Source organism: Strigops habroptila, chromosome 21 (genome assembly GCF_004027225.2).
Source record: "Strigops habroptila isolate Jane chromosome 21, bStrHab1.2.pri, whole genome shotgun sequence".
Taxonomy (NCBI): Eukaryota; Metazoa; Chordata; class Aves; order Psittaciformes; family Psittacidae; genus Strigops; species Strigops habroptila.
In genome coordinates this window covers 157,065-273,830 of record NC_044297.2, presented here as the reverse complement: position 1 = coordinate 273,830, position 116,766 = coordinate 157,065, and the positions used below count along the sequence as shown (strand labels likewise).

At 55.8% G+C, this 116,766-nt stretch overlaps 7 protein-coding genes and 1 long non-coding RNA gene across 18 annotated transcripts; 6 read left to right on the top strand and 2 right to left on the bottom strand.

Annotated features, from left to right (window-relative positions):
* Positions 1 to 1,897: 1,897 nt before the first annotated feature.
* Positions 1,898 to 10,017, top strand: SLC20A1 (solute carrier family 20 member 1). 2 transcript variants are annotated; one of them, XM_030510143.1, is made up of 11 exons: positions 1,898 to 1,991; positions 2,143 to 2,607; positions 2,687 to 2,827; positions 2,912 to 2,997; positions 4,278 to 4,374; positions 5,926 to 6,045; positions 7,502 to 7,750; positions 7,834 to 8,383; positions 8,465 to 8,650; positions 8,886 to 8,970; positions 9,348 to 10,017. In XM_030510143.1, exons 2-11 carry the CDS (start codon positions 2,289 to 2,291, stop codon positions 9,507 to 9,509), a joined length of 1,995 nt encoding a protein of 664 aa, XP_030366003.1. In that variant the 5' UTR covers positions 1,898 to 1,991; positions 2,143 to 2,288; the 3' UTR covers positions 9,510 to 10,017. The 2 variants fall into 2 exon arrangements, with proteins under 2 accessions (XP_030366003.1, XP_030366004.1); XM_030510144.1 differs by having other exon boundaries at positions 1,919 to 1,991; positions 9,325 to 9,395.
* A 328-nt stretch (positions 10,018 to 10,345) lies between these two features.
* Positions 10,346 to 14,564, top strand: LOC115618511 (cytosolic purine 5'-nucleotidase-like). Of its 4 annotated transcripts, none has more exons than XM_030510159.1 (18): positions 10,346 to 10,388; positions 11,362 to 11,435; positions 11,518 to 11,635; positions 11,716 to 11,811; positions 11,899 to 11,990; positions 12,100 to 12,157; positions 12,262 to 12,355; positions 12,476 to 12,529; positions 12,635 to 12,718; positions 12,815 to 12,856; positions 12,934 to 13,041; positions 13,135 to 13,201; positions 13,272 to 13,442; positions 13,586 to 13,637; positions 13,726 to 13,786; positions 13,886 to 14,062; positions 14,188 to 14,289; positions 14,378 to 14,564. In XM_030510159.1, the coding sequence occupies exons 2-18, from the start codon at positions 11,417 to 11,419 to the stop codon at positions 14,438 to 14,440; spliced, it is 1,458 nt and encodes a 485-aa protein (XP_030366019.1). In that variant the 5' UTR covers positions 10,346 to 10,388; positions 11,362 to 11,416; the 3' UTR covers positions 14,441 to 14,564. The 4 variants fall into 4 exon arrangements, with proteins under 4 accessions (XP_030366019.1, XP_030366018.1, XP_030366017.1 ...); XM_030510158.2 differs by lacking the exon at positions 10,346 to 10,388 and adding an exon at positions 10,916 to 11,013 and having other exon boundaries at positions 14,402 to 14,564; XM_030510157.2 differs by lacking the exon at positions 10,346 to 10,388 and adding an exon at positions 10,916 to 11,013 and having other exon boundaries at positions 14,384 to 14,564.
* Positions 14,565 to 15,978: 1,414 nt separating this feature from the next.
* Positions 15,979 to 22,937, bottom strand: CKAP2L (cytoskeleton associated protein 2 like). Its single transcript, XM_030510142.1, has 9 exons — positions 22,808 to 22,937; positions 22,073 to 22,139; positions 20,091 to 20,157; positions 18,812 to 19,857; positions 18,286 to 18,478; positions 17,442 to 17,597; positions 16,903 to 16,966; positions 16,449 to 16,593; positions 15,979 to 16,358 (listed from the first exon to the last, which is right to left on the bottom strand). Exons 1-9 carry the CDS (start codon positions 22,833 to 22,835, stop codon positions 16,115 to 16,117), a joined length of 2,010 nt encoding a protein of 669 aa, XP_030366002.1. The 5' UTR covers positions 22,836 to 22,937; the 3' UTR covers positions 15,979 to 16,114.
* Positions 22,938 to 24,903: 1,966 nt separating this feature from the next.
* Positions 24,904 to 27,081, bottom strand: LOC115618514 (interleukin-1 beta-like). Of its 2 annotated transcripts, XM_030510163.1 has the most exons (6): positions 26,444 to 27,081; positions 26,310 to 26,358; positions 26,052 to 26,229; positions 25,775 to 25,945; positions 25,508 to 25,653; positions 24,904 to 25,419 (listed from the first exon to the last, which is right to left on the bottom strand). In XM_030510163.1, exons 1-6 carry the CDS (start codon positions 26,488 to 26,490, stop codon positions 25,207 to 25,209), a joined length of 804 nt encoding a protein of 267 aa, XP_030366023.1. In that variant the 5' UTR covers positions 26,491 to 27,081; the 3' UTR covers positions 24,904 to 25,206. The 2 variants fall into 2 exon arrangements, with proteins under 2 accessions (XP_030366023.1, XP_030366021.1); XM_030510161.1 differs by having other exon boundaries at positions 26,310 to 27,081.
* Positions 27,082 to 28,353: 1,272 nt separating this feature from the next.
* On the top strand, positions 28,354 to 61,364 carry OGDH (oxoglutarate dehydrogenase). Of its 4 annotated transcripts, none has more exons than XM_030510139.1 (24): positions 28,354 to 28,440; positions 31,887 to 32,135; positions 39,294 to 39,482; positions 43,156 to 43,246; positions 47,738 to 47,782; positions 49,977 to 50,092; positions 51,277 to 51,431; positions 51,812 to 51,958; positions 52,359 to 52,449; positions 53,277 to 53,456; positions 54,492 to 54,620; positions 55,166 to 55,345; positions 55,898 to 56,050; positions 56,709 to 56,811; positions 57,028 to 57,156; positions 58,039 to 58,189; positions 58,279 to 58,406; positions 58,484 to 58,662; positions 58,836 to 58,907; positions 59,357 to 59,479; positions 59,993 to 60,065; positions 60,639 to 60,802; positions 60,894 to 61,048; positions 61,141 to 61,364. In XM_030510139.1, exons 2-24 carry the CDS (start codon positions 31,914 to 31,916, stop codon positions 61,259 to 61,261), a joined length of 3,096 nt encoding a protein of 1,031 aa, XP_030365999.1. In that variant the 5' UTR covers positions 28,354 to 28,440; positions 31,887 to 31,913; the 3' UTR covers positions 61,262 to 61,364. The 4 variants fall into 4 exon arrangements, with proteins under 4 accessions (XP_030365999.1, XP_030365998.1, XP_030366000.1 ...); XM_030510138.1 differs by lacking the exon at positions 43,156 to 43,246 and adding an exon at positions 43,376 to 43,478 and having other exon boundaries at positions 28,355 to 28,440; XM_030510140.1 differs by lacking the exons at positions 43,156 to 43,246; positions 47,738 to 47,782 and adding an exon at positions 43,376 to 43,478 and having other exon boundaries at positions 28,355 to 28,440.
* A 622-nt stretch (positions 61,365 to 61,986) lies between these two features.
* ZMIZ2 (zinc finger MIZ-type containing 2) lies at positions 61,987 to 68,430 on the top strand. Of its 2 annotated transcripts, none has more exons than XM_030510119.2 (19): positions 61,987 to 62,286; positions 62,923 to 63,047; positions 63,124 to 63,238; positions 63,329 to 63,531; positions 63,618 to 63,810; positions 63,895 to 64,149; positions 64,234 to 64,407; positions 64,498 to 64,563; positions 64,640 to 64,811; positions 65,343 to 65,487; positions 65,802 to 66,012; positions 66,092 to 66,197; positions 66,356 to 66,513; positions 66,600 to 66,667; positions 66,769 to 66,837; positions 66,972 to 67,216; positions 67,295 to 67,470; positions 67,577 to 67,795; positions 67,913 to 68,430. In XM_030510119.2, exons 2-19 carry the CDS (start codon positions 62,998 to 63,000, stop codon positions 68,018 to 68,020), a joined length of 2,733 nt encoding a protein of 910 aa, XP_030365979.1. In that variant the 5' UTR covers positions 61,987 to 62,286; positions 62,923 to 62,997; the 3' UTR covers positions 68,021 to 68,430. The 2 variants fall into 2 exon arrangements, with proteins under 2 accessions (XP_030365979.1, XP_030365980.1); XM_030510120.1 differs by having other exon boundaries at positions 62,032 to 62,286; positions 64,745 to 64,811.
* Positions 68,431 to 68,853: 423 nt separating this feature from the next.
* Positions 68,854 to 71,014, top strand: LOC115618500 (peptidyl-prolyl cis-trans isomerase A). The gene is made up of 5 exons (XM_030510135.1): positions 68,854 to 69,077; positions 69,968 to 69,998; positions 70,105 to 70,193; positions 70,385 to 70,557; positions 70,695 to 71,014. Exons 1-5 carry the CDS (start codon positions 69,009 to 69,011, stop codon positions 70,828 to 70,830), a joined length of 498 nt encoding a protein of 165 aa, XP_030365995.1. The 5' UTR covers positions 68,854 to 69,008; the 3' UTR covers positions 70,831 to 71,014.
* Positions 71,015 to 84,006: 12,992 nt separating this feature from the next.
* On the top strand, positions 84,007 to 106,728 carry LOC115618502. 2 transcript variants are annotated; one of them, XR_003994812.1, is made up of 3 exons: positions 84,007 to 84,019; positions 88,749 to 88,755; positions 106,625 to 106,728. It is a non-coding gene; the product is annotated as an uncharacterized LOC115618502 (long non-coding RNA). The 2 variants fall into 2 exon arrangements; XR_003994813.1 differs by lacking the exon at positions 88,749 to 88,755 and adding an exon at positions 85,805 to 85,808.
* Positions 106,729 to 116,766: the final 10,038 nt, after the last annotated feature.

The window sequence follows — 116,766 nt, the reverse complement described above, 5'->3', positions numbered from 1 at the left end:
CTGCTCTAGTGGAAGGTGGTTTTGTCTGTTCGGGTGGTTTTAATTTGCACATCTTGCCTCTTGTCCTGCCTGTGGGAACAACTGAGAAGAGTCTGGCTCCCTCTGCTCCATTCCCTCCCTGTATGACACTCGCAGGGCTCTGCACATCCAGGGTGCCAGGGTCCATCTGCACAGCAGCAGGACCCATTGGTGCTCCAGCTCTTCCCGCTCCATCACCTGCAGCGCCACTGGGGTGCATCCGCCCCATGCCCAGGTCCTTCATGATGACATTGAACAGGACCGGTCCCCGCATCCACCCCGGGGCAGACCATGAGCCACCGGCCTCCAGCTGGACTTTGTGCCATGATCCCCACGCTCTGGCCTGGACACTCAGCTGGGTTTCGGTCCAGCTCACTGTGCACACAACTAACCATGCTCCTCTGGTTGATCTGAGAGGATGGTACGCCTGGCAGTTGCACTGAGCGGCAGGTACAGAACACCCTTTGCTCATCCGCCAAACTGGTCACCTCACTGCAGGAGGCCACCAGACTGGTGAAGTGCCTCCTCCCCTTTGGCAGCCCATGCTGACTGCTCCCCATCAGCTTCTTGTTCTTCATGCACATGGAAATGGTTTCCAGGTCTTCACTCTTGTCTTCTTTGAAGGTAGGAGTGGTGTTTTGCTCGACTCCAGTCCTCAGGAAGCTCTCCCACTCAGCAGGAATGGTCAAAGCTGGCTTGGATCCAGCTCCTCCAAACCCGCCAATGCTGCTGACTCCTGTTGGGCCCCACATGTCACCTGGAGGTGGCTCAGGAAGCACCCTGACTGCATCCCCGTGTGCACCCCATGCAACTGATGCTGCTCCCCACATGCTCGGAGCTGCACCCCATGTATTCAGAGCTGCCCCTGGCCACCTCTGCCCCGCAGTGGTGCAGACACACCCGGGTCCCCTCCGGCTTTGGGGATACAGGGGCATAGACCCGGGGGCCCAGGCCATGGGCCCTCCCAGCTTCATCCAGGGGAGTCTGCCTCACTGCCACAGGCAGATGGGGCCACTCCGTGGTGACCGGGATGTGGGGAGGGGACAGGGCACAGGGGTATCCCCTGTTCCCGTCTTGGGGGCTCAGAGGGACGATGGGACCCCAGGCTCTGGGCACGGTCCCCCCTCGGCTTCCCCCTAGCCCCACGCCGCGGCCCCTGCGCCCAGCACCGCACGTGGCCAAGGACAGGGGGCCGCGGGGACACGGCACGGACTCTGGCCGGTGACGCGGTGGCAGCGGGGCCGGGGCATCCCGGCCGCTTCCCCCGGGGGCTCACGTCACCGGCGGCCCCGAGCGCTGACCCGTACGGCGGCCGGATACCCGCGGTGCGGCCCGATGAGCCGCGGTTCCTGCCGGGCAACGGTCACCCCGAGGCAGGAACGGGAACTGCCATGTGCACGGGTGTGTGTGTGCGCTCCCCGGGTCGTGCTGCCCAGGCTGGGGGGGGGCGCTGCGGGTACCCACGAACCAATCGGGCCCCCCCAGCGCAAGGCCCGGTGCTCTGCGGCTTGGTACTGCCCGACCCGGTGCCGCACCGGGGCTGCGCCTGGAGCGGGGCCCAGCCCTGGGCCCGGGCGGCGCTCGGAGCCGAGCCGGCCCGGGCCGGAGCAGGCCCACGCGGTGCCGTTCAATGCCGTTCCGCTCCGTTCCGCTCCGTTCCGGCCGGGCCGCGCCGCCGCTGGGCGCGCACGTGGTGCCGCGGCGCGCTGCCCGCGCGGGGGCGCGGCGGGGTGGGGCCCTGCGCTCGGCGCTGCCCAATGGCGGCGCGATCTCGCCCCTCCCCTGCGGCAGGCGGGCCAATGGGCGCCGCGGACGGAGCACTACGTCAGGGCAGGGGGCGTGGCGCGGTCACCTGTGGGGGGGGGGGGAGGCGCTTAAAGCTGCGGCGGCGGCAGCGGCGCCAGTCGGGGGCGGAGCGGGGACACCCGGGCGGACCGGCGGTCACTGGAGCGCGGCGCGGCCTCGCCTTGCCGGTGAGCGGCGGCCTCGGGCTGGGCGGGCTGGCGCTGGGCTATGCTATGCTGGGGCGGGGCGGGCACATGGCGGCGGGAGCGGGCGGTGGTGCGCGCGGGAAGGGCCGTTATCCGGTGCTTCCCCCCGCGCTGATCCCGGTCTCTCCCGCAGGATGAGGAGCGGCGCAGGCCATGGCGAGGTGCACGGGCCCCCGCGGCTGGCGGGGCCGTAGGACGGCAGAGCCCCCTCGCTCCCTATAGCGGCCCCAGGCCTCCTTTTGAACTTCCCACCTAATTTATTAACCCCCTGCCTGAGCCATGGACCCGACCCCCGCCGTGCCCCCCGCGCCCATGGCGGACTTCCTCTGGATGCTGATCCTGGGCTTCATCATCGCCTTCATCCTTGCCTTCTCTGTCGGCGCCAATGATGTGGCCAACTCCTTTGGCACGGCGGTGGGCTCGGGGGTGGTGACCCTCCGACAGGCCTGTGTCCTGGCCAGCATCTTTGAGACCGTGGGCTCTGTCCTCCTGGGGGCCAAAGTCAGCGAGACCATCCGGAAGGGGTTGATTGATGTGAACGTGTACAACTCCACGCAGCAGCAGCTGCTGATGGCGGGTTCGATCAGTGCCATGTTCGGTGAGGAGCAGAGGGTCGAGGTGTGGGGCACTGGGGTGTCCTGGTGATGCTGTCTCACCAGGTTCTCCTTCTTCTCCAGGATCCGCTGTGTGGCAGCTTGTGGCTTCATTCTTGAAGCTGCCCATCTCTGGTACCCACTGCATTGTTGGGGCAACCATCGGCTTTTCGCTGGTGGCCAAAGGGCAAGAAGGTGTTAAGTGGTCTGAGCTGCTAAAGATTGGTAAGTCTGGCTCATGTGGCCACCACATGCACCCCGGGCTCCCCTCCTGGCAGTGGGACACTGATCCTGCCTCTTCTCTCCTAGTGTTGTCCTGGTTCATCTCACCCCTCCTCTCAGGCACCATGTCTGCTGTCCTGTTCTTCCTCGTCCAGAGGTTCATCCTCCGTAAGGTGAGGGCTGTTCACCTGTTTTCTGTCCCCTTGGGGCTCACGGGTGGTCCCTCCTCTGCCAGTCGGGTTATGTGCACCAGAACTTCTCCAGGCATATCCACCCTTATGCTGGCACTTGGGTGAGCCCTTCAGAGGAGCCAAAGGGATGAGAGAATGAGACCTGTAGCTGCTCCGCAAAGCGGAGCCTGGGGGGTGAAGAAGTGTCACTTCACCTCCTCCAGAACATCCCGGCCAGGCATCTCCTGTGGTTTCCAACTGGTGAAGTAGCCGAGAGTTGGGAAGGTCAGAGCTGCTCCTCAGGCTTTTCCTAAGTCCTGGCCCAGGGCTGGACCTCCTCTTGTGCCAGGCTGCAGATAAAGGCAATGGCAGCAGCCATGGCTTTTGTGAAGCCAGGAAGGTCTCTTGTGCTGTGGGAACTGAGTTTTCTTCCCACCTGGTGCCCCAGGTGAAGCGAGGTGCAGGTTCTGGGAACATGCACCCACTGCTGGGACTGTCCAAAAGCCCAAGTAGAGGAATTGGGCACCCAAAAGTGCTTGAAATGGAGGTGGCAGCTTTAGACCTCATCTTTGAGATGATAATGGTCCTGCAGTGCAGGATGCTGCCAGCCCAGAGCAGGGATATCCCAAGGAGCTCCAGTGTTTTGTTCTGCATACTTGAGGTTAACTTAAATTATTTTAGGTCTTGGCTCTATTTCTAACCTAAAGAGATGTTAAGATCTTGTCGCTGCTAGTCTCTACCTGGCAGCCCTTGTAAAACAATTCAGCATTGCTGCTGTCAGAGTCCCCTTGCGTAACTGGCCTTTCCGAGCTGGGCCGGCCCTGTCACGCTTTGTTCTGGAGCTGAATAGTCCAGTTGCTCCCTCCTGCTTGGCATGCAGAAAGGCTCAGTGTGTTTGTACTGACGTTAGACCCCAATTGCTGGGCAGCAGCAGAGATTAAGTGCTCCTGCTGCTCGGATGAGGGCCTCTCCATGCAGGTATGTGCCCAAATAAGCTGCTTTGTGAGTAATGGGGCACTTTTATTTCATCCAAGTCAGCTGGACTGAGGTAGAAGCTTTTGTCTTGGGATGCTCGGCTGGTCCTGCCCTGGGTCACCTCCTGGGTGACAGTGGCAGCTCTGCGGGTGACTCCTTAGGAGCTGTTGAGAGTGGGAGCGTGGTGTCTGGAGCTGCTGTCAGCAGCTGACCCAAGGCACCAACCCCCTTTTGGGGAAGGGGCTGCTTCCGGGCTGCTGGGAGCCCTCAAGGCCCAGCTCTCCGCAGCAGTGTTCCGTGTTTTGCAGGCTGATCCCGTTCCCAACGGCTTGCGAGCTTTGCCCATCTTCTACGCCTGTACTGTGGGGATCAACCTCTTCTCCATCATGTATACTGGTGCCCCTTGTAAGTACCTGTCAGAACGCTTGCACCTGAATTTATAAACCTGTTACAAAACCTCCATTAAATGCACGATTTACCCCTTTTTTGCTTTACAGGGCTGAAATCTCCTAGAAGGCGGCTGGCCTGTGCCGGTTTCGGAAGGCTGCAGGCTAGCGTGCGCTGAGTTCTGGGCTAGATAGTTGTCCAACCAAAGAGACCTGCTCAAACTAAACCCCTCCAGACATTTCTCCTTAGACTTCCCAGGCCTGGCAGATAACAGGACACTTCCCCTTCCCTTCTTTTACCTGTGCTAAAACTCAGGTACCTGGCTGCTGCTGGAGAGACTCCTCAGGCTGCCAGTAGCGAGGTTATAGGAATAGGGCTGGGGGCTGTGCCTCTGTGTTCTCCTGTCCTATGAACAAACTCATTATCTCTGGTGAGAGGAGCTGGCACCTGTACCAAGAAGAGGAGTTTGTGCTGCAGCTTGAAAAGCCAAATTGCAATGCTTGTTTGGCTGTTGTGTAGGGGACAGGATGTGGGCAGGGGTAGGAGAGGGTTTGGCAGGGGAAGGTGGCTTTGCCTGTGGAGCTGGAGTCTCTGTAACCTCCGTCGCCGGGGTGTCTTGGCACGAGCTGTTGTTGGTCTGAGCCTGGGTTTCCTGTTGTGGAGGAGCCACTGGAGGTGGGGTGAGGGCAGTGAGCGCCAGGTCTGTCTGTAAACAGAGGCTGGAAAAGGGATGTCAGCTTCCCCTTCCCAGCCCGGGGTGCTGCCGAGGGCACCGGTGCTGCCCCGAGGTCACGTTATCACTTGGCACCCGGGGGGTGGGTGCGTGTTTATCCTCGGCTCAGCTGCAGGAGGGCTGGGTGAGCTCCGTGCCGCTCCAGCGCAGGGGCTGGTACAAGCAGAGCGCCAGGAGCGTGGGTACAGCAGTGATGTGCTGGTGGTGGAGCAGTGAGTTATTGCCTGCAGCAGCAGGCGCAGGAGCTGAGCGGTCACAGGCACCCGATACCTCACCCAGGGGCTGCAGAGGGCTGCGGGATGCCAAAGGGCTGCTAAAAGTCACGCCACGTGTGAGAGCGCTTCTAAGCGGGTCACCCAGCACCTTGGCTGCCTCTGCTGGAGCTCCTGGGAGCAGGAGAGTCTCCCCCACTGCAGGCGGTGGTGTGGGGCTCTGGAGGGGGGAGCAGCCCCGGTCCTGCTTGTCCGTCCCCCCCCCAGCCGGGGACGCGGTGCAGCCGCTGCAGCAGCCACGCGGGTGCTTTGACATTGCAGCAAGGGAGGAGACAAGGGCTGAGAGGAGCCTCTGGGCACGCACCAGCCCCCGGCTGCATTTGGCTGCAGGAGAGGGAGGGAAAGTATCTACACATGTGATAGATGAGCTTGTGGGGGGAGAGTGTAAGCGGGGGGGTTCCTGTGTGGGTTAAGTGATGGCATTCCAACAGTGGTTCTCCCTAGCAGGTGAATTAGCTCAGGGATGTTGCAGGTGATGGGGTCCCCGTACTGGGAAGAGCAAAGTCATATGTGGAGGAGGCTTTTGCCTGGAGGTTTTCAAAGATCCGTTGTTTTATTTCCTAGTGCTGCGCTTTGACAAACTTCCTCTGTGGGGTATCCTCCTAATTTCGGCGGGGAGTGCTGTTGTCTGTGCTCTCATCATCTGGTTCTTTGTATGTCCGAGAATGAAGAAGAAAATTGAACGTAAGTAACGCCTCTCTTTGCAATCCCTTGGGGAAGGGCACACTTGGACTAACCAACTTCTTTTCCCAGCCGGAGATCTCATTAGCTGCAGGGCTGTTATTAGCAGGGACTCCTCAGCTTCAGTTATCGCTTAAGCTGCTTGGCAAACCCTGAGTCACTGGGGCACATCTCATGGAGCTGGGCCCTGCTGCCTCCCGAGACCCCTCACAGGAGCTGTTCTGCTGGTACCTGTCAGCTGCTTCTCTCCTCAGACTGTGCAGGATGGCAGTAGATACCAAAAGCTTGATTGCCCTTTAATAGAGGAGAGGAGAAGGCAGGAGAGACAACCCGCCTGCTAACCAGTGTAACCTTTAATCCTCCCTGTACCTGCTGATCAATCTTTGGCCTGGCAGATGCAGATCACAAGCCTAAAGCTGTGTAAGCTGATGAAATCCTTTTCCTGGAGCAAAAACGTCTATTGAAAGGCATCCAAAAGAGCAGTCAGTCCCCGGCTCTGCCTCCTGGAAGTGCCGGCAGCTCTCCTGGAGTCGTGTGTGGTCTTGCATATAAATGTCATGTGCAGGCTGGGGGACCCGAGGTGCTGGAGATGGGGGATAACCAGTGTCCTTGTCAGACCGGTGTAACTGGGATGTGACTAACAGCTTTATGGCCACCCTCGACAATCTTCCAGCTGTTTGAGCTTCGGCTTAACTGCGAGGAGAGCATCGCTGCAGGGGCTTGATGCCAGGCTGAGGAGCTGGAGGCCACAGCCTGGCCCTTGCAGCGAGCAAGCTCTCCGGGAACGGGTCATGTTTGTGACCAGGAGGTGGTTTTTGTTGTTGTACGAAGGAGCTGACCTCATGTTTTCACCTGGAGAAAAACATGCTTTTCCCGGTAGAGGGGGAGGAACGGCCTCCGTTTCCAGGGCTTGGTGCTGTAGTTTGGCTTTTCCAGTGGGACAGGAAACCAGGCTGCCCTCGGGAGGTGGGGGCTGGCTCCTGTTTGGGTTTGTCACCCATCAGTGGGAGCTGGAGAGGAGCCCGGGCTGGCCGGAGCTGATGGGCTGGCAGAGCCAGGTTCTCCTGGGTACCTTCCCATTGGCTCCAGGGGTCGCAGCCACCCCAAGGGCAGATCCAGAGCATCCTACGGCTGCCGGGAACAGGGGATGGGACAAACATGGCCCAAAGAGGAGCCTCTGCCATAGGAAAAATGGGCATAAAAGCCCCATAATGGTGCTCACCACACCCCGTGTGGGTGGTTGGGGTCTATAAATAGGAGATGAGTTGGTTTGTGACTGTTTGGCTGCTGTGCCCAGGCCAAGGTGTGACTGCCCAACAGCTTCCAAAGTTCAGGATGGGGGGGAAGCTGTAAATTTTATCTAGCCACCATAAATGTGCGTGGCAAGGGCCATGGGCTGGCTCGTGGCCTTGGGTGCAGTGGTGGGAAGGGGTTTGATGGCAGCTGCCTCCCTTCACAGGAGAAATCAAGTCGAGTCCTTCTGAGAGCCCCTTGATGGAGAAGAACATCAGCCCCAAGGAGGAGCAGGAGGAGCCCAAGGTGCCCCTGGGTGATGCCAAGAGCCCTGTTGCTGATGTGGGGTTGGCTGCGCCCCAGCGGGCCCCGGTGGAGGAGAGGACGGTCTCCTTCAACCTGGGAGACCTGGAGGAGGCCCCGGAGCAGGAGCAGCTCCCCAGCCTTGACCTGAAGGAAACCAGCATTGACAGTGGTGAGAGCTGGGGGGTGCTATGGGGTTGCTGGGTGGTCTCCCTCCATCCCAGGGTGCTCAACCCAGGCCGTGTCCCTTGTCAGGAGCCGTGCGGCTGCCCAACGGGAACCTCGTCCAGTTCAACCAGGCCGTGGGCCACCAGCTGAGCTCCAGCGGGCAGTACCAGTACCACACCGTGCACAAGGACTCGGGCCTCTACAAGGAGCTGCTGCATAAGCTGCACTTGGCCAAGATGGGGGACTGCATGGGGGACTCGGGGGACAAGCCGCTGCGGCGCAACAACAGCTACACCTCCTACACCATGGCCATCTGCGGCATGCCCCTGGACTCGCTCCGCGCCAGGGACAGCGAGGACATGGAGAAGCTGACGTGGCCTGTGGCGGACACCAAGAAGAGGGTCCGCATGGACAGCTACACCAGCTACTGCAACGCGGTGGCTGATGCCCACCCGGCTGCCGACGTGGACCTGAACACGGCCCAGGCGGAGATGGGCATTGCCGACCGTAAGGGCAGCAGCGGCTCCCTGGAAGAGTGGCAGGACCAGGACAAGCCTGAGGTGTCCCTCCTCTTCCAGTTCCTGCAGATCCTCACAGCCTGCTTTGGCTCCTTCGCTCACGGTGGCAACGATGTCAGGTCAGTTGGGTCAGCAGGTTGCTGGTGCCCTTCTTGCCCCGAGCTTCTGGCCCTCTAGACCAGATCTCCTTTCCCTTCCAGCAATGCCATAGGGCCCCTGGTCGCACTCTACCTGGTCTATCAGACGGGCGATGTGGCTACCACGATGCCAACTCCCATCTGGTTGTTGCTCTACGGGGGTGCGGGGATTTGCATCGGTTTGTGGGTCTGGGGAAGGAGAGTCATCCAGACAATGGGGAAGGACCTGACACCCATCACGCCATCAAGGTAAGGCCTTGCTGTGGGGCAGGGGGAGGCTTCAGGCAGCCCTGGAGCTGCATCCTGCTCCTGGAGCCCTCTCCTTTCTCTCTTGGGTTGAGCGTGGCCCTGCAAGACCTTCTCTGCACCCCTTGGGGGGTCACTGTGGGGGTCTGGATAGGCAAGAGAGGAGCTGCCCCTGCTGGGCGCTGGACAGTGAGGGTTGGCTGGTGTCCTGGTTCTCATGCGTTTTGTGTCTTTGCAGTGGCTTCAGCATCGAGCTGGCGTCTGCCCTGACAGTGGTGATTGCCTCCAATGTTGGCCTCCCCATCAGCACAACCCACTGCAAGGTAGGTGGGGGCTGGTGGCGGCTGGGGGCAAGCTCAGCTCCCCCCAAGCCTGGCGCTAACCAGGCTGAGCTGTGCGGGAGGTCCTGGACCTGGCTGCCCTTCAGCTCCCAGCTCTGCCATTTGCATCTCAATGTGGGGCTGCCCAGGGCTGGGGGGGGAGTCCCTGCGTGCAGGGACACTCACGGAGGTGATCGAAGGACAAAACCCCCTTTCATGGAGCCCTGGCCTCTGCCAAGTGGCCGTGGGAACTGGGGTGCTGCAGTGCCCTGTCCCGGCTCAGGGTGGCAGCTCCTCACTGGGCTCTGCAGGGTCCCCTGGGACTGGAGCCACCTTGGTCAGGGGGCTATGGGGCAGTGCTGACCATGGTCCCCGTGCAGGTGGGCTCGGTGGTCTCAGTGGGCTGGCTGCGCTCCAGGAAGGCCGTGGACTGGCGCCTCTTCCGCAACATCTTCATGGCCTGGTTCGTCACCGTGCCCATCTCGGGGCTCATCAGTGCTGCCATCATGGCTGTGTTCAAGTTCGCTGTGCTCAAGGTGTGAGGACACCGGTGCTTGCGCTGCTCCTGCTGCTGCCCTTGCCCCGGGAGCTGGGGGCTCGTCCTGCTGGGGCCATCGTCACCTCTGGGGCTGCTTCAGTCCTGCCCCGTGTTGTCACTGAAGTATCTTTCTGTTGTTTGTTTTTTTTTAATACCCGTGTCCTGGCGCTCAGTTTCTGGGGGGCAGCGTCTGCCCCCGCTGTGACTCCCCTGCTGCGCTGTAGCTTTAGATTAGCAGTTATGGGAAGCCACTTCTCTTGATTTTAATGACTGGTTAAGGTCCCCTGGCAGTGATTCCTCCTTGAGTAAGGACGGGGGCTGGCCCTTGCCCCCCCGGGCAGGGCTTGGGGCTGTCCTTCCTCCCCCCCGGGCTGTGCTGTGTTCAGCTTTGCCTCCATTGCTGTCGTGGTGTGGACACCAGCTGCTGCCCAACCATCCCCCTGGGGGGCAGCCCCTGCCCCCCCCCCCCCGGCTGCTACCTCGGACTCAATAAACATTTCCTTCGTATGCCAGTGGTGCCTCTGTGCTGGGGCAGGGGGGTGATGGCCCCATGTCCTGGCCCCTGTCACTCACATGCTGCCCCATGGCCTCTGCCTGGCCCCATGCCTTGGGAGGGAGCGGGGACTGGGGTGCCTGATAAGAGCCCCACATGTCTCCTGGTGTCATGGGACTGGCTCTAAACAGGCCCGGGGGGGGTGGGTGGTTTATCATGCCCCACACCTGGGGAGCGGGGGGTCAGTTCCTGACTCCCTATTGCCAGCCCCATGTCAGCAGCTGCTCCTCTGTCCACTCCATGTCCCCATCCCAGGGATGCTCCCTCCCAGCCCGGGTCAGGGCCGCGCACTGGGACCCACGTCACCCTGTGGTGGTGCAAGAGCAACTGGTGATTGCGGCGGGACCGCGGCTGGCACCGGGCCGGGGGGGGCAGCCGCGTACCCCCGGGGATCCCTGGGGGGAAGGGATGGGTCATGCCCCGCGGGGCTGTGACCCACCGGGATGTGCCCGTTTCCCGCGGGCACCGGGTTGTGGGTCTCGTTCCTCCGGTGTGAGGTGCCCGGGCGCCAGCCCCTCCCCGCGGCGCCCATCGGGGCAGTCTCGGGGCGGCGGCGGGACCTGTCCTTGACCCCGGTTAATGATTCGCCGCTGGTCGCCCCCCGCTACCGGGGGCGAACACCGGCCCCAGCGCCCCCGGGCGGGCACCGCGGGGGCCTGGGGAGGGGGAGCCCCTGTTGGGGGTGCCCGGGGGGCGCTGCTCCACGGGAGGGCACGGGGGGGGGTGTCACCGGTCCATTGTGGGGGTCCCCACCCCAGGGTGCCCCCGGTCCCGTCCCGGCTGTTGCGCCTGGGGGGGGGCCGGACCGGGGGCCGGGTCGGGGCGGTCCCGCGGGGCCCCGTTAAAGCGGCGGCGGCCGCAGGCGCCGGCCCGAGGCGGCGGCGATGGGCAGCGAGGGGGAGCGCGGCCCGGGGCAGGGCGACCCCCGGGCGCTGCGGAGGGACTGCCTGCACCGGTGGGAGCGGGAGCTGCGGGGGACGGGGGTGTGGGGGACACTGGGGGGGTGGCAGGACCTGAGGGAAGGACCCTGGGGGGTGCGGAGGGGGCAGGGGCCCTGGGGGCCCCCATGTAGAGCAGGCGGGCGAGGGGGGGCAAGCCCGGGGGTCACCATCCCCCTTCCTGCCCCCCCTGCTCCGGCTCCATTTCCAGCTCAAAAGCCCATTTTTCTGCTCCAATAACTCACTGTGGGGCCCCCGGGCCAGGGCTGGGGCTGGGGGGGGGCCGGTCCCCATCCCCTCCTCACGCCACCCCTCAGCGCTACACACCCCCCCCCACCTCCCCATAACCCCCCCATCGCCCCCAGGATCTTTGTCAACCGGAGCCTGGCGCTGGAGAAGATCAAATGCTTTGGCTTTGACATGGATTACACCTTGGCCAGTGCGTTTGGGGGCCCCTCGGGGGGTGGGTTGGGGTGACCCCCCCCCAGCCCCGCTCATGCCCCCTCTGCCCCCATGTACAGTGTACAAGTCCCCCGACTATGAGGAACTGGCCTTCATGCTGCTGCTGCAGCACCTCGTGTCCATCGGGTACCCCCACGAGATCCTCGCCTACAAATACGACCCCACCTTCCCCACACGGTGAGGGGCGTTTGAGGGGGTGAATCACGGGGGGGGTGTCACGGTGGGGACCCCCGCCAGCTGATGGGGTGTGCACGCAGGGGGCTGGTGTTCGATGCCCTGTACGGGAACCTGCTGAAGGTGGATTCCCACGGGAACCTGCTGGTCTGTGCCCACGGCTTCCGCTTCCTCAAGGGGTGAGTGAGGCTGGGACCCCCCCCCGGGGCTGGGGGGGGGCCGCAGGGGGCCTTGGCATGAGCTGCAGTTCCGTGCTCCCTCCCCAGGGCCGAAATCCTCCACTATTACCCCAACAAGTTCATCCAGAGGGATGACATGAAGCGCTTCCACATCCTCAACACCCTCTTCAACCTCACAGGTGAGCGAGGCACCCCCACCATGAGCCCCCCCCACCCCCCGGCCATGTTGGGGTGCTGCCACCCCCCCTCCATGCCTCCCATTCCCCCTCTCACACTCCCCCCCCCCAGAGGCCCATCTCTACGCCTGCCTCGTGGACTTCTTTACCAACTGCTCCAAATACATCAAGTAAGAGGGAGAAGGTGGGGGGACCTGGTGTACTGGGGAGGGGCTTGGGGGGGCTCTCCCTTTCGCGGGGCAGCCCCTTCACATTCTCCCCCCCCCCGCTGCAGCTGCAACACTGGCTACAAGCACGGGAACCTCTTCATGTCCTTCCGCAGCATGTTCCAGGACGTGCGCGAGGCCATGGACCATGTCCACCTCTCGGTGAGGGCAGTGGTCAGGGGCCCGGGGCGGGGGTTACTGGTGGAGGGGGTGCTGAGGGCACTGGGGATGCCTCCCCCCACTCTGGGGCGGTGTTTGCCGGACACCCCGTCCCCTCTGCAGGGCTGCCTGAAGGAGAAGACTCTGGAGAACTTGGAGAAATATGTGGTGAAGGACGTGAGTGTCTGCGGACCCCTCCCCGGAGCCCTCCCCACCCCGCTGCCCTCGGCCGGGTCCCCGTGGCCCCCCCGGGCCCCCCTGTGCTGACTTGCTCCTTGCCAGCCCCGTGTGCCGCTGCTGCTGAGCCGCATGAAGGAGGTGGGGAAGGTTTTCCTGGCTACCAACAGCGACTACAACTACACCGATGTGAGTGGGGGGGCTCTGTGTGCGTGTCCCGCCCGGGGGGGGGGGGGCAGCACAGGCTGGGGGCTGTCAGGGGCATGATGCTGGGTGTCCCCACAGGCCATCATGTCCTACCTGTTCGACTTCAGTGATGGGGACAAGGTGAGTCTGTCCCCACTGGGGGTTATAGGGAGGAGTGGGGTGCCACCGGCAGCCCCTAGCTGACACCCCACTTCCAGGCTGGGACCCCGCACCGCCCCTGGAGATCCTATTTTGACCTGATCGTGGTGGACACCCGCAAACCGCTCTTCTTTGCTGAGGGCACCGTCCTGCGCCAAGTCAACACGGTGGGGCTGCGGCGCCGGCCGAGGCACCGCGGGCTGGCCTGACCCCTGGGTGGGCACCGGTGACAGTTCCCGTCCCGGGGCGCTGTTTCGCAGGACACGGGGAAGCTGCGCATCGGGACGTACACCGGCCCCCTCCAGCACTGCGCCGTCTACTCCGGCGGTGAGCCGGGCTCCGCGGGCAGCACGAGGGGACGTGCCTGCGCTGAGGCCCTGACGTCCGGCTCTCGCAGGCTCCTCGGACGTGGTGTGTGACTTGCTGGGTGTGAAGGGCAAAGACATTCTCTACATGGGCGACCACATCTTCGGGGACATCCTCAAGTCCAAGAAGCGGCAGGGCTGGCGCACCTTCCTGGTGGTGCCCGAGCTGGCACGTGAGCTGCAGGTCTGGACGGAGAAGAGCGGTGAGCAGAGCCCGGGGGGGTGCCTGAGCTTCCTTCCCCCCCCGCCTCGACAGCCAGACCAGCCCTGGTGGGACACGCCCGTGTCGGTTGTGCCAGGCAGTGGGGACGCTGCCTGTGCTGAGCCGGCCTCATTGGTCTCGCAGAGCTGTTTGAGGAGCTGCGGAGCCTGGACCTCTTCCTGGCGGAGCTGTACCAGTAAGTGGGCATGGGGTGGGCTGGGGGCAGTGGAAGGGGGGTGTGGGCACCCGTGGGGGACCCTCCAGCCGGGTTTGTCCCACTGCAGGCACTTGGACAGCAGCAGCAGCGAGCACCCGGACATCAGCTCCATCAAGCGTCGGATCCAGGTGATGCCCGGGGGCACCAGCGCACAGCTCAGACCCTCCAGAACCCCCCGTTGGGGAACCCTGTGGTGCTGGGTGCCCTGATCCCTGCTGCACCCACAGAGAGTCACACATGAGATGGACATGTGCTACGGGAAGATGGGCAGCCTCTTCCGCTGCGGCTCGCGCCAGACACTCTTTGCCAACCAGCTGATGCGCTACGCAGACCTCTATGCCGCCTCCTTCATCAACTTCCTTTACTACCCCTTCAGCTACCTCTTCCGGGCCCCCCCAGTCCTGGTAAGCTGCTCCCGGCCCCCTCTGCTCACCTGCCGTGCCTCAGTTTCCCTGATGGAGGCGTTCGGTGGGCACCCAACCCCTTGGCTGGTGGGTGCCGGCCGCTCTCAAAGTCTTCCCCGCTGCAGATGGCTCATGAGTCCACGGTGGAGCACGGCCGTCTGGACGTGGGTGAGGCTGGCACAGCCCTGGCACCATGGCTGGCCCGGCACGGCCACCCCAGCCCACAGGTGAGCCACAGAGACGAGGCCATGGGGTTCCCAGCATCAGCACCCTGATGCCGGTGGAGCCCTGTGCCCACTGATCCGCTCCCCTCAGCCTCAGGTTGGTGGTGTCCCCCAGGACTCCAGTGGGGAGGAGGACGATGATGAAGAAGCCTGAGCCCACCCCAGCACCAGTGGCTGCTGAGCTGCCGGCCCCTGGGAAGGCGTTCAGTGGCCCTGGGCTGCCCGGGGCTCCCAATCTCACTCGTGGCCCCCGGGAACCCCGGCTCCCCCCAGCCTGGGGCCAAGCAGCACCAGGGGCGCCGGCAGCACCGCTGCGGGGTGTTGCTGGACCCCCATCTGCACCATCGCTGGTCTCTGCAGCACCTCCAGCTTCAGAGGTTGCTCAAGCCTTGAGGGCTCTGGAGGTGACTGCTGCTCCGCAGAGTTCCCTTCACCTGCCCTGGCCCTCCTCTGCCTCTGCCCTTTCCTATTTATAAGATGCTCAAACTCATGGCACAAGAGAGATGTAGAATTGGCTGTTCTGAAGGAAAACTGCTTCGCCCCTGAGCCTGGGACATGGAGGCAAAGGGCAATTCCAAAATCTTTGGCCAGCAGCTTGGTGCAAGCCCCTGGATGAGGGTGGCAGCTCTGAGACATACCCGCCCCCCACCAGCAGTGCCCTGCACCCCGCTGGGAGCCCCAGGCTGGAGCCAGGCCCATGCTGGGACATCCTGATGCTGCTCCAAGGCTTCTCCTGGCAACGATGTTTCTCAGTAAAGATGCTGAGCCAGTGCTGATGGTGGCTGTGTTGAGAAGGGGCCAAAAGGGGGGGCTGAGGACAGGACTGCTGCTTGCTGGGGACCAGGAGATGACATCAGGGGTCCCTTTCACCTCTTTGCCACAGGGGAAATGGTGCCAGCCCCAGCACCCACCTGTGCCTGGGCGGGGGACAGCCCTTGGGGGCAGCAGGGTGCTGCTAAGGGGCACTGCAAGTGGGGCTGCACCCCCAGAGCGTGAACAGCAGGTCACAGAGGGGATTCTCCCCCTCTGCTGAGCTCTGGGGAGACCCCCCCCTGCAGTCCTGATCCAGCTCTGGGGCAACAGCACAAGAGGGACGTGGAGCTGCTGGAGTGAGTCCAGAGGAGGCCCCGGAGCTGCTGCGAGGGCTGGAGCAGCTCTGCTCTGGAGCCAGGCTGAGAGAGCTGGGCTGGGGCAGCCTGAAGAAGAGAAGGCTCCTGAAGGGGAGACCTTAGAGCAGCTCCAGTGCCTAAAGGGGCTCCAGGAAACCTGGAGAGGGGCTTTGGACAAGGGCCTGTAGGGACAGGCAAAGGGGGAATGGCTTTAACCTGCCAGAGGGGAGATTGAGATGAGCTCTGAGGCAGAAGCTCTTCCCTGTGAGGGTGCTGAGGCGCTGGCACAGGGTGCCCAGAGAAGCTGTGGCTGCCCCATCCCTGGCAGTGTTCAAGGCCAGGTTGGACACAGGGGCTTGGAGCAACCTGCTCTAGTGGAAGGTGTCCCTGCCCGTGGCAAGGGTTAGAGCTGGAGGAGCTTTAAGGTCCCTTCCAACACAGACCAGGCTGGGAGTCGAAGAGGTGCCGCAGCCAGACTCATATCATCCTACTGCAGGAAAAATCACAGCCAAGGGCAGGCCCAGGGGACACAGTCCACCCCCCCCAGTCCACACACTGCATCCCTACAGAGAGGTTTTATATATTTAGAACAGTGCTTATATATTTGAAACAGGCTTATGTGCCACACCTATTTACAGTTAATAGGCAACAAGAGGAGTCTGTGAAGTGCATGGAGCATGTGCAGGGCACCAAGCAGCCTGCACCCTGCTGGGAATCCCTCAGCAGCACTCGGGGGAATACAAACTCAGCCCCTCCAGCCCCGCCACCTCCGGCAAAGCCTTGTTTTTCCGGAAGAAGAACTGAGTCTCCTCCTCAGCATCCAGGATTTCACTGAGGGACGACACCACAGGGTCATGGTCCTTCAGCATCTCTGGGTAGCGCCTCCCAACCCGCTCTATGCGCAGCGAGCGCCGCACAGGGGTCAGGAATTTCAGCGCTGGGCCTTCCAGCAGCTCCCTTCCTCTGCACGGAAAACGAGGCCTTTAGGTAAATCCTGCAGCGAGCACGGGCACTGCGGGTGTTTGCTGCCAGGAGCAGGCAGCTCAGCCTTACCTGGATGCAGAGGTAACCTGTAGCTTGATTGAAGCAGGCAGGCTGGTCAGGGACCTGCCTGGCAGGCACGGAGTCGCTGTCACATGCTGCCTCTTGCTCGGGCTCGGCGTCGTGGGCTCCTCAGGACCTGGCTCAGCCTTTTCCCCTGACAGGAGAGGCAAAGGGCAGTGCAGTTGCAGCGAGGGTAGAACAGGGCAGCTGGGGAGGGAGTACAACATGCTCTGGCCACAGCGAGGGAATCTTGCTACAGAATCATGCTGGGCCGGGACCATCCCCAGCCCTGGCAGAGAAATCTTGCCCCGTTTTTGAGATTAAGACTCTGGACTTTCACAACCCTCAGTCTCCATCAGAGTCAAGGGTGCTGGGACAGACTGCAAACCGTGCTGCTTCCCTGCCTGCAGCAACAGGGAAACCAGCCTGCCCATGCTCCAGTGGCCTCGCATGCACGTATTACCTTCTGGTGTTTGGTCTGCAGCCTTCAGAATATTAAGGACAACTTCTCTGAGGTCCTGCAGCGGCTGCAGGGAAAGCAGAGTGGAGGTCAAGGCAGGCCTGACTTGGGAATGGAGACCAGAGTTACAGCCGAATAGGAGAAGAGCTTTTTGCTGCATCCATGCTGGAAAGAGTGGCAAAAGGCTGCAGGATTCCCCTTCTCCAAGGGGGGAGCTGTCCACACCCAGGCTCAGCCACAAACCCCACCACATGCTGCAGCTGTGCTGCCCAGACCAGCACCGAGCTGCTGGCACATCACTTCCAGCTATAGCTCCAACACAGCACAGGGTGCATGTGCTTCCTTGGCCCCGTTCCCACCCGCACAGACCCGCTGGCTGGGCTGAGTAAAGCCAAAGGTGTCAAAATGGGACCAGCAGCTCTAAAGTGCTTTTTCACAAGTGCTGCTAAAGTCATCCCAGAATCCAACCCTGGAATCTGGAGGAAACCTGCTTGTGCAGAGGCAGGGAATCCGGGGAGCTACCAGAGATGCACCTCACTCACCACAGCACCAGCACAGACCGCAGCTCTGTACAGCCCTGCTGCGTCAAAGGGGCCGCTCCGGGCGAGCAGTTTCGCTTTGCAGATCCAGAAGTTGGCAAATTTCTCTGCTTGGGGCACGTGGGACAGCACCTCCGAGATCTCCTCAGTCTCAACATCCTGCGAGAAGGGCAAGGTCCCAGAGACAAGTGTCAATTGCAAGGGCCAGAGGTGTGCACCGGGGAGCTGTCAATGCACAACCACTCTCCCAGCGCTCTCTATGAAAGGGAGGGTCTGAAGAAGCTGGTTTTGCAAGTCTCCGGTATGACTGTGGACAGGTAACAGTTTTCCTGCCTCAATTTTCCCCTTTGCAAAATGAGTCCGGTATTTCAGACGGATGTTGAGGGACAGGTTCCTCAGTGCTGGCACTAATGGAGCCACCAAACCCCAGAGCAGGGCTGGTGGTCAGTGTTCCCAGGGTGATACTGCACAGTGGCTGTGACGTGCCTCGGGGGTGATGCCCACCAGGGACGTGCCTCAAGCCAGCTCAGCCAGCCTGGGTTGCTGCTGCAGAAGCTCCAGCTCCAGACTGCCCTGCCAGGCACCAGGACACCAGCAATGACACACATGTGCCCCCCGTGACCAGGTATGGCTCCATCTTCCCCATCTCGCTGCGTGTCTTTGGCCTATCCGTAACTCCTTGAGGACTTTCCCTGCACGCAATGCTACCCCTCTGGCAACTGCAGCCCAGCAGGAATGTTTGCTCCAACCCCCTCTGCGCTGTTGGTGGAACGTGGCCCTACCCTCATCTCCCAAGATGCTCCAGGGGAAGAGGAGCCCATCTAAGCAGCTTCTTTCCCATTCTCACCTCCTCAATGAGCTTCAAGCACTCAGTTAATACATCGTTGATCTTCTCCAGGCAGAGCTCCTCTGGTTTCTCCTGCTTTTCTTTCTCCTTGACGTTTCTGCCGGACAGCTTCACTGCCTTCTTCTGAAGCAGCATCATAGGTGGCCGCTTGTATGTCTTGCCTTTGGATGCCAACCACTCCTCCAGCTGTTTCCTGTCAAAGGACCAAGGGACCACTGTCATCACCCCAGCAGACCACCAGCTCTTGCCAGGCTACTGTTTTCCCTTGGAATCTCCCTCTAGCCAACTTCAGCGGCTTGGGAAGAACCAGTACATCTATCCACAGTTGGTGGGAGAGGAAGCCAAGGTACCACCAAGCCTCAAACCCACCCTCCCCTTTTCTGGGACACCAGCCTCCACACAGCTCACTAGTAAGGGGACTTCGGACCCTGTTTTCAGCAGATTGGTGCAGGTTCACCCAGTTGAACACTTTAAACTCTGCTGTCCCCTGGAAGCAAGGACAGAGCTGGCCAAAGCTGCTACTTACTTACGATCTGCTGCTGACAGGTTCTTGGGAACACGCCTCGCCTGTATGCCACTTGCCTTTGGCAGCTCTGCTTTAAGTCCCTCTCTCCTCCTAAAATTGCCGTCAACTGCTTGACTTTTGGAGCCATGTGTGCTGCGAGGCTGGCTTCGGGGGACTGTCACTTGGGATGCTGCTGCACATCCGGGAGGCACCGCCTTCATGTCCTTCCTATCCAACTCCCCTTCAGCCAGGGACCTTTGCCACTGCACGGTGCCACCTGGCTCCAGCCTGGCGTTCAGGCTTGTGGAGCCCTGGGGCCTGCTAGAGGCCAGAGGCTTTGTGGGAGATCTTTTCATTTGGGGGGGTCTACTCTGGTGCTTAAGACTTCCCACTGGAAGCGTGCAGAGCGGCTTCCCTGTGGGCTGCCTTCCTGTGTTAGGTTTTGCCTGGTTTGCCCCTGGGTTTTTACGTAGCAAATGAGTAGACGTAGCGAGTGGCCAAGGGGACTGCAACAGCTGAGTTTTGATACTTGGGTTTTGAGACATGCTCTTTGAGCCTCGCAGAGTTTTCCTAAATTTATCCTGAATTGGCTCTTCCTTAGCCTGGTGGCTGTTCATTCTGTCCTTTGGGCCCGTGATGGTTCTTGGCATTGTGGCCGAGCTTTGCCTGTGAGCCAAGATGTGTGTGGAGGCTTGCGCATGGACGTTTTCTCTGTTGCACACCAGCCTGTCCTCCAGACCCTCATCTGGAGAGCAAGTTGTCCCAGGAGAGGGGTGATCATGTCCAGTCTGAGGTGCTGCAGTGAGGTGCTGCGCAGGCTTCTTGTTCCTTTCTGGATTTAGGCGACCAGAGTTTGCAGTTGGGAGCCTCGCTCTGGTCTGTGCAGAGTGGCTCGTGGGAAGCTTTGCGCTCTTCCTCGGCTGCTCTGGACGCGCCACCGCTGCTCTCTGGGATGTGCTGGAAGACTTCTGCTGCACAGCGAGGCCAGCACGCTGCGTGGGTTTGGCACCAAGCTCGCTGTCACCCTTCGCCACGCTTCTGAGAACATCCTTCTTGTTCCTGTTGACCTGGAGACACCAAGTGAAACTCAGCTCAGCTCGTTCACATCCCAACAGCTTGCTCCTGCCCCAGCCCTGCCAGCCCAGGGGTGACAGAGCACTTGTCAACAGAACAGGAACACAACAGGCTGCTGGCTGCACCCTGTTTGGGGTCAGGAACTCACCACCCCGATTTGACCCTGTCTGGCCCGACTCCCTCCAAGCATGAAACACAAAACTAGACTCAAAAGATCTCTACTTACATGCTGCAGTTTAGAAACTGGTTCTAAGGGAGGATTCAGGTGATTTGTCCGGTCCTTTAAAAAGGGTCTGTAAGAAGTCAAACAGAGATCAGGCATTTAACAGTTATTGCACAAAAGGTTAAATATCAAAACCACTGCTGTCTCAGTCACAGGAGCTTAAAGAAGCTTTTGGAAACCAAAGACCTGTCAAGGAAGTACCACGTAACATTAATTTTTTCTTTTGCATGGGAACAGAAAAGCAGCACAAAATACTGTACACAAAAAGCAACACAAACCAGTCCTGCATGCACCTCTGGAGTCCTCAGAACAGGAAAGACATGGACCTGTTGCAGGGGGTCCAGAGAAGGGCATAAAAATGATCAGATGGATGGAACACCTCTCCTGTGAGGAAAGGCTGAGAGAGTTGGGGTTGTTCGGTCTGGAGAAAGCTCCAGGGAGATGTAACTGCAGCCTCTCAGTTCTTAAAAGGGGCCTATAAGAAAGATGGGAAGAGACTTTTTAGCAGGGTCTGTTGCGACAGGACGAGGGGTAATGGGTTTAAACTAAAAGAGGGGGGATTCAGACTGGATGTGAGAAAGAAATTCTTTACAATGAGGGTGGTAAAACACTGGCACAGGTTGCCCAGGGAGGTGGTAGATGCACCATCCTGTCTGTGGTTCTGAGCAACCTAATCTAGGTGAAGATGTCCCTGCTCATTGCAAGGGGTTGGAATAGATGACCTTTGAAGGTCCCTTCCAACCCAAACTACTCCACGATTCTATGACTGACATCCAAGGTTGCCACAAAACTTCTGGCTTTCACTGACACAACAACTCCCGCAGGCAGTGGGTCTGCAGGTTTGGAGGCTCCTGCTGCCCCGCTGCAGGTCACAGCAGTGTCCCAGAGGCAGAGTTCACTGTGTCACAGCGAGCTGCAGCCCCACAGCTGCCCAGGCACCGGCAGCAGAGCAGGGACGTGGGAGAGCAGCGCTGGCTGTCAGCTCCCCTCATCCTGCCCTCCTCCTCCCTGACATGCAGGCAGTGGTGTGGTTCTCCCACCCCTTGCTCCGGAGCCTGCAGCTCAGCCATTAGGGAAGATTAATGCCTGTGCAGATCTTTTTCTGTAATGAAAGAGCACAGAGAGTTAGAGGATTGTTCTCTATGCAAGTGGTGTACTAAGCCATAAAGAAAGATCATGAATCTTCTCTCCTCATTTCTATTATATTAGCTGTATTTTCCAGAGCCCTGGTACCAGAGACCGTTTTGCTCTTTTTGGTCTCTGATCCCGCTTCCCTTTATCTTCTCTCCCACAGAGAAATTTTACAGCTTCCCCTGCACTGCAATGTCATGAGGAATACTCACTGCAAGAGGGAGGCTCTCAAGCGTTCAGGTTTGCCAAGCACGTCAGTGGTTGTGGGAAGGTGCCTCGCTGCCCTCACGCAGGCTGGTTCCAGAGGAACTGAGCAGGGCAGAGCCAGATAACTCCCTGAACACATGGTTCTGACTATTCCTTTCTAAATGCACTGAAAATGCCCCTTCCTAATATTAACCTATCCCAGAAGGCCACTGAAAGCTGCTATTAAAAAGCAGCAGTGACTTGAGCCACCCTTTATTCAAGGCCCAGCTACGAAGCTGAATTGTTGGCAAAAAGGCAGGAGCTGCCAGACACAAGTGCTGAGATGAGAAAGTTTGAGACCCAGAAAATACCCAGAAAGGACAATATCAACCAGCAGGAAATGTCAACATTCAAACCATCCCTTTGCCTGTGCTGCCAGTAACTCCACAGAGCGCTGCTGGATGCCATGGGGCCGTGCTGGGCGCTGCTCTGGCAGCAAGGCACAGGCAGGAGGTGATTCTCTGTCCACCAGTGAATCGCTGCAGGGAGAAGGCAGACCCTGGCAAGGCAGGAAAACCCAGCTACTCCTCAGAGAATCATGGAGTGATTTGAATCGGAAAGGAGCTTTACATATCACCTTGTCCAAATCCAACATCCTCCTGACTTACTTTGCACTTGGGCATTTCGGCTTTCCTCTGGCTGCAAGGTAGTCCTGGCGCCGCCTCCTGCACTCTTCTGCAAAGAGATGGTGGGAAATGCAGTGCACACACCACAGCCTCAGTGCTGGATCAGAACGAACGTGTTTTACACTCACAGCACTACTGCGCAGCTCCCCACCTGAGCCTGGCAATGCTGCTCCCAGCACACGGTGTTGCCCCCAGGCTCATGGGCACATAAAGAGCAGAGCTCTCCAACCCTCACAGCATGATGCTGCTTAAAACCTCGGTTGTGTGGGGCTTGGTCAGCTTTCAGAAGGAAAGGGGAGATGCTGCCGATGACCCTGCTTCAACTACATACCCCGTAAGCCTGTACCTGCTGTGGCCAAGCCCCGGCTAACACAGGCTGGTGGGAAGTGAGGTGCCTCAGTGACAGGGGATACCTCTGGCACCCCCGGTTTGGCTGCAGCACCTCAGGGCAGCACTGCCACGTCCCCAGAGCCCTGCCCCTGGCCCTGGGGCTGTGCAATGCTCACCTGACCGACAGAGAAGCCGGTCCGTGCCCTGGGCTCTGTGGGTATCTCAGCCCCCCTGTCCCCCAAGGTTTCCACAGAGCGACCCCGTGAGCCCTGCCCCGGTGCACCCCACCAGGCCACCCGAGCCCCTGGACACCCCCAGCCCTCGCTCAGTTGCGATGGCCCCAACCACTCCCGCCCGTACCCAGCGGCCCCGGCCGCGGCCGCTCACCCTGAGGGACCGTCCCGGTCCGCTCCATGCCGAGTACCCGCCACCACCGCCAACCGCCGCGCCGCACTTATTGGCCAACGCCTTCTTCAAACCAACCAATGGAGAGCGCGAAACCGGCGGCTCCCGACGGGGTCGGCGGGCGAGCAGAGTCGCGATTGGCTAGCGGCGGGCAGGAGGGCGGTGACAACACGCCCTGTCCGGCAGCCCCGCACACAGCGGGCGGGCGAGGGCATGGGCGGGGGAGGCTCATTGGCTGCTGCCCCGTCCATTAGACCTGGTTTCCACCAATCATGGTGCGGGGCGGGGCGTGGTGAGGCGGGACATGCGGGGCAGCGCCAGGTCGTGTCGTGTCCTAGCCAACGTGCCATGCCACAGCACATCACACCGTGCTGTGCCAGGCCCTGCCACACGACACCATGCTATGCCATGCCACACCATGCCATGGAATGACATGCTAGGCCGTGTCATGCCACACCATGCCACACCATGGAATTGCCACGCTGCGCCATGCAATGCCATGTCATGTCATGCCAGACCATACTGTCACCAAACTCCGGGAAAGAAACTCTCCAACCAGAATCATGGAATCAACCAGGTTGGAAAAGACCTTTAAGCTCATCAAGTCCAACCTTTACCCCGGGACTGCCAAGGCCACCACTAACCCATGGCACTGAGGTCTCGGCTACACGGGGTGTGAACACTTGCAGGGACGGTGACTCCAGCCCTGCCCTGGGCAGCCTGTTCCAATGCCTGAGCACCCTCTGGGGAAGGAATTGTTCCTCAGCTCCATCTAAACCTGCCCTGGTGCAGCTTGAGGCCGTTTCCTCTTGTCCCATCCCTTGTTCCTTGGGAGCAGAGACCAGCCCCCTCCTGGCTCCATCCTCCTGTCAGGCAGTTGTAGAGAGCAACAAGGTCCCCCCTGAGCCTTCTCTTCTCCAGACTAAACCCCCCCAGGTCCCTCAGCCGTTCCCCATCACACTTGTGCTCCAGGCCCTGCACCAGCTCCGGTGCCCTTCTCTGGCCCCGCTCCAGCACCTCAATGTCTCTCTTGTAGTGAGAGGCCCAGAAATGAGACAGGATTCGAGGTGCAGCCTCACCAGTGCCCAGTGCAGGGGGACAGTCACTGCCCTGGCCCTGCTGCCACACTGGTGCTGAGCCAGGCCAGGATGCTGGTGGCTTCTTGGCTGCCTGGGCACAAGCTGCTCATGTTCAGCTCCATCAATCAACCCCCAGGTCCTTTCCCATGAGCAGTTTCCAGCCACGCTTCAGCCACCCTAACCCAGTGAATGAATGGTTAGAAAACAACACAACTGTTGCAGCACCGGGTGTTGGGGGATTGCTGTGCCTGTCACCCAGACAAGATAGGACACAGCTTATGTGCCTTCATTATATACATCTTATCCATGAAATGCCCACCCAATTCCCATTCCTCATGCTTATGGGAATTTGGGCAGATAAGGCCGTGGCACAGGCACTGTGAATTTGAGGAGTGGCTCCTGGGGGTCATGGAATCCTTGTAGCCTTCTCCATGGCTAAGTCTCCATATGCAGTGAATGACTAATTTGATTTGGCGTCAATTATACAGTGAAATACTAATTTAATCCAGTATCAATTCCATACTAGGCTTCAACATGGCAGGCCACACCACACCACAGCATGCTACGGGATGCCATGCAATGCCACACCATGGTACACCATGCTATGCCAGACCATGCCTCACCGCACCACTCCATGCCGTGCCATGCTACACCATGCCATGCCATGCCATGCAGTACACCACACCATACCATGCCATGCAGTGCCACACCACATCACACTGTGCTATGCTAGGCCAAACCACAGCAGGACATGCCACGCCACACCATGTCCCGCGGTGCTGCAGCCCCACCATGGCACACAGCAGTGGGACACGACCCAGCCACCCCCCGGCTGTGGGAGCGTCCTCCTTGGGGCCAGCCAAGCCCCCAGGCTGTGGGGTGACCCCCCACACCCTGGGCATTGCGCCCAGGCCTGGAGAGCCCGGAAAGCAGCTGAAACTGCAGGATTGCTCCCTCCATCCACCACCCCCCGCCTGAGTTCATCCCTGTGAGACACCATCCTGGGAAACCTTTTATTTCCACCTCCATTAGCAACAAATTCCAGATAACAAACCCACAATATTTCCAATGAAATATACAATAAATTAAAAGCAAGAGGTGTTACACAATAAATAAGAACAAGAGCATGGACAGACATAATAAATAAGTACAAATGGGGATAGGTCGGGCCAACAGGGCCCAGAGCTGCTATTTCACCTGAAATAGATTGGGAGGACGGGGGTCCCACTGGGGTTTGTACTCGGTACATACAGCCTGAGAACCAGCGACTGCCAGTTGGGTTGGGTGGGGAGCGGGGGCTCCTCAGTGCCTGCTCAGCTCGTAGGTGGCGATGTTGACCTGGTCGGGCTGGTTGGTGATGCTGACGGGCTGGCGGGGCTGCAGGGAGGTGCAGATGAACCAGCCGGGGAAGGCAGCCGACTCGAAGCGCGTGGTGCCTTCGCTCGGGCTGTCCAGGCGGTAGAAGATGAAGCGGGTCAGCTCCACGCTCTCGATGTCCCTCCTGACGTCAGCTTCCTACAACCAAGGGGGTGAAATGGGATTCAGGGTGGGGTGGAGCCCCCAGACCCAGCCGAGTCGGTGCCAGCGGGACCCCTCTGCTCACCTCGAGCTGCAGCATGGGCTCAGCACCGCTCAGCACACATGACATGTAGAGTTGGTAGCCCTTGATGCCCAATGCCACCGGCACCCGCCCGGTTCCTGGGCCACCCTGCAATGACTGAGGACGGTACAGAGCGATGTTGAGCTTCACTGCAGAAAGAAGGAATGAGTTAATGGGTGATCTGGAGCTGTGGGATGGCACCTGTGTGGTCCTGGAGATACTGGGCCTTGTTGGGGATGGGGACATTGGGTCAGGACTGTGTCCCCTCACCTTTCCGCCCGGCAGAGGGTCCCTGCAGGTGCAGGGCCACCAGCTGAGTGGGTGATTCCAGCACGAAGCACTTCTGGTCAATATCAAGGATGTCAAAGGACTGGGAACGGGTGTAGCGGTAGATGGGCGCTCCGGCGTAGCTGCCATTAATCCGCTGGAAGGAGACAGGCTCTGTGGGGAGGGAGACAGTCAGGGGAATGCTCATGATCCCCATTGCAAGAGCATCTCCCAAGAGCATCCCCCCGCTGGGCTGACACCCTGACATCCCCCTCCATACCGAAAATATCATCCAGGAAGTCCCCAAGGTCACTGTCAGCAAAGTCCTTGTGTGCCGGCTTGGTCACAGCTGCCACGAGGACAGCGGCCTGGCGAAAGGTCCTGGCAGGGTGTCCCTTGGTCACTGTCACCTGGATGCCCACCCCAGGCGATGCCACCTCCAGGTCCAGATGGGGTTTCTGGGGAAGAAAGGGGATGTGGGGTGAGAGGCCAGCTTCCTCACACAGGAGTCTCACCGTTTCCACCACACCAGTGTTACCTTCTGCAGGCAGAGGCAGTCAGGACCATAAAACGTCTCCTCATTCGGGCTAAAAGGCAAAGGGAGATGGTGAAGCCAGGGCCACCACGGCGGTATCACATCCTCCATGTCCCCTCCGGCACGGCCATGCTTACCTGCTGCTCTCCAGTGTGTCCAAATCAGGGACGAAAGCCATCTCCATTGCTGACTGCGAAACCCGGGGAGAGACCTGCTGGTACCTGTTGAGTGCTGCGGCACCCGGCTGCCTGCTCCTGCCTGTGCTGCCTGTTGGGCGCTCTCTGAGCCCAGTGTTGGCGCGCTGGGTTTTCAAGAGCCTCTGAAGGAAGTGCCGTCAGAGCGGGGTTTCCACCTTTCGCAATGCCTGGGTTTGCCCAGTTCCTCCAGAGACACCGAGAGGGCTGGGGAGCTGCCCCCGAACAGCACTGTGGGTCTGAGTGTGGGGCTGTGCGTGTGGAAGAATGGGGGGATGCTTTGGGGTTGGGGTGTGGAGCAGAGAGCAGGGGTGACATTCCAGGGCTGGTATGTGGGGCAGAGAATGGTTTGGGGTCAATGCGTGGGGCCAGTGCTCGTGTGCCAGCCCTCAGCGGCTGGGCTGACCCAGCAGGGATTGCCTCAGCCCCAGCCACGTCCAGGTCCCACTGTGATGACGCCCACCCTCGTCAGGGCTGGAGCTGCGCTGCCCGGAAGGGCCAGTGGCGCAAGTGCTGCAGCTCCACCATTTCCCCACGGCTTCCTCCTACGCTGCCCACAGCACTGCAGCTCTCTCCGTCACCCCTCCTGTCCCACCACCCCAACGTCAGGACCCCGCTGACCCCTGGTCCCTTGCACCCACCTGCACTACCTTGAGGCCACGGTCTCTGAGGACTCCGTGACTTTGGGGACTCTCCTTGCCACCGCCCCGCAGCACAACCCGCTCTGCCATGCGCCCATCCAGCGTGCTGGTGATTGCGCCATGCTGGATGTGCGTGGCTGGGCTTGCACTGCTGCGGGCTCTCGGGTGTTTTCCTGGGACCTGTTTCACTTCCCCAAAGTGCTGCCTACCCCCTGAGCTCCCGGGCAGCTCGGGGCTAGTGCTGCTGTGACTCAGCCGGCAGGAAACGGCCAGCAAGCGCACAACTCCCCAGCAGGCCCCGCTCCCAACCCAACTCTCGCAGGCTGTAGGTACCGAGAACAACCCCTGAGCTTCCCCTCACAGACTGAAACAGGAACAAAAAGCAGTTAGAAAGCCGAGCCGAGTGGGGGCCGGCACCCAGGCGCGCACAAAGGCTTTAGGATGAGTGCCTCCTGCACGGCCCTGCCTGTGCCCCTCTCTGCCGAGGCCGGCCGGCTGTCCCCATGCTGGGGTGCCCCAGCACGCCGGAGTTCCCCTGCGCCATGCTGGGGTCCCCCATGCCGTGGTGGGGGTTCCCGGCCTGTCCTGAGCTCCCCAGGCCATACCGAGGGTCCCTGGGCTGGCCCGAGGCCCCTGGGTCATACTGCTGGTCTCTGGTGTGCACTGGGGCCCCCGGGTCACACCAGGGCTCCCAGGCTGTACCGGGCTCCAACGGCCGGACCGGGGCCCACAGGCCGTACTGGGCTCCCCAGGCCACACTGGGCTCCATCGGCCGGAGCAGGGCCCACAGGCCGTACTGGAACCCCCAGCCCATAGCGGGGTCCCCAGGCCGGAGCAGGGCCCACAGGCCGTACTGGGCTCCCCAGCTCACACCGGGCTCCAGCGGCCGCAGTGGGGCCCACAGGCCGCACTGGGGTCCCCAGGCCACACTGAGCTCCCCGGGCTGCACAGGGGCCCACAGGCCGTACCAGGGTCCCCAAGCCATACCGGGGACCACGGGCCGGAGCGGGGTTCTCAGGCCGTACCGCGGCCCGCAGGCCATACCGGGGTCTACCGGCCGCACCGGGGCCCGGCCCGCGGCGCCGAGGCGGGGTGCGAGGCCCGCGCGCGGTAACTATGGCAACCGCGCCCCAAAGCGCATGCGCCAGCAGCTCGCCCGGCGGGGGCGTGGCGGAGGGCGTGGCAGGGGGCGTGCCGACGCGGTGACGCAGCGCGCGGGGCGGGGCGGCGCGGGGCGGCAGCCGGCGGTTGGGGCCGCTGTCAGAGCCGGGGCCGCGGGCGGGGCGGGCGGACGTGCCGGTAAGGAGCGCGGCCGGGCCAGGCGGCGGGGCAGGGCCGGGGTGTGGCGGGGCAGGGCCGGGGCAGGACCGGAGCGGGGAGAGGGGCGGCGGGCGGCGGGCGCGCGGGGCGGGGGGCAGCGGCCGCCTCCCCCGGTGTCCTTGGTGCCGCCACCCGGGCGCCGCGGGGCGGGGCGGGGGGGAGAGCGGGAGTGGTGGTGGGGCGGGGTCGCGGGTAGAAGGGCAGCGCAGGTGGCCAATGGGGAGGCGGCTCTGCCCTTCGCGCCGCTCCTATAGGCGACGAGGGACGCGAAGCCCGGGTGGTGGCGGCGGGCGCTGATTGGTGGGCGTGGAGTGGGGGGGCGGGTCCGGCGAGCGCGCGCTCGTGTGTGTGTGTGTGTGTGTGTGTGTGTGTGTGTGTGTGTGTGTGTGTGTGTGTGTGTGTGTGTGTGTGTGTGGCGGGTCCCGCGCCCCCTTCCCGCGCCCGCACGTGCGGCTCCGCCCGCCCGGTCCCCCCGGCACCGGGGGGGGGGGGCTCCGCCGCTTCCCGCAGCGCTGGGTTCGGTCTAGGTTTAACCCGCCCCCCCCGAAAAGCGCTGCTGGGGGCGGGTATCGGGGATTGCGGCCGCCCGAGGACAAGTTTGATGCCTTAATCTGCCCGAACGGCTCCTGCCCATCCAAGCCGCTAACTTGTTACGGGTGTTCCTGTTTGGCCTCTCAGTAAAGTTTGGGTTGTGGTCCGGCTGTTGCTGCTGGGGCCCGGGCTTCCTCTCCTCACCACCTTTCAGCTACAGCTCCGGGCATCACCTTTTTACTCTCATGTCACCCGTGTCTCCGTTATCTCAGACTCAGTTTCCTATGTCCTTGCTCTTGGTGCACCAAGATTGACCTCGGAAGTATCCCTGCTCTGAGCTCGCCCTGGTCTGCGGCACTTCGGGAAGCCAGAGTTTCTGTGAGAGCCCTCAAAGACTGGCTGCTTCTGCTCATTTCGGGGCCAAATGCTGGCATCGACCCCTCCTGTTTTCCAGGGAGGTCACCCGGACGCCGCTGAGCGGCAGCGCTGAAACTGGACACCAAAGCTGGAGTCACCGCCAGCACTTTTGTCCTAAAGCTTTTGTGCCTGTGCGCTGGGACCTGGTTTGGTTAGCTCTATAATATACCTGCGTGTGTTTTGCAGCTTAATCTGCGGAGGGAAAGCTGGGAAAACATCTGTATTGCCACACTTGCTGTCTTGCACCAGCCGGCTGTCTCCTGCCTGTTACAGTTCTGGTTTGACTGCGGGCAGGAGTGAGCAAGCCGGGTGGAAAGCATGAGCACTCTTCCCTTTTTCCCGTGGGTAAATCTGTAAAGCACTTTGGGTGAATTAAAGTGATCTCAGGTCTTCCTCAGGCTCTTTGGACCAAACTCTTGTGTTTTGAGGCCAGAGGTGTAGCTGCTGCTATGCTGAGTAGCCAGAACTAGTTTCTGCAGGACAAATCTGGCAGCCTGGCTGATGGAATGCTGCTCACAAAGGTGTGCTTTATTTCTCCAGTTTGCTGCGAAACTTCACTTTAATCTGGTGAACGCATGATGGCTGCTTTGACATTGGGCTGCTGCTCATTAAACTGGTCGGGGATATGGAAACTGGCCAGTTGGGTCATCTCCAGCTCAGGTCCTGCCTCTTATGGGAGGAGCTGGGTGGAAAGGGCAGCTCCAAGAAGAGCTGGCTCCAAGTGCTGGCGCTTCCCCCAAGATGATCTTCCTCCAGCTCTTTCCCTTGGGCTGTGGCTGTCGGTTGGATGAGGAGCGTGGCTGACCCCTACCAAGAGCTGCATGGTGGATGTTGCTGGGCAAACTTTGAGAGGTCCCATGCTGGCTCCAGGTTGCGTTTGTGGGTTCTTTGGGCAAGGGAGGGCCCCTTTCTGGGTCTTTTAACTGTGTTGGCCTTCTTGGGTCTGAGCTTTTAAGGAGAAGCGATGAAGTGGTCTGTCCCGGAGCCCACAACCCAAGTGCTTTGCACCACTGTAGCTCTGTTTTGCAAGGGGTCCTCCCCGTAGACAGTTTCTTCCCAGCTTCATCCTGGTGCATGTAACACAAACCGTTGGAAAGAAAGCCTTGGCCAAGCAGAGTGGAGTGGATTTTCCTGTTTAAAACAAAGGAGAAGAGGATTCTCGGAGAAAGAATTAAGAAATCAAAAGAAACCAAAGAATTTATTTTCTTCATCAGGGACTGTAGTCATAGGACAAGGGGGAATCAGAATTATTTGGGTTGGAAAGGACCTTAAGATCATTAGTTCCAACCCCCCTGCCACAGGCAGGGACACCACATACTAGACTGTGTCACCCAGGGCTCTGCCCGACCTGGCCTTGAGCACTGCCAGGGATGGAGCATTCACCACTTCTTTGGGCAACCTGTGCCGGCGCCTCAGCACCCTCATAGTAAAGAATTTCTTCCCTATATCTAACCTGAACTTCCCCTGTTCAAGTTTAAGCATTTGTTCCCAAATGCTTCCTTAGAAGGCAACAAGAAAAAGGGGGGTACTTTTGATATGCTTACTGCTATATTAATACTCTGTTACTAACAGAGTATTAATATAGCAGGAAGGATGGAATATATAGGAGGATGGAAGCAGCAGAATATGAGTTGGCATGCTCCTTTCCTTGCACCAAAGCCTTTGGAGCAAGCACACCATGGAGCACTGCTGTCCTGTAGCCTCCAAAGGTCTGAGGTGGGCATCCAGACTAATGAGGGACTGGGTTTAAACTCACTGAATGGAGACTGAGATGAGCTCTGAGGCAGAAGCTCTTCCCTGTGAGGGTGGTGGGACACTGGCACAGGGTTCCCAGAGAAGCTGTGGCTGCCCCATCCCTGGCAGTGTTCAAGGCCAGGTTGGACACAGGGGCTTGGAGCAACCTGCTCTAGTGGAAGGTGTCCCTGCCCGTGGCAGGGGTTGGAGCTGGATGAGCTTTAAGGTCCCTTCCAACCCAAACCCTTCTGTGATTCTGTGATTCTATGATAATACTTTATGAATTTATCATTGGAAAAGGGATAGATGTCGTTGGTTAGAAACTAAAGAGGAAAGCACTGGGGGAATCTGGTAACTTTCACTGTTAATCCAGGCTGCGTTTCACCATCAGGGATGCCTTATGCAGGTGCTGATACAAAAAGGCTTTTGTGGTTCTGATGTCCGGTGGCCTGGTTGAGGCCGGTGCTGCGTTCCCGCCAAACAAATCTGCTTTTCCCTGTCGTGCCGGGGGTGCCAGGGCCGTACCGCCAGCGATGGGGGAGCGGTGCCGCCGTGCCCGGCACCTTGGCCAAAACATGTGTTTCCCATCCCTGGAATGGGGTGGATGGGTTAATCTGAATTAAAGACTGATCCTAGGCTCAGTTTGCCGTGCTCAGGGCTGATGGGGGGGGCGGAGGGGTTGATCTCTGCTCTGTGCTCTCCTGCACTCATTTCTAACCCGCTTTTCCCTTCTCTCCCAACAGGAGCTTGTGTGAAGTGACAGGACAAACATGCTTAACTTAAGGACTTGTGTGGCAAAGCTGAGGCCATTGACGGCCTCGCAGACTGTAAAGACAATTTCCCAACACAGGCTGGCAGCACCCAGGACGTTTCAACAGATCCGGTGCTACAGCGCACCGGTGGCTGCCGAGCCTTTTTTGAGTGGGACTAGTTCAAACTACGTGGAGGAAATGTATTATGCTTGGCTGGAAAATCCCAAAAGTGTACATAAGGTAAGGAGCCACCTCGCCAGGATCTTGCCTTCGCTTCTCTCTCTGTGTGTCTGAGCAGTGGGGTCAGGTAAGTGCACGTGTCCCAAGGAGGATTGAATTCAACCGGAGGGGCCGGATGGTTTGTGGATCATCCTTCTGCCTCGCTTTGCCCGGAAGAAACATCAGTGATGCCTTGAGCAAGAGCCAAGAGGAGTGTCTCTGTTCAAGAGGGAATGCCGTGGGCTTGTGGAACGCAGGCAGCATCCTGGATTGCAAGTGGATACAAGGAATGGCTTCTCCTAGGAATCTACCTTTAACAAGCTGCTGATGCTTCATTTCTTCCAGCTCTGCTGGCTCATCAGGAGGGTTTATTCTGGCGGGGGGAGACAGGGAGTATATTTTCCACATCTCCATTGGTTGATTTTGTGTTTCAAGCATGGGCGCTGTTATATGTTGGGGTGGATGGGCTGTAGCTAAGCTTGACTTTGAGCTTGTGCACATAAAGCCGGATGGCTGATCTGCAGCCTGGGGAGGGGGCTGCAGAGGGATTCCTGTCAGTTGCTCCTGAACTTAACACTGCAAAGCCAACCTGACCATGGGCAGTATGCGCAGAGGTCTCTCTTGATCTGAGTTACTGTAGCTCCTCCAGTGAGGTGAAGGCTCTTTGGCCTCGAGTCCACAGGTGAGGGCTCAGCCGGGAGGAAGGTTTCTGAAACCTGACTGGTTTTTTCCCCATCCCCAGTGTTTCACAAGGAAAATGTTCCTCCAGTGACTAAGTCTCAGCATTACCCAGGGGATTTTTAAGACAGTTTCATACATGTCCTGATGTAGAGCAGGGATTTTCTCTGTTCAGTAGCACATGAGCAGTATGTACAGGACACAATAGTTAAATGAACAGTCGGGGCTGAGTAAGGAATCTCATGCCTCAATGCTTGCATCAGCATTGAATGTGTTTTTGATGGCACTGATCCCATGCATCCAAAATGCACAGCCTGTGGGGTGCTGTAAAGGTCTTAAGGTAGGATCAAAGCCGGATTTTCACAAAGTGTTGACTTTATGCTTCTTTCGAGGTGAATGGGTAGCTGAGCCAAGCAATACAAACTTGGAAAACACAAAGCATGTTGGTTTGGGTTGTGCCCTTTGTCAAATAGTGACTTGAAAGCTACCCAAGTACATGCAGGTGGGGCAACCCCAACTTTCAGAGGCAGGATATTGAATTAAAAGCCAGGAATCTAAGTGCTGTTGAGAGGGTTACACCAGTCGTGTCTCGGTGCCAGGCACAGCTGTGTCTTTGGCAAAGAGTCTCCAATGTCTGATACCGGCTCTTTGACGTATGGACCTGGCTCAGTCTTGAATGTTGCTCTGAGCAGATGTGAGGGTAAATATCAAGAATAACTGGGGCAGCTGGCTGGGAAGTGGATTTGGGTCGTGGGGCCACACCTCTGGGACCTCTTCTGGTCTTGTCACCTTCTCTAATGTAGCCCATGTAGCTTCATCAGCTTGTCTATAGGTAGACAGTGCGTGCAGTGCTGTATAGGACTCCTCATGCATGCTTGGCTGAAGAAGCTGGAGGAGAATTTCAGTTGGAAGGAACCTCTGGAGCCTCTGCCCTGGCATGGCTGGCTCGGAGGCAGCATCCAGCTTTGTGGCTAGACCAGCTCACTCAGGGTTTTGAGCACCTCCAAGGGTGGAGCTCCCACCACCTCACCAGGGCCCTGGTCCAATGGTTATGGTTATGGTGAAGAACTGCAAATATGTATTAGTCACCTCTGGAAATCAGCATCCATTGAAGTGATTTTAAGTGCTTAGAGAACAGTGCAGGAGTTGACATTAATATTTTTGACTCCAGTGCTGCTGGGAATGGTTTTTGACAGCAGGAAAACCAGTGTGAAAATGAAATGGGGTCTCATCATCGCCAGGAAGTGAAGCTGACACTAGTAATGTAAAAAGCGAGTCCTCTGGGCTGCTTTATAAACAAAATCAAGCTTGCATCCTGCTTGTCAGAAAAGATGTTGGACCAGGGAGATTGCACTAGGTGATCTTTGAAGACTGCTTCCAACCCAGACCATTCTGATCCCACAAAATCCAGCTCCAGGTCCCAAAACTTCTATTGGGGTTGATACCTGAGTTGGCATGGACTTTGGTGTTGCTCCCTGATGCACTTAGCCCTCGTCCTTAACTCATCTCTCCTGGGTGTATCCCTCCTTGTTCCAGTGACCTTTACCAAGATCTCTTCCTCCTCCAAGATCCCTTTACCAAGATCCCTTCCTCCTACCAAGAACCCTGTCCTCCTCTCTGCACTTCTCCATGGCTCACCCTGTCCCCCCTGGGACACTGAGCTGCTATTATGGGATCAGGGTTGTGGCTGGCCCCGGTCCTGTGCTCTGGTGTGACACTGAAGCAGCAGTGGAGTGTGACACCCTTGTCCTTGATAAGCACTGGCCTCCATCCTTCTAGGTGTAGGGTCAGACCCGGCTGTGGCTTATCTGTCCCCTGCATAGGGCAGGGACTGTAGCTCCTCCCTGTGCTGCTTGTGGCTGGTGAGGGAGAGACCTTCAGCCAGGGAAGGGCTGGAGTTTCTTTGCTGTTGTCATCAAAGCTATGAGAGCGCCAGCCAGCACAACTGTCCTGGCTGAGCAAAGTGAATTCCCTTCCTCTGTGCAGACACTGGTGGTTTAAACTGCAGAGGGTGCTTGGGTGCTTCTTTAAAGTAGAAAAGATTAAAAAACAAAACAAGCTGGTTTAGCTTTTTTCCTGTGTTCAGGCCTTCAGCTGAATGCAAGTTTCCTGAGGCTGATAAGCAAGTAATAGCATCCTCCTGCGGGAGGAGCAGACGAGGTTGCGAGGATCAGCACTGGAGGGCTGCTTGCTCCTGGGACCACTTCCCAAGGGAGCAGAGACACCCTCTTCCTGCCCCTGCTCTGCCAGCTCTGATGCAGGGCTGGCTGCTGGTGATGCTCGGCACAGCCCATGCTGCTCCCCAGGACCCTGAGCAACCTGCTTGCTTCAGGGCAGCTGTCCAGAGAGCTTTGACCACAGGTAGATGACACCCGCGGTCATACATGTGGGATAAGTTCAGCCTTCCCAAACAGCAGCCGCTGTGTGTAAGTTGAAGTGATGTCCAGTTCTGGGCCCCTCACTACAAGAGAGACATTGAGGTGCTGGAGCGGGGCCAGAGAAGGGCACCGGAGCTGGTGCAGGGCCTGGAGCACAAGTGTGATGGGGAACGGCTGAGGGACCTGGGGGGGTTTAGTCTGGAGAAGAGAAGGCTCGGGGGGACCTTATCGCTCTCTGCAACTGCCTGACAGGAGGATGGAGCCAGGAGGGGGCTGGTCTCTGCTCCCAAGGAACAAGGGATGGGACAAGAGGAAACGGCCTCAAGCTGCACCAGGGGAGGTTTAGATGGAGCTGAGGAACAATTCCTTCCCCAAAGGGTGCTCAGGCATTGGAACAGGCTGCCCAGGGCAGGGCTGGAGTCACCGTCCCTGCAAGTGTTCACACACCGTGTAGCCGAGGCCTCAGTGCCATGGGTTAGTGGTGGCCTTGGCAGTGCTGGGAACAGTTGGACTTGATGAGCTTAAAGATCTTTTCTAACCTGGTTGATTCCGTGATTCTATGAAAGGGGTACATCTTTCCCCATAGGTATGTGCATCAAACAGTCTTTAATATGCTAGTGGTTTGATTTTGATACTGAAGTGGGTTTATGACTACAACACGTGTGGCCCAGCTTCACCGACACAATGTCAAGAGCCCACCGGCTGCAGTGAGACCAGACCCCGGCGCCTGGCCCAGGGCAGTGCCTTTGCTGTGGCCTTTGCAGTCGTGCTCACAACGGGCCCGGCCTGGGTTTGGTAGGAGTCTCCTGAAGAGTTTGAAATGTTTGGGTTTCAATACCTGTCTTCAGAAGTGAGTGCCACAGAGAATTGAAGTTCCTTGGTTATGTTATGGTCCATATGTTTATGCACAAGGCAATGTGCAGAGCGTGAGCTGATCAATAGCTGCTTGACCCCCTACTCTCAGCACAGGTTACCTGCTGGGACTTTGGTTCTCCTCTTCCAGCCTTAAACTCTGAATGTTCCTCCTGTTCTCGCTGCTAAAGCAGGAGGTGCTGCATGGTTTGCTGTCCACGCAGAGCAGGTCTGGTCAGTGCTTTCTGCTCCCTGAAGTCTGTGGCAGCAGAAAGGAGCAGGGACACAGCCTGAGCTGGAGGTAGAGGCCATGTCTCCCTGGTGCACCTCCCAGCCTGGAGCAGCACCAGCCCAATTAGAGGTGCCCAGTGGCGGATGGGAAATGTCACCCCTCTCCCCTTGCCATGCGTGCCAGAGCTCTGAGGGAACAGCTTCTTCACACCCTGCTCCAGGAAACAAGACTGGTAAACGAAGTGAAAGATTCTGGTTTCACTTGGTGAGCTGTTCTGGGGCTGTTCTCGATGGAGAAGCCTGTGGTGAGCTCTGCTCTCAGAACTGAGCTCAGAATCCCTCTAAAGCCTGAACTCAGCTCTCTCCCATCCTGCTGGGAATGCTGGCCTGGCAGATGCCTTGTGCTGTGGCTATGGTGGGATGTGTGGCTGTAGGATGGTCTAAAAATGAGGTGAATTTGAGCTGTCTTTACCCAATACATATGTTAGACCCTATGTATATATGTAAGAGCCCAGGAGCACTTGCAGGGCTGCCATGGGCAGAGGGGTTGGAGGGGAATAACCCGATGAGCTTTTTTACTGCCGCTACCTTCAGCAAGGGCTGGAGTAAGGCAAGGTCCTTCCCTTGATAAAGCTGGGGCTGGTCAGCCTCTCCCAGAGGGTACGTGAGCTCCAAAGGCACCTGCACTGGTCACCAGAGACCCCCGGGGTGGCTCTTGAATACTCCTGAATTCAAAACCACACCAGCAGCTTGAAAGCTGATGTTTTCATGGTGCTTATCAGGGCCACAGCCTTCACCAGAGTTGGCCTGAAATACTCTGTAATTACGTTGGGCAATAAAGCATTTAGCGAAAGTGCCTGAACTGACCAAGCTGGTGCCACACCTTGTTTGGAGAGCTTGGAATGAGCTTTTTCTTTCAAAACAGAAGCAAATTGCATCTCCAGGAGGTTAACGTTGAATGTCAGAAGGGGGGAGGTCACAAAGGCCTCCTGGATCTGTCCCTGTCACCCCAGCACCACTGCCAGTGCCCTCCGTGGGCCAGCAGATGCTCTTTGTTGCCTATCTTTTATTTTCCAGTGCATTAAAGCAGCCTTCAACCACCTCGCAAAGCAGCCAGCCAGATTTTCCTCCCTGTCCCAAGGGCACGGAGCCCATCTCAGGGTGTTTATACCTCCTGCTTGCAGGAGCCAATGGCTTTGGGGGCACCCGTGATCGTGGGAAGGGGAAGGGGTTTGGGCTGCCCTTACCAGGAGTAAGAATCATACAAAAAGCAGCTCTTTTCCTACTGAACCTTCCTTTAGCAGGCAGCAATCGGAGCAGCGTTGGGTGTTTTGTATCTTCGTTTTGTGGGTGGTTTTTTTTCCCCTCTTTCCTTTTGGGAGCTATTATTTATCAGTTACGGTGCCAAATTATTCCAGATTTTATTTATGTTCCTTCAGCATGACCTGTTTCTAAATATATTCACCTTGTGCAAGTGCGTGATGGGGTGTCTGGGTAAATATGGGCTGGAAATAGCTTCCTGGGGCATGTGATGGAGGAAGGGGGAGAGCTGGTGTTCCTCTGGCAAAGGTCAGGTTTCCAGTCCCCTCCACCCTCCTAGTGGTGCAAAAACTGCTTTTTCTGCCCCAAACCCCCACTGGAGTTGATCTCATGGCTCTTTTTGACATGGTTTAAACACACTGTGTTGACTGGGCAGTGCTTCGCCTGTCTCTGCATCACAGAACAGAATCAACTCGGTTGGAAAAGACCTTTAAGATCATCAGGTCCAACTGTTCCCCAGCACTGCCAAGGCCACCACTGCCCCATGGCACTGAGGCCTCGGCTACACGGGGTGTGAACACTTGCAGGGACGGTGACTCCAGCACTGCCCTGGGCAGCCTGTTCCAATGCCTGAGCACCTTCTGGGGAAGGAATTGTTCCTCAGCTCCATCTAAACCTCCCCTGGTGCAGCTTGAGGCCGTTTCGTCTTGTCCCATCCCTTGTTCCTTGGGAGCAGAGACCAGCCCCCTCCTGGCTCCATCCTCCTGTCAGGCAGTTGCAGAGAGCGAGAAGGTCCCCCCTGAGCCTTCTCTTCTCCAGACTAACCCCCCCCAGGTCCCTCAGCCGTTCCTCATCACATTTGCGATGAGGAACTCCAGGCCCTGCACCAGCTCCATTGCCCTTCTCTGGGTCCACTCCAGCACCATCACTGAAGTTGGTTTGGTGCTCTCTACACACGAGGTTTGGGGCATGCAGCGTGCTGAGGTTGGAGGAGAGACCCTGGGCTGAAACCTGCTGCTGTAGCTGCAGTCTTGGGTACGCGCCAAGCATGGGTGCTGCTTGCCTTGCCCTTGTCCTTTGGGATCAGTCAATGGCAGGGGTGAGAGCGTGACAGGAGGATGTGGCTTGGACTTCGCTCTGCTGGTCTCTCCTCTTCCCCAGGTCTGCTGCTGCCTCTCCCAGTAGACAGGTCAGCTTGGGTTTCGTCTGGGATGCTTTAGGGCTCTTCAGGCTGCTGGTTCAGGGCTGGACAATGTGGCTTATGCTGGGTTCTGGGCCATTTAAACCATGGAAAAAAGGAAGAGGTGTATTTGATTACAGGGCGAAACCATTTCAGAAAGTAATGTGGGTGTTTAGAGGGCAGTCTCCTGGAAAGCAGGAAACAAGAGCCTGGAGGCCTGGCTGGGGCTTGTTGCTCAGAGTCACAGATTTCAAGAGCCAAGCTGGGTGAGGGGTGTCACCATGTCCTGTCCCAACTGCTGCTGCTGAGGGAGAAGGGCTCTAGGGATGGTCTCATGCCAAAAGAAATAATCTAGAGGGATGCGGGAGGGATAATGGCATCACTAGAATGGCAGGAGAGCTTTGGTGCTCTATTGGTGAAGGCAGCAGATGCCTTCAGCAGTGGCTGTGTGAGCTGGGGCGCAGGGAGGAGGCAGCTCTGTCCCTGGGGGATTTTACTTCCTGCTTTGGCAATAGAGCTGAGACCCCGGTACCCCCGAGTGAGGAGAGGTTTGGGTCGTGGATAATGACCTTGTCTTCTCTCTTCTTTCTCTTTTTCTAGTCGTGGGACATCTTCTTTCGCAATGCCAATGCTGGAGCTGCTCCAGGCACCGCTTACCAAAGCCCCCCTCCACTCAGTACCAGCCTTTCCACGCTGACCCAAGCCCACTTCCTGGGTCAAGCACAGCCCAACGTAGATAAACTGGTGGAGGATCATCTTGCTGTACAGTCTCTCATCAGGGCTTATCAGGTAAGGAGACTGTGCGAGGAGGAGCCTGCCCTGCATATAAGGGTGTGCAGTGGCTGAGGTGGGCTGGATTAGTGCAGGTGATGCATGTGTTTGGCATGGAGAGCATGCTGGATGCCTGCTGGGCTGCCTGGTTTTTAAGAGGAGTTGCTGATCTGGGCAGAAGCTTAACTGGTGCTTTGCTGGACAATAGGAAGATTAAAGCTATTGTCACTCAAAGGGAGCAATTATGATGCAGGGAAGGGGCGGTCTTGGTGGTTTGCTGGCTTCTGGAATGATGCTCCTGTGCTATGGGCTCCTGCCATGCTCAGCAGTGGTGTGGGACACCCATCCTGCTTCCCCTGTGATGCTGAAAGAACTTCTGAGGTCCTAAAATAAAAGTTCAGGAAACATCTCCTTGTGATCTGCGACCTGGAGGAGGGCTGTGGTGCTGCTGGGCTGCAACTCAGACGGATGCTGCTGAAGTCAGCCTTCTGGGAGACACAAGTTTCAAGCAGGAAGGAAACATCTTCCGGCTAGAGGATGGCCAGCAAGTATTTTAACTCGAGAGAACATTTAAATGTGTTTCTGCATCAGTGTGATCCTTTCAGCTCTGGTTGCACTCCAGTTTGTCAAGTGTGGGGATCTCTCACTGGGGCTGTGACAAGAAGTGAACAAACCCGGGTGCTGTGGAGGAGTGACCTGTTCCTGCAAAGAAGCACCTGCTGCAGGTCCCGTTCCTGCTCAGATCTGAGGAAATCCAGCACACAGGCCCACAGGTTAAGGCAAGAACTGCAGCACTGGACAATTCCAAAGATCTGCCCAGGCTTGGCCCTGCTCTCTGGTTTGAAGGTGCCCGTGCCCCACCTGCTGCTGGAACCGAGGAGCCCGTGTCAGTGCTGGAACACTGCCTGTTTTTCCATAGGGAGGGACCTGTTCGTGACAACCTGCATATTCCCTTGGGACTGGCTCCATGGGAGGTGACGCTGCCAGCTCGCTCCAGCTCGGGCGGATCCTGGTGACCTGTCTAAAGGCCATGCAGCTCTCACTGGTGGAACAAGCGAGCAGATGCCAAGTTCAAACAAGTGGAAGCAGCAGCTTCAAGTCAGCAATTTGAACACAAAACCTGTAACCATTTCTGCATTCCCATCACTTCCTCAGTCTCTGAGTGGTGGCGCTGGGATGTGATTGCTCTTGGATGTATTTTTCTAAGTTCTCTTCTGTGAGAAATCCACCTCCCTTCCTACCCCGGTGTCACTGTGGGGCCGTAGCTGCAGTGGGGGAGTTCAGTGTAGTGTATGGAGGTATGAAAGGGTAGGAAGGCAGGAGGAAGTGCTACCTGTGATAGGGAACATATTTAAAACACCAGGCAATTACTTCTTAATTGGATGAGCTGGATCCATCCTCTCCATGCCGGCTGTAGCCAGGTCTCCTGTTTGGGTCACTGGAGGATGCAGTTTATTTTTCTTCCGTTGTTGTCCAGTGTACCTGAGGAAACCCTTCTTGTTACTCCTCACGTCCCCAGCCAAGTTCAGCTCCAGCTGCTCCTTGGTTTTCCTGAACCAATCCCTGCCCTCTCAGGCCGTATCCCTGTAATCTCCCCAAGACGTGTATCTCTGCCTTCACTGCCTGTGCATTTTCCTGTTGTGTGTTAGTTTGGCTCGGAGGTCTTGACTTCACTCAGCCGGCCTCCTGCCTTCCCTGGCCAACTTCTTGCATGTCAGGACTGGGAGCTCTTGCACCCTAAGAGCTCTGTCACTCTCATTCACCCCTTTGCCCCCGAGGGCAGTGTCCCAAGGGATCCCACACACTAGCACCCAAACCAGCTGAAAGTTTGCCTTCCTGAGGTTTAGGGTCCTGACTCTACCCGTCCTGTACCCCTAAAGATTGAGAGTTCCACCAGGGTGTGATCGCTGCAGCCTAGGCTACCTCCAGTTTTGCTCACTAATGCAGAACAACTTATTGGAGAGGTCAACAAGTTCAGCATTGCCTCTCCTCTGGTCAGGCTCTCCAGCATCTCTGCTAGGAAGTTGTCCTCAACCCTCTCTAGTAGTTTCCTGGATTGCTTTTCTGTCAGCTGTCCAGGTGGTTGAAGTCCCCAGTCAGGGTCAGGGCCTGCAAGCGTGATGCTTCCTGCAGATACCTGCTGTGGTCTTGTTTTGGGTTGGGGGCTAAGAGGCTTGCGTTGCATGTGGAGAATAACAACCAGCATGGCTCCTATGGGGGAAGAGACCCTTTCTTTGCTGTCACACCAATCTGAGGATTTGCTGCGTACCTGCAAACTGATGAGTCGACCTCAAAGCCACCGGGTACTCCGAGCTCAAAGGTCTTTGCTGGATAAAGTGGCCTCCTGGTCCTGGTGAGAGCATCCTGGCCATGCGCTGAACGTGTGTCCTGCCAACTGCTAGATGATGGGCCAGCCCCGTGCTTTGTTGCAAGACAGACAAGCAAATAGTTCTCAGACAAAGCTGGCCCAGAAGAAGAGCTTGCCATGTGGCCAGCAGTGCTCCGGGGCACGTTGTCATCTGGCCCTGCAGAGAGCAGGGCAGGGGATCGGTGCTTTCTTGGCAGTTTGCCTTAATGCCGTGGCTGGTTTCAGGCTCTGGCTGGTAAAACCACACAAATCCTTTCCTAAATCCCCATTGGGATACTCTGGATAGGAATGCCTTTGTGGTAGAGAAAGTCAGATCAGTCTGTGTGGTTTGTACAAGAGGTTTAGTAATCCCCTTGTATACAAGTACTTATTCTAACTGGCTACAGGGTTGATGGCTGGGAGCATCGTTCCTGCAGCGGAAAGGCGGCACCGCAACCAGCACCATGGCAGTTGTCTTTCCTGTCCTGCTCCCAGCTGAGCTGAGCCTGAAGCTTCCAGAGCAGGAGCTGTCAGGAAATAAGCTGTGGCATGCCAACTGGAGGGGGCTGCTGCTGAGATAAATGGAGTTTGCCCAGCAAGATGCACTGAGGTCCATCTGTGGGCACTTGTGAAGGGAAAAGCAAAACGCACCATTACCTCTGTGGCTTCCGACGTGGATTCAGACCCAGGTGGTGATTCCTGGCCTGGTGCTGCCACCAGGAGCCGTCAAGGCTCTCCTGCTGCCAGAGCAATTTGGTATTTCTGCACCTGCCACTTCCCAGAAGAGTGCTCCCGCTCCTGCTGTAGGGTCCTGTCTCCAAAAGGATGCTGTGAGCTGCTGACTTCTGGTAGCACAGGCAGGCACATGTGCTTCAGATGTCTTTCTGGAGCTACTGCTGCTGGTGGCAATGCTTGTTTCCTCTGCCATGTTGGCAAGAGAGCTCTGCCAAAATCTGGAAGATGGACTCTTCAGTTGCTATGATGCTCAGGAAGAAACCATCAGTGTGGAGTTACTGCATCTGTAGAGAGGAGGTACTCAGGTTGGATGCAGAAAAAGTGGTGGGAGACCCTTGGACCTCAGTTCTGGAAGGTCTCTGCTGTGGAGGAGATTGCCTTCCCCATGGCTTCACGGCACAGCAGAGCAGTCCTTGAAGCTGGTGGTACTCACACCTATGTGCTGTTGTTGAAAGTAAATCAGACTTCTCCAGGCTTTAGTTGCAGCCAGAAGAGGGGGTGGCTCTGCAGCAAATGTAAAGAGGGAAACTGCATGCCTTTTATTTTTATTTTAAGGAATGTTTCTGCAATTAACATGTGTTAATGACTAATCTGTGTTGTTGCTTCCAGGTCAGGGGTCATCACATTGCAAAGCTTGATCCTCTTGGCATTAGTTGTGTAAATTTTGATGATGCGCCAGTAACTGTTTCTTCAAACGTTGGTGAGAATTACTCTGCAAATTTGTTCTAATGTAATTTAACTTTTTTACCCCTCCCCTCTTTTGTTTTTCTCCCTTTCCCCTCTCCCTCTTGGTACCTGTTCTCCTTTCCATTCCTGGCTCATTTCATAGATTCGAGGGCATCATGTAGCACAACTCGACCCACTGGGCATCTTGGATGCAGATCTGGACTCCTCCCTTCCAGCTGATATTATCACATCCACAGACAAATTGGGTGAGGGCTTTGAGAGCAGTTAGTGCTGCATTGCTTGAGCTCCTCTCTCTTTCATAGCTTTGTAGGTAGATTGCTTCATCAGTAAGGGGGGAAAGGTCTTAAGTTTCCTTAGTAATGATCACTCTAAATTCATAGTCAACCGGCTGCTGCGGAGCAGTTCTGCCCCCGTCCGGCCACCCTGGCAAATGGGTCCTGTGCCAAAACCTTATTGCTCGGCTCACGTTTCTCCTCCAGTGGGTGCCAATTAACTTTGTCATTGAACTCACTCCTTCAGGAGTGGAAGCCATTGCATCCTCTGGAAATGCAAAGCAAAGAGGCTTTGTGTGGTGAGAGCTGGAGGTCTGTTCCCTCAGCTCCTTGCTGCTCTTGGGGGGCCCTGAGAGCGGAGGGAATGGGCTGGCTTTGTCTCACTGGGGCTGAGGAGCACCTCTTGGTGTGCCCCTGCGGTGATGCCTTGCCCTCCTTCGCTCCCAGCTTGCCACAGTATCTGTAAATCCCACAATTGCCCCCTTTTTCCAAGACTGAGCCCTGCCAGTGATCATAACAAGGAAGCTTTGGGATGCATTCCCATCCGAGTAGAGAGGTGGAGATCCCAATGCCTTTGAGCGAAAGATGCATGAGTGTTGCACAGAAACGTGTGTGGTGCCTAGGACTTGAAATCCTAATCTGGAAGTGCTTAAACTCAGAGCCTCTCAATGTGCTTTACACTTCATCTCTGTAGTACGCTGCCATTCTTTTAGCTAGAGCGAGGTTGTGGCGCTGAGCTCTGTCACCTTGCTGGTGCTTTCCAAGGGTTGTCACCCTGGCACTACGAGCGCTCGAGAGGCATGCTTCTAACTTAGAGTAGAGCAGCAGTAATGACTACTAACCTCGCACAACTGAAACAGCCGATCAGAGCGCACGGTGCATGTAAACCACCTTGATTCCTTGTTCAGCTGCCAGCACAGGGACACCAGCCCTGGACCTGCTGGACCTTCATGCAGGATTACGTGTACTGGGAGCGGGAGGCAAAAATTAGGTTTTGGTTGTCTCGGCTCACTGGATGATGGGGAAGCTGCTTCATCCCAAGGTCTGGATTTCTGATGTGCTTGTCCTGAGGACCAAGCTCTGGCTGCGCCTCAGGAGCCGGCTGGCTCTGAGTTGGAGCAAGCCCTATGCCTGTGAGATTTTGATCAGAAGAGGTGGGGAGATGTTGGCCATGAACTCGGGCGCAGGAGAGAGCACAAGTACGTGTAGTTGGCACTGCTAAGGGAGCAGGGAGATATTTGTAGGTGACTTTGAAGCCGCTCTCAGGGGCTGGGCAGAGGAAAGAGTGAGGAAACTCTTTTGTAGTTCATGGTTTTTGGCCTATGCATTGGGTGCTACAGTCCTTCTGAAGCAGAGCAGCAGAGGAGAGCTCTGAAGCCCTGTGCCTGGTGGACATGTTTCCCTTTTGAGAGGAGGGTCTGCATGAAACCCAGAGCTGGACAGCTGCAAGTTGTTGCAGTGACTCTTCTCCCTCATGAGAAAAGGGACCCCCAGGGTGGTCTCAGGAGAGCGCAGCAGAGGGGCAGAATCCCCTCCCTTGACCTGCTGCTCACGCTGCTGGGGTGCAGCCCAGCACACGGGGGAGTTCTGGGCTGCAAGTGGACATTGCCAGCTCATGTCCAATTTGTCACCCACCAGTACCTCCAAATCCTTCTCTGCAAGGCTGCTCCCTATCCATCATCCATCCATCCATCCATCATCCTTCCATCCATCCATCCCCCAGTCTCTGCTGGGACTGGGGATTGCCCCAACCCTTGTACTTGGCCTTGTTGAACTTCATAAACTTAACAGGGGCCCACTCCTGCATCCTGTCCTGGTCCTCTGAATGGCATCCCTTCCCTCCAGTGTATCAACTGCACCACTCAGCTTGGTGTCACCTGCAGCCTGGCTGAGGTGCCCTCAATCCACTGTCCATGCCATTGATGAAGATATTAAACTGCATTGGTCCCGTTATGGGGCCTTGAGGGACATTGCTCCTTACTGCTTTCCACTTAGACGTTGAACTCATGGGGCTGTTGCAGTATGAAAGTTACTTCACAGGACTCTCCTTTTGCTTTGTCCATGTGGTTCCTCTGAAGCAGGGTGTGCTCCAGCAGCGTCTTTGCTTCAGAGGAAGAAGAGCCCAGGGGCCCAAAGCAACCCAAACACAGGTCATCCCTTGCAGCCCCAGCTGCAAAGCTGGGCTCAAGCATCGTCGCAGCTGGAACAGGATCTGGGTGGAGTGGAATAAGCTCCATTTCTCCTGCTCCCCCAGGGCGAGTGGTCATGAGCCCAGCAGCGTGATGCAGAGCGGCTCACCAGGGTGGGAAGTGTGCAAGCATGGCTGGTCTGTAGGGTCGGCTGGAAGAGAATCTCAGCCTGTGATCTCTGTGTCTGAGCCAGGCATTAAGTTTAATTCCTGTTCTTTGTGGCTTCCATACTAACATATCTGTCACTGCTGTTGCTGGTGTTGATTTAATTACCAGGAATCCATGAATTCATAGGAAATAATGAACCCTGGGAACAAGCTGTGCTGGTATCAGTCTCCAGCTCATGCTGGGGTTGTGTCCCATGCTAAGACCCCATACTCAAATGGCTGTGTCTAATCAAAGGAGGCTTTATTATCTTGCTGTAAGTATGATTTACACTGAATAGACTTTCCCCTGGTATCCTTATCCTGGAAAACCTCATCTGATCAATCTTAAAATACAATTTGGCAAACATAGCTTGCAACCAGTGCTCAGCAGGAGGGGAGGAAAGCGGTGCTGGTGCAGAGCGTGGGCACAGCTCCAGCGAGCCTAACATTGGGTGTTGCTGGTGTGTGGCAGAGAAAGCTGATTTCTAGCAGATCCTTCTGGCTGTTTTTTGCTTTGAAAGAGTATTTCTTAACACTTGACAGAGCAGTTAATAACAGGAGTAGTTTTGAAACTTGGAAATAATCTTGTTTCTGAGCAGTGAAATCCTTAAAGGTCAGCTTTTGTGGTGTGAGCTCTGCTGCCAACAGCTTAAACCATGACCAGGCAGTGCTGTAATTCAAAGGAGTTGCATGATTAATCTCAGAAATTGATCTTTCTTCTCAATTGCCTTTTGTTTAGCAACTAGTTTGTGTCTGGTTTGGAAGCTCTCTTTGGATTTAGCAGTGAGCTTTGGAGAAAATATAAGGGAGAGGAAGAGAAAGCTGGCCTGGGGTATTCGGCCTGAGGAGTGGTGGGGCTGGAGCCACCAAATTGCTCTTTCTCTTGTCTTTTCTATTTAAAACCCAAAGTAATCTCATCCTGGTCTTCTGCAGCTGATCTGGCATGGTAAGTGGTGTGAAACAAGGATGAGATGACTGCAGGAACTTGATGTGACCTGTCTAAGGAAATAACACCTTACCACACTGAAATGCAGGTGGTGCGTGGAAGGCGGTGTGTGTCTGAGCATCCGTCCCCCTGTCTGTCCGTGGAAGGCAGCTGCTCCTGCCTCTTGCCCGGGGGATTTGATGGAAATTGTCCTCCAGCTCGGGAGGAGCCAGGCAAGCCCCTGTGGGGAGATGGGCTGGGAGTGCTGCCACCTCTTCTGCCCCGTCTTGCGACCTTGCTCACGAAAGGTCTCACCTGAATGTGAAATCTTTCCCCACCGACCAAAGGAGGAGTGTATCCAGAGCCTTTCTTGTAACCTGGGTGAGATTGAGGCACTTGGGTCACCTAACCAAGCTGGGGAATGCAGCTCCGGAGATGGCACACTCGAGAAACACAGCGTGGTGTGTGCCTACTTCCTGTGCCCTGGTCTTCCTGCTGTACACCCTGATCCAAGGAGGCAGCAGAGCCTCCTTGGGGTGTCCTTGAAATCCTCCTGGGAGCCGATGTTGGCAGGAGGCAGCTCCCTGCACTGCAGAGGGTGGTGCTCCCTTTGGTGCAGCTTGGCAGGAGGATGACTTGATGGTAGGAGGTGGAGATGCTGTGGCGGGCAGGAGGAGAGGAGATCTCAAACCATGCAGCTCAACTGCTCCCCAGTGTCTGATGCCCCCTTTTCCCTCCCTGCTTGTCCCTCCTATCGCTAGACCTTCTGCAGGGATTTCTTTTTCCACCTAGTGCATAGTCATCCTCATCCCAACCTTTTGCCTCTGTTGGTTTTTGACTGTATTTGAAATACTGTGATTTTTTGACTTGTGCTTTCCATGACTAGTTTTCACGGTTCCAGGTTTTTGTACTAACTTTGACTGCGTCTCTCTATCTTCTCCCTTTCTGCACCCCCCTCCCTGCCCACCCCAGACCTCGCAGTGTTCAAGGAGCGGCTGAGAGTGTTAACAGTAGGAGGTATGCAATTAATGAGCCTTTAACCCTCTGGAGTGCAGGACTCTCTTTGAATAGGTTATTCTGGGCATGAACCAAGCTGGTGACCGGACCCCTCCCATCTCGCACCACTCTTGAGTTTTTCGATGTGTTTATTTCTCATTTGTCCCGCTACAAGTTGTAATGTAGGTGCTTGGTTAGTGATGCTTCACCTGTAGAGATCCCAGATAGAGCCCCTTGCTGGCCTTTCCCATGCTGTGTTTGCATGCCTGGCTTGCTAGAGCACACATTTTGGTGCGTCCCGAGCCTCCCCCCATCTGATGGTATTGCTGCCTGTAAATACTGAGCGCTGTCAGGAAAGCTGGCAGGCTGCAGTAAAGCAGAAGCAGAGATGCTTAGAGCCCTGAAAACTCCTTGTAAAATCTGATACCCCCAAAGCGTGCCTGAGTCTTCAAACTGGCATGGCAGAGCCAGCCGAAGCCCTGCGCCGCGGCGCTGGGAGCCACAGCAAGTTACTGAGGCTTCCCCGAAACCTCCAGCCAAGCAGTTTATCTGGGATGTGCCGTGCTAATGCCACCTCTCTCCAGGACTTGTTTGGATTGGAACCGCAGAGAAGTCCTGAAGACATGAGGCCAATCCCTCAGCTCCTGCCACTGCAGTTCAGTGCTCCCAGGCACGGCTCCAGCATTGCGCTCCTCAGGGTCTGCTTTGATTTCTTCCCCTGGGACTAGCAGTGTGCAGGAGGGTGATGCCAGGCGGAGCAGGGATGGATGGCAGCTGCAACCAGGGAAACCTCTGCTCCAGGCTTGCTGTGGGTGTTCCCAGGCTCCAGCGAGCGCTGTCTTCGAGGCTGCGCAGGGACAAGACATAGACAGCTCCATCTCTAGCTCATGCTCCATTTTTGACCAGAGAGCAAGGGATAGAGTCTTTTAAGATTAAATTCAAGGAGGGCCAGCTCTTGAGGGGCTGGGTATCCCTTGTACCCTCCCTTAAAGAGACCCCAGCTGGGGCATTGGGCTGGTTTGGGGGAGCTGGAGGAGTGGTGGTAGCTGCCTCGTGTGTGGCTCCTGCCGTGGGTTAGGAAACACCTTGAGCCCTGGCTCTGTTGAGAGTTTGGGAGAGATGAACAGGAGCCCGACAGGCGCCCGGGCTGTGGGCCAGCAGCTCTGCTCACCCACCCCTCTTCCAGCCAAGCTCCTGCTGCAGGAGGGTCTTGGGATTCCCCAGCCTCTTCCCCAGCTCTGCTGTTACCTCACTGCATCGGTTCAGTGAGTTCATGGTCCCTTCTCCTCCATGTGCCTCAGTTTCCCCAGAGACAACCCTGAGCTTTGGTGGGTCCTGAGGCACCTCCGATGGCTCTGGGGGACCATGGAGCTGCACCAGGCCCTGGCAGAGACCTGCTGTGGGTGGTGGTGGTGGGGCTCATCTGCAGCTCCAAACCCCGACGTTCTGCTCTGAGCCCTGCTCCTGGCACAGCCCAGCTCCCACAGCACCACGTGCCATAAGCAGGAGCTGCCTACAAACCACGAGGTGCCAACACCAAAAAGGATGGGGTTTGCTGAACAGAGCTAGGCTAAACCCCTAATTAAAAGGCTGTTAATTGGGGCAAGGGAGTATCTGGACAGCAGAACCCCTGCGGGGCCGGCTGGCTGGCCTGCTCCTGGTGAGCTATTCAGGAGAGTCCGTTGCAGAGCCCTGATGCCATGTTCTTTCTCTTGCTTCTCTTTCTCTCTCTCTTTGGGGTTTGTCTGTTTTAACTGTTTCCTTCTCTGCGTTGACTCTTCATTTTCAATTCCAACCATGTGACGATACCTCCATTGTGTTCGGTGACTCCTCAATTCCTGTTTCTTTTCTCTTCCCCTCTGTTACAATTTGTGGTGTATTTTTTGCGTTCTTGGGGCTACAAAACTTCCTGACTCTCACCCTGGATTTTAATTGCTGATTTACATGCATATATATATTGCTTTGTGTTTTGCTTCCTGCGTTACCTTTCACAATAATTTTGTGGTTCTGTGCTTAATGTCTTTTGGTTTAATTATGGCTTTTTATCCATATAAACCTCCTTCATGCTTATTTTTGGTTTTATGCTGCCTTTTTTTTTTGTCCCTTCCCCACCTCTCCAAATTGCACCCGGTCCCTGCATGACGGTGTCCCCCCGTCCCCCTTCCTTCCTTCTCTCTCTTGCTTTTGCTTGTCCCACCCATGAAAAACCCTGCAGGCTTTTACGGGCTGGATGAATCTGACCTCGACAAGGTCTTCCACCTGCCCACAACCACTTTCATCGGTGGAAGTGAATCGGCTCTTCCGCTCCGGGAAATCATCCGTCGGCTGGAGGTGAGGAGGCCGGGGGGGCTGCACGGGACCTCTTTGCACCAGGGGCAGAGCAGTTGCCTTCTGAAGGTCCTGGACCCTGCTGCTGCCCACAGCCTGCGCCAACCTGCGCACTTCAAGCTTTTCAGGTTGGGAGCTGCCCCTCAGCACTTGCCCCACTTGTAACAGCTGCCCCATGTTACCTGCTTATCTGTGATCACCTCCAGCTTCATGCTGCATTGGGGCAACATGTTTGATCTACCCAAGGTGTAGCAAACCCCAGGCAACTCAATACTACATATGTTTTCCAGTTTAACACAGCAAATGGTGCTGGGAGAGCACAGGAGCAGCTGGAAGCAGGGATACCCCCCCTCCATGTGCTGCAGTAGTTCTGCTGCCCTGCATGGTGGCCCCTTGGAGGGTCTTGGCGCGGCAGCAGCTCCACCCTGGTGCTGGGGCTTCCAGCTCTTGCAGCCAGTTCCCCTTTCTTGCCAAATTCCATAGCGTGCTCTGACAGGTCTGCCAGCACAGACGGCTCCCAGACAAGCTGCAGGCTTGCTCACATGGTCTCTGCTGAGACAGGTTGACCTTGGGAGGAGAAAAGCTGCATCAACATCTTAGATAAGCTACAAGAAGCAGCTCCTTATTTGTTGGGGGAGGTTGTTTTGCAGATTCTCTTTCTGCTGTATGAATTGAGGTTCTGGACCTGCTCGTAGCTGATGCCACTGAGAAGGAAAAATCTCACTTCTGATGTGGATGTAAAGGACTTGAGGGCCTGATCCTGGGCCCCTTGGGGAAAGGGAATTAAACATTTTGATGCTGGGTCATGTGCAAGGTCCGAACTGCCCCACAGTATCCCAGGATGTCCCCTGCAGCATCCCCTTTCCTGGGAAAACAGCTCAAACCAGGCTCCCCAAACAGGGCTGGCACAGTGCTGGCTGCTGGGCACAGCTTGAGGGTCCCCCCAGGCTGCCATCACAGGCAGCACTCGCTGGCGTTGGGGCAGCTCTTTGCGGATGCCAGGCAGAAGGTTCATGTCCCCACTGGTGCAGGAGGCTCTTTGTCTTGCTGAAAGGTTAAAGAGGGGAATGAAGGAGTTCCTGGCCCCGTGGCCTGATACAGTGCCACACGTGCCTGTTTTTGTGGGGGGTGAGTTGGCACTAAAGCTCTGGCTGCTCTCTCACGGCCCTTCTCCTCCTGTGGCGCAGATGGCCTACTGCCAGCACATTGGCGTGGAGTTCATGTTTATCAACGACCTGGAGCAGTGCCAGTGGATCCGGCGGAAGTTTGAGACTCCGGGCATCATGCAGTTCACCAACGAAGAGAAGCGCACGCTGCTGGCCAGGCTGGTCCGCTCTACCAGGTACCCTGGGGGGTCTTCACCTTCCCTTTATCTTCCCTTGCTCCCAGCTGCAGCGATGTGGTCACCGCCTGAGTCACATCTTGACGTCATCTGTCGTGGTTGGCTTGCTCAGCAGGATGACGACAGTGAGCTGCTGGGGCTGGCAGGCTGACCCTGAAAGAAAAGGTCTAAAAATAAGCTTTAAATGCAGCACAGGGCGGGGGAATGGCCAGCCAGGCTCTGCAGGAGGACACAGGGTTGACTGGGAAGGCTGCTGGGCTGCTGCATGATGCCTGCTTAAGCATCACTTGGTGCTGTGGCTCCCTTGGTGCAGTCCCTATCCTTCCTCTGGTTTCTGCCCTGTAGCCCTGGCACTGAACCCTCTCTCCCTTTGCCTCCAGGTTTGAGGAGTTCCTCCATCGGAAATGGTCTTCAGAGAAACGTTTTGGCCTGGAGGGCTGTGAAGTGCTGATCCCAGCCTTAAAGACTATTATTGATAAGTCGAGCGAGAAGGGAGTGGATTATGTTATCATGGGGATGCCCCACAGGTAACCCTGCCTTTCTCCATGGCTGTGCTTGGGGCACTGAGGAGGGGGCTGCTGCCGGGGTTTGGTACTGGGAGGCACACTGGCTTCTGCCTTTATTGAACTGGTCTTGCTGGTGGTGAACTTTAGCTGGGGAGCTCAGGCCTTGGCTGCTCTCTGCTCATCGCGGTGTTTTCAGCTTCAGCTCTCCAGGAGGGGGGTGGTGGCTCAAGCAGCAGCGCTGTGTTCGAGCTGGTCCAACCCTGCGCTGAGGGGTCTGCAGTCTCCTTCTTGGGACCCCCCTCCCCGGGTGACCCTAGAACCGTGACACAGCCTCTGTATGATGTGGGGGGTGACAGGTGACTGTTGGCACTTGGTGGCAGGCTGGCACTGCTGGTTGCCAATAACAGTCTTGCTTTTGCAGGGGACGCCTCAATGTTCTTGCCAATGTGATCAGGAAAGAGCTGGAGCAGATCTTCTGCCAGTTCGACTCCAAGCTGGAAGCTGCTGATGAGGTGAGTCTCCTCTGCCCGTAGTGGTTTGCTGTCGCCTGTCCCTGTGTGGTCCCCAGGGGCTATGACTGCAGAGTGAGCTGGATTGTCGGTGCCAGTGCTAGTCTGTCCTTGCCTGTCCTGGGATGATGTGTGCCCTGGCTGCTGCTGGTGTCTCCAGTGGCTCTCCATGGGCATAAAGCAGTGCAACAAGATGAGGGGAAGGCGGCCAGGAGCAGAGGTTGGCTTGTACCCTTGGGCCCTAAAGCAGCGCCAAAAGCTGCGAGGCTCAAATCGCTTGTGCTGCAGGGTCTGTGACTGCAATGCACTCATATTCCAAAGCTTCCAGTATTGTAAGCTGGGATGATTTGCCTTTTGGAAAGCTGGCCTGAGCTGACTTCATCCTGCTGTGCCCTTCAGGTGGGGTTTTGAGGTGAGAAAGCAGCAGCCTGGGGTGTCGAGGTGGCTTGACTGGGAATGGCAGCATACTGCGAGCGGTGCAAGCAGTGGCCGTACTGCCACAGTGTGGGCAGAGCTGCGGGGAGTGTTACCTGTTTTCCAGTGTCTTCCCCAATGCACCACACTTCTTGCTCTGCACCTTCAACCTTACCTAGATAGGCTTGATGCGTGTCTGAGGTTTGTTGGCGGTTTGGCACCAGGAACAAGCTCCTTTTACTTTGTTGGGTGCCACGTCAGCTCCCGAAGTAAGTGCCTGCTGCTTTCTGCCAGGGCCTGCAGGAAAGGCCCCTTTTTCCAGCCCCTAGTGTCAGCGCTGCTCTGCCTCAGGTCTCCTTCCATGCCCCAAAAGCCACTTATGTTCCTGGGGGTGACTCTCCTCTCCTATCCATCAGGGCTCTGGTGATGTGAAGTACCACCTGGGAATGTACCACCGGCGGATTAACCGCGTCACTGACAGGAACATTACCCTTTCCTTGGTGGCAAATCCTTCTCACTTGGAAGCAGCTGATCCCGTTGTTCAAGGCAAGACTAAAGCAGAGCAGTTTTACTGTGGGGACACAGAAGGCAAGAAGGTGAGTGGTGCTGAAGCACCCGCAGTGAAGTGGCCTGGGCTGGATGGGGTTTGGTGGAAGGCAGGCTGGAGGGAAAGTGCAGAAACCCAGCTGGTTTTGGTTTGCTATGCCCCTTCCCCTGCCATCACCCTGCCTTTGCTCCCCCATCCTGCCCCACTGTCTTTGGGGATAACTTTGGTAAGGGCTCACCCATCCCGAGCTTCCATCGCCGCTTCCTCTGATGCTGAACAACCTACTCAGCTCTGCTGCAGGGAGCGGCAAACACCCAAACCCCTGGTTGGAAAACAGGGAAATGAGGGGTGCTTCCAAAAGCCAACCTGAGCATCGCAGCCTGGGGGACCCTGCAGTAGGAGCCTCAAGCTGAAGGGATAATCATTCCTGAGGCTGGGGAAGCTGGAGCTGGCAGCAGGAGGCAGCTCTCTGCACCCAGGGAATGGGCTGCGGGAGGGGGGGGGTTATTTGTGGTCTGGTTCCTCACAGACCTGTCTCCAACACCAAGAAGTGGAAGGGTGAGACCAAAAGAGCTTCCCTTCCTCCTACATCCCAAGGGCTGGATATAAATAGACAAGTTCTGTCCTCGTCTGGCAGGCAGTGTCCTCAGCCAGCCCCTGGGTACCAGAGCAAAAGTAATGTCACTGGAGCTGGAGCAAGCTCCTGGCCCAAGTCCTGCCCAAAGCTCTTCTGGGGTTAAAGTATGGGGAAAAGGGACATTTTTTTTGTTTTCCCCCAGTTAAAGGCTTTGCTTTGAGGTGTGTGTTTGGGAATGGGACTCGCCTCCCAGCCACTGTGCGTTGGGTGCTGTCCCCCGAGTGTGCTGCCTTTGCTCGGGGTGGGAGCTGGTGGCCACAGCCTGCTCCCGCGGCTGCACCAACAGCTGGCTCCACTCCCATCCCTTGAGAAAGTGTTGGATGCATTGACGGGCTGTTCTGTGACCTTTCTGGGAGGCTGAAGGCTCACGGGGATGAGACTTGTGCCTGTTCCTGGTGGCTGTCCCGGCAGAGCCCCTGCTGACTTCCGTGGCTTCCCATCTCGCAGGTGATGTCCATCCTCCTGCATGGGGACGCTGCGTTTGCTGGGCAGGGCATCGTGTACGAGACGTTCCACCTGAGCGACCTGCCCTCCTACACCACGCACGGCACTGTCCACGTTGTGGTGAACAACCAGGTGAGGAGCAAAGCTCTTGTGTCCACGGGGTGCCTCGCAGACCAGCCTCTGCAGGCTCAGCTCTGGGTGGTAGCTGTCAGCAGGCAGCAGCTGTTTCCCAGCCAACATTCCTGGCGTGAGCCACAATCCTGGGATCAGCAGGGGGCACGTTAAACCCAGCTGCTCCGCAGTAGCAGCTTGTGAGTCCAGCCTGGTGCAGAGGTGGTGTGATCTGATGCTTGGCATGCGGGATCATGCAGGGCTGCTCTGTTCTGCCCCATGTAAACCAGAGACGTTTCGCAGGGACCAGCCCATCCCTGCGGGATGATGGCCTGGGCACAGGGACCAGGACAGGCTGCGGTGCCTGGCGTGCAGGTGGTGCTATGACGGAGCAGTGCAGCTGTGGGGGAATCCCCAGTTCAGCCGCAGCAGCCCCTGGTGCTTTCCTGAGCCAAGCCAGTGCAGCTGCCCTACACCACGGCAGCTTTAACATTGGTGTGCCATGAAGGAGCTGTGTTCCAAATCCTTACCACTGTGCTGGACCTGTTCCCTCTCACCCACTGCAGATCGGCTTCACAACAGACCCCCGCATGGCTCGCTCCTCCCCGTACCCGACCGATGTCGCCCGCGTGGTGAACGCGCCCATTTTCCATGTCAATGCGGACGACCCGGAGGCCGTTGTCTATGTGTGCAATGTGGCAGCAGAGTGGCGAAGCACCTTCCATAAGGATGTGGTGGTGGATTTGGTAAGAAACGTGGCACGAGGCTTTATCCTAAAGCTGTGACTCTGCTGCGGGTGCTTGCTGATGCCTCTCAGAGTGTTATTCTAAAAGGTGAGATTTCTCTTCATAGAATCAAAGAGTGGTTTGGGCTGGAAAAGACCTTAAGATCATCTAATTCCAACCCGCTGTCATGCGCAGGGACACCTTCCACTAGATCATGTCGCCCAAGGCCCTGTCCAGCCTGGCCTTGAACACTGCCAGGGATGGAGCATTCACAACTTTGGGCAGCCAGTGCCCGTGCACCACCCTCACAGTGGTTCTGTGACAAGCCTCTTCGGGGCTTGTCTGACCCTTTTGACATGAGGGGAAGGAGGAGGTGGTGTAAAGGGAGGCAACGAGGCTGTAATAGCACTTGGAGAGGCGACATTCTGTATAAAGCCTACCCTCACTCATGCACTGGGTCCCTCCTGAGCTGTTTCGGACCCTTCCTAGCACAGTGACCCAGGTACTTCCGACTGCTTGTGGAGCTACGGGTTGCAAGCAGCTGTTTTCAAAGGCTCTTTCTGTTCCTGGCAGGTTTGTTACAGGCGCAATGGTCACAACGAGATGGATGAACCCATGTTCACGCAGCCTCTGATGTACAAACAAATCCGGAAGCAGAAGCCGGTGCTGCAGAAATATGCAGAGCTGCTGATTTCCCAGGGGGTGGTAAATCAGCCGGAGTATGAGGTACTGTCCTGTGGGGCCTGGGAGGAAAACTGCGGGTGGCATCTCCAGGAACACTGTGTTTGGTACAGACCTGCATGTGAATGATGTGATGGGGCCCGTTTCTGCTTGTAGTTATCACCTAAAGGTGGCAGAGCTGTGCTAGGGTTGGGCGAGCACTGCAGAGCTGGCAGTGACAGGGTTAGGAGCCGAGGCTCGTCCTTGGACTGTGCCAGCTCTGAACAGCACAGGAACATCTAGTTCAAGGATTGCCCTGTGATCAGTGCAGCACAGGCCTTGCGGCGCTGTGCTGCTGCGGCACAGCAGGGACCCACGGGACAGTTGGGCTCTGCAGCACTCGGGCTCGCTGTGGCCTGGGGCTTTCTGGTGCAGGTCCCTCTGGCAGCAAGTGCAGCAGCAGCTCTGCCAACTTCTCCTTCTACTGGTGCCATTCTGCAGCATCCTTAGGGTTGAATAGGACTTGTCAGTTTGGACAGCAGCAGAGCTGTCCCTTGGGGCACAGGGGCCTCCAGCAGCAGCTTTGCTCTCAAAGGCTCCCCTGCTTTGGGGACCAGCTGTGCTTTCTGGCACCCTTGAAGCTTGTGCCAGGGCCCCCAGGCTCGGCACCCTTGTTTGGGGAGACTTTGCTAATGCTTTTCCGCCTTCTGGTTCTGCCTTTCAGGAGGAAATTGCCAAGTACGATAAGATCTGTGAGGAGGCCCATGCAAGATCCAAGGATGAAAAGATTTTGCACATCAAGCACTGGCTGGACTCGCCCTGGCCTGGTAAGTGACTAGCAACATCCTGGAGGTCCCTAGCAAAGAGCCTGGCTTCTCTAGAGCCGTGGCAGCTATTCTCTAGTAAATCACCCTGGTGGGGAGGTGGGATGGTGCTCTCTGCTCCTGGTGCCCGCACCCCTGCTTGAAGGTGTCCGTGACCTGAGCTTTTCCCACGGAGCTGGGCATGGCTCCCACAACACTTGGGCTGCTCCTCCTCTGCAGGTTTCTTCACTCTGGATGGCCAGCCCCGGAGCATGACCTGCCCTTCCACTGGTCTGAACGAAGAGGACTTGACACACATTGGTCAAGTGGCCAGCTCGGTGCCAGTGGAGGATTTCACTATCCATGGAGGTAGGAGCTTGCAGAAGCTATGCCACATTGGGTTTTTGTTCCAGACAAGATGTGCGATAGGGCTGGAACATAGCCTGGAAGGAAGGGACCTGTTACAGTGCTTTGGTATGTGTGGCTGGCAGGTCAAGGGAAGGCATTCTGCCCCTCTACTCTGCTTTCCTGAGACTCCCACCTGGAGCACTGCATCCAGCTCTGGGGTCCCAGCACAAGGATATGGACCTCTTGGAAAGGCTCCAGAAGAGGCCTCCAAAAGGATTCCAAGCCTGGAACACCTGTGCTGAAAGGCTGAGAGAGTTGAGGGTGTTCGGCCTGGAAATGAGAAGGCTCCTGGAAGACCTTACTGTGGCCTTCTGGTATATAAAGTGGGCTTATGAGAAAGGTGCAGAGAGACTTTTTACCAGGGTCTGTAGTGACAGGAGAAGGGAAAGAGGGTAGGCTTAGACTGGACATAAGGAAGAAGTTATTTTACACTGAGGGTGCTGAGGCGCTGGCACAGGGTGCCCAGAGAAGCTGTGGCTGCCCCATCCCTGGCAGTGTTCAAGGCCAGGTTGGACACAACCTTGGGCTTGGAGCAACCTGCTCTAGTGGAAGGTGTGACCTGTGAAGGTCCCTTCCAAACAAAACCCTTCTATGAGTCTGAGAATTGGTTCACGAGGGAGCTGTGGTTATGGGAAGTGAAGTGAGGAGTAACTCTTCTTCAGAGCTGATCCTCTCCTGCAGTCTCAATCTCTCATCTCTGGTTCATCCCTTTGGCAGAGGTAGGTCTGTTCCACTGCTTCTGAGTGTTTGCAGTCTGTCAGTTTGTGGGCAGGTTATGGGACAAACACGGTGTTGCTGGAGCTGCCTCCCATCCTGGCTACAAACCAGCTTCTATCCTGGCAGGTTTGAGCCGTATTCTGAAAACCCGCGGGGAGATGGTGAAGAACCGGACGGTGGACTGGGCCCTGGCAGAGTACATGGCCTTTGGCTCCCTGCTCAAAGATGGCATCCACATCCGCCTGAGCGGCCAGGATGTGGAGAGGGGGACATTCAGGTAAAGCTGGGCTCTTGGTACAGGTAATTCCAGCCTTACTGGAAGGGATGCAAAGGGTGACAATGGAGTAATGCTTTCCCCTCCTCCAGCCATCGCCACCACGTCCTGCATGATCAGAATGTGGACAAGAGGACCTGTATCCCCATGAACCACCTCTGGCCCAACCAGGCTCCTTACACCGTCTGCAACAGCTCCCTGTCGGAGTACGGTGTCCTTGGTGAGTGAGGTCTGTGCTGGCTGCCGGGGGTGGGGCGCTCCAGGAGGATAACCCTTTGCTTCTCTCCCATCCCTCAGGGTTCGAGCTGGGCTTCGCCATGGCCAGCCCCAACGCCCTGGTGCTTTGGGAAGCCCAATTCGGGGACTTCCACAACACCGCTCAGTGCATAATTGACCAGTTCATCTGTCCCGGACAAGCCAAGTGGGTCAGGCAGAACGGCATCGTCCTGCTGCTTCCCCACGGCATGGAGGGCATGGTAAGGACCCCCCAGCTCGCGGGCACCCTGGGCTGCCATTGCCTGGCTGCACCAGATGCAGAGCCAAGGGCAGCAGTGGCAGGTAGCACTGCTTGCAGCGTGGCAGTGCCCAGCACCAAGGTCTAGCACCAGCCTTGTCCCCTGCTCATCCTGTCCCCTGTTGGTCCCTGCAGGGTCCTGAGCACTCCTCTGCTCGGCCAGAGCGATTCTTGCAGATGTGCAATGATGATCCCGACGTCTTCCCCGTGAGTGGCAGCCACGCTGAGCTCAGCCTGGCCCTCCTGCGTCCTGGATCCGACCGCTGCCTTCAGCTGGGGAGGGGGGCAACGACACCTGGGTGGGCTCAGCACAGTGCTGCGGTCGGGTCGGGTGTAGCAGGAGGTCTGGGGTACCCTGGGCTTGCGCTGCAGCTAGGAGGGTTTGGGGAAAGGGGCTGAACCTGGTGCCCAGGCCGCACCTCCACCACCTCTGGGGCTGCTGCACAGTGCAAGGCAGAGGTGCCCGAGAGAGGCCTAGGAGGGGGCTGCCCCAAGATGAGACCTGCAGCCCCTCCAAGGTCTCTGAGTGCTCTGCAGGGGGCGAGGAGGGAGGGCGGGGAGGGCTGGGTGCCACTCTTCTCCCCACTGCTGGAGCTGTGAGGCCAAGATGCGCCTTGTGTTTCTTGGAACTCCCTGAACTGTGCTCGCCGAGGCAGAAACTGGATGACTTTGATGTGCGCCAGCTCTATGAGTGCAACTGGATCGTTGTGAACTGCTCTACTCCGGCCAACTTCTTCCACGTCCTCCGGCGCCAGATCCTCCTGCCCTTCCGCAAACCGGTCAGTGCTGGCGGCCCCATGTCCCTGCCCAGTCTGGGGGCAGCGCTTGGGGCAGGCTTGTTCTTCCACCTCACGGTGCAGTGAACATGGGCAGTTTGCCTCTGTCTGTGCCAAGGACCTCCTGGTGCTCAGGGCTGGTTTGGTACATGGCATGCAGCCAGCCAGCTTGTGCAGATTGGGGTGGCTGCTGCCCCTTCCTGTACTTCATGGCAGGGGCAGAGACGTTGGGGCAGTGGACATCAATAAATAACCCAGTCCAGCCGCTTGCCTTTGGCTCTGGCTGTAGGGCAGGCAGGTCCCCAGCAGCACTTCAGCCTCTTCCCCAGGGGAATCCCATACTGGGAAAGCTGGTGCTGTCAGAAACTGGTGCCCAGTCTGGGAGAGCATGGCAGCTGAGCGAGGAGCAATTCTCTTGTGGCTGCTCCTTGTGCTCAGGCAGGGGAGGGCAGGATGGGCAGGTTGGTGTTTCTGGTGAGGCTGACCAGCTCACTCTGCCTCTTCTCCCCCCTCTAGCTGATAATCTTCACTCCAAAGTCTCTGCTGCGTCACCCTGAAGCTCGCTCCAGCTTCGACGACATGCTGCCAGGTATGAGCAGCGCGGACGTGTCCCTTTCCCCCCGTGTGTCGCGGGATGAAGGGTGAAGGGCAGGAGCCATCAGCCCTGGGTAAAGTCCGCCTGGCAGCAGCCTCCCTATGCCAAAGAGCAGCAAGTGAGGCTCATGCCACCAGCATCAGGGCACCACAGACAGCCGGTGCAGGAGCTCTGCGCTGGCGTGGCACCAAGCTGCCTTCCTCCTGTGCTCACCCCAGATGTGGCCAGGGTGTACTAGGTGCTACCATCTACCCTGCAAATTGGAGCCACCCCTTGCTGGTGCTAAGTCTGGCACCCCAGAGTGACATGGCTCAGCTCCCCAGGGTTTGCCGTGGTGCTTCCTTCATCAGCAGGCGCTTCCTTCTGGAAGCTGGGATTTGGCAGCCCCGAGTCGCACAGGGCTGTGATGGTTTGTACTGGGAGCTGGACTCAGTACTGGCTCGTCTGGCCCTGCCTCTCTGATTTGCCTGCCCAGGCTAGGGTCCCAGAGGGCCTGGCGTGGGATTTGGGTGCCGGCACTGTGCCCTGCGCTGCTGAGGCTGATGGTGCCATCCTGTCTCTTGGCAGGCACCCACTTCCTCCGCGTCATCCCTGACAGCGGCCCCGCGGCACAGAACCCCGAGCAGGTGAAGCGGGTGCTCTTCTGCACTGGCAAGGTCTACTATGACCTGACCCGCGAGCGCAAGGCCCGAGAGATGGAGGCTGATGTGGCCATCACCAGGGTGGAGCAGGTGAGCAGGGTCCCGCTGCCTCCGAGCCCGCGGGCTGGGGGTGCTGTGGCCACCATGACACCACTGTGACGTTGCTCCGTGTCCCCCACAGCTCTCCCCGTTCCCCTTCGACCTTCTCCAGCGGGAAGCCGAGAAGTACCCAGCCGCCGAGCTGGTGTGGTGCCAGGAGGAGCACAAGAACCAGGGCTACTACGACTATGTCAAACCCCGGCTCCGCACCACCATTAACCGTGCCAAGCCTGTCTGGTAGGGACTCAGGCTTGTGGGGTGTGGCTGTGATGCTGGGTGGGAGCCTGAGGGGTCCAGACCCCCGCTCACCCCCACCGTCTCCGCTGCAGGTACGCAGGGCGGGAGCCGGCAGCTGCCCCTGCCACCGGCAACAAGAAAACCCACCTGACGGAGCTGCAGCGGCTCCTGGACACGGCCTTCAACCTCGACGCCTTCAAGGACCTGTCCTAGGCGCCAGCCCGGCTGCGGCAGCATGCTCCCGTCTGTCTGTCCATCTGTCTGTCCCTCACTCGCCTCCCCCCTGCTCCTTAACTACAGACCTTGTAAAACCCCACGCTGGCGCCTGGCGTCCTTGTCTGGCTCGTGCTGGGGCCGCCGTTAGCGCAGCCGTGGCGGGTGGGACCCTCGGCTCTCTTCTCCCCGGAGTGGCCGCTCCAGAGCACATCGGGGGCGTCCGGCGCGGCGGTCCAGCCTCCTCCCGTTTTCCCCGGTCCGGTGTTGCACTTGCCCCCGTCAGCGCTGCCGGGAGTGGGACAGGGTGCTGCGGGTGCCCGTCCGGGGAGCACCATCTGCTGCGCCCCGGCCTCGAGCACTTGCGGCCGCTCGGCCTCCGGTGGGGTCCCTGGTGGGGGTAAGGGGGGTGGCCCCGGCCCGGGGCTCGCGTTCGGCCTCCCCCATAACCGCGGGGGCCTCCTTCAGCGGCGGGCGGGGGGTGCGGGGAGTCGGGGGGGCGGGGGGAGGCTGTGCGCCGCACACGTCCGCACGGCACGGCTGGTTGCACACGCGTGTGCGAACCCCGCTCCCTGCGCGCCCTCGGGCGGGTGTCACGCGGGCGCGCTCCGGTGTCGCAGCCGTCTGTCACGGTGCCACGAGCGCTCCGCCCCGCGCGCTGCCGCACCCGCTCACGCTCGACCTCCTCCCCCTTCCCCCCCCAAACCAGTGTCACGCGCGCGGGGCCCCCCGCTCGGCGCTCGGCTGCCCGCGCCTGGCAGGGCGGGGCTGCGCGGGGCGGGCCGTGCATACTGATGCGCTCGCGGCCCCATTGTGCGCGGCGGCGGCGGCGCGCGCCCGGCCCGGCCCGGTTCGGCTCGGTTCGGCCCGGCTCGGCCCCGCCCCGCCCCCCCCGCGCCGCCGCCGCCGCCGCCGCCGCCATCGCCATGGAGCCGGGATCGCGCGCGGGCTGAAAATCCCGCGCAGCTTCCGCGCAGCCGCGCGCGCCCGGCGCCGCCAAAGGCCATTTTGGGCCGCTCGCGACGGTGAGTGCGGGCAGCGCCGGGCGGGGACGGGCAGCGCCGGGCGGGTCCCTGCGCGCAGCCCCGCGCCGCGGCCGAAAACGGCCCCGCGCTCCCCTCCCCCGCTCCGCCGTGCCCGGGGGCGCCGGTTGCCATGGCAACGGCGGGGGAGGTCCCGGTACCACCGGGCCCGCGGCGCGGGGGGGAGGGCGGGAGGGAGGCTGTCACGGCCTCGGCGCGGGTGGCACCTCCCGGGGGCCGGGAAGGAACCGAAAGTGCCGGCGTGACCTCCGCCGGGCTGGGCTGGGAATACCCCGGGCGGCGCCGGGCCGGGGGCGGGGGGCGATGCCGGGGAGGCCGCGTTTCCCCTCATCCACCGGGGCTCGCCTCAGGAGTCCCCGCCGATTCCTCTGCCCGCAGCGTGCGGGGAAGCCCGCGGCGGCCGCAGGGGGGCTGTGCCCGCGGGGATTTTTGGGGGGAAACTAGCACGGGGGGGGGGGACGGGGACGACGGGGGTGTTACGGGGCGGGGCGCGTGCTGGCGACTCCCGGTGCCAGCCCCGGGCAGGACGCCAGGTCCCGGAGGTGCCGGGGAGGGGGGGGCGTTACGCGGGCTCCGGGCTTCCCGCCCCTCACCCGCCGTTCCCTCTGTCCCCCGCAGCCCCTGTGACGGTGACACCGTCCCGCAGCGCCCGCCGCGGCCTCGGAAGACCCTGCCTGCGCCCGCCCGCTGCTGATGAACCCCATGAACCCCATGAAACCCTCCCTGCCGCCCGCGCCCCACGGGTGAGCGCGGCCCCGGTGCTCTGGCCCCTCCATCCCTCCCTCCATCCGCTTTTAATTAATTTGTTTTTCCTTCTAGTGATGGTTCATTTGCATATGAGGCTGTTCCTTGGCAACCAAGCACCAATCAGCCGGCGGGATCCCTCTCCGTGGTAACCACTGTCTGGGGTGTCAGCAACACCTCCCAGAGCCAGGTACCCACCACATCCCCACTGCCCACACGGGGACCCCCTAGAGATGGGCATGGCTGCCCCGGTCTCACCCGCTGCACTGTCCCCACCCAGGTTTTCGGAAGCCCCATGGGTCCCGGGGGGAGCAGCTCCAGCACCCCCCTGCTGCCTGGTATGGCCGGCACTGGCTCGGGTATGAGCTCACCACCGTTCCTGCCACAGCAGCCCTTCGCCGAGGGGGCACCTGGGAAAGGCTACGTGCAGCCGGGCGTCTACAGCCGCAGCACCTACCCTGGCGGGCCAGGCTTCGCTGCCAGGTAAGGCCCTTTCTGCACTCCCCTGTCCTGGCACATGGCCACTGCGGGGCCACCACACACCCCTTCCCTGCTTCTCTCTCCTCCAGCTATGCTGGCAGCCCCGGTGGCCCTGGTGGGATGGGGCTCCCCTCGCATGCCAGCCGGCCCCCTGCCGATTTTACCCAAGCAGCTGCTGCTGCTGCCGTGGCCGCTGCTGCTGCCACAGCCACGGCCACAGCTACAGCGACGGTGGCAGCGCTGCAGGAGAAGCAGAGCCAGGAGCTGAGCCAGTACGGTGCGGTAAGAGCCCACCTGCAACAGAGCTGGGAAGGTGGCAGTGCCCCCCACCCATCCCGTCGTGACCCCCTTTTTTCCCCACTGCAGATGGGTGTGGGGCAGCCCTTCAGCAGCCAGTTCCTGCCCCATGCAGGACCCCGTGGCCCTGCCGGCATGAGCCCTGCTAGCATGGCAGGTGTCATGGCTCCATCCGGCATCTCCCCTGTGAGCATGAGCCCCGCACGGGCACCTGGCGCCGGCGCCCTGTATGGAGGGCAGCGGGTCCCCCAGCACAGCTACCCTGGCCCCACACCGAGTCAGCAGCTCCCCCGCCAGGGCCTCAAGCGGGCGTACTCCAATGAGGTGAGCATCCATACTGGTGGGGCTTTGGTGTGCTGGGACCTTTCTCCCCAACTCCCCACTGGCACTGACCCCCCGGCCCCACAGGGGTACCCGGCACAGCAGTACCTCCAGGGTGGGCAGTACGCTGCGGCCGGAGCCCAGTATGCCCCCAGCGCCCCCCAGCCCTCTGCTCCGTCACCCTCCTACCCCGGCCACAGGCTGCAGCAGGGCATGAGCCAGTACTTCTCCGCCTCAGGCAATGCTGGACCCTATTACAAGGTACCACAGGGAGCACAGTGGATGTGGGGTGGGAGGCCGGGTGTCTGCCATCCCCTGGTGCCAGCCCCCAGGACCTTGCTCTTCCTGCAGCCGGCTGACCAGTTCAATGGGCAGAATGCTGGCTTCGGCACCTACAGCCAGGCAGCCGTCAATGGGGTGAGTCCTGGCACCGGGTGGGGTGGGGGACTGTGCTGGCCTGGCTGGGCGCTGAGGGTGCGCGGTGCCTCTGCAGCCGGGCCGGTCGCTGCCGGGGTACCCCAGCTCGCCGCTGGCCGGGAACCCCACACCACCCATGACACCGGGCAGCGGCATCCCCCCCTATGTGTCCCCGGGTCAGGATGTCAAGTCACCCTTCCTGCCAGACATGAAGCCCAGCGTCACCTCCCTGCACCCGTCCCCCTCGGGTAGGTGCCGCCGGCGGGGGGGGGGGAAGGAGCGCTGCCGTGGGGAGGGGGGGCCACATTGCAGAGACCCCTTTTCCACATGCCTCAGGGCCCACGTGTGGGCCACACTGCTGCAGCGATGGCCATTGCCCCTTTAAGAACAGGGTGCTGCAGGGAGGCATCTAAGGAAAAGGGAGGGGCTTCAGCGCAGGAGGCGTGGCCACTGCCAGGGGCTGGAGGCGGGGTCTGTAGGGCACTGCCCAATGAGAGGGCAGATTGAGGCAGTGGGTGTGGCTTCCTCTGAAGGGGCAGGGCTATGGCAACTGGGCGTGGCTTGTAAAATGGGAGGGGCTTAATCGGGGCTGTGGTGGGCGGGGCCTCCTGCATATGGGTGTGGCTGACCGTGGTGGGCGCGGCTTCTGGCCAGGGGGTGGGAGGAGCTTCCTGCTGGGGCGTGGTCTCTTCGTGTGGGCGGGGCTTCCCCGGGGTGGTTCGATAGGCGGTGGGCGGGGCTTGCCGGGCGCGGGGTCCCGCTAACGGTGTCCCGGGCAGGGCCGGCCCCCGGCGAGGAGCTGCGGCTGACGTTCCCGGTGCGGGATGGCGTGGTGCTGGAGCCCTTCCGCCTGCAGCACAACCTGGCCGTTAGCAACCACGTCTTCCAGCTGCGTGACTCCGTCTACAAGACCCTCATGATGAGGTGCGGGTGGTGCAGCAGGCAGAGCACGGCATGGCACTTGGCGCAGAGCAGCACCGCAGCGTATGGTGCTGCTTGGCACAGGGCTGCACGGCACTGGGCCTCAGGGCATGGCATGGCACCGTGCACCATGGTGTGGCGTGGCTTGCCACAGTGTTGCACGGCATGCAGCGGGATTGGGCATGGTGGCACATGGTGGCACATGGCGTGGTTCAGCACTGCATGGTGCTCTATGGTGCAGTGGTACCTGGTGTACTGGCTTGTGTGTGGGCACACCCCTGCCCACACCCCTGCCCACTCTCTGCCCACCCTGCCAGGCCTGACCTGGAGCTGCAGTTCAAGTGCTACCACCACGAGGACCGGCAGATGAATACCAACTGGCCAGCCTCTGTGCAGGTGAGCGTCAATGCCACGCCGCTCACCATCGAGCGTGGCGACAACAAGACCTCCCACAAGCCGCTCTACCTGAAGCATGTCTGCCAGCCTGGCAGGAACACCATCCAGATCACTGTCACCGCCTGCTGCTGCGTGAGTCGCTGGGGGGGATGTCCCTGTGGCGGGGTGGGGGCTGCTGGCACTCTGGCTCAGCTCCTGTGTCTCTCTGCAGTCCCACCTCTTCGTCCTGCAGCTGGTGCACCGGCCCTCAGTGCGCTCCGTGCTGCAGGGTCTCATCAAGAAGCGCCTGCTCCCCGCCGAGCACTGCATCACCAAAAGTGAGTGCTGCAGCCGGCACCCTGGCATCCTGGGTGGGGTGGGGGTGATGCCCTGGTTGGGGGCTGCAGCATGATGGGGTGATGGACACGACACCATGGTACCGCCCCCATGCTCGTATCCCAGTTCTGACCATCTGTGCCCCTCACTCCCTCCCCAGTCAAGCGCAACTTCAGCAGTGGGACAATCCCAGGGACCCCAGGGCCCAATGGTGAGGACGGTGTGGAGCAGACGGCCATCAAGGTGTCCCTCAAGTGCCCCATCACCTTCCGGAGGATTCAGCTCCCTGCCAGGGGCCATGACTGCCGGCACATACAGGTAGGGGTGTTGGTGGCAGAGGGCTGGGGGGCATCTCCAAGCCTGTGTTCCCCCTCCACCGACTCAGCCGTTGCTCTCCCCCACAGTGCTTTGACCTGGAGTCCTACCTGCAGCTCAACTGTGAGAGGGGGACATGGCGGTGTCCTGTCTGCAAGTGAGTGGAGGCCCCGGTGGGGCTGTGCCTTTGTTTCCCTGCCTGCTGGGGGGGTTCCCTGGGGGGTTCCCTTCTCTCACCCTGCCTCTCTCTGCTTGCAGTAAAACGGCTCTGCTGGAGGGGCTGGAGGTAGACCAGTATATGCTGGGCATCCTGATCTACATCCAGAAGTAGGTGTTGACACTCCGTCTGTCTGTGCATCCATGACTGGCACCATGGATGGGGCCATGGTGCCAGACCGGGGGGGTCATGCGGTCACCCCCTACACCAGTCTGAGCCCTCCCCACCATCCTGTCATCCCCAGCTCGGAGCACGAGGAGATCACCATCGACCCGACCTGCAGCTGGAAACCCGTCCCGGTCAAACCTGACATCCACGTCAAGGAGGAAGCGGAGGGGCCGGTGCTGAAGCGATGCCGGACCCTCAGTCCCACGCACATGGTGCTGCCCAGCATCATGGAGATGATCGCGGCCCTAGGGCCCAGCTCCGCGCCCTTCCCGGCACTGCCGCCAACACCAGCTGGTGCTGCTGCCGACTATGGTGCCCCAGGTACTGGGGGGCAATGGAGGAAAGGGACAGACCCTGGCTGCATTGTTCAACCTCCAATCACCTTCTTTCCTCTTACAGGTTCCAGCTTTCCAGGAACTGGGGGCTTCCCAGAGCCATTCCCTCCTCCCGGCCCCCCCGGCACACCAACGCTGAGTGACTTCACACCGGGGCCCCCCTCCATCTCCTATCAGTCCAATATTCCTGGTGGCCTCCTGGCCCCCGAGAAGCCCCCTGGACCCCCTCTCCCCACACAGGTCAGTTGGGCTGCAGGTGGGAGGCTCCCCCCAAGCCCCTTGTAGAGGGAGTGGGAGGGGTGTTCCCATGGAGGGATGGTCTCACAGCTGCGCTCTCTCCCTGCAGCTGCCCCCACCGGGGCGGATGGAGCCGTCCCACCCACCGGTGCAACCAGGACTGCACAGCTCTGCTCCAGGCAGCCAGCCAGCACAGCCGCTGCACCACCGGAGCACACCGGCACGGACCCCCCTGGGGCCCCCCGGCCCGGCACATGCCACTGACCTCTCCTTCCCCCCCGCGCCCGGCATGGCCAGGACGGGCGATGGGTCCGAGCCTGCCCTCGATGTGAGTACCCCAGGCGGGGTCTCTGGGGGTCCCGCTGCCGGTTTGGGACCCTGGCCGCCGTGGGGCGGGTGGGGAGGAGCTGCGGGGGAGCCGGTCATCACACGCTTGCGCCCCCAGCTCCTGCCCGAGCTGACGAACCCTGACGAGCTGCTCTCCTACCTGGGCCCCCCCGACCTCCCCAGCAGCAGCAACGATGACCTCCTCTCCCTCTTCGAGAACAACTGACCCATCCTCACCCCCTGCCAGCCCCCTGTCATGGGACTGGGGGGAACAGCACTGGTGTGCCCCTGCCTGCCGCAGAGCCAGGACGCCCCCTAAGAAGGGGGCTTCCCTGGGAGGGATGTGATGGGATGGACGGAGGGACGGGCTCAGCCCTGCCAGAAGCACAAGGCTGTACATAGTGTAGAAACACTACTGCCCCCCTCCCCCGTATTTAAAGGCAAGCGCGTCGTGCGGGGCCGGCCCGCGCCCCTGTATAAATGTGCATACGCTGCTTCCCCTTGTAACATACGCCCCGGCGGGGGGTGCGGTGCGCGGGGCTCGGCCCCCCAGCTGCCCCGCGCCCCCCTCCGCCGCCGCGCTCCTTGTACCGTCTCCGTATCGCTGCCTATTAAAGGATTTCGTTTCGGCGGGGCTCACGCGTGTCGCTGGGCAGGGAGCGGCCCCGCGCGGCCGCCTCCGTCCTGTCACCCTGCCGTGGGGCTGCCCCACATCTCTCCTGGGCCGGGGGTGCTGATGGGAGGCTGGGTCGTGTCCCGTGCCCACCACAGCGGTCATTGCGGGGGGGCTCGGGGGTTCCTCCGAGCCGAAGCGGGGCCCGTCCCGGGACAGGCCGCCTGGAATGGAGCCCGCAGCTGCCGCCCGCCGCAGCCCCACCACCCTTGCCCCAGGGCTCCCGCCCGGCGCCCCTCAGCCCCACCGCGGCCCCACAGCCCCCATCCCGCATGCACTGCGCATGCGCGCCCCGCCCTGCCCCGCCGCGGACCCGCGCGTCCCCCGCCCCCCCCCCCCCCCCATTTCAAACGCGCCATCACTGATTAGCCACCCGCCCCGCCGCTCTGCCACAGCGCCAGCGGCTATTGGCTGGCGCCGCGGTGGGGGCGGGCGCTCCCCGGCCCTATATAAGGGGCGGCGGAGAGCTGCGCTCCTTCTGCTGCGCTACGCCGCGCCCGCTGCCCGAGTCGCTGCCGTCGCCGCCTCGCTCAGCCCCGCAATGGCCAACCCTGTCGTGTTCTTCGACATCGCCGCCAACGGCGAGCCCCTGGGCCGCGTCACCTTCGAGGTGGGGGGGTGGCAGCGCTGTTTCCCGTCCGGGGCGCGCGGGGCCGCGCGGGGGGGGGGGGCGGGGGCACGGGCACCGCGCCGCCTCCATGTGGCTGCGGCCCCGCAGGGAACAAAGGCCTGGGCCGGGGAGCGGCGGCGGCGGGTGCCGGCCCCGGGAGCCCGGTTGCCGCCATCCCCGCGCTGCTGCCGCGGCGCTCCGCTCCGCCCCGGGGATGGGGGGGGAAGGAGGGAGGGGAAGGCGGCGGCGGCTTTTCCCCCGTTGCGGGATCGGGGCCGCGCTGCCCGCGCCGCCATTTTGTGCCAGTCCCCCCCGCTTCGGGGCCGCGCTCGGCGGGCGGCGGCTGCCCTGGGGCGCAGCGCAACGAGCCGCTCCCGCCGATGCTCCGGGGCGGCGGCCGCGGCGCTGTCGCTGCCAAAGGGAAGCATTTGTCGCCCCGCGAGCCGCAGCCTGGGTGAGGCATCTCTGGCACGGTCGCATCGCGCTCCGGAGGCGCTGCGGCTGCCGCGGGGCACGCTCCTGCACGGCTGCGCCTCGGCATCCTCCCGGGAGCGTGCGCTCTGCCTGCGGAGCCTGGAGCCGGGGAGCCTTTTAATGCATCCTCAGCGGGCAGAATGGACGGTGCCAGCCGTGCTCATGAGAGACGTGTGGCATAGTTCAGCTCGCTTGGGTGCCAAGTGTGTTAGTTCAGAGTTTCCAGATGCTTCCAGATGAAAGCCACGAGGTGGGGAGTGCTCTGCAGCTGCGGGCACAGCCGAGATCCACCTCCTGGACGCAGTCTCTGGGCTCAGAGAGGCAGGGGATTCCCCCGGGCTTGGGGTGCTCGGGGGGGGGTTCGGTGGCTGGTCTTTACCCCAGCCTGACTTTGACAGTCTCTCCTCTCTTTGCAGCTGTTTGCAGACAAGGTGCCTAAGACAGCAGGTAGGTGAAGTGGCATTGGCAACACTGCAGCTGCACCAAACCCTGATGTTATCCCTCATTATGGACAAAATGAGCAGCTCACAGTGGTTTTCCTCTTCCTTTGCAGAGAACTTCCGTGCCCTGAGCACTGGTGAGAAGGGATTTGGCTACAAGGGGTCCTGCTTCCACAGAATCATTCCTGGGTTCATGTGCCAGGTGCGTGGTGCTCCCACCACAGGAGGGAGATGGGTGGGTGAAGAGTCTGGCGCTTGCGTGGGTTTCGGAGTTGGGTGTTGGCACGTTTGGGGTGGGAGAGCAGCTCTGCTTCCTGCGTGCAGCCTCTGCAGGGCCTCAGCCTGGTTTGAGAGTCTTCTGCACCTGTGACCTGAAACATTGCCTCTCTGCAGGGTGGTGACTTCACGCGCCACAATGGCACTGGTGGCAAATCCATCTATGGGGAGAAGTTCTCCGATGAGAACTTCATCCTGAAGCACACAGGCCCTGGTATCCTGTCCATGGCCAACGCTGGCCCCAACACGAATGGGTCCCAGTTCTTCATCTGCACTGCCAAGACTGAATGGTGAGTTGGGGGCTGCGGGAGGGCAAGTTGGGGGTCCCCGGCACCCACCTGGGCAGGGAGATGACACGTGAGGCCTGGTGCTGAGGTCCCTGTATGGAGACTGCAGGTGCCAGCTGTGACCTGCGTTTCTTCTGCAGGTTGGATGGCAAACATGTTGTCTTTGGCTGCGTCAAGGAGGGGATGAATGTGGTGGAGGCCATGGAACGCTGTGGCTCCAAAGATGGCAAAACAAGCAAGAAGATCACCATTACTGACTGCGGGCAGCTCTCATAAACCTTCCTCTTAACAACTGACCATTCCTTCGGCAGCCTGGATGCTGTTCCCTGCTGCAGCTCACCCCGTCCCACCCCGCTCCTGACTTACTGCTGCGTTTCTACTGGGTCTCAGCCCCATGTGTGCACGGTCCAGCTGAGTTGCAGTTACCTTTCTGAGTCTAAATAAAACGAGTTAAACCACAGTGGTGCCCTTCTCTCCTCCTTGCTGGGGTGCGTGGAGTGTGGGGCTGGTGGAGGAGGGAATGCTGGGGGAGGCATGAAGACACCCACAGTGTGGTCTTCAGTAGGGTCTGGAGTGAACAGATGCAGGGAGCTGGTCCCGGCACAGATGTGCTCCCTGGGGGCCTCAGTGGTGCAAATAGGGAAGGGACTCCCCTTCTTGGACTGCCAGGGCTGCGCTGCAGCTGCGGGGCTGCTGCACACCCTGTGGGCATGGTGGGATGGTGCCCCCCACCTGGAGTGCCCTGTGGATCAGTGTCAACAGGAGGCATAGGGGACTGCTGGCCTGGGCTTGCTTTGGAATGGAGAATGCCACTGCTCCCAGTTTCAACAGTGCAACTGGGGGGGAGGTCTGTGTGTGTGCGATCTTAGTGGATCGAGTTTGAGGGTGCCCAGCTCTGTTCAGGTTCCTGGTTTGGAGTGGTTCCCAGGTCAAGGGTGCCCAGCTCTAGGACCATCCTGGTGCTTCCAGTTTGAGAGCGGTTGGGTTGGGAGTAGACTCCAGCACCCCATGGGCTGCACCAGAGTGCAGTGCCTGCAGCAGCACTCTGCCTGTGCTGGGAGCTGCACCCTGCTGCCTCCACCCAGAGCTGCATTACTGCATTGCACAGTGGGGTCTGTTTGGAGCTGGGCTTTGGTTTAAATGAGGGTGAGGTGTCCAAGTGAGCACCGGGCCTGGTGAGGGTCAGCTGCAGCTTTCTGTCCTGGCAGCTTCTGTGGAGGAGCCTGAGGTGGGTGGGCAATGTGCACCTGAGCTCTCCAGAGAGCCCAAAAATGGTTTGGGTTGGACCTTTAAAGGTCCCTATGGGCAGGGACACCTTCACTAGAGCAGGTTGCTCCAAGCCGCTCTGTCCAACCTGGCCTTGAACACTGCCAGGGATGGGGCAGCCACAGCTTCTCTGGGCACCCTGTGCCAGCCCCTCAGCACCCTCACAGGGAACAACTTCTGCCTTATCTCCAACCTGAACTTCCCCTGTTTCAGTTTGAACCCATCACCCCTTGTCCTATCGCTCCAGTCCCTGATGAAGGTCCCTCTCCAGCATCCTTGTAGCCCCCTTCAGACCCTGGAAGCTGCTCTGAGGTCTCCACGCAGCTTCTCTTCTCCAGGCTCAACAGCCCCAATGTTCTCAGCCTGGCTCCATACGGGAGCTGCTCCAGCCCCTGCTCATCCTCGCGGCCTCCTCTGGCCTCGCTCCAACAGCTCCATGTCCTTATGTTGGGGACACCAGCCCTGCACACGGTGCTGCAGGGGGGTTCTCCCCAGAGCACAGCAGAGGGGCAGGATCCCCTCCCTGAGCTGCTGCTCACGCTCTGGGGGTGCAGCCAAGCACACACAGAAGCTGGGTCATGGGGAGCTTCTCCTCACCCAACTCCCCCAAGTCCTTCTCAGGCTGCTCTGAATCACTTCTCTGCCCAACCTGTAGCTGTGCCCAGGACTGCCCTGACCCAGGGGCAGGATCGCGCACTTGGCCTTGTTGAATCTCTTAAGTTCAACCTGGAGATGTCCCACCTCTCCAGCCTGTCCACGTCGCTTTGGCTCCCATCCCTTCCCTCCAGCGTGTCACGGCACCACACAGCTCAGTGTCATCAGCAAACTCGCTGAGGGTGCTCGATCCTGCTGTCCGTGTCACCAGCAAAGATGTTGAACAGGATCGGTCCCAACGCTGATCCCTGAGGGACCACTCGTCACCGCTCTGCAGGTGGACATTGAGGTGCTGACCGTAACTCTCTGCATGAGACCATCCAGTCAATTGGAGCATCACTTTCCCCATCAGTATTCCTAAATTCTGGCACCACCAGGGGGAGTGCCCTGACCCAAATGCAGCACCTTGCACTTGGCCTTGCTGAACCTCATGAGGTTCCCAAGTGAGCTTGTCCAGGTCCTTCTGGATGGCGTCCTGTCCCTCAGGAGTGTCAGCCGCACCACTCAGCTTGGTGCCATCTGCAAATGTCCTGAGAGTGCAAGTGATCCCACTGTGGAGATATTAAGCAGTGCTGGTCCCAATACAGAACCCCTGAGGGATACTACTCAACACTGATTTCCATCTGGACGTCGAGCCGGTTGACAACTACCCTCTGGAGTCCATGGCCGTCCAGCCAATTCCTTATCCACCAAATAGTCCGTCCATCAAATCTGTACCTCTCCAATTTAGAGAGGAGGCTATTTTGCGTCAAAGGCCTTACAGAAGTCCAGATAGATGATATCCATAGCTCTTCCCTTGTCCTCTGATGTAGTCACTCTGTCATAGAAGGCCACTAATTTGGTCAGGCAAGAATTGCCCTTGGTGATGCTGACTGTCCTGAATCACCTCCCTGTCCTCCATGTGCCTTAGTATAGCTTCTAGGAGGATCTGTTCCATGATCTTCCCAAGCACAGAGGTGAGGCTGACAGGTCAGCTGTTCCCAGGCTCCTGATTTCAACCCTTTTTACAAGGGGTGCCAGGTTTCCTTTTTCCAGCCACAATGGGCTTCACCTGACCGCCAGGACTTTTCAAATAGCGCACACAGTCACTTCACAACTACATCAGCCAATTCCCTGTGGACCCTGGCATGTATCTTGTCAGGTCTCATAGGTGCAGGCATGTTCAGGTTCCTCACATGGTCTCAAACCTGATCTTCTCTTACAGGGGGAGGGACTTTGCTACCCCAGCCTTGTGAGACGTGTGGGAAAAGGTGTGTGAAGACCGAGGCAAAAAAGCTGTTGAGTCGCTCAGCCTTCTCGTCGTCTGCTGTGACCAGTCAACAGGCTTTAGCAAAGTTCAGGGTGCTCGCACAGGGAAGATGATGCCCAGCACTAGCTTTCTGTCCTGGCACCTTTGCTGTGAGAGCAGGGGCTGGACGTTTCAGTTTGGGAGCTAGGCTCTGGGAGGCGCAACAGAGCTTGAAAGACCATTCAATGTCTGAAAGCACAAAGCCTCAGTATTCGGATTGTCGAAGTGCTTGCCAGGGGAAGGTGAGGTCCAGCAACAGCTTTCTGTCCTGGCACATTTTTTCCAGGAGCCCAAGGGGGCGGGTTTCCTTTTCGGATGCGCTCTGTGGCGGCTGCAGTGGTGGAGCACAGGCAGGAGCTGGTCCTGGACCCCGGGGGAAGTTGTCCTGTGTTGAAAGGAGGAAGCGACGGGAAGCGGTTCCGTTCTGCAATGAGGCGGCGCAGGGGAAGCGGTTCCGCGCTGCGATGAGGCGGCGCAGGCGAAGCGGTTCCGTTCTGCAATGAGGCGGCGCAGGGGAAGCGGTTCCGCGCTGCGACGAGGCGGCGCAGGAGAAGCGGTTCCGCGCTGCGAGGAGGCGGCGCAGGCGAAGCGGTTCCGCGCTGCGATGACGGAACGCGGGGGAAAGTCTGTGGGTGTTGCACTGGGTCAGTGTAGGGGAAGACCTTCAAGTACAGGGGCAGAGAGATGAGGGCACATTCTCGACCCCCCCGCTGTTTTCTCCTTCTCCCTCCGTATCTCAGTGGCATCACAGGAGACCCCTCCTTTCTACACCTCCTATATTATGGTGCTCAAGCTCCAGGCTGGGGGTCACACGGGGAAAAAGGCAGGAAGAAGGAGAGCGGACAAAGAGGGTGTCATGTGAAAAGGGAAGATTTTTTCAGCCCCTAGCACTTGATCTGTCCATCAGTGCCCCAGGAAAGCTGACACCCTTGTGCCCGACCAGTCTGTCAGCATCTCGTTATAGACACCCTTCACTGATCTGCTGCTGGATCGGAGGAAGATTCAACTGATTTGTTCAGGGAAACATGCCAACAGCATCAGGGGGACCCCTCAGCAGCTCTGCCCGCTTTACTCGAATGTGTTACCTGCTGCCGGCAGCTGCTTGTGCCCACGAAGGACCAACGCTGACAGTTTATGGAATAACACTCTATTAAAATCAAATCCTGACAAATTAAGATTTATGATTGCTGGTGATAGGGACTGTCTGCAAAAACAAGCTTGAAGCTATAAACAACCCAACTATAATCACAGCTGCTGTGAGTTAGTTAGGGGGTGCACGTAAGATCAAGTTCTTATCCAACAGGTGCTCCTATGGGGAAGAAGACAGGGTCAGCCCATTGACTGATCCCAGAAGTTAGGATGGAGTCTTCCGTATCTCTCCTCCTCTCTCATTCACTTTTATACTGTTCTTTCCTCTCAGGTGGAGCTTGAGTGACTCCAGTCATACATTCTTATTGATTGGTGAAAAATTTTCTCTCTTCTTATTTAAAGATATAGCCAATAAAAAATATAAAGCTCAGTGATGGGTGGTCGTACACTGGAGGAGGGTAACTTTGGGATGGAGGTGTGTGTTAATATTATAATGAGATTATAATAAGTAAGGTTCACGTAAGGAAAGTGATTTCACCACAGTTGCTGGCTCAGCAGTGGTCATCTCTTACATTTCCCCTTTTACAGCTGTTATGCAGCTCATCAGCTGCACCATCAAATTCCAAATCCTGCAGTGAGTACAACAGGGCCTGGCCGTGGTGTCTCCACTCCGCTCCACCCTTTATTGCTCCTCTAGGATAGCAAGTTGTGTTGCCCAGGGAACTGTGGTGGAGTAGATTCCATGCGTGCCAATGTCCTGGAAGTGGCAACTGTATTTTACCCTAAAAAGGTCTCTATAGTACTACAACTTCTGTTAGACCCCAGTTTTCTTCAATTTCCCCTCCTCTCCCCAAGTGGTTTTCCCACATAGCCTACCCCATGACTATAGTCACTCAAGTTTCACATGAGGGCATTTAGGTGTTAATGTTACATGGAGTATCACGTGCATATATATTGGGAATGTCAAATGTGTGCATTTTAAATAGAGACAGCAAGTAGGATAATTGCTTCATCATACTCCAGATTTTTGCATATATTGTGATCACCAGGTTAAAAAGCAGAAGGGTTAGTATCAATAAAACAACAGGATGAAGTGTACTGTTTAGAGTTCCATAGCTGTTGGTGACCATCCAAAAAGAGTGTTCCACCATCAATGTTCTCTTTCTTGACCCATTCCACATCATGATGGTCAGTAATCAAAGTTTTTTGTCCATTTCCTTGAGCTTGCTTCAGCAATTGTCTCAGGTGTTCATGTTGTAACAGTTTTCTTATCAAGGTGAAACTCATTCCAATGGGGGTAGGCAGCAGGTCTTGGATCAGTGTGTAGTTAGATTGTAGCAACTGATAAGATGCAACAGGAGCTGAATAAGTAAAATCACATCCTATAATCTCAACAAAATTACAAACACAAGTATTAGAATGGTTACTTGTATCTACAGTAAGGTTATCCACGCATCTAAAGTCATAAGAAGTTCTCATGCAGGCACATCCTTTTCCAGTGCACACGAGTACAGTTTCTGAGTTGTCATGTGAATGTATTTCAAAATGGCAGATGTTCTGTTCAGCATCAAGACAAATGTCTTGAGCTCTCATGGTATTACTATAGCAAATGAACCAGTGTTGCTCTTGCAAAACGTATGCCTCAACACCAGTAGTTTGCCACGTATTTCCATCCTTCCAGGCCAATACTGTCTGCTCCAGGGGATATAGTCCTGTTATGTTTTAATCCTAACTCAATGACTGGGTGTATGGTACATACTGAAGCATTGCGTAGAGTCAAAACAAAAGCTGTGGCTGTGCTGTCAATCGGGTCATAGCTAGAACTGGCTAAATACCACCAGTATTGGAATTTCTTTTCAAATTCAATTGTGTTATCCCAGATCACTTTCAGATCTCAGTAGGTAAGGTACCTTCTTCACCTTCTCAGCTGCAGCTGATTGCATCCATTGTTGAGCCTGGATACAACTGAGAGCTAGAGAAACATTGTTTTGGAGTACACCAAGTGTGTCTATGATCACCTGATGGTCTTTTTTATTCTTTTTTCCCCATTGAGGTAATTTATCTGATAGAAGCCATTGGTTAGTTCCCAGAGCCAAAAGGGAATATCGTAGAGGATGTCTCAATTTGCTCAAATCATTGGTTATTGTGGTTAATGTGTTAAATACCTCAGAGTCTATACTATTTAGAACTCCAAGTCCTGTTCCCAAAATACCAGTCGCATCTCTTTTTGCTTGCTTTTGAGAAAAGGTTGTCCATCCTGCATAAGAAGTTCCCAAAAATGGTGAACGAGCTGATTGGATTGCAGAAGCGTTAATTTGCATTGACAATTCCACTCGTTTGAGGGACCATAATGAATTAAATAACATTTGCTGTGGACCTGTGTTTTTGACTAAGTAGAGGCCGATGTTACAGATGTGAGGAGACATTATAAACATTGGACGAGATCTTTTAAAGGTATGCCAGCACTCATGTTTGAAAGGGCACGTGTACATTGTTTTTCCCTTGAGCATAGTTTACAACGCCCTCTCCCTTCACATAGCTTGCTACAATGTGTAAGACTGTTGTCATGCATTCAGTATTGTTTTGAATTTGGCATCCTATCCAAATGATGTCTCCTTTCATTCCTGTTAGAGATGGAATGTCTTGATTCTTACTACCTATCATTTGTGGTGGAAAGTTTAGGTTAGATATAAGGAAGAAGTTCTTTCCTGTGAGGGTGGTGAGGCACTGGAATGGTTTGCCCAAGGAAGTTGTGAATGCTCCATCCCTGGCAGTTTTCAAGGCCAGGTTGGATGGAGTCTTGGGTGACATGGTTCAGTGCAAGGTGTCCCTGCACATGGCAGGCGGGTTGGAACTAGATGATCTTAAGGTCTTTTCCAACCCTATTCTATGATTCTATGATCCATTCTTGCCTATAAAAGGGGATGTTGTCATGCAGTGCTACTGCAGACAAATTTAGGCTGGGCATAGGTACATTTAGAAGTACATATTCTTCTATCTATGGCTACCCTGTCGTACACAAATTCCACAATTTGCGTTCTACAACTAGGAAATCAAATGATACTTCTACACCCCATGAGTAAATAAAAATACAAGCATGGGTCATGTAAAAGTAAAATTGTACCAACAATGTGATTTGAATGCCTGCTGGCAGGATTTCTCATTGTGACTTGGTTTAGTAAAGTCAGTATAACACATTCTAATGTCAGTGGGTTTTCTGTGAGTAGACCCACTGATTGCTTGGCACCCTATTTTTATTTTTTCTCCAGGCATTGCTTGGAGCGCCAATATTTCAGAAGTGTCATGGTTGTCATGCATGATGTTAATTCCTCTTCCATCAATTTTTTTCCATTCCTATTCATTTGTGAGATATAATTCGTCTTCATGTACAACCATGACAGCAAGGTTCAGGCTGGCCTTAGTTACAGATGGAATCCCAACACTTCCTGTATGTTTAACATAAGCTTGAGGCCATGGCCGTGCTGTGCCCTTTTGATTACAATCCAAGGGGAACTGTGTTGTCAGTGCAAGGGGCTAGATTCCCCCTGGCCCTGGGGAGCCCTCACTAAGCTAAGAGGAGCTCAGTGGCACCCCGTGTGCACGGCACCCAGTGTGCACCAACAGCAGAGGCGCAAGCAGTGACCGTTATGAAGCTGGACTCCCTGTGGCTGCCGTCACTCCTGTCCATGTGCCAAGAGCAATGCCCTGTTTCCCCAGTGGCCATGGCTGTGCCCCACCTCAGCTCCTGGTGCCAGCCCCAGGGAGGTGATGGCTGTGTTAGCGGACAGCAGTGGCTTCATCACTGTGATATCACCATGGGCCTGAGACACAGGAACCCTGGCAGTTAAAAAGCTGAGCTGCTCCTAGAGGTGAGGCAGTATCTGGAGGAGAACCTAGGTGCTATTGGGCAGCAGCTGGGAGAGTGCTCACCAATGACCTGTCCTGTGTCTGCTGTGCTGTGGAAGGGCCCCAATGTGAGAGAGGAGGGTTTGTGCCCCACAGTGCCCATGTCCATACCCCTCACACCCAACACGCACCTACCCTGCCGTGGAGGCAGAAGAAGTCCCAGGAGTACCTGGAACACTGTTCTGCAGAGTCAGAAAGGTGCAAGGAGCTGCTGCTGTTCTGGGTAGTGTGGAGTGGTAAGTTCACAGAGCCACAGACTGGTTGAGGTTGGAAGTGAGCTCTAGAGATCACCTGGTCTTGTCCAATGCCCCTGCTCAAGCAGGGTCACCCTGAGCCAGTTGCTGAGGACCATCTTGACAGGGTGAGGGAAAGGGGTGCCAGTGCTCGATCCAAGTTCCCCAGAGACTGTGGAGACTGATGGAGGAGCCAGCAGAGAGTCTGTGCAGAGCTCTGCACAACTGGCAGTCAGCAAAGAGCAGCAGATGGTACATGTGGAGGGGCTCTCCTTACACTGAGCCCCTTCTCTCCTTTCCGTATGCAGGATGAGAAAGGTGAGGCTCTCTGCAATGCTGCACAGAAGCTCCGCAGTCAGGTTGGTGATCTCTCCTCTGGCCATGCCCTGGAGCTGTGGCGGCTGGGGCTGAGAGGTTTGAAGGGAACTCTGGGTATCATCTTGTCGTGTTCAGTCCCCCGCTGAAGGAGGGTCACCTGGTTGCCCAGCAGCTGCGGGCACAAAGGTGACTGGTCTTGCACCACCCAGCTGAGGACATATCACAGACAAGAAGTTGCTGCAGGATTATTTATTTCCCTTAAATAAAATGAGAGACCCCCACTGACACAAAGTCTGTGGGTCACACAAGATGGGCAGATACTGAAGTAGGAGGGGATGAAAACTGGCATGTCTTTGAAGACAACAACATCATAAGTGGAAAAACCCCCCAAATGTAAAGCAGGAAAGACAGACGTGGCCTGTTATGACCTACACTGGGAGCCCTTTGCAGAGGAGAGCAGGCAGTGTATGGCTGCTGAAACACATCCAGTCATCAGCTTCCTCACAGCATCCCTGAGCTCCTGGTTCCTCAGGCTGTAGATGAGGGGGTTCACTGCTGGAGGCACCACCGAGTACAGCACTGCCACCACCAGATCCAGGGATGGGGAGAAGATCGAGGGGGGCTTCAGGTAGGCAAATGCTGCAGTGCTGACAAACAAGGAGACCACAGCCAGGTGAGGGATGCATATGGCTTTGTGCGTCCCTGCCCAGAGGGGATCCTCAACATGGCCCTGAATATCTGCACATAGGACCCCACAATGAAAACAAAACACCCGAAGACTAAACAGGTACCAACCACAAGAAGCCCAACTTCTCTGAAGTAGGAATGTGAGCAGGAGAGCTTGAGGATCTGGGGGATTTCACAGAAGAACTGCTCCACAGCATTGCCTCGGCAGAGGGGTAGTGAAAATGTATTGGCTGTGTGCAGCAGAGCATTGAGAAACCCAGTGCCCCAGGCAGCTGCTGCCAGGTGGACACAAGCTCTGCTGCCCAGGAGGGTCCCATAGTGCAGGGGTTTGCAGATGGCCACGTAGTGGTCGTAGGACGTGACAGTGAGAAGGGCAAACTCTGCTCCAAACAAGAAGAATATAAGACCTGGACAGCACAGCCTATATAGTGAATGGCTCTGTTGTCCCAGAGGGAATTGACCATGGATTTGGGACAGTGGTGGGGATGGCACCCAGGTCCAGGAGGGAGAGGGTGAGGAGGAAGATGTACATGGGGGTGTGGAGGTGCTGGTCACAGGCTGTGTGGGTGATGATGAGTCCGTTGCCCGGGAGTGCAGCCAGGGACATGCCCAGGAAGAGCCAGAAGTGCCAGAGCTGCAGCTCCAGCGTGTCTGTGAATGGCAGGAGGAGGAACTGTGTGGTGGAGCTGCTGTTGGACATTTTCTGCCTTTTGTTATGGAGCACTGTCAAAGGAGGAACAAATAAGATAGAACAGACTTCTCAGAGCAGAACCAGACAATTTTCCACCACGTCCCCCATGTTCAAATGCATTTTCCTGTTTCTGGTACTGGTGGCTGAGTGTGCTTGGAGAAGCCCTGCAGCTCCCAAAGACTCAGTTCTGTGCTGCTGCAGGGGGTTAATGAAGCTGCTCTGTGAAAGCTCCAACATTCACTGGGGATGTCACATGTAATAAAATTTCAGTATCTGCACTCATGATTCTAAAAACCTGTGGGCTGCAGAGAAGCTCAGCATGACTTTATCATGATTTTAGCTGAGTTTGGTTTGGGCTTTTTTTGTTGTAGGTCTTTTTTTTTTTTCCTCTTCCCTACATTCCTATCTGACAAATTCTTTTTTTAGATTTAGGATTCTAATTTTTGTGACTGCTCACAGAGTGTGAATGTCCAGCACCTGCTCCCACAGTCAAAGAGCCAGGAAAGGAAGCTGGTGCTGGGCATCACCTACCCAGGGTGAGCTCCGCAACAGTGCCACCAACACGGCAATCCACCCTCACTTTGCCACCTATCACACCATCTGCATACTGGCTCTCCACTCTGATGCCTGCTCCTGGGCGTCCAAAAGCTCAGCTCACAGAGTGCGAACATCTGGCCCCTGCTCCCACAGCCAAAGAGCCAGGATAGAAAGCTGGTGCTGGCCATCTTCTACACACACAGAACTCTGCAATGGTGTCACCAACATGGCAATTCGCCCTTGCTTTGCCACCTAGGACTGCATCTGCATATGTCCTTTCATTTGCCTGCTCTCGGACGTCCTGGAGCACGGCTCACAGAGTGAGAATGTCCAGCCCCTGCACCCACAGTTGAAGAGCCAGGACAGAAAGCTGGTACTGGGCACCACTTACACACAGTGAGCTCTGCAGTGGTGTGACCAACATGGCAATCAGCCCTCGCTTTGCCACCTGAAACTCCATCTGTGTACTGTCTGTCTGGTTTGCAGTCTCAGGTGTATTGGACCAAGGCTCACAGAGTGCAAACATCCAGCCCCTGCTTTCACAGCCAAAGTGCCTCATGCTGGGCATCATGTTCACACGATGATGTCCGCAATGGTGCCACCTACATGGCAATCTGCCCTTGCTTTGCCACCTAAAACTCCATCTGTGTACTGCCTCTCTGGTACCCACTCTATGGCGTCCTGGACAAAGGTTCACAGAGTGCAAACGTCCAACCTCTGCTGTTACAGCTGAGGACCTAGGACAGAAAGCTGGTGCTGGGCATCACCTACACATGGTGAGCAGAGCAACAGTGCCACCTACATGGCAAACAGCCCTCGCTTTGCCACCTAAAACTCCATCTGCATACTTTCTCTCTGATGCCTGCTCTCGGCAATGAAGGACAGACTAAAGTTTCCAAACTACAACAGGTGCCTGTAAATGCAGAGCCATCAGCCTTACAACAACCTTTCAAATCCTCACCAGGTTTAGAAGCACCTCCCTTCACTGAGGGAACACCAACAGAAAATACCTGGTTCACTGATGTCTCAGCAAAAAGGATCATATAGAATCATAGAATCGACCAGGTTGGAAAAGACCTTTAAGATCATCAAGTCCAACCTTTACCCCGGGACTGCCAAGGCCACCACTAACCTGTGTCACTGAGGGCCTCCTCTACATGGTTTGTGAACACGCCCAGGGACAGTGACTCCAGCACTGCCCTGGGCAGCCTGTTCCAATGCCTGAGCACCCTTTGGGGAAAGAATTGTTCCTAATCTCCATCTAAACCTCCCCTGGTGCAGCTTGAGGCCGTTTGCTCTTGTCCCACCCCTTGTTCCTTGGGAGCAGAGACCAGCCCCCTCCTGGCTCCATCCTCCTGTCAGGCAGTTGCACAGAGCGATAAGGTCCCCCCTGAGCCTTCTCTTCTCCAGACTAAACCCCCCCAGGTCCCTCAGCCGTTCCTCATCACACTTGTGCTCCAGGCCCTGCACCAGCTCCGGGGCCCTTCTCTGGCCCCGCTCCAGCACCTCAATGTCTCTCTTGGAGTGAGGGGCCCAGAACTGACACAGGATTCGAGGTGCAGCCTCACCAGTGCCCAGTGCAGGGGGACAGTCACTGCCCTGGCCCTGCTGCCACACTGGTGCTGAGCCAGGCCAGGATGCTGGTGGCTTCTTGGCTGCCTGGGCACAAGCTGCTCATGTTCAGCTCCATCCATCAGCACCCCCAGGTCGTTTCCCATGAGCAGTTTCCAGCCGCTCTGCCCCAAGCCTGGAGCGTTGCAGGGGGTTGTTGTGGCCCAAGTGCAGGACCCGGCACTTTGCCTTGTTGAACCTCATCCCATTGGCCACAGCCCATGGATCCAGCCTGTCCAGATCCCTCTGCAGAGCTTCCCACCCTCCAGCAGATCAACACTCCCACCTGACTTGGTGTCGTCTGCAAATTTACACACCCCAGTATGGAGCAGTGAGGACCAGTATGCACCAGTACAGACCAATATAGGCCACTATGGCCCCCGGTACTGCTGGGGTTTCAATATCCCAGTGCTCCCAGTACCTGCCGCAGGTGCTCCTGCTCATCCCCCACACTACCTCCTGGCTGGTGCTCTTTTGGGGGCAAAACCCCGGACTCTGGGGCTGCCCCCTAGCTCCCTGATACTGCAGGGAGGCGGGGTTGGGGTTTGGGGTGCCTCATGCGGTGTAGTTTGGTGGCAATAAGGAGCAATTCGGGGCTGGGTGGCTTTGGGGGAGGCAGCTTTTTTGGGGGAACTCCAGTTGGGGTGGGAGTGTTTGGTGGAGCCCCTCCAGGATTTTAGGGTGCCCTGAGCTCATCTGGGGGGCCCGGGGTGATGGGAGTGTGCAGCTCACTTTTGGGCTGCCCCAGACCCCATCTGGGGGTCCTGCCTGCTCTTGTGGTGCTTCAAGGAGATTTGGGGGTACTCCAGGATTTGGAGGGCACCACGATTGCTTTGGGTGGCTCCAGGGCCCTTTGCGGAGCAGCGTGGGTTTGGAGTGCCCCTTTATTGGGGTGCCCCTTTTGGCAGGTCCGCCCCCTCTGACCCCCTGAATTCACTACTGAACCCCTGCAAGTCTGGAGGGCACTTTGGGGGTGCCAGTGCCATTTGGGGGCCTGAAGCAATTTTGGGGTCGCCCCAGTGGATTTGGGGTCCCAGAGTATTTTGGGGGACCCCCAGGGAGAGTGCTGGAGGGACCCCGCTTTTCGGGACACCCTCTTTTTAGTGGGCTCTGTGCCACTGCGCTGAGCCAGGGCAGCTTTGGAGCTGCAGGGTTTGGGTTTGGGGGGATTTTGGGTGCCCTGCAGTGATTTTGGGGTTCAGGCTCATCCCCAAAACTACTCAGGATGGCACCACAGTAATTTGGGGAACTCCCTCTCTCCCAAGAATGGGGGCTACATCCATGCCGGGGCACCTGAATCTCATTGGATGCCCCATTTAGCCCCATTGCCATAAATGGCAGGAATTTGGGGGTTTGGAGGGATTTGGGGGTTCAAGGGACTTTTGGAGGTTTGGTGAGTTCCCCAAAACTCGCTGTAGGAGGCACATTATATTGGTGGACCTCCCATGTGCTGAAAACAGGGGAGTACATGGGTCCCAGGACACGTGAGTTGCTCTTGGGTGAGCAACCTTCCCCCAGGGAGGAGGTGTGTTGAGGAGAAGAATTTGGGGGTTCAGAGGGGATTTGGGGGTCCAGGCGGTATTTGGGCATTGGGGGGGATCCCCAAAACCCGGGGGGATCCCGGTGTGGTGTAGGGATTTGGAGAACAACCAATGTCCAAAAAATAGGGGTTACATTTGTCCCCGGGTACCCTGACTCTTCAGGGCCCAATGTTGGCCCATGGCAGTAAATGAGGGAGATTTGGGAGTTCAGAAGGGAATTGGAGGTTTGGGGGGATTTTGGGGTTCATGGGAGTGTCCCCAAGCTTTGCGGGGGGCAGAGTAATTTGGGGGACCACCAGAGCCCTCAAGCAGGGGCTACAGCCACCAGAGACCACCCCACAGATCATTGGGGAGGGGGGAACTGGACATTTAGGGGGACCCTGCCAGGGGTGCAGCCGGGGGGTCCCCCCTAAATCTTAACCTGTGAGGATGCTGGCAATGAGCTCATCCTACTGCCCTTGGGAAAGGATGAAAATAAGAGGAGGTCCCTGGGGGTTGGGGTGACTCCTGCCCTCCCGAGGGCTCTGACTGGGGGGTAGAAGTGGGGTTCAGCGATCCCCCAAAATAGCTGTGGCACCCTGCCACCAAGCCATTAAAATAGGCTTGGGGCAGCCACTCTGGGTAGACCTGGACTCCTATTGCCCTGGCAGCAGGCTTGGTGCAGTAGTGCACTCTGGGTAGACCTGTCACTGTTTTGCAGGCGTTGCCAGAGCCCACCAGCTCCTTTCCACCTTCTGGAATGCCTGGTGGGTGTTTGCAGGCATTGGCGGTATCTGCCAGGGCCTCCTCCTCCTTATAGAACGGCCAACGCTCTTCCTAGGGCCTTGCCAGAGCCCCAGCCTTGCCCTCTTGTCTGCCAGAATTCCCAGTGGGCATCCTTGGGCTTTGCCTTAGTCCGTGAGGGACACTCCTGCCTTCTGCAGTGCCTGAGGGCTTCCATTGCTGGAACCCAACAGCTCGCATTGTGCCTTCTGGAATGCCCGGCACAGGGATCACTAGAACCTGCCAAGGCCCTGCCACCTCCTGCACTGCCCAGCGGGCTTCTGGGCTGTGCCTGCGCCTGCCAGGGCCTTTGTCACCTTCCAGAATGCATTGCCAGAGCCCAGCAGAGCACTGCAGCCTTCCGCAATGCCCAGCGCTGGCCTGGCCAGCTGGGATGGCACCAGCACATCTCCTGACAGCTTCTCCTCCCTTTAGAGCACGCACCCACAATGTGTTTCAAGCGAATACTAAACTAGGATTAAAAAGTCAAAGAACACGTACCTGGATGCGCAGGGCAGCCAGGGGAGATGCAGCCTCCCCAGGGAGGGGTCTCCTCTGCACTGGTTCCTGCAGGGCTCTCGCTCCTTAAATAGCCCACGGTCACCATGGGGGCCCCATCACAATGGGCATCTCCACAGGGACCGCCACAGCTTTGTGATGGCAGCAGCATCGTGCCCATGGCCACTGGGCACCCAGGGGTGCTCCAGGAGTTGCCGCGGGGGGACCAGCCTCTGCCCAGCTGGCTCGGGGAGGTCCCTCACGGGCTGCTCTTCCTCAGTGCCTTTTGTCCAGAGGTGGAGCATGCGAGGGGTCACAGCTCAACCTGGGCAATGGAACAGGGAGTCACATCCACCTACGAGAAGTAGAGAGTGACTGTCATTCAGCAATCAGAGAATCACAGAATCCCAGACTGGTTTGGGGTGGAAGGGACCTTAAAGCTCATCCAGTTCCAACCCCCTGCCACGGGCAGGGACACCTTCCACTAGAGCAGGTTGCTCCAAGCCCCTGTGTCCAACCTGGCCTTGAATACTGCCAGGGATGGGTCAGCCACAGCTTCTCTGGGCACCCTGTGCCAGTGTCCCACCACTCTCACAGGGAAAAACTTCCTCCTGAGATCTCATCTCAATCTACCTTTGTGTAGATCTATTTGTTGGTAAAAGTGTCAGCACCAATGACTGAAACATGAAGCCTTGCTTTCAATGGGGACACTCCATCATTTGTCATTAAACCACAGAGAAAACAGAAACTCAATGCCCACTGCAGTGGAAAAAAATATTTATTGCAGATTGCTGCAACGCTGCTGCCTGAGCAGAGGAGAAAAGAACATCCTCGAGGTAAAACAAACCCCACCCAGGTCCCATTAACAAGAATAGAGCTAAAAATGTCTGATCACAGAAGTTACTTATTTCTATGTATGACCTGCACATGTAAACTGATGGTGCGGCACTGCAGGAGATCCTGCTCCAGAACCTGTTAAAATTAGCGTATTAAACATTTCCAGTACAAAGATTTCATCATTTGCCTTCACGTCACTATAAAGCACAGCCATTCAAATCTTCACAGTGGCTGTTGCTATAAATACAATAGCTGAAAAGTGAAAAAATTACTTGTAAGACCTATTTAAACCAAAGTTCTAACCCAACAAATACATTGTCTCCAGAATTGAAAGTCTGAAGAATTTTTAAAACAGTCAAATTCTGCACTAATGTAGAAGATTGGCTTTTTTCACTCAACTGGTAGAAAATATAGAGAATATAATGGAAGAGCTGTGAAAACTGGAGAGACCCATTCCCTCCAGAGCTCAGCTGAAATCCAGTTCCAATCCCAACACCACAGCACTTGTCCAGTTTGATCGAAGTCGATTCTTCATTAATGTGGTGATCACGGGAGTCAGGTTCAGATCCTCAAATCCACAGCAGCGGGGACAGGTGCCACAACGTGTCCCGTGCGGTGATGGGTGTTCAGCCACCATGGAAGCAATCACATTCAATATTACGCAGCATCACACAGTTCAATTCACTGGCTATTCTTACCAAAAATCAGATCTCCTTCAGGTGCACACTGGACTTTCCCATCCTCCCGCAATACCCACCAAGTGCACCCAGCTCCTTCAGCAAAAGCAATCCCACTAGTGGGTTTCCCTTTGTCCAAGGCAGGAATAATCCAGACTGGTTTCCCCAGCACATCCTTTAAGTGCACCACAGGAACTTTATCTTCCTCTATGGTATGTAAAAGTTCTGTTTGGGCTGGGCCAGCCCTGTTGGCAGATTCCCTGGTGTTGACCAACCAGGTGGCCTTTGCTAAGTGTATCCCAGTGTTTGAAAGTCCCACCACCCATTGCTGTCAGCGTGGTTTTCAACAGCCCGTTGTACCGTTGGATTTTCCCAGAGACTGGTGCATGGTAGGGGATGTGATACACCCACTCGATGCTGTGCTCTTTGGCCCAAGTGTCTCTAAGGTTGTTCTGGAAATGAGTCTCATTGTCTGACTCAATTCTCTCTGGGGTGCCGTGTCACCACAAGACTTGTTTCTCAAGGCCCAGGAGAGTGTTCCGGGTAGCGGCCTGGGACACACAATCTGGGCTGCTGCATTGTGGCGAGATGTCACTGCCTGGGTGCAGAACCTGATGGTGAAGGTATGCCACGTAGATGCTCATGTACCCAAGAGTCAGGCCACTGAGGAACATCAGAACAACCAAGAAGTTGTTGCTCAGGACCCCATTTGAAATCATCATTCTTCCAGGTCACGTGATAGAGAGAGCTTACAACCAGACTGTAATTTGGGATGTGCATTCTCCAGAACCCCACAACACCTCACTAAGCTTGTGTTTCTTTCTTAGTAGTTGGTGGAGACATTACTGTTATCTTGATCACACCTGTGGGGATCAGACAAAGTCTATCTTGCCATTTTATTCCTCAAAACTGAATCTCCTGTGCAGGTCCATTGACCTTACTTTATTTTCTTCCCTTTCTCAAAAGCTTCTGCTGCTGTATACATGCTGATACACATGCTGGTCAATCAATGTATTGCAGGTGTTCTGGAGCTTGCCCCTGTTCCAGTGTAGTCTGGAGCAGCCCATGGCAGATGGTAGGGCTGTGCTTCCACCCCTGGGGCAGTCGATTCCGAGTGTACTGGATGCCCCTCCAAGTAACAGCAAACTGGCCTGCACTTTGCAGCCAAAGGGCCTGAGAGAAATGCACTGGCAGGATCAGTTGTGCCATCCCACTTGGCTGCCTTTGACTCCAGTTCAGATGGAAGTTCCAGCATGGCCGGTACAGCAGCACTCAGTGGCCAGTTTCCACTGGTGTGCACTGGACTGTCTCTGGATCTGTAGGTAACTGTGCATTGTTGGGATCCAAAGAAACCATGTCTAGCACAGTCAATTCCCTCAGGTACTGGACACCTCTCTCCACTGCCATCCGCTTCCCTGGCTTACATACAACATCTTCCTGGAAGGGATACCTTTCCCACACAGCTGAGAGGAGCCACATCCAGAGGCTGAGGGATTGGGTCCCTTTTCCAGTCACCTTGTCAATGCCTGCTTCCTTAGAAAGTAATCCCAGTAATCCCTCTAATTTCAGGCTACTAGCTCCATTATCCTAGCATCGGAGCAGCCAGGTGATGATGTGCTCACCTGGACGACTGCCAGAATCTTCCCATATATCCCGCAGCTCACTCAGGGACAGGGAGTGAGAGGTTTCGTCTGGTTCTGCCTCCTCCGCTGTTGCTTGTGCTGGCCTTGCCTCATCCTCTTTCATTACACGAGCTGACTCTCGTGTCCATTGCTTCTGTACAGGGGTGACTGATAATGGCACAGGTTGGTTCTTCAGTTCAGCTGCAGGGCCTGTCACTGGGGTTGAAGCAGCTGCAGTGTCCGTTGTTAGGGTTGGAGTAACTGCAGTGCTTGTCAAAGGAGTTGGAGTAGTCACAGTGCTCATCACTGAGGGTGGAGTAGCAAGAGTGCTCATCGCTGGGACTGGAGTAGCTGCAGTGTTTGATGTTAGGGTTGGAGTAGCTGCACTGCCTGTTGCAGCAGTTGGAGTAGCTGCAGTGTCTGTTGTCAGGGTTGCAGTAGCTGCACTGCCTGTTGCAGAGGTTGGGGTAGCCACAGTGCTCATCGCTGGTGTGGGAGTAACTGCAGTGCTCGTTGCTGGCTTTGGAATAGCCACAGAGCCTCTTGCTGGCGTTGGAGTAGCCGCAGTGCTCATCTCTGTGGTTGGTGTAGCCGCAGTGTCATCAGATACAGTGACCTTCTCCTCTCCCTGAGAGTACTGGATAGTGCTAAGCAGGGCTTGGTGGGCATGGGCCAGGCCCCAGCACGTTGCGGTGATTTTGCCTCTGTGCTATTGCCAGGACCATGCTTTTTCCAACCATTGGAGTAGTTTTTCTGGGTTCTGCACTTGTTCAGGGCTGAAGTTCCAAAGCACTGGAGATGCCACTGGCCTAGGTACTTGCCCATACTGTCCCACACACCCTGCCACTCAGAAATGTCCAGCCTCAGGGAAGATCTCTTGGTGGTATTCTGAGAGAGTTGTTTACCCTTAAGCCATGTGCAACAACATGCTGGTTCCCAGCCAAAGGAGCACGTTGGTTTCAAGGGGATTCAAAGGAGATTCAGAATCTTTGAAATTCTCAAATGCTGCTGTAAAGAGCTTGCTGGGGAGGGGGAAATGTGGGGGGACGTCTCCTCCATAGGTTGGCTCTCTGAGGAGAAAAGGCAAGAGGTATCACTACTAATAGTTCCCACTACATGGCTCCCAAACTACAGAGGTGACGGCAATGCTGAGAACACAGCTCAGAATAAAAAATTCTAGGAATAAGATTTCATCCTTTGTCTTAACATCAAGACACAAACACAGCTCTTCAAACCTTAAGATCAACTATTGCTATATATATCAATAGCTATAAATAAAGCTATAAATAACGTGTAAAGTTAGAAGCTAAATAACATGTAAAGCTAGAAGAAATCCAGGGGCGCTCACCAACATGTATTAGTAACATCAGATCCAGCTCAAAAAACTTGACAGAGCTGTGCCTTGCAAAACTGTGCACGCAGCCACATTTCTGGGTGGGAATCTCAGCTCTACCCTTCCCATCTTTAAGACACCAAATCGTAATGTGTTGCTTGCTTTTTGGAGCCCTCTGCTGCTGCTCCATATGTATTTTGCAGGCAACCATTTCCTGACCTGGTCCATTGCCATGGGCATGTGGCAAAAATCTGTGGGGTAAAAAAAGAAAGAAAAAAGCCGCCAACCAACCAAGTGATATTTCTGTTCCCCTGAGGAAGTCAAGGCCCAAAGACAAGCACTTGGAGTTTACCTGTAGGCAGAAAGACCTTCTCACTATCACCTGTTCTAGAGTATGAATCTCTTCTTCAAATATCGTATAGAATCAATACCCTAAAGGTGAAGGATTGTTCAGAGCCTGCAGTGTTTCCTTCTAGTATGGCAAAAAAAAGCTTTTGACAACTGCTACTTGTGACTTTACAGAAGACAAAAGGTCATCACATTTGCTAATGAGGTATCAGTGATTCCAAAACTCACAGTCTCCACCTTGAGTCTGTCGTTACTTAGTGTTAAATATACAAAAAGCAATGCCTGTGCATAGTAATAGAAATACAACCACATTCTTTGACAAAGTTGTGTCATAACAGTCCGAAAAGCCCATGAGAATGAAACTGAACTGAACACTGAACACTGGGTAGAGCCAGTACACCCCAACACACCTCCTGCTGCTGCAGGATACCCACTGCACTGTGCTATTTGTTCTTGGAAATGTGCTGTCTGTGTGTATGACAAGAGGACTGCTAACCAGGCCTTGTGAAAACCCTTTGGCTAGCAATGCCTTTGTCTAACATCCAAAACACAACTCCTAGGCATAAAAACTAGGAGGAGAAAGGAGGTCTCTAGTTCACTACCTTCACCACCCAGAACTCACATTTCATGAGTGAGGAGCTAAACCTCTCCATTCCTGGGGACATTTACCTCCCTTTAGCACTTACCTGCTCTGCACTGAACAGTCCTTCCAGAACAAACATTTCAGGGGTCTGGGCAGTGATCCAGTTGTTCTCTCTGTCCTTCAGGGGCTTCCTGTGTGGTCACAGTCTTGCACCATTTCAGCAGCAGCAGCAGCACTTTCTATGGACACACTGGTGTAGCTTACAAAAAGAAGTTCTCCATCACAGCCTTCTGCAGAAGTTAATGCTTGAGCTGCTTCCATCAGAAATGATGTGTCTGCAGCTGCAGGAGTCAGAGGTGCCAGCTGACTTTCCTCAACAGCAGAAGGTGTGTCACTGTTCCCACTATCAACCAGCTGTGGGTGACTTCTGTTAGACTGAGGGGTTGACATCTCGCTCTCCACAGGTTCCAGTGTCACTATACCAGTGCTGGACGACGCACACATCTCATTCAAAAACTGAAACACGTCTTCAAAACTTAATTCCTCCATATTCTTCTCTTCATCAGACGCACGATGTGCACCATCAGAGCGCAGGCATTCAGCTGCAGAAGGTGGCTGCACTGCAGGACTCTGGGAGAAACAAAATCAGGGAACTCTTCTATCAAAAAAATCACAATGATTTTCAGTCAGGGATGATGGATTTTACTGCTTCTGAGGGCTGTGCAAGTGGTTACTGATGATCAATATACAAGCAGGGCAGGATGATCAATGCTGCATCCCTCAGCAGAAGCTTGGGGAAGTGTACAATACTCGTGTTGTCCTGCTCAGAGGCAGCCAGGGACTGACCTGGCAGCACTGTTTTTTTACACCCCTGCTTGCCTTTGGGCTGCTCACATGCAGGGGACCTTCCACCAGTCTCTGCCCAGATGCACCAGCACCTTTTCACTGGCAGATCCCTGGCCGCAGCTGCATAATCCAAGCAACCACTAACCAGGAAGTGGTTAACCAGTAAGTTACCAGGCCACTTACTGCTTAAGTAACCAGTCCACCTCTTCTGACTCCATGGACTTGCTTCTCCAAGCAACTGATTTTTACTAGACCCTTTGGACAGCGTATTCCTATTAACTTTCAATCTAGCCACACCGCCCCCCCTGATGAATCCTCTGGGACCATTTTCTATCCCAGACACTGATCTCAGCCTTCTGAGATGAGAACTTATGTGATTGTGACTTCCCATCACTCACACTGATCCTCATGTGCTGGAGAGAGAAGCAGCTCACAATGGAAGTGAGAGGACAAAGATGCGCTGCATGAAAAATAAACACCGGCCTATCAATTGCACAACTGGCTGTTGGCTATTTCTAGCCTTATAGCAACATGTTATCCGGGCCATAACCTGCCCAGCTCGGGTAAGCTCATATTGAAAAAGAAAAACATGCATAAAGGAAAAAAGGTTGATATTTGCAAGACAAGAAACGAGATGATCAGGCTTGCATAGGTCAACCCTTTTTCAACACACACAAGCAGAACTTGCTTTGCTTGTCCTCTGTGAGGAAAATAATAAAAAATATCTGCATGCTGCTGGAATGTAAAAGGAAGCCCGGGCATTTGTATTGAGGTTCTTTTGCTATTTGATAAGCCAGGCCACCCAATAAGGTGCAATTTCCACCAGAATTCTAGAAAGCATTGACAGGAAGTACTGGAGTTCTCATTAATAGGACATTTCTGAGGTGGTGCCCATTCCAAAAGTCACCTTAGTTTTTCTCATTCATCCAACGAAACTCAGGACTGCCGCAAGCTGTCTGGGACAGAAAAGTGGAGTTGCTTCCTAGTTTTTCCTTAATATTAAAGAATCTCCTTTTGTGCAGGCAAGGACATTCTTCAAAGATAAACGGAGACTTGTGAACTAAAGCGAATTCTGGTGCAGTCAAACATAACACTTTTACAGTAAAAAAACTCCCCAGCGATGAGGACACCCACGATGCTGCTGCCCTGACATCTTACCTGCATGACAGCACTGCCCCTTTCATGTTCAGTGGTGTTTTGAAGTGGGTATTGGGAAACCACGTTACTTTCTCTTTCTCAAGCAGATCCATTTCCAAACTTCTCTCCTTCCTGCCACAAGCCCAGAACCCTGCAGTCCATGTGCGGGGTCTTCTCCGCTTCCCCCTCCTCTCCGTGCGCTGCACTCACCTGCACAAAGCCGCAGTCGGTGTACGCCGGAGCCGCAGCGCTGACGCTGGCAGTCAGAGGCTCTCCCTGGGTGAGGGGTGAACAACACTGCAGCGTGGCTGGAGAATTCAAACACAGCGATCAGACTGCCGGAACCGGTGTCCAGTGTGCACACTTCTATTGCTTACTTGGATTAAACACTGCAGTAATCACTCAGTGAGCTAAATGCCAGAAATGTATTATGACCTCCCCACTGATTGTAAGACTGATTTCTTCACCTTAAAACATATTTATTCTAAAGTATGTGTACATGGATTAAAAATATGTATCGTAAAATTGACCTACACACAGAGAAAAACTTCATAAACAGTCTTCTGTGTCTTAATATCACCTTTTTGATTTGGCTGCTTGAATGTTTCATCACAACATACCCCAGAAAGTGGATTCACACAGGAAGGGCCTGGATGTTCACACACACACGGAAACAAAACTGCCATCTTATTCCCAAAAGCAGCTCTGTAGATGAAGCAGTATTCTGCAGGTATTAGTCTTTGGTGACATGCAGAGACAACTTACAAGTAAAGGCATTATTTGCAGGACAGATAATCTTTAAAATCTGCAGTCCTTCTGGGAGAGAGAGAAATCCTTGATGAAATCAAATCTAAGCCAATGTTTACATTAATTAAATGTTACAAGTATAACTTGAGAAGGCCAAGTCTGATTTCTTTGCAGTGCCTGACACCTACATGGGATTCCTCACCAGACAGTTTCTACAATGACCAATATGGATTTTAGTATCTATACCTATTGCCCTTTTTACTATGAAGTTGATGAACTTTTGTCCAGTTTGGAGCAACAAACACGGGAGCTAAACAATACAGAGCGAGCTAGTGGACATCCTTCCACAGCAGCACGAGACACGTGTCTGACTCGTGTTATTTCAAAAGCTCATTCTGAGCCACTTTAGGATGAAAACTGGACATCTTTCAGAAGAACATTCTATGACCTGCAAACATACATGGATGCACAGGTGGTCCCTTGCCCATGGGATGGAGCTTGGTGTGGTCCCATGGCTTTTGGGGTGATCTTAAGACGGCCAAGCACCCATAGTGTCACCCTGGGGTGCCTTTAGTATGACCTTAATATGGCCAAGCACCCATAGTGTGGCTCTAGGGTGGCCCAAAGTGGCCTTGGGGTGACCTCAGGACAGCCAAGCACCCGTAGCATGGTGCTGCGGTGGTCATGGTGGCCCTGGGGTGACTTTGGGGTGACCTTAGGATGGCCCTGGGGTGGCCCAAAGTGGCTTTGGGGTGACCTTAATATGGCCAAGCACCCATAGTGTGGCCCTCGGGTGGCCCTTGGGTGGCCCAAGGTGGCTTTGGGGTGACCTCTGGGTGGCCAAGCACCCACAGCATGGCCTGAGGTGGCCCTTGGGTGGTTCTAGTGGCCCTGGGGTGGCTTTGGGGTGACCTCAGGATGGCCAAGTGCCCGTAGTGTGACCCTAGGGTGGCTTTAGTATGACCTTAATATGGCCAAGCACCCACAGTGTGGCTCTGGGGTGGCCCAAAGTGGCTTTGGGGTGACTGTAAGATGGCCAAGCACCCACAGTGTGACCCTGGAGTGGTTCTGTGGGCCCTGGGATGGCTTTGGGGTGACCTCAGGATGGCCATGGAGTGGCCCTTGGGTGATGCTGGTGGCCCTGGGGTAGCCCTTGGGTGGCCCAAGGTGGCTTTGGGTGACCTTAGGATGGCCAAGCACCCATAGTGTGGCCCAGAGGGGATGCTGGTGGCCCTGGGATGGCTTTGGGGTGACTTTAAGCTGGCCAAGCACCCACAGTATCACCCTGGGCTGTCCTTTAGGTGGCCCTGGGGTGATGCCGGTGGCCCTGGACTGCCCCTGGGGGTGCCCCTGGGAGTGTCCCCCCCTTGGTGGCACTCACGCTGCCGAAGTACTTGTCGAGCAGCTCCATGTAGCTGTGCATGAGCTCCAGCATGATGAGCTCACTGTCCTGCCCCTCGATGGCGCAGCAGAAGTACAGGTTGGCGTACCTGGGGGGGCAGCAGGGATTGGGGAGAGCTGGAGCCAGAACCGCCCCTAAAGCACCCTAAACCACCCCAAAACACCCTCAAACACCCCAAAACACACTAAAACCCCCCAAAACACCTAAATCACCCCAAAACACTCTAAACCTCCCCAAAACGCCCTCAAACACCCCAAAATACCTCCAAATCACCCCAAAACACCCCCAAATCACCCCAAAACACCCTCAAACACCCCAAAACACCCCCCAAACACACTAAAACACTCCAAAACCACACAAAAAACATCTTAAACCACCTAAAACCAGGGAACCCACCTTGTATCCTAAGAACACAGTAAAAATCCCCAAATCACCCCAAACCACCCCAAAACCACACAGAAACCACCCTGAAAACACCTTAAAACACTTAAAACCACCCTAAACCCATGCCAAAACCATGGCGCGGGGTGGTGGAACCCGCCTTGCAGCTTAAAACCACCCCAAGCCACCGCTAAAGCACCCCAAAGCACCCCAGAACGCCCCCAAAATACACTAGAACACCCTAAAACACCCCAAAACTCCTTAAATCCACCCTAAAACCATGGCGTGGGGTGGTGGAACCTACCTTGCACCCACCTAAAAGCACCCCAAAACCACCGCATTACTGCAGCATGCAGTGGTGGAACCCACCTTGCACACGAAAATCACTCCAAACCACTCCAAAACAACCCTAAAACCATGACATGGGGTGATGGAACCCACCTTGAACCCTGAAAACACCTCAAAACCACCCCAAAACCATAGAAAGGGGTGGTGGACCCTACCTTGAACCCTAAAACCACCTCAAAACCATGGCATGGGGTAGTGGGATCCACCTTCAAACCAAAGCCATCTCTGGCATTTCTGGGCCACAGAATACAGTCCCGGCACCGTTTGCTGGGTCTGGGCCAGAGCCTGGGTCCTGTATCTTTGAGCTCAGAAATGAGCACCCATTGGGCGTCTCTGGGCTCAAAGCTAGGGCCTGGCTGGGAGGTGTTGGGCTATGAGAGAGGGGTGAGCTGGCAAGTGGACACCCTCTGGAGGGGTGCTTTTCAGTAGGTTTAGGTTCCAAATCTTTCTTGACATGAAGCATGCACAACCACCAAGTGAGTCCTGGATACTCTTTATCTCAGGGCTGGACAGTGAGCAATTATGACACATCACATTCATCTACATGTCGTGACAGTGACTCATTTATGACCAGGCTCAGTTCAAAAGCAGAAGCTGTAACTGGCTGGAGCCAGAGCTGGGGAGCTCCTGGACACCAAGGAGCTGGAGCTGAGGAGGGGATGAAGCACCAAATGGCGCTGAAGCTGGACATGACCTGCAGCTACAATGGAACTAGAACCATTCATGGCTGGACCTGAAAAACAGGAGAGCTTAAAGAGAGATCTGAGGCTGCTGTAGAGCCCGAGCCATAAGTGAGCTGGAGCTGCAAAAAAAGAGCTGTTAGAGGAGAAGAAACCACCTGAAGCTGCAAATGAGCTGGAGCCACGACGACCAGAAACTGAAGCCATCCATTAGCTGGACCTGAATCAAGAGCACAAACTAACAGGAACTGTAAATGCGCTGGAGCCAAAACTGAACTGGAGATGTCCAGGAGCTGTGGCTGAAAGAAAAGGGAACCTGAACCAAATCAAAAACCAAATCCCAAAACCAAACACCAACTCTAACAAGAAACACAATCCCAACCCAACCCAAACCCAAACACAACCTCAAAACAACCTTGCCCCCCCAAAAAAAGGGGGGGCTCAAACACCCGACCTGGAGCCGTGCCCAAGCTGGAGCTGAGCTCTCCTTTCAGCATCGTGGACAGGCAGACGCAGGGCAGCAGCAGTGTTGGCGCAACAGCCCGGCTGATTCTCGAGGCTTTATAGTCCACAATCTGTGGCTCCTCCGTCCATCCCTGTGCAGGACAGACGTGGCACAGTCAGCTCCTGGCAGCGACTGGGAGCTCAAACTGGTCAGAGTTGTCTGTGAGCTGCAGCTAAACCCGGAGCAGAAACCAAAGCGAGCTGCTAACGAAGAGGATCTGGGTCTGAAAGAAATAGGGGCATGAACCAAAATGCAAAGCAACTGAAACCAAAACCCAAAACCTGGTCAAAAAAGCAAAATGAAAACAAACAACCAAAATAAAAAGGAAACCAACCAAAACCAACCCAAAAACAAATCCAAAAGCAAAGCGGGGCCCAAAAGCTCAACCTGTGGCTGCTTCTGTGCTGGCACAGCACACTCCTCGCCTGCCTTACCAGGCGGGTGCAGCTGGCTGCTGCGAGTGCTACTGCGCTCCGGGGGCGGTTGTAGCCTAGTGGGCTCTCAGGGAAAGCAAGTTGTGTGATCCTCAGGGGCGACGACAAGTCCCATCAGTAAGGGTCTTTGGAGGCAAGGGTCTCCTGTCTCGGGGTGATTTTTAGTATTATCATGAGCCACGTTTCTGTGAAACACAATTGTCTTCTGTCTTGTTCCTCCTGACAGAATTACACCTGCTTTCCTCCTCTTTCTGAAGTTAGTTGTTATCCTTCCCCTTATCCAGAAATTTCTCTGATCAGTGGGCTACCTCTCCTCGAGCTCTGGGAGCTTGAAGGAATTCCTTGCTCCATGTAATTCTAAACTCCAGTTTTACATAACCATCACCTCTTCTTTTCCTTCAGTGTTGTACGTGGTCATTCTCTTCCCAGCCATGGTCAGTCAGTAAAGAGTCTTGAGAAATAGAGTGAGGAATTAAGGCAGGAATGAACATATCCCAATCTTGTTCTGGATGGATTTCCAGCACCTGTTGCTGGAAATTAACCCTCACCTTCACCACAAGAAGACCTAACACCAACCGTTCAGAGGCACAAGAACTGTTGCTGCCAGAAATCCATCTGCAATGGCAAAAATCTGTAGGGTAAAAAAAAGAAAGAAAAAAGCCACCAACCAAGTGGTAGTTCTGTTCCCATGAGGAAGTCAAGGACCAAAGATAAGCACGTGGAGTTTACCTGTAGATAGAAAGACTTTTTCATTATCACCTGTTCTAGAGTATTAATTTCTTCTGCAAATATCCTATAAAATCAATACCCTTACCCTAAAGATGAAGGATAGTTCAGAGCCTGCAGGGTTTCCTTCTAGTATGGTGAAAGAAAGCCTTTCACAACTTGTGACTTTCCAGAAGACAAAGGTCATAACATTTGCCAACGAGTTATCAGCAATTCCAAAAACTCACAGTCTCCACCTTGAGTCTCTTGTTACTCAGTTTAAAATATACAAAAGGCAATGCCTGTGCACATTAATAGAAATACAAACACATCCTTTTCAAATTTTTCATAACAGTCCAAAAGGCCTGTGCAAACAGAGAAACAGAGAAACTGAACACTCTGGGGAGAGCCAGTACCCCTCAACATGCCTCCTTCTCCTGCAGGATACCCACTGCACTGTGGCACTTGTTCTTGGAAATGTACTGTCTGTGCGTATAGCATGAATTTTGCTGACAAGGCCTCATGTTAGCATGAGGCTAGCAATTGGCTAGACACTGGCCCTTACCTACTCTGCACCAAACAGTTCCTTCAAGAACAAATATTTCGGAGAGTTGAGCTGGACAGTGATCCAGGTCTCTCTTTATTTCAGGGGCTGCCCGTGTGGCCACAGAGTATTGCACCATTTCAGCAGCAGCAGTAGCTCTTTCTGTGGACGCACTGGTGTAGCTTACAAAAAGAAGTTCTCCTTCACAGCCTTCTGCAGAAGTTAATGCTTGATCTGCTTCCGTCAGAAATTACGTGTCTGCAGGAGTCAGAGCTGCCAGCTGACTCCCCAGTGGCAGAAGATCTGCCCACCACCCTCAGAGGCAAGAACTTTTTCCTAATATCTATTCTCAACCTCCCTTCTGGCAGGTTAAAGCCATTCACCCTTTTCCTGTCCCTACAAGCCCTTGTTCTCCCTACCAAGACACCAAGACGGGAAGCAGCAGAGGAACTGCTCTTGCCTCAGCAGGCTGGTGCTTGCAGGGTTTGGCAGTAATGCTGTGGCAGCTCCCCAGGGGCTCCCCACCCAGCCCTGCTGCGTGGCACAGGGGCACTGAGCATCCCTGCATGGGCATGGCTCTACAAGGGCATCACCCATGCGGATAAGGTGCCAGAGCCATCCCCTAGCCAGTGCCTGCAATTGCTCTCACTTCTCGGAGCAAAACAATTCCTTGTCAAGTCTGCTCCCCTGTCCTGGGTTCAGCTATAGCAGTCATTTTTCTCCTTCTTAGTAGCTGGTGCAGTGCTGTGTTTTTTAACTTTCAGCCTGGGAACAACGCTGATAACACCGATGTTTTTAGTTGTTGCTAAGTAATGTTTACTCCGACCAAGGAGTTTCTCAGTCTCATGCTCTGCCAGGGGGGAGGGGAAGCTGGAAGGAAGCAGAGACAGGACACCTGACCCAAACTGGCCAAAGGGGTATTCCATACCATGGCACGTCATGCCCAGTATATAAACCGGGGGGAGTTACCCGGAAGGCCCAGATCACTGCTCGGGTCGGGCTGGGTATCGGTCGGCGGGTGGTGAGCAATTGTATCCTCTCCCCTTGTTATTTCACTAATCAGTATTATCATTGGTGGTAGCAGTAGTGGTTTTGTATTATACCTTAGTTACTGGACTGCTCTTATCTCAACTCGTGGGACTTACTTTCTTCCGATTCTCCTCCCCATCCCTTTGGGAGCGGGGGGAGGAAGAAGGGGGGAGTGAGCAAGTGGCTGCATGGTTCCGAGTTACCGGCTGGGCTCAAACCACGACAGAAAGTGGAACCAAGTCGTGCCTGTTCCTGCCTTTGTGGGCTTATCAGTGCTTTCTGACTCTCTTGTTGCAGGTGCCGATCTCCTGTGCTTGTTGAAGCCCTGGCACTCCTGCTGCCCACAACCACCCACTGCAGTTTTGCTGTTTGTTTTGAGATTAAAATAGTCTTTTCTCTCTTTGACAATGGCTGCCATACACTGTTCCGGATGTGGTAAAGACTGTCTAGTGGAAGATGTCCCTGCCCATGCACCTGTGGAAAGCAAAAACATGGAGCTGGATCAGGGGTTAAGGAACAGGGGGTTAACGAACAAAGATGAGTTTTTGGGAGAACCTGTGGACTCTGTCACCAAGATCAAACCTCTTTTTCTCTGTCCACTTACAAGGGGTGGATGCCTTCTGTTTGGGAAAAAGCTGCACTTGTCGTCCTCCTCACTGTGGCTCAAGGAGAGCTGTAGACAGAGGGAATGACATCCCGTACTCTGGAGACCTGGGGAAAAGGCTGGGGCAAAGGAGAGGTGCCTTTTGTACAAGAGCATTGGTGAGGGTCAAGTGGAAGAGGAGGAGATGAGAGATGCACAAGTATCCAGTGGCCCCCATGGGGTGCACCTGTGGAGAGGTGAAGGAGCTGGCAAATGTCTTGTGAGGCCACTCGAGAAGGGAGATGTGCCTGAGGGCTGGAGGAAGCCAACCTGAGGTGGGCTGATGACGGGCAGTGCACTGGATCAAGTGGCTGAGTGGCTGCCCCAGAAGGTGGTGGCCCGCGGAGCTAAGCGCAGCTGGAGGCCAGCGCTGAGCAGCACAGCCCGGGGCAAGGGGCGGTGCCCGCAGTGGGGGGAGCTGGTCCTCGCCCTGGGCTGTGTCTTGCTCTGGGGTCCCCAGGCCAGGCACGCCCAGTGCCCCTCCCAGTGTCCGCCGGGGCCGTCGGTCACTTGGAGCCACCAGCGCCCAGTGCACAGGCCGGAGCTGCGCCGGCCGGGAGCAGCGCTGGGAGGAGGCAGGACCCGGCTGAGCGGTGCTGCCTCAGCATCACCCACAGCTCTCGCTGCCACCTTTGCCTTCAGTGGGGCACCGCTGTCCTGGTGCACTCGAGGCTGCTCCTGTCCTGGCAGGATGGGCCAGGCTAGCGGCTGCTGCGGCTCCAGGTGGGCCCCCCCCCGCGGCTCGGGGACACGGGGCAGAGCCGGGCCCTGGCAGAGCTCTGCTCACGCCGCCGCTCTGCCCTGCAGGGAGGTTCTCAGCGATGCCGAGGCGCTGCTGAGCTCCTCCTCCAGGAGACACTGGTCATCGCCGAGTTGCAGTAAGACCTGGCAGCAGGGCAGGGACCCCCTGGCACCAGCCCCAGGCGTCTGCACCTCTGTGCTGGATGCATCAACAAGAGCGGGTGGGGGACACGGCTGTGCACCCCAGGGAGGTCACCTCCAGCTCAGTGCCTGCCCCTCCTTCCTGTAGGTGTGGCACCAGCATGGGCCCACAGCTCTGCCTGGCCCTGGACCAGCTCTGGGTGCTGAGCCAGTAGGGAAGGAGGCAGTGCAGGAGCAAGAATAAGAGTGAATACGGCAGAGATGAGGACGGCACCTCCACCACCCTTCCCTGGCCCACAGGCTCCTGTGCTGCCACTTTCGGGTGAGTCGTGGTGCCACGTCCCATTGCAGGACAAAATCGGTTCCCAGCCATGCCCAGGTGGGAATGGGCTCTGCCCTGTGAGCAGAGCCTGGGCAGGGAGCGGGCAGCAGCCCTACGGCAGGGAGGGTTGGGGATGGGGCAGCAAGGCCTGACGCTGGTTCTTTGCAGGTCCCGGACGCTGAAGGAGCTCTGGGTGGCGCTGCTGGGGTGAGCCGGGGGGATGCTCCAAGCACAGCCGGACAGGGGGACACAGCTCAGCTCCCCAGCTGGGGAGAGGTGCTTGACAAGAGAGAAGAGGCAGCTTGGGGCTCACCCAGCTCTCTCCTGTCCCTTCCTGGTGCCAGGACACCAGAAGGACCAAGCGGAGCCTGCGTGACTCGGTTCCCATCTACCAAGGAGCTGAGCCGCCGCCGCACCGTGAGTGCCCCCCGGCCTGGGCTCTGTCCCTGAGCACTGACCTCCAGCCCAGCAGCAGCGGCAGCGCTGCTCACCTTCTGCCCCTCCCCTCTTGCCCAGTGGAGGACGCTCAGCGCAGGGAGCCTGGAGAGGCTGCTGGAGCGACAGGCAAAGGTGAGGATGGTGCCTTCCTCCCACCTCTGCCTGTGCTGAGGGGCCAAGGATGTGCTGGCCATGGTGGGAGTTTGTACTTGAGGGAGGTGGGGACCCACGGTGCCACTCAGAGAGCAGAGAGGGTTTGGGAGCCACCAGGAATGCTGGCACGTCCTCACTGGTGGTGCTGGGAGGAAACCTGCTGTGTGGAGCAGAGGGCCCAGGAGGGCCAAGGGTCCCAGGCCTGCTGAGCTCAGGCCTCCGGTGCCAGGCACCAGCGTGCCAGTGGCCCTTTCTGCTGTGAGGCTGCTGTGGAATAATTGCTGAACATGAATTAAGAAATTAAACATATTTAAAAATGTAGCATTGTTCACACATAAAGGAAAAACAGACTTTCAGGGTAAGATGCAGCTGCACCTGGTATGCCAGGAATTCACTCCACAGCAGTTCCCGTGGCAACATTGCTTGACGGAGGATGGAGCGGGGTGGAGATTCTGCAGCCAAACTCTGTCCCAACACCAGCAGAGATGGGAACTAGGTGGTACTTAAAACTGATAAGCTGCATACTTGCTGCCCTGAGCCAACAGTCTGTCATCTTTTGGCAAAATGCTGTCCTTTGTGTGAACTTCGCTTCATTACAATGCATTTTAATACACACCTCCATCTCCAATGCTACCCGCCTCCAAGGTGAGACAAAGGTGACCCCCCTTTGAGCATGCTCTTTGAATTTCTTGTGGTATATACCTTTAAAAGCAGAGCAAGAGAATTTTACACCAATAACAACAACGTTATGTAGGACCAGAGTCACTCAAGCTCCACCCTGAAGGTGAAAAATAGTACAAAAGTGGCTGAAGGAATGGGGATATTATGGAAGACATCATCGTGGACGAGTCGAGGAAGATTCCATCAGCAGATTACCCTTGACTCCTAGGATTGGTCGATGGGCTGGACATTTCTTCCCCCCCATAGGGACGCCTTTGGGTAAGACTGGGAAACAATCATTACAGATGCAAACACACTACCTATGAGGTGGCCTGCACAGAGGTCCAAGAGCAAGACTTTGGTTATGTATAGCCCACTGTACATATAAATTGTTTAAAATGGTACCCCATTAGACGGTGGCAGGAGATGTTACCTGCTTTTGTACAGTCAGGTAACTTCACTTTCGATTATTATCCCCCAAATAAAAAAATGCTTTCTAAAGTTACTCTACCTACGAAATTACATTGTACTGACATAAAGTATCCTTTTCCCTCTCTGAAGAGAGCATTTCCAGCAGGCAACAACAAAGACAACTGAACTTGTAAGGTATGCCGGTGATCATTTGAACATTTTAACATATGTATCTTTCTCAAGTCCCCCAAGTTATGCGTATCTCTTTAAAACTGGCTTGTCACAAGTAATAACACCTGCAAAAAGAAAATTTGCTCGGTTCAAATTCTACACCTTTTAGAAAAATTAATCATGTATAATAAAATGTGATTTCTTTTGTGCAAGTTTAATGGTAACACCACAGGCTTCTGATTACCTAATTTTGTTTTCATGTTAAAATTACTAATTTCACTGTCATAGTCTGAGCTATGTAGTGATTGTAATCCACTATTTTTTTAATTCTTAAAAAATTCTCAGCAAAGAGCACTGCCTGTCCTTAAATTACCCAGAAACTACTGAAGAAGGATGGTGCTTTTAGCTTGAAACTTGTTCCCATTCTTCAGAAATATCTTTCATTCTTAAAGGAAGAAAAAGTGCTAATTCTCTAAATAGAAGTATTTGTGCAAGCAAATTATGTAATGCTATCAGTTCTTATCTGGTTGCTTTGCATATGATCGAACTTTCCATATTGAGGCGCCTGAAGACTTTCTTCAGCCAAGTGATATCCAGCTGCTCTCAATGGGAAATTCTGTGCTCCTGCGCCAGCTGGCCTATTGAAAATTGGTCCAGGCAAAACACTACATTAATCATGTCTCTGGGACTGCATTGTGTAAGATGGTCCATTGTAGACCTGGAAGTAGGACGGTTAGCTACACTTGGGAAACGTCCACCTTGAAGGCCAAGGGGGAAGTCCAAGCTAGAAGCTGGCTTGTGAGAGCCATTAAATCTGAGGTATGGCTGTATCAAATCATGTTGGCCCCAGTGGCTTACACTGGCTCCTCAAACGGAGGCAATGTTACGGTTGATCATGGGGCCTCACTGGCTGGAAATGTGGCCTCCCAAGCCTGAGACCAACTGAAAGTTTAACATAGGGACCCTCAAACCTCAAACCCTGCCAGCCCTTTGGACTTCAAAGGCAGACCTCTGCCTCTCTGAGGCAAGAGGTGCCTCAGACTTCAGTGACTCTCCTCCACCAGCCTTTGCTGGAAGTCCTTCTAAACTCATGGCCCCTGCCAGTGGCCCTGGGGGCTGAACAAGTGTTGGGGTTCTGTTTTCCCCTGTTCCAGCCAGTGATCCACCAAACTGAGGTGCACCTGCCTTCATCCATCTCCTCTCAAATCCCACAGCAGCTTGTCCAGGTCCAAGTGGCCCATCAGTTCTGGACCTTGAACCAGCAGCAGGACCATTCACAAAAAGACTTCCTATTCCATTTAGCACAAGCCTTGCAGCAGCCTGCCTAGTTGAAACATCATTGCATTACTACATCTTGCACTAATACACTAATCCTCTGGTTTGCTCCAATGCCTTCAAATCTTGGTCCTGAACTTCCCAGAAACACCCCTTTCTGTGCAATGTTATACCCAGTTCTTCTGAAATGTTCACTGAATAGTGAACATGGTGAATCTTCAATGGTAAATCTCGCTCTTTGTCTATTCTCAAGGAGTGAGAGCTTATAGGCAAAAGGTCTGTTAGAGCCACTTACAGGAAAGTGTCTTTGTGATCTTTCTCCAAGTGGTTCTTTTCTCTCAAAACGTACACTACTCCTGGCTTTTGCTTGCTCCGATTCTATTCCAGACAGGAATGCTTGGGCTTTTTTGCCCTCTCCTCAGATCTTCCACCTCTTATCATTAGAACATCATTAGAACATTTGTCTCTTGCTGAGTGTCTGTCTTCTTCAACATGAGGCTACTTAGGGCCTATCTGACATACCTTGGTTTTTTGTAAGTTGAGGAAATAGGAGATAAATACCTAACTCTTATTTAGTGCGAGAACTCTTGTCTTTCTGGAGAATGTGTACATGATGAGCGTTCTTTAGAAGACTGTGATCGTGACTGCTTTCTACTACTTTAACTCCCTTGTTTTTATGAATCCTCTGTAGTCATGTCCTATTTCTGAACAGCATTGCCGGTTACATGATTTCTACTGCCTAGGTTGCTTTCCCTTTTTCTCTGTTCTCTTATTTCACCTCCAACTCTTTGTCTTCTGACAGAAATTGGAAAGGTCTTTTCAGTTTTAGAACCTGCTTGCTCATTTCAGATACCCTTGCGCTTTCACGTTCCTGGGTTTTCGTATATTTAGTATTGGGTTTCTCAGCCAGTGATGTTTTGTTTAACTTGGTATCAGGCTGCCTCATCGTGTTAGGTTGAAACAGAGCATGAAGTATGAAAAAAATCCAGCATTAATCATAGTATCATAGAATTAATAGGCTTAGCACAACTCCTACCCTGAGACGCTCCTCATCTTTGTCAAAACCATCAATAGAAATATCTTAAAATTTACGAGTTCAGCCATTTAACTAAAAATGACCCTAAAACTGGTAATCACCAGCATTAAAAAAACACAATGCCGTTACAAAAATCAAGTATATTGCAAAATCCAAAAATCAGGTGTTCTTCTTCTATGAGAGCAAATATATTTGAAAAAGACTGGCTTTTCCTTGAGTGAGAAGAGATGGAAGATGAGGATCACAAGCAGGCACAATTTTGGAGAGAACTACCTGCATGTATTCTCTTGCTTTACTTAGTAGTTTTCCTGTATTGTCTTGTTTATTCTGTAAATGTCCTTGAAGTAGCAGCAGCCCAGACTGGTGCCCTTGAGTTCCTGTTTGAGTTTGCATTTTCCAAAGACACATCGCTTTGCTTGGAGGCAGACAGAAAAAATGCTTGGACTCTGCCCTGCTTAAATGATCAAGGGAGTGATAAAAGACAGGCAGTGATGTACCTTATGTTCCCTCAATGCCTGCAGCTGATGAGTTGAAGCACAAGAACTTGCATCTCTGAGAGCAACTGAAGACTGAAGAATCTGAATGCTAAAAGAATGTTCCCAATGATATACTCTTATCTCTGTATCAGCCTGCATGTATCTTCGACCTGTCTCTATTACCTGCATCTAACTCACGGGTAGGTCACTTCTTAATGAACACCAGACTAGAGACAGGAGGAATCCTACAGGATTCGTGTGGGTTTGTGGTGAGCCTGGGAAGGAGCTGAGTCCGCTTCCAGCCCCAGGGCTGCAATCCCAGGAGGAGATGCCTCAGCTAACCAAGCTGAATCCCTTCCTTCAGCAGGGGTAAAGGAGATCCCTGCCTGTCCTGGTCTGCCTGTCCTGTCTAATGATGGGACAAGAAAAAGGCTGCCCACAGAAGTGGTTGTGTCACCATTCCTGGAGGTATTTAAAAGACATGTAGATGTGGTACTTGTGGACACGTCTCAGTTGTGGACATGACAGTGTTCGGTTTATGGTTAGACTTGATCTTAAGGGTCTTTTCCAACCTAAATTATTCTACAGTTCTAGGAAAAGCTGATATTCAGACCAAACTCTGTCTCTCTGCAGAGAAATGACACTGCAGGAAGGCAGTGTGTCTCCCAGCTGAGGAAGGGAATATAAGTTCTTGCTTCAGGCTGTTTCCCATGGTGTTCCCCTGGAGCCCCAGGGAGCCCTGGTGGGAGCCCTGGAGGGAGCCCAGAGGGGCAGAGGCAGTGCTACCTTGGGCTGGGCCTCTGCTGCTGAGCTGGGCAGGGTTCCTGGGATGCAGATGGGTACTGATGATAGATGCAGAGACACAGCTCTGGCCAGGAGCAGGGTTGGGGCACTGCCTGCAGGCACCGAGGGGAGACCTGCGAGCCTCAGAGAGCTTAAAGGCACTTGGCAGTGGAGGATGCGGAGAGTTCCCTGCAGGTGAAAGCTTCCCAGCCCTGTGCGTGGTAAGGCTCTGGATGCAGGGCAATGCGCTGCAGTTCCTGGCGGGATCTCCTCAAGCTGCTGCTGTGGAGAGTCCATGGGATCTGTCAGGAGGACACTCTCAGTTTCTCTATGTAGAGAAGAAGGAGAATGTGTTCCAGAGCAGGGCATCACTATGCACCATGCAAGGGACAAAACATGAGGGCTGCCTTCTCCCAAGAATAGTTCTGGAGGTGCATATGGATGTGCAGTCAGGGACTGTTAAAGTAGCTCAGCAAGGAAATGAAAGGGAAGGATCCTCTTCTATCATTCTTCTGCTCTGCTTTTTCTGGGTGGGCAATGGGACCTAGAAATTAGTGTCTCAGTTCAGGAGAAAGCACTGAGAAGCCAAATCTATTAGAATACTTACTGTTAGAGGTGACTAAAGAGGAAGCATCAGAAATCAGCACATGATATCTCACAGACAGCATCAGTGTAACTTTTCCACACTTTTTGGTATGAGGTTCCCATCAGAGGCTGCACAGGCAGAGATGCCCCTGGGGAGAGCCCTGCTGCCAGGAGGGATGTGCAAGGCAGGGCTGAGCACACAGCCCATGGGATGGGCTCTGGGAGCACTGAGAGGGAGCAGAGCTGGGCACAGAGCAGCAGTTCCTGGCAGCAGAGACACAGGAATGGAGTGGGGGGAAACTGCAGCCCAGCCATGGAGATGGAGCATTCAGGCAGCTGTCTTGTTGGCTGACACTGGAGGGGACTGCTGTCTCTCTAGAAAATACAGGGCAGCTGAGAACAATAATGACGGACTCTACAGCAAGCTTGAGTAGGGAGTAACCCACAGACACTTGGGCCCTTCCGTCTGTCCCATGCTGAGGCTCTTCGCAGTTGCGTTCAAAATATTAGAAATTTTTTACCAGAAACAGGCACAGTTGTGACACAGGAAAAAAAAAATCAAAAAACCAATTATTACCAAGACACACTGAGCCTCTCTGCTGCAGATATAAAGTGTTCATTAGTGACTACTGAAGTTGAACTACTAAGTCTGACATTCCTCTTATCCTAAACTGTCACCGCCTTCTGTCCGCTACATGGCCATCTGCAAGTACCTGCACTACGGGACCATCCTTGGCAGCAGAGCTTGTGTCTACAGCTCCTTGGGGCAATAAGTTTCTCTATGCTCTGCTGCACAAAGCCAGCACATTTTTACTGATTGTCTCCAGAGGACATGCCCTAGACCAATACTTCTGTGAAATCTCCCAGAGTCTCAAGCTCTGCTGCTCAGACAACTCCGTCAGGGAAGGTGGGCTGCATGTGGTTGGTGCCTGTTTAGCATATAGGTGTTTTCTTTTAATTATGCGATCCTATGTGCAGATCTTCAGGGACATGCAGAGGATCCCCTCTTAGCATGGTCACCACAAACCTTTTTCCATGTGCCTCCCTCCCCTGCCCGTGCTCACCCTATTTGTCAGCACTGCAGCACTTGCCTACCTGAAGACCCCTCCATCTCCTTCACATACTTGTATCTGGTGGTGGCACCAGCATCTACAGTCTGAGGAACCAGCAGCTCATGTTTGCTGTGAGGAAGCTGGCAACTGGATGTGTTTCAGCGGCCATACACTGCCTGCTTTCCTCTGCAAAAGGTTGCCAGCATAGGTCACGACAGACCACGTCTGTCTTTGCTGCTTTATATTTGTTTTGTGTTTGTGATGATGTTGTCTTCATAGAGATGTCTGTTTTCTTCCCCTTCTACATCAGTATCTGCCTGCCTTATCTGACCAACAAATTTGTCTCAGTGGGGGGGTCACGTTATTTTTAAAAAATTATATTTAATATTTATGGTCCTGCAGCAACTTCTTCTCTGTGATATGTCCTCACATGGCAGGAAAGAAGCAGAATGAAATCAGCTTTCTGGCTGCTCCAGGTCTTGGGTGGCTGGTCTGTGTGGAGTAGTATCCACTCTTGAGGAACCTGAGGGCAGGGGCTGTTGTGGTGGTGTGGGGAGATGAGGGAGCATAGCGGGGCTGCAGAACTCTCAGGGTGTCCTGCGGAAGAGAGCAGGGGAAAGGCGTATCCCTGCAGGGAGCTCAATTATAATGGCAAAGGCTGTGGCTGCCTGGCTGGGAGCAGCCTATGAAAAATACCTGCGTGGACAGGAGCTGGAAAGGATGCAGCGTGTGCCCCTGCAGCAAGGTAGGACTGCAGCATCCCTGGCTGTATGACTAGGAGCATGTACATGAGAACAAGGGAAGGCATTTTATGGAACACTCCATCCAAGTTTCAGATCCCCAGTTCAGGAATGATATTGGCAAATAGGAGGCAATTTTCCAACAAGCCCTGAGGACAGGCAGGGACTATAGCACGTTGTCTGTGGAAGAGGCTGGGGGACCTTCGCTTGTCCTGCCCAGAGAAAGGAATTCTGATGGAGACATAATCACAGCCTGCAGGTATAAATGACTAGGTCATGAAGAAAACAGAGCAAAGCTCCTCACCGAGTTGCTTGGTAAGAGGACAAAAGGCAAAGAGGGATAGTGAGAGAGAAAAGGTTCAGCCAGGATATAAGAAAACCTTGTTCACATAGGCTCAAGCAAGCCTGCGTCAGGCGGCCCAGAAAGGCTGTGCAGTCTCTGAACTTGGGGTTTTCTAAATAGGACTGAAACAAGCCTTTTAAAAGTTGTTCTGACCCTGTTCCTGACAGTTTGGTCTCGAGACCTCCTGGGATCCCTTCAAATCTCTGTTCTCTTAAGGTCCTGTGTTGGGCCCTATTGTTAACAGGAGCAGAGCAGATGTTGATGGGACAGGAGTCCTCCGGAGCTGTAGGTGACTACCTCAAATAACTTCTTCATAGGCAAAGAGAGGCTGACACATCAGTGAGTTGCACTGTGCAAACAGTGAGGAGTCCTGGGCAAGGTTTTCAGGGCAAACAGCTCTGTGTAGGAAACAAATGATGTTTTTTAATGTCTGTATGCATGTCATACACCAGTTGATATCTATGAAAATAAAATATGCACACAAATATAAAAGCACATTTCAATCAGCTCAATAAGTTAAGTACATACAAGAGCTGACATTGTTTTCCCAGCATGGGAGAATGATAAATTGCAAGCAGTGTATTAATGGGTAGAGTATGGGCAAGAAATTCGCACACGGTGAGCTATACTCAAAGACCACAGAGAGAGGGTACCAGAGATGAGAGGCAGTAAGCAGATGGAGTTTGAGAAGGGAAAACGAGGAGCGAAAGCAATGCTGGAGGCAAAATTGCTGAGCTCACCCTATGTAGAAGATGCCCAGCAGCAGCTTTCTCTCCTGGCTCTTCGGCTGTGGGAGCAGGGGCTGGACTTCAGTACTCAGTGACCCCTGGTACAGGACGAGAGAGAGGAGGCACCAGAGAGGAGGGGCAGTAAGCAGATGGACTTTGAGATGGGAAAGCAATGAGGGAGAGCAATGCTGGTGGCACCGTTACAGAGATTACCATGTGTAGAAGATGGCCAGCTGCAGCTTTGTGTCCTGGCTCTTCGGATGAGGGAGCAGCTGCAAGAGGTTGGCACATGGTGAGCCATGATCCAGGACGGCAGAGAGCGGGCACCGGAGAGGAGAGAAAGAAGGCAGATGGAGACGGAGGTGGGAAAGCAAGGGAGGGAGAGCAATGCTTGTGGCACCATTGCGGAGCTCACCGTGTGCAGAAGACACCCAACAGAAGCTTTATGTCCTGTCTCTTTGGCTCTTTGGAGTACGAGCCCGAAATTTGCACTCGGTGAGCCGTGCTCCAGGACACCCGAGAGTGGGCACCAAATAGGAGACAAAGTAAGTATATTTAATTCTAGGAGGGAAAGCGAGGAGGGAGAGCAATGCTGGTGGCACAGTTGCGCAGCTCACCGTGTGTAGCAGATGCCCAGCAGTAGCTTTCTGTCCTGGCTCGATAACGTTGTGGAGCTCACCGCGTGCAGAAGATGCCTAGGAGCATTAGTCTGTGGGAAGAGGGGCCGGATGTTTGCACTCAGTAAGCCGTGCTCCAGGATGCCGGAGAGCGGGCACTAGAAAGGAGAGGCAATAGGCAGATGGAGTTTAAGCCTGGAAAACGAGGAGGGAGAGCAATGCTGGTAGCATCCTTATGGAGATCACTGTGTATAGTAGATGGCCAACAATAGCTTTCTGTCCTGGCTCTTCGGCTGTGGGTGCAGGGGCCAGATGTTTGCACTAGGTGAACCGTGCTCCAGAACACACGAGAGTGTGTGCCATAGAGGACAGGCAGTAGGTAAATGGAGTTTAAAGTGGGAAAACGAGGAGTGACAGCAATGCTGATTGCACCGTTGAAGAGCTCACCATGTAGAGAAGATGGCTAAGTATCAACTTTCTGACCTGGATCTTAGGCTGTGAGAGCTGGGGCTGGACGTTCGCACTCAGTAAGCCGTGCTCCAGGATGCCATAGAGTGGAGGAGAGAGAGGCAGTAGGCAGATGGACTTCAAAGTGGGAAAACGGGGACCAAGAATAATGCTCGTGGCCTAATTGCGGATCTCACGGTGTGTCTAAGACAATCAGTATCACCTTTCTGACCTGGGTCTTAAGCTGTGAGAGCAAGGGCTGGATGTTTGCAATCAGTGAGACGTGATCCAGGACACACAAGAGTGAGCACCGGAGAGGAGAAGTAGAAGAAGATGGAGTTTCAGATGGGAAAACCAGGAGTGACAGCAATGCTGATGGCACCAGTGAGGAGCTCACCATGTGGAGAAGATGGCCAGCAGCAGCTTTCTGTCCTGGCTCTTCGGCTGTGGGAGCAGGGTCCAGACGTTTGCACTCAGTGAGCTATGCTCCAGGATACCAGAGAGCAGAGGCAGTACTCTAATGCAGATTGATGTGGGAAAGCTAGGAGGGAGTGCAATGCTGAATGAACAGTTGCGGAGCTCACCGTGTGTGGAAGATGGCCAGTTGCAGTTTTCTGTCCTGGCTCTTTGGCAGTAGGCAGATGGAGTTCAAGGTTGGAAAGCGAGGAGTGTGAGAGCAATGCTGGTGGCACAGTTGCGGACCTCACCACGTGTAGAAGATGGCCAGTGGCAGCTTTCTGTCCTGGCTCTTTGGCGGTGGGAGCAGGGGCCAGACCTTCGCACTCAGTGAGCCATGCGCCAGGGCACTTGAGAGCGGACAGCAGAGAGGGGAAGCAGTAGGCATATGGAGTTTAAGGTGGGAAAGGAAAGAGCGACAGCAATGTTGCTGGCACCACTGCGGAGCTCACCGTGTGTAGAAAATGCCCAGCAGCAGCTTTCTGTCCTGGCTCTTCAGCTGTGGGAGCAGGAGCTGGACATTCACATTCGGTTAACCATGCGCAAGCACGCTTGAGAGCAGACAAAAGAGAGGAGGGGCAGTACAGAGGAGTTTAAGCCTAGGAAAACAAGAAGTGAGAGTAATGATGGTGGCATCCTTGTGAAGCTCATCATGTGTGGAAGATATCCAGTGACACCATTCTGTCCTGACCCTTCAGCTGTGGGAGCAGGGGCCGGGCATTCGCGCTCTGTGAGCTGTGCTCCAGGACGCCCGGAAGCAGGCACCAGAGAGGAGAGGCAGCACGCAGAGGGAGATTGAGGTGGGAAAGCGAGGAGCGAGAGCAATGCTGGTGGCATGGTTGTGGAGCTCACGGTGTGTAGATGGTGGCCAGTGGCAGCTTCCTGTCCTGGCTCTTCCGCTGAGGTAGCAGGAGCCATGTGCTCACAGTCAGTGAGCAGTGGTGAGGACGCCTGAGAGCAGGCACCAGATAGGAGAGGCTGTAGGCTAACTGAGTTTGAATGTGGGAACGCGATGAGTGAGACAAATGCTGGTGGCACCTTTGTGGAGCTCACCATGTGTGGAAGATGGCCATAGGCAGCTATTGTGTCTTGGATTTTTGGCTGTGGGAGTACGGGCTGAACATTTGCACTCTCTGAGCTGTCCTCCAGGACACCGGAGAGCTCGCATCAGAGAGTAGAGGCACTAAGAAGATAGAGTTTGAGGTGGGAACACAAGGAGCGAGAGCAATGCTGGTGGCACAGTTGCGGACCTCACCATGTGTAGAAGCTGGCCAGCTGCAACATTCTGTCCTGCCTCATTGGCTGTGGGAGCTAGGGCCGAACACTACCACTCGTGATCCAGGATGCCCGAGAGCGGGCAGCAGAGAGGAGATGCTGTACGCAGATGGAGTTTGAGGTGGGAAAAAATGCTGTGAGAGCAACGCTGGTGGGACTGTTAAGGAGCTCACCATGTGTAGAAGACGCCCAGTGGCAGCTTTCTGTTGTGGCTCTTCGGCTGTGGGAGCAGGGGCAGGACATTCACACTTGAAATGGGTTAGGGTTAGGGTGAGGGTTAGGGTTAGGGTTGGGGTTTAGGGTTAGGGTGAGGGTTAGGGTTAGGGTTAGGGTTAGGGTTAGGGTTAGGGTTAGGGTTAGGGTTAGGGTAAGTGTAGGGTTAGGGTTAGGGTTAGGGTTAGGGTTAGGGTTAGTGTTAGGTTTAGTGAGGTTTAGACTTAGGGTTAGTGTTAGGGTTAGGGGTTAGTGTTGGCGTTAGGGGTTAGGGTTGGGGTTATGGTTAGGGTTAGGGTTAGTATTATTGTAAGTTTTAGGGTTGGTTAGGGTTAGGGTATGTGTAGGGTTAGGGTCAGGGTTAGGGGTATGGGTTAGGGTTTGGGTGTAAGGGTTAGGGTTAGAGTTAGGGTTAGAGTTTTATTGTTAGGATTAGGGTTAAAGAGGGTTAGGGTTAGGGGTTAGGGTTAGAGGTTTAGGGGTAGGATTATCTTTACGGTTAGGGTTAGGGTTAGGATTAGTCTTTAGGAGTAGGGTTAGGGTTATGGGTTAGGGTTAAGGTTAGTTTTATTGGTTAGGGTTAGGGTTAGGGGTTAAGTGTTAAGGTTATGGTTTGGATTAGAGTTTAGGGGATAGGGTTAGGGTTAGGGGTTAGATTTAGTCATTAGGGTTAGGGTTAGTGTTAGTGTTAGCGTTAGGGGTTAGTATTAGGGTTAGGGTTAGAGTTAGCGTTATTTTTAGTCATTAGGTATAGTTAGGGTTAGGGTTATGGGTTAGGGTTAGGGTTAGGGTTAGGTTTAGGGTTAGTGTTAGTCATTAGGGTTAAGGTTAGGGTTAGCTTTTAGGTTTAGGGTTAGGTTAATGGTTAGCGTTAGGTTTAGGGGTTCGACTTAGTGTTAGGGTATAGGGTTAGGGTTCAGGTTAGGCTTAGGGTTTAGGTTTAGGGTTAGCGGTTAGGGTTTGGTTTTGTCATTAGGGTTAGTGTTAGGATTAGCGGTTATGGTTAGGGTTAGGGTTAGTCATTATGGTTAAAGTTAGGGTTTGGTTTTAGGTTTAGGCTTAGGGTTAATGAGGGTTAGCGTTAGGGTTAGTGTTAGGGGTTACTGTTAGAGGTTTAGGGTTAGGGTTAGGGTTATTGTTATGGTTTAGGTTTAGGGTTGGTTTTAGGTTTAGGGTTAGGTTTAGTGTTTGGGTTCGGGTTCGGGTTACGGTTTAGGCTTAGGTTTATGGTTAGGGTCAGGATTAGGGTTAGTCATTAGGGTTAGTGTTATATTTAGGTTAGGTTTGGGGTTAGGGTTAGGGGTAGGATTAGTCATTCGGGTTAGGGTTAGGGATAGGGTTAGGTGTTAGGGTTAGGGTTAGTGTTAGTCATTAGGGTTAAGGTTAGGTTTTATGTTTAGGTTTAGGTTTAGGGTTAAGGTTATGGTTAGTTTTAGGTTTTGGTTTAATGAGGGTTAGGGTTAGGGGTTAGGGTTCGAGGTTTAGAGTGAGGGTTAGGGTTAGAGTTAGGATTAGGAGTAGGGTTAGGGGTTAGGGTTAGAAGTTTAGCATGAGGGTTATGGTTAGGCTTAGGGTTCTGGTTAGGGTTTAGGCTTAGGATTAGGGTTAGAGTTCAGGTTAGGGTTAGGCTTTAGGCTTAGGGTTAGGATTAGTTTAGTGTTAGGATTAATGTGGGTTAGGGTTAGGGGCTAGGGTTAGAGGTTTAGGGTTAGAGGTAGGGGTTAGGTTTAGGGTTATGGTTAGGGTTAGGGTTAGTCATTAGGTTTAGGGTTATGGTTAGGTGTTAGGCTTAGGCTTGGGAGCAACTGGGATCACTCTGAGAGTAACTGGGATCACTTTGGGGTGAAGTGGGAGTGACTCGGACCATGCTGGTTTTACGCTGGAGGTGACGTGGATCACATTGGGGGCAACTTGGACTTCACTTAAGGTGAATGAGTGTGACTGGGATATACTGGGACTGCGCTGAGGGTAAGTGGTGCCATTCTGGGGACAACTATGGATCCCCCTGTGGATGCCTCCATGGGCCTCCTTACAGACCCCCTTGTTTATCCTCTTATGGACCCCCGATAGGGACACCCCCACCACAAACCTTTTATAGAGACACCCCCCTCCCCACTGATTCCTTCCTGTGCCCCCCCTCCCCAACCCTCTATATCCCCCCCAGGCCTTATAAAACCCTCCCTCCCCACCAGGCCCTAGAGACATCACCACCCCTGCTCCCATAGATCCTCTCTGGCCCCATAGATCCCACAAACACCCTGCAGATCCCTCCCACGTCCCACAGATCCCTCCCTCCCCCTCCCCCCAGCCCTATAGTTCTCCCCACACCTTATAGATCCCCCTCATCTCCCCCTGTGCCCTATAGATCCCTGCCCACCCTGACCCCAAGGATCCCACCCTGCACCCCACAACTCCCCCCATCCCCATGTCCACCCCCACTGCTGGCAGCCCCTGACACTGTCCCCATGCCCCTTGTGTGTGTCCCCTGCCATGTCCCCCATGTGTCCCCATGTCCCCCATGTCTCCCGAGGATGCCGTCCCAGCCAGTGGGTGCTCCAGGAGATCTGACGCTACCAGAGCAGCCCGCAAAACACCCTCAAACATGCCTGAGACCTCCCATGACTCCCCCAAACACCCCAAAATATCTACAAACACCCTCAAAACACCCTGAAACAGCCTAAAACACCCCAACCCACCAACCAAAACACCCCTAAGCACCCAAACCCACCCAAGAACACCCCCACACCATCTCAAACAGCCCCAAACACACTGAAACACTTCAAGACTTCCCCAAACATCTCCAAAACACCCAAAGCCGCTAAACACTCCCGAAATACCCCTGAACTGCCCCTGAAGCACCATGAAGGACCCTCAAAACAGCTCCTGAATAACCCGAAATGTCAAAATCCCAAAGGAAACTGCCCCTAAACACTCCCAGTCCCCCATGAAAACACACCCAAACACCTCCAAGGCCTCCCCAAACAGCTACAAACACCCCAAAACACTCCAAAATACCCTCCATCTTCCCCCCAAACAGCAAATCACTCTAAACCACCCCTGAGAACAACCAGAAACAGGCCTGAAACACCTCAAAAAACCCCAAACCACCCTTACAACACCCGATGGACAGCCTAAAACGTCCCCAGAGCCCCCAGAACACCACCGGGGTCACGAAACTCTTCATGTCCTCATCCCCCTCCCTGCCATGATGCCATGCCCTAAATCAAACCCTAAACCCTATCCCTGAATGAACACCCTGTTCCTGAC

What these genes read in the sequence shown, in the direction of transcription:
- SLC20A1 (XM_030510143.1), top strand. Translation starts at nt 2,289, where the DNA reads ATGGACCCGACCCCCGCCGTGCCCCCCGCGCCCATGGCGGACTTCCTC. An exon ending in GTCTGAGCTGCTAAAGATTG is followed by an intron (nt 2,828 to 2,911) that starts GTAAGTCTGGCT and finishes CTTCTCTCCTAG; the next exon opens with TGTTGTCCTGGTTCATCTCA. An exon ending in GGAAACCAGCATTGACAGTG is followed by an intron (nt 7,751 to 7,833) that starts GTGAGAGCTGGG and finishes GTCCCTTGTCAG; the next exon opens with GAGCCGTGCGGCTGCCCAAC.
- LOC115618511 (XM_030510156.2), top strand. Translation starts at nt 10,943, where the DNA reads ATGGGCAGCGAGGGGGAGCGCGGCCCGGGGCAGGGCGACCCCCGGGCG. An exon ending in GGCTTCCGCTTCCTCAAGGG is followed by an intron (nt 11,812 to 11,898) that starts GTGAGTGAGGCT and finishes CTCCCTCCCCAG; the next exon opens with GGCCGAAATCCTCCACTATT. An exon ending in CACCCTCTTCAACCTCACAG is followed by an intron (nt 11,991 to 12,099) that starts GTGAGCGAGGCA and finishes CCCCCCCCCCAG; the next exon opens with AGGCCCATCTCTACGCCTGC.
- CKAP2L (XM_030510142.1), bottom strand. Translation starts at nt 22,835, where the DNA reads ATGGAGCGGACCGGGACGGTCCCTCAGG. An exon ending in GACCGGGACGGTCCCTCAGG is followed by an intron (nt 22,140 to 22,807) that starts GTGAGCGGCCGC and finishes ATCTCTTTGCAG; the next exon opens with AAGAGTGCAGGAGGCGGCGC. An exon ending in TGCAGACCAAACACCAGAAG is followed by an intron (nt 16,594 to 16,902) that starts GTAATACGTGCA and finishes CTCTCCTGTCAG; the next exon opens with GGGAAAAGGCTGAGCCAGGT.
- LOC115618514 (XM_030510161.1), bottom strand. Translation starts at nt 26,417, where the DNA reads ATGGAGGATGTGATACCGCCGTGGTGGCCCTGGCTTCACCATCTCCCT. An exon ending in CTTCCTGGATGATATTTTCG is followed by an intron (nt 25,946 to 26,051) that starts GTATGGAGGGGG and finishes CCCTCCCCACAG; the next exon opens with AGCCTGTCTCCTTCCAGCGG. An exon ending in ACCCTCTGCCGGGCGGAAAG is followed by an intron (nt 25,654 to 25,774) that starts GTGAGGGGACAC and finishes TTCTTTCTGCAG; the next exon opens with TGAAGCTCAACATCGCTCTG.
- OGDH (XM_030510138.1), top strand. Translation starts at nt 31,914, where the DNA reads ATGCTTAACTTAAGGACTTGTGTGGCAAAGCTGAGGCCATTGACGGCC. An exon ending in ACGTTGTGGTGAACAACCAG is followed by an intron (nt 54,621 to 55,165) that starts GTGAGGAGCAAA and finishes CACCCACTGCAG; the next exon opens with ATCGGCTTCACAACAGACCC. An exon ending in ATGATCCCGACGTCTTCCCC is followed by an intron (nt 58,908 to 59,356) that starts GTGAGTGGCAGC and finishes TCGCCGAGGCAG; the next exon opens with AAACTGGATGACTTTGATGT.
- ZMIZ2 (XM_030510119.2), top strand. Translation starts at nt 62,998, where the DNA reads ATGAACCCCATGAACCCCATGAAACCCTCCCTGCCGCCCGCGCCCCAC. An exon ending in AGCTGAGCCAGTACGGTGCG is followed by an intron (nt 63,811 to 63,894) that starts GTAAGAGCCCAC and finishes TCCCCACTGCAG; the next exon opens with ATGGGTGTGGGGCAGCCCTT. An exon ending in TGCCGACTATGGTGCCCCAG is followed by an intron (nt 67,217 to 67,294) that starts GTACTGGGGGGC and finishes TTCCTCTTACAG; the next exon opens with GTTCCAGCTTTCCAGGAACT.
- LOC115618500 (XM_030510135.1), top strand. Translation starts at nt 69,009, where the DNA reads ATGGCCAACCCTGTCGTGTTCTTCGACATCGCCGCCAACGGCGAGCCC. An exon ending in TTCCTGGGTTCATGTGCCAG is followed by an intron (nt 70,194 to 70,384) that starts GTGCGTGGTGCT and finishes GCCTCTCTGCAG; the next exon opens with GGTGGTGACTTCACGCGCCA. An exon ending in TGCACTGCCAAGACTGAATG is followed by an intron (nt 70,558 to 70,694) that starts GTGAGTTGGGGG and finishes TTTCTTCTGCAG; the next exon opens with GTTGGATGGCAAACATGTTG.